At 50.2% G+C, this 140,430-nt stretch overlaps 4 protein-coding genes and 1 pseudogene across 7 annotated transcripts; 3 read left to right on the forward strand and 2 right to left on the reverse strand.

Moving 5' to 3' along the window:
- Positions 1–17,327: 17,327 nt before the first annotated feature.
- RASSF7 (Ras association domain family member 7) lies at positions 17,328–21,324 on the forward strand. The gene is made up of 5 exons (XM_084263465.1): positions 17,328–17,442; positions 17,628–18,532; positions 19,518–19,686; positions 20,339–20,449; positions 21,143–21,324. Exons 1-5 carry the CDS (start codon positions 17,340–17,342, stop codon positions 21,172–21,174), a joined length of 1,320 nt encoding a protein of 439 aa, XP_084119591.1. The 5' UTR covers positions 17,328–17,339; the 3' UTR covers positions 21,175–21,324.
- A 10,856-nt stretch (positions 21,325–32,180) lies between these two features.
- Positions 32,181–63,819, forward strand: PHRF1 (PHD and ring finger domains 1). Its single transcript, XM_084263782.1, has 18 exons — positions 32,181–32,242; positions 38,586–38,700; positions 39,041–39,163; positions 40,525–40,766; positions 41,693–41,776; positions 42,621–42,742; positions 46,587–46,684; positions 47,244–47,416; positions 51,397–51,526; positions 51,885–52,018; positions 52,840–53,027; positions 53,767–53,886; positions 55,331–55,485; positions 56,329–59,109; positions 59,801–59,952; positions 60,457–60,717; positions 61,811–61,939; positions 63,097–63,819. The coding sequence occupies exons 2-18, from the start codon at positions 38,610–38,612 to the stop codon at positions 63,229–63,231; spliced, it is 5,118 nt and encodes a 1,705-aa protein (XP_084119908.1). The 5' UTR covers positions 32,181–32,242; positions 38,586–38,609; the 3' UTR covers positions 63,232–63,819.
- A 2,084-nt stretch (positions 63,820–65,903) lies between these two features.
- Positions 65,904–73,467, forward strand: LOC311191713 (malignant fibrous histiocytoma-amplified sequence 1-like; annotated as a pseudogene). Its single transcript has 11 exons — positions 65,904–66,051; positions 67,052–67,931; positions 68,513–68,804; positions 69,212–69,398; positions 69,919–70,109; positions 70,207–70,694; positions 71,310–71,467; positions 71,976–72,135; positions 72,561–72,631; positions 72,742–72,848; positions 73,080–73,467. The product of its transcript is annotated as a malignant fibrous histiocytoma-amplified sequence 1-like (transcript).
- An 18-nt stretch (positions 73,468–73,485) lies between these two features.
- IRF7 (interferon regulatory factor 7) lies at positions 73,486–77,210 on the reverse strand. Its single transcript, XM_084263979.1, has 11 exons — positions 77,172–77,210; positions 76,901–77,063; positions 76,548–76,710; positions 76,380–76,462; positions 76,142–76,187; positions 75,905–76,030; positions 75,630–75,788; positions 75,329–75,487; positions 74,801–75,181; positions 74,504–74,622; positions 73,486–73,897 (listed from the first exon to the last, which is right to left on the reverse strand). Exons 1-11 carry the CDS (start codon positions 77,192–77,194, stop codon positions 73,751–73,753), a joined length of 1,569 nt encoding a protein of 522 aa, XP_084120105.1. The 5' UTR covers positions 77,195–77,210; the 3' UTR covers positions 73,486–73,750.
- Positions 77,211–79,614: 2,404 nt separating this feature from the next.
- Positions 79,615–109,898, reverse strand: SLC25A22 (solute carrier family 25 member 22; the record flags this gene model as incomplete). Of its 3 annotated transcripts, none has more annotated exons than XM_084263392.1 (9): positions 79,615–81,733; positions 83,174–83,249; positions 84,103–84,257; positions 84,760–84,925; positions 86,451–86,569; positions 96,128–96,218; positions 102,556–102,611; positions 106,017–106,142; positions 109,879–109,898. In XM_084263392.1, the coding sequence occupies 9 exons, from the start codon at positions 109,896–109,898 to the stop codon at positions 81,580–81,582; spliced, it is 963 nt and encodes a 320-aa protein (XP_084119518.1). In that variant the 3' UTR covers positions 79,615–81,579. The 3 variants fall into 3 exon arrangements, with proteins under 3 accessions (XP_084119518.1, XP_084119517.1, XP_084119516.1); XM_084263391.1 differs by having other exon boundaries at positions 84,760–84,952; XM_084263390.1 differs by having other exon boundaries at positions 84,760–84,990; positions 86,447–86,569.
- Positions 109,899–140,430: the final 30,532 nt, after the last annotated feature.

Below are 140,430 nucleotides of genomic sequence, written 5' to 3' on the forward strand. Positions count from 1 at the left end.
GCCAAAAAGTTTACTGTCTAGGGCTGCGATCCTGCAGGCTGCTGTTGGGCATCCCCGTTCCTGTTGCAGCCACAGGACACGAGTGCTCAGCAACTTTCGCAGGCTTGCTGCAGAAGCAGAATGAATACTTCATTGAATGAAACCAAAGGGCATGAAATATATCAAGTTTCCAAGGCCAGAAGGCCTGCCCTTGAAGGAGAACTGCTTAGTCTTCCCACCAGACCAAGGTCTCTCCTTCCTGGAAGCCCTAACCTAAGCACAGCCGTGGGTGGGAATGGTGGGGTGCAGTCTGTGATATGCTGGCAGTCAGCTGCAGTGGCTCTGCGGTGCTGAGCCCCGGTTCAGCTTTCCTGTGATGCTGCAGCAGCTTTTCTTTCTCATGTCTCCTGTTGTCCTAGAAACAGAGGAAAAACTTCTTCTAGATGAGCCCTTTTGTTACACTCAAGGCGGCATCTTCTGTCTCTCAGCAAAACAGCGTATGGTTGCGTAATAAAGCCCTTGCCAGAAAAACAACGGTGGGTGCAAAACCTGCCAAAGAAACTTTGGAAAACTTTGCAGCCTCCAAACTTTCCCAGAGCCTTAATGGTGCTGAAAGGGTCAATAGGCATTTCCCAACCTTGCTACAAGGGTACGTCGAGCAACAGGAGGCAGCACTCCTGTATACATACACTGTATATATTAAAAAGAAAAAAATCAATCCATATATTTAATTACATATTTTAATATATATATATGTCCCTACTTGGCTTTCAATTACAGTTCTTGAGGTAGGGGGGTCTGCTGTAAGAGAAAGTCAACGTGCCATATGTTATCAGCCACTTTTCCCACCCAGTGCCTGGGGACCCCTGGAAATGCCTGTATTTTTGGGGTCCATTGTCTTTATTTGAGAGAGAAGCTCACCTTCTGGGGGACACGTTTTCTGTGTGCTGAGTTGGGCAAGGGATGCACTGGGTAATTTCTCTGCAGCTCCTGAAATGCTGTGGCTGCTTCAGGAAAAGATGGTGAAGGAGTGACAGGACAAAGGGAAACAGTCTGACGTTGCATCAGGGGAAGTTTAAGTTGGATATCAGGAAAAATTCCTTTACTGAAAGGCTTTTCAGAAGTTGGAACAGGCTGCCCAGGGAGGTGGTTCAGTCACCATCCCTGAGGGTGTTTAAAACAAGAGTAGATGTACTTGGTGACATGGTCTAATGTTGGACCATGATGAAGATGAAGATGATCTTCAGGCCTGCAAGAAGGTTTGATAGACGTGATGCTGACAGCATCCAATGCAGACCAGTGCATGTAGGGTACCTCTGAAAATCCAACTTCTCACTCTTTCCTTTTGGAGGTGGGCCTGAAAAAGACACTTTTCTCTATTCTCCCCTCCCAACAACATCTTAGGTGGCTTTGGCTTTCAGCACTCAGACAAAACCCAACAGTTCTTCAGGTGCCAGTGCCTCAAATAGGCTATAGCTGGTCACCAAACGATGACCTGCCACTAGTGCACGGTACATTCATACTCATGAGGGTTTGTGTTTATTTTGTGCAAACATACTCTGTATCTTAATAAGCCTCAGAGCAAGTAGTCTTTTGTTGCACATCAGGAAGACAGCATCATATTCTCTGGGGAAACTCAGATAGGGTTACTATCTCATCTGCAATAGGGAGGCTGCTGGAGAGACCAAAGGCCCTGCTTAGTTATAATTCAACTGCTCAAGATGCTGAGATAGCTCCACTCCCCTCCCAAAAGCAGCTTGGCTGCTCAGCACACAACAATCATGCATCTTTAGAAAACCCAGTGACCACAAACTCAGAAACCAGCTTGGTCACTATACCTGGGTCCGTTCCCTGAAGATGTCCACAGCACCACAGGAGCTTCTGAGCTTTGGGAATAAACCTGGAGGTGGGCTGAGACACTGCAAGGGTAGGAGGAGATGGTCCATGAGTAGCCAGATGGGAAGAGCTCACCAGAGTGAAACTATCCTCTGGACACTTTCATCCATCTCAGCTGATGGAAGGCATGGAGAGCTCTTTGAGGGTGGGGAATCAAGGGATCACACAGATGTGCAGGTGCAAAGTTAGAAGTCTATTTTTCACAGTAATAACTTTATATTTACAAGTGAAAAGAGATTTCCAATCTTTTTACAAGCTGCTTAAAGTAGAAAGATTTAAAACTCAAAATCTTTTTTATTAAAAGAAAGACAACTGTCCTCACTAGTGGCAAACAAACCTCTGCTCAGTTTGTGTCTGATTGGGATCTCAGAAGAGTATCCAAGCTAATAAATAAGATATGTATCTCCTGAGAACAGCTTTTGTTGTTTTCTTATAGAGATCTTTGTTCCTCCTGTGCTGTAAGGTCTCCAGGGCATGGCCCATGTTACGGAGCGCCAGATGTATTATCTGATTTTAGGAGAACATAATTATGAGAATATGTCAGAACAACAGAAAACTTCATTTAAAACCCCAATTAAAGCCGCCGAATGACAGCTACATACTCGTGTGTTGCATCACCTCCTAATCCCAGCAGCTCAGATGCAGAGAAGTGAGTAGTTAAGGATGTCGTAAGCCTAACAAGGTCCACAGGAGCTGGGGATTTTTCTGACTATAAATAGAAATTAACAAATGTTTTGTGATGGAGTGGGAGCCTTGAGATCCGTTTTAGAGCAGCTGCCTCAGGCCCCATGGTCTTACAGTGGGTTATCCATTCAGTAGGACATTTCACAGGAGCTTCTGGATAAGGAAATGTGAAGGTGACTGTGTGTCCTCCCCGCTGCAGGAGGTACTTGGCACTGGGGTTACACCAGCGTGGGCAAGGCTGGAGCACCCTCACTAGTGGAGACCACCAGGATGGGATGTTGAGGCTGATGCCACCACAGTCATCCTCATTTCTTGGCAGGCTACAGAGGAAAGGCAACACTGTGCAATGCTTGGGGGGGGAGGGGGGAGCTTTTAGCTTTTGGCTGTGGGTTTTTTTGGAGCTAGAGTGGGAAAATCAGGCAGAGGGAGGAGGTGAGGAGTTTCCAAACCCTCCGGCATGGCAGCAGGCACCTGCTTCTTCCAAACCGGCTGAACCTGTCTCCCTCCCGTCACCTCTCCGTGGTTTTAGGGCGCAGGGCCGGGCTGAAGGGCACGGGACGCGGGGGCTGCACCCGCCTCCTGTGCCAAGCCAAGCTCTTTCTCTCCGAAAAGGGTTGTTTCCTCCGCCCCGCCTGGGGACCTGCCGCAGCAGGTGGAGGTCTGGGCCCCGCTGCGGGACAGGGACGGGCTTTTAGGTAGGGCGGAGCCCTTCCAGCCGGGATGGATGGAGCCCACCCGCATGGCCCCGCAGCACGGGGCGGGCAGGAGGGGTAATGGCTGCGGTGCGGTTTCGGTTGGGGTTTGTTTTTTTTTAAAAAAAGGAGAACGTAAGACTTATTTTTAAGAAGTGATAGTGATTTAAGTCTTGAAAGAAAAATTAAGACGTTTCTTGACAATTAAAAGACAATTTAATGCGTGTTTTGTTTAAGGTGTCCTCGGGAGGGTCCTTTCCCGGGGAGCTCGAGACTTTTTTAAGAAGGAGAATGTGCGGGGCTTCAAAAAAAAAGGAGACTTTAAGCCTTTTCCCGGCGAAGGCATTTCGAGGGCTTCATTTAACACCCCGCGGGCACCGGGCTGAGGGCGCTCGGCGGCGGGGGAGAGGCGGGGCTCACCTGGCGGGGGCGGGGCTGCCGGCCGGGCCGGGGCGGGGCGGGGCGGCGGGGCGGGGGAGGCCGGGGCGGGGCTGCAGGTCGCCGCGGCTCCGCGCTGCGGAGCGGAGCGGCGCGGTGGGGCTGCCGCCGGAAGAGGAGCTGGGGCCGCAGTCGTGCTGCCGTGGCCGGGCCTGTGGCAGGTGAGTGTGCACCGGTGGGGCCGGGCCGGGCTTCCCCTCCCGCTGAGGGGCCACCACCGCTTTGTAGCACCGCGGCGCGGCCCGGCCCGGTCTAGCCCGCAGCCCGGGAGGGTGGCTGCTGGGCGGCGTCGGGGCCGTCGGTCGGCCCTGGGTCTCTCCGGAGCGAACAGCCCCTGGGACAACGGGCGCCTCACCTGCTTGGCGGGGCCCGGGGGCAGCGGGGAGTAACCCGATTATTTTGGGGCTGTGGAGGTGCGATGGCCCGCCCAGGCGTGTGGAGTGGGGCAGGGATGGAGGGGGGGTAACCTGGGGGCAGAGTGCCTGCGGAAACGAGAGCCCAGGCAGGGGTGACGGGGGGCACCTTTCGGCAAGCCCCCAAGCCCCACTGCCCCCTGCCCGGTGTCCTGGCTTGTTGAGCTTTGCCTCCCACCTGCTGGGGGCACCGGGACCTGGAACCAGCATCCCCAGCAGCTCCGGCCACCGGCGTGGCCCCCCCAAGTCCCGCGGAAGGAGCAGTGTTGCTGTCCCATTTGGCACTGAAAACGCTGGCCGGAGCCCTCGGCAGAGGAGCAGCGGAGGTGCCGTGGGGTTTCAGCTACCCGTGCCAGGAGCCTCCCCTCGTGATCCACATCCCCAGGACAAAGCTGCCCGTCCTTCCCTTCAGAGACGTCTCCGGCTCCCAAGGGAGAGGGGTTAAATTCCTCGATAAGAGCCTGGCTCCTCGCTGCATACTTCTGATGCCTTTTTTGAACTCTGCCAGCAGGTTGTTTCGTAACTCTGCCTGTGGCCCGCTGCGGTGGGGGAGCAAACTCCTCTCCCTGCTTCTTCCCTGCCCTGTGACAGCACTTTGTAACCGTGCGTCAAACACCCAACTGCAGGTTAAGAACCCAAACGTGGGCTCGAGGGAGGCATTGCATGGAGGAAGGGGTCGGGACCACACGCACCTCTTGCTCAAACACAGCATCTGCCTCTGGCACAGCCTGTGGCGCTCCCCTCGGGACGGATAATTTTGAGGGAAATCAGGAAGAGACAGGTGGATGTGGCCAAGAGAGAAGATGGGACCTTTGGCTGCTGCTTGCAGTAAGCCAGGGTCGGCTCTCAGGGATGCCCGTGCTAACGGCGCACTTACGGGCCCTGGCTTGGTGCTCTGCCGAGACTTGCCAGGCGGGCACGGGGCCTCAGGGACGTGTGGCAGCATGAACATCAGAGCTCAGCTGTCAAATGCCAGGGCGCTGGATCCAGCCGGGACGAGGCAACAATGCTCCACGCACCTGTCTGCTCACCTCCTGGGGTAGCTGTGTGGGATCCTTGCTCCCTCGTGCAGCAAGAATTGCAGCTCCTCTCAAGAAGAAGAGAGTGAACACGTGTGTGCAGCCTGCAGTGGTCCTGGGCAGCAAGCATATCAGTATCTGATCGCTGCTTGCCTTCCTTACTGGGCTGTGTGTTTGGGAAGGGGCTGTGGGGAAAGGGGTATGCTCTTGCCTTCTGTTGGTGCCGCTGGAATGCCAGGAATCCTCCTGCATCCGAGTTATCTGCAGGGAGGGCCTGAGCATGGTTCCTGTCCTGGCTTCCCTCTCAGCATAGCTCCTCTGGCTTCCCCACACCCTCTTGAAAGAAATAGTGTGGCAATCGAGAAGTGTTGCCCCTGCAAATGCATACATCTTCCTAAAGCTTTTCTTCCACCTCTTCATAGAAAGCTGTGGAGCCAGGGAACCTGGCTCACAGTGGATGCCCAGTACCCCACAGCATTAAGCACTGTGTCTCTGGGCATCCTGCACTCTGAAGTTGACTATCAAGGGGATGCTGGTTGCTCTGAAAAATAAAACTCTTTGCAAATGAGTGCAAGAGAGATGTGGGAGTTAGCTCTACTCAGGGCTTGAAGGGGAGGACCTGCGCAACAGTCTGACCTTGTGATAATAAAACTACGTAAGTGTGATTTATTTTTATTTTTTCCCCTTGGTATGCTTAAGAAAAGTGACTTATGGCTGTGCTGAGGCTCTTGGTAGCCTTGGATACCTGCAGGCCCAGCAAGTGTGCTGGAGAGCTCACCAGGCTTGACCAAATCTTTTGGCAGCAGATGGCTGAAGTAGCCTGGTGTCAGCCAGTCTGAGTCGTCCCAGGGTGCTCCCTTCCCTGTTCTTTGAAATATGACTTGACCAAAAAAGGTAGCATGGTGTAGTTGCTGTAGATACAGGGATTTACTGTGCCTGGGCAAATACAGGAGCTTCTGTGCTGAGGTATTTTGGGGACTGCATGTAAAATGGGCTTGAGTGGAAGCTGGTCTGCTCCAGCAATGTGTGAGCACAGTGGAGATGCGTGTTGTGTTTGCCTTCACTGTTGCCACATGTTGCAGAGAAATATTGCCTATGTTGCAGAGAAATATTGCCTGAGTACATCTGCTAGGGTCCCCACCGGTTCGTTTCATCCATGTTTTTCAGTGTCTCTCTCTGTCCTGCTCCATTTGTGTCTTCTGCTACGGGGAAAAACCTCCAGTGGTGACTTGGAAGTGACCCAAGCCCACATATTATGCTGTGTCGTGTGTGTTTCCACACCCCAAGTGCTGGGGGTGATGCTTTGGGACCAAATCCAGACAAGAGGTTGGTCCTTGTCAGGGAGGCCATGATGTGCATGCCAAGGTGTCCAAGCAAGGTATTTCCCCAAGTTGTGTGATGTCAGGTGCTGTGGTGAGCTAGGAAGAAGTCCAGGTGCTGCTTGGCAATGGGTTCCTCTGTGCCAGAGTTTAAATAAAAGCGTGAAGGACGCTTAAAGTATTAGCTCTGTGTGTTTGCACGTTGTTTTTAAGAGCATCTTTTTAAGGGATGTTCCTCAATCTGTCCCAACTTGTCTATGCCCTTGTAAACTTGTGTAGTCAAATTAAGGCATAAGTGTGTCTCCACAGAAGGTTTTTAACAAAATCCTATTACTGTAAATGATTGCTAACAATTTTACGTCCTTCCATTTTTCAGTTGCCAAGTTCATGAGCTTCTAAAAGCAGCTGATTGTCTGGCATTTTGTGGACTGGAGTCAGCACTTTTTGAGGGCTGGGGTGCTTCTAGCTGCCCCAGGCTAGTCATCTAGATTAACTCCCTGTTTTTTAAAAAAAAGGGGGGGGGGAGAGAGGGTGGGGGTAGGCCCTGCAATACTTCTTACCTGAAGACATGGGTGGATCAGCCCTGAACTGGAATCTTGGGGGCAGTTGATCGGTGTCTGAATTTGGGAAGGCTTCATCTGCCGCTTTGTAACCCTTCTTGCACCACAGGACCCTCTGGAGCTCTTAGGTTTTGGTCAGCACATGTTCAGACCTCCTCGTGTTCCTCCAGGTGCCTCCTGTGCAGCTGGAAGGACTGATGGTGGGATGCCACAGTGCTCTCGAGCATTTTGAGGTCCCCTACCAAGGTCTCCTGTGATGTTAGACCTAGCACTGTGCAGCAGACCTAGCACTCCTCCCCGAGCAGGACGACATCAGAGGCACCTCTAGCATCCTCTAGGAGAGTAGCTGGATCAGCAGGGAAGCCCAGTGAGCGGCAGCTTCCCCTTTGCTCCTCCTGCCAGCCTGTGGATGCCGTCGGCAAAGGGTGGGAGCACCCAGCTGGTGTGAAGCTGCCCAGCTGAGGGATTGCAGGGAGATCATTTTGCAGGGTTTTTGCTGGTTTAATAATTCCTTCTGAGAACATTGCCATCCCCAGGAGCTGCCATGGGTGCAGCAGGGAACTGGTTTCTGCCCCTAGATGCTTGCCTGAGGTGACTGGTGGTGCACAGAGGGTTGGATGAACACCACAGACATCTCTAGTTAAGAATAAAGATGGGGTTGGGGTTGGTTTATTTGTTTTCCAAGTCCCGGCAATGTTTGGAGGTGGCAGTGTTCCTTTCTGCAGAGCCAGATATGTTCATGGTGGGAAGGCTGGGTGAACCAGGTGATGGGTTCTTTGCTTAATGGTTTGTGCCCACAGAAATTCAGATGTTTCCCAGGCTTGCTCTGAGGATGCCCCTGTCCTGAGTCCTCTGGGATGGGGCTTTCTTGGTGCAGCTCGTCAAGCCCCCAGGGTCCCATCCCAGAGGGCTGACTCTGCGAGGCTTTCCAAGGGCTAATCCAGCCTGGGCACCAGGTTGTACTACACTATACCTGGTCCAAAGTGTTCCCACCTGCCCCACCATCAGTGAGGAAAGAAGCTGTATCTGCACAGGAGTTTGTATCATGGAAAGGATTCCTCTAGGGTTAAAAAAAAAAAAAAAAAAAAATTCCTTTTCTGTTGTTCTTTCTAACCTTTTAAAAATCTTAACATCTTAGGTTGTGAAATAACGTTTGCTCTCCTACTCCAGCAAGGAAATATCCCTGGGACCCCAAAGTGGATGTGCTAGAAATGGCATTGCTTTGCATCTTTGAGAAGCTGCATGCTAAGGACTAGTTGTCCCTCGAATTTACTTCACCTCAAGTAACTTTTTGAGTGTTTTAACATGGTTTGAGGATTGCCTAGGCTGCAGTGTTGGGCTTGGTGCTGTCCTGCTCAGATTTGTTTGACTTATTAGTGACCTGCTGGGAATGTAAGAAGTTTGAGTCGGAGTTTCAGAAGGCTGAGCTTCCCCAAAGCAAAAGTAGTGTGAGGAATAAGCTTCTGAAAGCTTCTGCAAGAGCAGGATGTTGTTACTGCATCTCCCTCCCTGTGCAAGCGGGAGAGCTGGCACTGTCCCTGGCGCCGCTTGCTGTCCTTTGGGTATTGCTGAGTGCTGGCAGAGCCCTTGACTCTCCCAGCATTAGGAAGGAGGAGAGCTATGTGTGGAGCACGAGATGGAGCCCTTTGCTAGCATCAAAACCTCTTCAGCCAGAGGCTCAGCAGGGTGGTTTTGGGGATTAAAATTGGTCATGCAGCCATGATCTTCATCACTTGTTGAAGGACAGTGACTTATACCCCCCAGTGGGTGGCCCCTTGCATTTTAGTGCCAGATAAGGGATTGAGTTGCCTCTCCAGGGATGTGCCTCCCTTTTAGTGCTTTAAAGAGTTTATTATCTCTGGGTGGGTTCAGGCAAGGATTGATTGCACCTCTGCCCAATTAATCATGTGCCAGGTAGCATGAAAACAGACTTCTAAAATACCCAAGTGTCTTATTGAAGGCTTCAGCCTGGATTAATTCTGGGTCTCTTGTTTATCTGACTCTGCGTCTGTGTGTGCGTGAGAGAAAGAAAGGAGCGATTGCAGCTCTTGGCAAATGGTCATTAAAAGCCTTTTTAATCCTACAAAGTTATAAATAAATATCTGTGGCAGCGTGCACCTGCATATTCATCAGTGCATCCTCTCCTCCGGAGACCCAGCAGTGCATCTTGGGCATGTGGCTGCTTTTCAAAGCAGGGTAGGAAACTGCAAGTTACTCTGGAAGTGGAAAATAAAATCTGGAAGGTTTATCCCTGGTTTTGCATTTGCTAATTCGTTAATTACTCTCTTCCCTAAGATGACAGTTGGAGTGGAGAGGGGATTGCTGGTGGCTGATGGCAGCTCCTCTGAAGGAGGCTGGAAGGCAGGTTGGGGGAATAATATTTGTAGCTTGTCTGGCTTTTTCAAGGCCCTGGTTCCACTCAGAGAGGTGCAGAGCCTGAATTTTCCTGCAATCCTGTGGCAGGGAAATCCTCAAGCAGTTTGAGATGAGGTGGGGAGAGCGGCAGGTCAGTGCCAATCTCGGCTGTCCTTGTAGGTGGCCACAGTGCATCTTCTCCTCTGGACTGGGCTGGGTGAGCATCACAAGGAAGCTGAGCTCTGAAAGTCATTCCTGACTCTTCCAGGGGCACTGGGAGAAATAGCTCGTTGGTTGGGTTTTCCCCATTTTGATCCCTTGGGGAAATGGGGGGGGAGGGAAGGGGGGGGAGGGAATGGAAATTTGGAGGAAATGGAAACATCCTCTTTGGCTGGGGAGGAGAAAGCAGGTACTTTGGGTACTTTAGAGTATTTCCAAAGCTTGAACAGGCTCTTGCATCTCTTGATTTGCAACATTCCTCCCGCATCCTGCGTGATGAAAAATATAAGCTGTTTTCTGACTGGGGTAATGGGCTATGTGTAATAACAGGGGAATACTCACAAATTGCATCGTGCTTTCGCTGATGACTGCTGTGGAAGATGAAGGTGGTGGAGATGCTGGACCTGCTGGCAGATGCATGCCAGGGTTGTGTTTGTATGCAGATGGTCTGGCAAATACCCTGCAGAGCCTGGCTTGTAAAACCTGGGTTGTGAGTCATCCCCAGAAGACGATGGGCATTTGAGCATTCTGCAGCTGCTGTACTGGGGTTTGCAGCTGGACAGTGGCTATGAGCACAGCCATGCTTTGACAGCTGAAGAGGAAGCATCTTTGTCTTCTTTTCTTTTTTCTTTTTTTTTTTTTTAATGAAAAATAAGGAGAATTGTTTTAGGGAAAAATGCTGAAAGATTTTTCAAGTCCAACCCCTAATCCTCAAGGCTGATCTAGGTCAACCTAGAGCCTAAAGGCACCTAGACCCAACTTTGCCCCTGTGCTGGAAGCTGGACACCTAAATACTTCCCCAGCACCTCCTGATTTCGGTGTCTAGGCAGGTTCAATTGCACAGGAAAAAAGGAGCATGGCAATGCAGGAGCCTCTCCTCTTCCCCCTCTACTCTGCATGTTGTGGCTAGTTTTGCTTCACCCCTTTGAGAAGAAACTATGAATTTACTATCAGCTGCTTCCATGAAGTTGCTCTTTGCTTGTGTGCCTGGGGTTGATGGTAAGGGCCAGAGCAATACTGCTTTACTAGCCAGCCACGCCAGCTTTTCTTCCCCTGTGGATGGTAACCATTAGTGCTGTGAGGGAGAAAGAAATACGATGCGTTAAGGTGAGGAAGATGATCCCTGCCCTTCCAGGCTGAAACACTGTAATGTGAGTGGGTGCAGTAGTTGGAGGGGTTTTCTTTGCTGCTTTTAATTTATAATGAGCTTTCAGTTGGCCGCTCATCTGTGGGGTGGTCTGGCTAATAAACATCCCTGAAATGTCATTGCTGCCCACAGTTGTGGATGCTTCCAGCACAGCTCTTGATGCTGGCCTGCCATGGCCACAAATCTTGGCTCGTTTAAGATGGGGGGGAACATTCCCCAGCTCCTTCTCAGTGCTATTTCTGAAGCCTTTGTCTGTGTCTGATGCTGTAGCAGACCCAAAAGCTTGGGTGGAAGAAATGGTGAGAGAAATCCCTGCAGGTGGAGCTGAGATGGGGTGAGCTGCTTCTGCATGAGCCTCCATCCCCTAAATCCCTGCCAAAGGCTATAGCCCCAGGGCTTGCCCCCATCCTGCGCCATATCCCTGGGCAGGATTTGTCCCCAGCTCTTCCTTCCTTCCTTCCTTCCCTGCTCAACACTGGCCAGCCTCACTGGCCCCAGGCATGTTAGCACGGGTCTGTAATTTGGGGTAAAAGTAGATTAGAAAATCCCCAAGCCTATATTTTGCTATTAATGGGGAGTTGCTGGCATGGTGTTTATGGTTCTCCATAATGGGAGGTTCCTGCAAGATGCTAATGCCTGGGACATGTTCCCCTTCGTGTGCTGGGGATCTTTGGTAGTGGTCATCTGTGGCTTCAGGATCAAGTGATGCTTCAGCAAGTGCTATGGGACTTGTTTTTTTTTTCCTGGTCTTGGCCCTTCACTTTCCTTTGGGTCCAAAAAGCCCTTGAAACATGCATGTAACTTCTGTGGATGCTGAGTGTGCATTGCAGGTGGTAAGATGCCCTCAGCAGAAGCTCCTGGGATACAACAGCCTGGATGTGCATGTGGTCTGGGATCCATCCGCACATCTCTGATAAAGCTGCACCTTAAGGGTATGTTTGCAGTGGTTATCTCTGTCCACAGCTGAGGTTTCTCCAGAAGAAGAAGTAGGATCTACAAGGCCTGTGTGGTTTTGAGACTACTGATTTCAGTGATTTGCTGATTTTTAGGACTTGCTGTCAGGTGTACCATGGCAGAGTAGAGAGCTGGATGGGGCATGATGGGTGGACCCATACTCTCAATTAGCCATTTGGGTATGAATTAGAGCTCTGTGCCTCCTGCTTCCTTGCTCCTGGCTGCTTGCAGCTGTCTTGTGTAAGAGCTGGTGGCTTTGATGGGCCTGGGGGGTGAGTAACGCTTGCACATCCTCCTTGTGACAGCGGAAGGATGAAGAGCTGCCTCTCTGGGCTGTGGCCACTCTGGCAGGACTCGTTTGTCACCTCTTGAGCTGCTTTAATCCGTGTCAGCTCTTTGCGCTGGGATGAAGTAACTCTGAGCTGAAGCCCTGCACCAGTGTCCCGCCTGCATCCTGTTGTCCCACATGCTGGAGGAGAGGATAATGACCTCTTTGGGAAGGTGGCCCTCTCTGCTGCTTTGCACCAAACCAGGATATGATGTCCCTTCAGGACTGCAAGGCCACCATCCTTAGGATGAGCATGACTCTCTGGAAAGGTCCTGCACCATGTGGCTGTGGGCAGAGCTTTGCCTGGTACTCCCTGTTGTGGTGGCAGTAACCATCAGTGGTCACCAGAGTCTACTGCATAGACAGCTTGTTCAGAGCCATGGATGGTCATTCCCACCCAGCATGGGACCTGCCAGCCCACAAAAAGCCACAGCATCAGACCTTGCAAAGGCTGATCATCTCCACCCAGCATGGGAGCTGCCAGCCCAGGAAGTGCACGGCATAAAGCCTCCGCCTAGCAGTGTCAGCCCTTGGCCACAGCCTCAACCTTTGGCCATAGTGTCACCTTCTGGCCTGGTATGGACATGGCATGGAAAACCCAGCAGAGCCACTCTATTCCTGCAACACCCCAGCTGAGGGCAAGTGATGCCGCTCCTAAAGACAGAACCGAGGTAGGAGGATGACCTGTCCGTGGGCTGGAGAGGAGCCTGGATTGTGCCCCATCCCCTCCAACCTGCTGCAGGTTGAGTGCCATCAGGAGACTTTGGTTCCCTGTGGATCTTTTCCATGCTTGGTCACCCATCCACACCTGAGTAACAGGGAGGCTTCTGTCCCGCCAGAAGGTTTCAGCATGCGGGCAAGTCCTGTCTCTTCCCTGTGGTGCCCAGGAGCTGAGCCCAGTGCTTCAGGCAGGGAGGGACCTCAGGAAGCATTAAATACCTGATGGATGCGTCACCGGAGCAGCTGATCTGGGGCAGTGAGTCACAGCCGGCCTGCCAGCGCTCTGCGTGCACAATGGCGGCACAGGCCGCTCCGCCCTCGCTGCTTGCTGCCTACTCCTGTACCGGGGTTTTCTTCACTTGTGAGTCTGTGTGCAGCTGGGATGAGCATCATCGCTTAGGACTGACTGACCCGTGTTCAACTGCTGTTCACACGGAACCCTGCTCCACTTTGGCCTTCAAAGCTCTCGTTTGAATATTTGCTGCTACCACCAAGATCTGCACCTCGGCGTCAGGCGGGAAAGAAGCAAGAGGGCCAGGTTCTCAAGCAGGAATAAAATGACTGAGAGCACACCAGCATCCTGCCAGAGCACAGCCAAAGAGGCACAGAGCTACTGGTCTGTGTAGATGCTTTGGTCTTCCTTGGGTGGTGGGGTCATCCCAGCCTGCTCTCAAACATGAGTGCGTCTGTCTTTATTAATTGTGAGTCTCCCTAAGCTTACCCCCAGCCCAAACCCTGACCTGCAAGGCCAGTTATCTGGCTTTCTGCAGGTTTTGTTAGGCTTGCTGGGGAGCTCTTCCTGTGCCACTGCTCACCCGTACCTAGCTGTCTGACAGGGTGGACATAGCAAGGGAGGTGGATGACCCCCCCAAAAAATGAGTGAAGCATACTGGTGGGATGCTTGGCTCAACATCTTCCCAGACAGTCCTTGTTGGGAGCTCTGGTAGAGGCGTTCAGGGTGCTTTGGGTGGCAGCTGGCCTTCCCAGTGTGTGGAAAACTGGTGGAGTTTTCCCTAACTGGATTTTTTTTTCTTCTTCTTCTGTGGCAGAATGTGGGAGAAAGGCACTTAGAAAGTGTTGGCAGTCCTCAGCGGGAAGGTTGTGTCTCAGCTAATGCAAGCTGCTGTGGGGGACACTGGGAGGGGTGCATCTCTGCAAATCGGCTCCTGTAAGGAAGACGACCAGCCAGTCTTCTTGGCTAGCTGCTTATTATTTCAGATCCAGGGAGATCATCAAACCCTTGCAAGTCCATCAGGATGGTGGCTTGCAGGAGCTGTGCAAAGTTCACATCCTCCTGCAGAAATGCTCCTTCATCTCTGCTTCCTTTAGCCCAACAGCTCTGGGGAGGCTGGGAGGTGGCAGTGCCAGGAAACAAAATAAAACTGCAAGACAGGAGATTGCTAATTTTTTTAAAAAATATTTTTTTTAGTGTCAGCATTTGAAATTCCAACTCCCAGTTTGGAAATTTGTTGAAGTCGTGGTATGAATCATCCCTACCCTCAATTTTAGGACCCATTGCATGGGGAAGGGAGCTGAAAATTACTCACTTTGTTAATCTGTTTCCAATAAAAATTATTTATAAATGGGGGGAGTGTGTAATAAAACGAGAGCAGATTTTGGGAGCAGACATCATATGTCCTGGTGCCCATGGCCACCTGCTCACATCCCAGGGCTTTTTTTGGGCAGCCGGGGGTCCTGGCAGCTGCCTGCACTTCTTGTTCAGGGCTGAAGTGACCTCCTGGGGTGAATGCAAACAGAGGCAGCTGGAAGCTGGCCTCCTGCTGGGAAAGGCTTTTTTGCTTTTTTTTTCACTAGAAAAGTGATTCTCACCCAAAAAAAAAAAAGCACTTTTCCAGCCGTGGTGGTGTAATGAAGGTACCTGCTAATTAAAGCAGGGGTCATAGTGAAGCTGGGAGAGAGGGTGGTCAAGTTGGCAAGTGGAGCAATGGGACCAGCCCCCAGCTGCTGACTTTTGTTTTTCAGGAGGGATAGTAAAGAGCTGTGGGTGATGCTGTGGGTGAGGTGGAGGTTTGGGGGTTCATTTCCCGTTGCCTCTTAGAGTGGTTTGGTTTTGTGGGTTTGGGTGGCTTTTTTGTGTTGGATGTTTTTTGAACCAGAGTGATGCTGGTGCAATGGGATACTGGGGACAAGATGCTGCATGTGAGTTGTGATGTTCCCTCTAAGCAGGGACTGGGAATGTGTGAGGAGTATCGCTGGTCCCCCAAGATGAGGATGAGCTGCCTTCATCACATCAGCTCCTTCACTGAACCCAGGGCTTTGGGGAAAGAGGATAGCCAGGCTGGATTTCAGTGGGATGAGGAAGCTGATCCTGCCTTGGGAAGGAGCAAGGAAGGGAGCAGCCACTCCTATTTACCACCCCCTTGCAAGAAGGCAGGTAACATCCTATGTCTGACAGTGAGCTGGGGGCAGTGACCCCCAAACCTCCAGGGCTTGTGCCAGTTGGTAGCGTAACAGGGACCCCCGGCATTTGTAAGGATTTAAGGAAATAATTAAAACAACTGGCTTTTGGGGTGCTGGGGGATGCAGCAGGGAGAGATGCAATGGGGAGGGATGTGTTGGCTACTTGTGGGGGGGGGAGGGGGCTTCCCCCATATCGGGAGAAAAGATGGCTGCTGCCACTCCCAGCTTTTCGGCGGGGGTGTGCCGTGCGCTGGCCGCTGGTAAATGATTGCCAGGGCGGCTGGCCGAGGCGGAGCCGGAGGTTGGTGCCGGGTTTGAACCCAAACAGGTGTCTGGGACTGGTGTGCCAGCAGCTGTCCCGCTCCTGCACCCGGCAGCCATCCCACTCCCCACCCAGCAGCGTTCGGCAGCCACAGGACTTCTTGGGCAAGGTGAGGCTGTGCGACACAACGCGACCAGCGGGGCTTTTTGTGGGGTTTTTTGATGTTGTTGTCAGGCTCCTGGCCTCCCCACGGGGTCAGAGCGGGTAAAGCCAGGTTCCATGGTAGCTGGGTCCCTGGGTCCCTGGCCGGGGTGGGGGCAGTGCTCCCCAGGATGCATTACCACCCCAGATTCGGTGTTGGGGTGCCACAGTGTGGGGGGACAACAGTGACTTCGGGCTGAGCTGGGTGGTGCCGTGACAGTCCCTGGACTTTGCTCTGTGCCGGGGGCCAGTTGCAGCTTTGAATGCACAGGGTAGGGGGAGCAGTGCCAAAACCCAGCTTTGAAACGAAATTGGTCTAAACCTTGCAAATCTTAGTAGTTTTGGGCTCACAGGGAGGTCGGGAGAGCTCAAGGTGCCCTTCACCCCCACTGTTTTCCCCAGCTGCCCAGCCAAGGCAAACATGAGCTCAGTGCTGAGGTATTTGCGGCGGCTGCTCCATGCCCACGTTTCAGAGGTGAGCAGCGGGGTGGCACCGATGGGACCCGGCACCTGGGGGCAAACGGCCTCACCCTGGTTCCTCCTTGCCTTTCTCACTCCTTGGCTAAAGTCCCTTGTTGCTAGAGGTGGGACCCTCAGAGGTGGGACCCTTTGATTACTCAAGCAAGGTCAAGCTCTCTTGCAGCTCAGCTGTGAACTTTGGAGAGCTGGAGGCGAGGGATGGAGAGGCTGCGGCTGCTGGAGGAAGTGGTTTGGGACCCTCTGGACAGATGACCTGGAAACTTCTTATATATTTTGCCTGGAGCTTTCAGACAAGCCTGATGCTACAAAACAGAGTGTTATGAGCAGAATGAAAATAGATGTTTGAAGTGTTTGAAAATACTGTGAGCTCAAATATTTGAGTTTTTTACAGACTGTGCTTTATTTAGTTTTTAAGAGTATTTCAGTTGTAGAGCTGCTGGAAGAGGGAGGACTTGGGTGCGCCTGGCCTGACAGGAGTTATTTTAATGCACAAGAAGAAACTGCTGGGTAAGAGTCGGGCTGCTCCTCAGTGTTGGGCAGAGCATCACCCAGGACTCGTTTATGCCTGACTCCCCCTCCCAAACCCCACCTTGGGTCATGTTTCTGTGCAGAAAGAAGCTGTATTTTAATTTCTTAATCCCTCTCTGATAAATTGAGATCAAGGTAAATAGATTAAAATGTGCATTATCTGCACTTTCTCTCAACATCCCATCACAAGAGCGGGCAGCCAGAGGTTTCTCCACCTTTTCCAGTATTATTTGGAAAACTCCCCAGTGTCATACTGCCAAATTGTCAGAGGAACCACAGTGAAAGTCCAGCAAACCCATTAAAAGTCTGCGCTCACAGCAGAAATAACCCTGGTGTCGTCTTCTGGGCACCGTGCAGGCACCCAAACCCCGTCATTTCGTACCATGGGCAGGTCTGGACCCACTGCCCAGACACAAGCGAAAAAAGAAGAAAACTTGTGTGGGGGTTGTTTTTGTTTTCCACATGTACATCACTGTGTTGATAATACCAACAAAAACGAGATCTGTGCACAGGGAGATGCAGAGATGGAGGGTGGCAGTGAGCAACTTCTTGGTTTAGGATGCACTTTATGGGATGTTGGCATTGAAGATGACCTAACAATGCTGCTTTTAAAGCATCTCCTATTCCTCATTAGTGGCTCGGGATGGAAACCTGGTTTCTTTTCTCCCCGCAGGCAGCCCATTCTGCGATGACCCAACGTGCCTGAAGCTCAGCAGCTGCAGGGATGGAGCTGAAGGTCTGGGTGGATGGGATCCAGAGGGTTGTCTGTGGTGTCTCGGAGCAAACCACATGCCAAGAAGTGGTCATTGCCTTGGCGCGGGCCATCGGTGAGCCATCTCCATCTGCTGAGGGGATGCCCCATCTGCAGGCGCTTTCTGGGAAGAGGAGAGCTTGGGCGGGTGGGGGGCCCTCCTCTGTGGTGGTGGGGATGTCACCAGCCGCAGCTTGTGGGGCAGCACACAACTGCTGGCCGTGGCTTTCCCCATCTGATGTGCTCACCTCCTCCTGGCAGGTCAGACGGGCCGCTACGTGCTGGTGCAGAAGCTGCGGGAGAAGGAGCGGCAGCTGCTGCCACTCGAGTGTCCGTTGGAGTCGCTGGCCAAGTGCGGGCAGTATGCCAACGACGTGCAGTTCGTCCTGCGGCGGACAGGCCCCAGCGTGGCTGAGCGGCCGTCTTCGGAGGGCGCTCCCCAAGCCCCAGAGAGGACGTTCATTCGGGCCAGTTTGCCCATCAAGCCCAGGCCTGCCGGCATGGATATACCCCGTTCCCGGGAGCCGAAAAAATCCATGACCTTCAATTTGGGTCCTATGGGCTCCAGTGACCCGTTCGCCATGAGCCGCTGGAGGCACCAATTGCGAGAAGGGATGGACTTAGAGGGTGGTGGGGTTGTCCAGCCTTCCAAGGAGGAGCTGTTTAGGAGGGTGCTGCGGCAGCAGGAACAACTGCATTCCTTGGAGGCCCATGGGGACACCCTGGAGACGGACCTACGGCTCTGGGAGCGTGGCCGGCTTGCTGGCCAGGAGGACGAGATCCTCTACCTGGAGCACCTGGTGCGGAGGAACGAGACAGAGCTTGGTGAGGAGGAGTTTTGGCAGAGCGAGCTGCGGCTGGAGAAGGAATGTGAGCGGGAGCGGCAGGAGCGGGTTAGGAACCTGCGGGCCAGCCTGGAGGAGTACACCCAGAGGATCTATGAGCTGAGCATCCGAACCGAAGCCCTGCAGGAGGAGATCCAGTGGGAGATGGCAGAGAGGGCCAAGAGGGGGAAGGAGATCCCTGTGCCCAGCCCGACAGAGCTGGAGGACATGACTGCCAAGATGAAAAGGGACCTGGAGGCCAAGGTCAAGCAAGGTACCCAGCTGGAGAGCAACCTGGCCAGTGTGGAGAAGGCCCTGGAGGAAGCTGAAAGGAACCTTCAGGTAGATAGGGCTGGGTTGAGCAGTCCCATGGGGTGGTGGGACTTTTGGGAGGGGGTGGGACTAACTTTCCAGCAGCATGGGGCTGATGGGTCGAATGGGGTTGGTCCTGGCCCACCTGGCCAGTGAGTGTGAGACTGGGTGCATGGAGGTGGCTCAGCAGCAGTGATGGCTCTTGGGGGGACAGCACCACTCTTACCTGTCCAGTACGGGGTCCCACACCCATCGCTGTCTGTGCAGGCTGTGTCTGGGCTGGGGGTACTGCTGGCTGGTGCATGGGGAGCGCAGCATCACCCCATTTCAGCATGGACAGTGGTGTGTGCGGAGCAAACTGTCCATGTGCAGGATCTGTGGCATTGGCGCAAGGGTCAATGTCATCTTGGGTAAAGGAGTTGTGGAGGGGTGTAGTGTAGGTCCCCGTGGTGCCTGTGCACGAAGCCTTCTGAAGACGCGGGCTGTGCAGGGGCCTGGGCGAATCACAGCGGGCTGCGCAGTGTGAAGATGGTGGCTGCGGGGCTGTGCCATGATGCCCTCCCAACCCACCTGTCCCAGGTCCCCCAGCATCAGGGGGTCCAGGTGCTGGGTGATACCCACCTTCCACCCACCAGGTCCCCTTCGGTGAAGGAAAAGAGAGAAGTTTTTGCCCAGCCGGGTGGTGGTAGCTGCCCCTCCCCAGGGCGGCCATGCTTCCAGCATCTCATCTTGAACATCTCGTTTGGTGGCTGCTCGCACCCTCTTGTGGAGACGCGGCAAAGCAGGGCTGTTCCCAAAACACCTTCCTCTGATCCCTGCTGCCTGGGCACCCCCTTCCCTCAGGCCCTCCGAGAGGGGTGGCTGAGCCACAGTACCCCCGAGGTCCCTTCCGCCAGTATCATCAGGGTGAGCCCCAGCTGGAGGAGAGGCCCTGGGGGCAATGTGCCAACTGGTTTTGGGGCATGGGGAGGATGACAAGTGGCTCACCCTGTTCCCCCCTCGGTGTGTTTTGCAGGCCCAGACCCAAGAGCTGGAGGAGTTAAATAAGGAGCTGAGGCAGTGTAATTTGCAGCAGTTTATTCAGCAGACGGGGTCCACGGTGACTGTCCTGCAGACCAGGTCTGAGGAGGATGCCCAGCCGGAGCCGAGCCCGCACGAGCTGCCAGCCTGCCGGAGAAACGGAGGTCAGCATGCCGCTGCCGGCTCGGCCGCGGGGGCTGCTCCGCGGGACCCCTGCCCGCTCCCTGCCTCCCCCTCCAAGGGGATCGGCACCCCCTCCAAATGGGTCACCCCCAAAGCTGGTGGTTCTGCCCTGGATGCTGAGGTTAGGCAGCAGGGACGGGGTGTCGGTGCTGGCATGGCGGTTGCTCGCTACCCTGGGACATCTCTGAGGTTTGCCAGCCCTGGGGCTCCTTCTTCCCCATCGAAGCCTTGGGGCTGCTCATAGCCATGCTCAGGGGTCAGATCCTGCTTTGCTGCTTTTGGGGCTGGGGCAGACACGGGGAGCTTTCCTTTGCAGTGTTGCTGCATGCCAGCTCTGCAGCAGCAAAAAGGTGGCTGAGGACCAGCATCAGCCCCCATGGGCTGGTGGGGACCGGCTTTAGCCACTGATGACCTCTGTTACAAGGGAAGGGTGAGCATGGTGCCCATGGCCATGTCTGCATCCATGCAGGGATGAGAAGAGGCATCAGAGGGCCCTTGTAGAAGGGGATGGGGGGAAACAGGGACCTGGTTGTTTCTCCTCCAGAGCTGCCTTGTGGCTCCACAGCGGCCATGCCTGGCAAATGCCAGAGGCATGAGCCCTGCCTGAACCAGGTGTTTTTCCCCATCCTGTAGGTTTTTCTCCCACCACCGGTGCCGATTCACCTCCCCGCGCCAGCACCAAGCAGGTCCTCGGCCATCCCAGGACTCTGCCGGAGCCCCTGGTGTCCAGCCTGAACCCTGAGGGTGTGTATGTCCCATCTGGCCCCCAGAAGCATGAGCTGGGCTGGGGAGGGTGTGTGGGGAAGAGGGGAGAGGCTTTTGCTGCCCAAAATGGGATGCAGAGAATGAGCGCGTGCTGGGATCGGGAGGACAGAGCTATTCCTGTATGCCATTAGGAAGCGCAAAGCTACACCCAGGCAGCCTCTGCTCTGCTGCCAGGGGCTTGTGTGCTGGCACTCTGCCCTGCCAGGAGCTGCAGAAGCTGCTCTTCATCCCCTCTCCTACCAGCCCCCTCCCCTGGGGGAGGGTTAAGACAGGGAGGATTTGGCTCCTGTCCTATCTTTTACAGGAGTCACTTTTGCTCCATCTTGGGGATCAGTTCACCCCAAAATCCTTTCCACCTCCTGCAACCCTTTTTCCACCTAGCACTACATTTTTGGGTACAGCAAAAGCAAGCTGTGATGCCCCTGCCTGCTCTGGCGATGCTGCCTGCTTCCTGTACCCACCCATGCCGCTGTCCCCTCAGCAAAAACCCTACTGCCACCTTCCTCACCGCCCGCATCATCCAACCCCAGTCTCATCAGATGCTGTTTGCACGTCATCCCCAGTCTGGGCTTTGCGCTTGCATACATCCTGTTTTCCGTTCCCCTTTTCATCTCGGGAGCGCTTGCCTACCGCCGTGGGGTCAACTGAGGTTCTTTTTGTCTTGTCTTGCAGTGGTATCAACCAGACAGAGCATCTGGAGGTAGAAGGGCCTGGCCAGCGGAGGATCGATTGCCTTGCAAGTGTAACTGTATAAATAAACCATATTCTATATATATATATATTACACACACACATATATATTTTTTACTGCTTTATATTGTGTATGGATGTGGATGGCCAGAGTATTTTTACAGACTGTAAAACCAAACCAGAGACCGACGACACAAAGCAACCTTCTTCCCCTGCGGATGGAGGCGACCCCTGGCTACTTCATTTTATATTTTTCTGTACCAAGGGGAACAGCAGCAGCCCTGTTCCGTGGAGCCTCCTCGCAAGACCCACCACCGTGCATTCGGAGAAGTCCTTGCCCCTGTGCCTAGGGGAGCGAAGCTGCAGTGGAGACCTGCCTGGAGGCTGAGAGCGGCTTACAGCGTCTCGCCACCTCAAGCGGGGCCACAGCAAGCAGCCTCTGCCCTTGCTAACCCCTCTTTTTTGGGGGGGGAGGGGGTGTATTACTATAAGGAACCTGAAGTAGAAACCCCCCCTTCCCACAGTGCTGCGGATCAGGCTTCAAGGGAGCAGGGAACGCACAGCGGGGGCTTGGTTTTTTTTCTTAAATCCACTGAATTTTTCAATGTGTTTTTTTAAAGAAATCGCAGAATGAGCCCTTCCCTGGTGGTGGCACGGGTGGGGCGCGGGACCAAAACGCTCTTGGTGACATTTCACTGACTTTTTTTTTTTCCCATGTTTTATTTCATACTTGATGGCCAGTAGTTACTCCCAGTTCTTGTTCATCCCAGCGGGTCACCTTGTATTTTAATTATGAAACCAAAGCAGTTTGGGGAGGGGATGGGCTTGTCCAGGAGGTCCCCGAGCCTGTTTTCAATGTGTCATAGGCAGGAAATGTGACTCGGGCACAGCGCTCGCCGTGAAACCCCGCTTTCCCCATATGAATGTAATTGTGTGCCGCGGTTTCAATTTCCAATAAATCTTTGGGAAAGGATTTGATTGAAGCGAGTTGTGAGCGTGCTGGTGTGGCCCAGGGCGAGCCGGCCCCGCTGGCTCCTGGGCCGGTGCCTGACAGGCACATCTGAGCCGTGTGCGCATCCCGCGGCTGCCGCCTCCACTTCCAAGCCATCTCTTTCCATTTGCTGAATTAAAGCTGTAAGTATTTTATGACCAAATGCATCTTACACTCGCACACACGCTGCTCTCTTCATTTTTTTTTTTAATTCTACTTTTTTTTTTTTAAATCACAAAGTGCTTTACAACCAACGGATGAAGCTTGTCTCCGGTGAGAGGGCGGCCATCTCTAGGATGAAACATGGCAGCGTTTTAATAATGCACAGCAGCAGCTTGGAGCATTTTAGGACAGGAGGAGAATGGGATGGCATTCTGTTGCAGATAGAAGCAGGTAAGGGGAAACCTCCTGTTCACCTTCACACCCCTAGTCTGCACCAGGATGACCACAAGCAAGAACATCGGCTCTTGCTCTCTGTCACATCTCCCCCGAGGCTCTGGTCCCTGGGAATGTGGCACCCCCAAAGCCGATTCTCAAGGTGCCACGGCAGCTCAGCAGGTTAGTCAAGTGATGCTGAGGGATTGAAGTTGGCTTTGTTGGGAGAGCGCTGGTGCTGCTGTGTCTCTGGTCACAACTGGAGAACTGCCACAGGGGGGAGATGCGATGTCAGAGTTGTCTTTTCTGAAGCAGAGGTAGGGGTTGGGGTTTTTTTGTTTGGGGTTCTTCCCTCCACTTCAGGAAATCATGTGTCTCAGTGAAAATGAGTTAAAGTATGTTTGCTCCATACAGCCGCATCAAGGAGTTTCTCCTTTGCTTTTTGGGATGCTTGTGCTCAGTTTTTGGACTCCCTTGCTTTTAAAATGAGACTCCACCTCGCTAAGAAGAAAAAGTGGAGGGCGATGGAGGATGTAAAGAGCATTTCAGTGTTGCTTGGGGGAAGAAACACCTGGATAAAGGGTTCAGAAAACATGCTTGCCTTGGATGTGGCTAGATTTTTGGGATGCCATGAGAAGTCCTCTGCATGCCATGAAAAACTTTAAAACATTGGATGTTAAAAACCAGATCTTTTATTTTTGGGGGTACAGTTGTAGCTTTGTCTTCCGCAAAATAAATAGGAACGGGGAGAAAAGGTTCCTCACTTATGGCACATCCTGCAGGGAAAAATGGGGCAGAAAATCTGAATCTCTGGTTTTGCATAGGATTCTTGCCCTGCGCTTCTGCTTCATTATTATTTCTGCTCAGTTGTGAGCTGACAGGCCAAACCAGTGCCAGTTTTGCTTAAAGGTTTAAAAAAACGTGTATCATGGCAGATTTTGGCCCTGCAGCTGATGCCCCTTGGCTGGGACACAGGACTTGGAGCTGCTCTGTGGGATTGGGGCGGGGGAGCAGCATAACTTGGCAGCATCCCCCACTGAGGTCTGAGACCAGGCGTGGGGTCAGGGTGATCGCCCTGGCCAGGGGCTGGCTTAGGGTTTTTTTTCAGCCAAAGTCTGTGGCATTTTACAGAGTGTTTTTCACTGTGTGGTCTATAAACCATCACCCAGCACTGCGAGGGCAGCGGTGTTTCCTAAGGTAATAAATGAGTTGGATTAATGCCTCTTCCCCCTTCGCACCAGAGAGGCGTTAATCAAGCTCATTTATTACCTTAGGAAACACCCCACCCGTGGGTGACCTATATTCCTCCCGGCACGGGGGGCGTGCGAGCGTGCGGGTCCCCGCGCGTTATTTAACCCAGCGAGGCTCAGTACCGGCTCTGGCTCCCCCGCCTTCCTGCTTTTATCTGCTCTAAAGGCCGTGTCAATAATACATTTCTGCCATTGAATATTTTATTGATGGTTTGACTTTTTTGCTGCTCGCAATTCCCATTTCAAGGCTGCGTGATTGTTCCTAATTAAAATTTTATGCCCTGGGAGAAGCCTCCTTGCTACAGTGGAGATGATGCTGTCCTTTTCTAGGCCACTACAGGGCGGTAGGAAGGAATTACTCATTGTTATGAGATTAAAACAAAGCAAATAAATTATTGGTTTTTTCCCCTTAAAAAGCAAACCAAAGCCCCAGCGTACGGCGCGTACTGGCACGGGAACAACTGGCTGGCAGGGGAGGCGGGGATCCCAGCGTATCGGGTGGCTCAGGGATGCTGTGCCTGGGTGAGCCGGGAGTCGCGTCCCTCAGGCGCTGCGGGGCAGCTTCTTCCTTCCCTGCAGCAGGGGGGAACAGGCTTCAGGGCTTCCCACTGCCAGCGTCACCAAAAAACCCCCAAAGCGGAGGATATACCTGTTTTTCGATGGTGAACAATCCCAGCATCCCTTTTCTTATTATTTTTTTAAAATCTGGACGCTACCTCCAGGCTCTGTCAGCACAAGGCACCGTTCAGGAGTGTAATTCATCCACCCCTAGCCTCCCAGGGGCTCTGCACTACCCCGGTTTTTTATTTATTACTTTGCATTTTTCTTATGGAATATTAAAAAAACCCTAAATCTACCCTGGCTGGTTTCAGCCAGGCATCCTCTGCAGGTGGTAGTCAGGGCATCAGCATGGTTTCTCAAGGGCAGCACAGCTGCAGACACTTGAAACAACCCCAGTTCGCATCCGGGGGTTTGTAGGAGTCCCTCAGTGTTTGGGTTTGGTGCCTCCCCCCTGCCCCCGGCCCCTTACTAAGTTTCATCTAGAGTGCTGGAAGCATTTGTGTTGCCTCCCAGCCCCTGGGTTTGGCAGGCAGCTTCTGAAGCACACACTTCAGCACCGGTTACGTAAGGAAAGGTGTGAATGGCTGGAGGAGAAGATGCCTGTTGGTTTTGCTCCCCAAGCAGTGTACATGCTCTGCTGCCTGCTCCTAGGCACGCAGCTCCTACAAGGCTAGCTCGCTGCAGATGGAGAAGAAAAACTATTTGAACTGGCATGCATGCCTGTGCAGGGAGCACTGTCTGCCCTCCCTACGATGATTTTCCTCTCTGTCTCATGGTAAGGACTGAGCACACTCTACCTTGTCCTGGGAAAAAAAAATATAAATGAAGCACTAGAGGAGGCCGGGAAATTTCCTCGTTTATGGATGAGCAACTTTCTCTCCCAATGGAACCTCCTGCCAGCAGAATTTCTTTTCTTTTTTTTTTTTAGGATGTATTATGTAAGTCCCTGCTTGCCTTTAACTAACTGACTTGCTCTTAAACAATTTATGTACTCCTCCTATTCCTCACAGGCCAGCTTGCTCCTTCAGCAAGGCTCACCACGTAGGCCCTGCCACTGGCACACGTTACAGACAGAACACAATAGGCGCTTCCTAGCGCAGTGCGCCAAGCGTTGGGTCTGCTCACTTCCCTCTGCAAAGCACAGGAACCAGAGGGAAAAAGAATCTTTGAGGGGCATAAACCCTGACACTGAGCATCTTCCCCTCCCGTAAGGCACACCCCTGCCTCTTCCCCAAAAATCTGATTGCTCTTAGCCCCTGACTACTCATTACTGGGCTAAGCATCTCCTTACCGATCTGTTTATTAGCTACTGACAAACATTAAAGGGGATCTTAGCCCTGGTGTGTTTCCCCATCTCTCAGCGGCTCTCTGGGCTAGGGTAGGGGTGAAGGCACCAATCCTGGGGTTTCCGCTTGAGGGACAACCAGGCTGCACACTTCCGCTCTCCCTTCCAAGCCACCTTAACTGGCTACAGAGGCAAAAGAGGCACAGAGGCAGGGGACACACCAGACTTGTCACTGAGAAGGCACGGTCTTCCTCTTCAGCTGGTCTGGCGCCCTGGGTTACAGTAATAAGTACCCACACACTGGTTTTGCACTATTTATTGAAGACTTCAGGTGACAGCACAGCAAGTTAGTTTTGAATCATGCCACAAGAATGTTAAAAACAGGAATTGAGTTGCCTGACCCCCTCACCCCCAGTTACTGGACAGAGACACACACATAGAGGAGAAAAAAAAAAAGAAGCAAAACCAAACAAACTCACTTCGACCCCCTTGCCTGTGCTTACTGGAGCTGAACAGGATGGTTCCTTAAGTAGCAGGAAGTCGGAAGTACTCATACCATGGTGCTGCTCATGGGAGCTGGGACAAGTCTTGCCAGGCGACCCATGGAGCTGCTCCTGCCAGTGGCACCTCCAGGGGTTAGTCATCAGGCAGCACAGTCCCAGGTGCAGGGCTATTTCTTCAAAGAGAAACAAAGCACCTTCATTTTCAGACATGAGTTTGTTACGTGCACAGTCAGCTATGAAACAGGGTGGTAGGGGACTACGGGGCTTCAGTTCCAGCTGACAGACACACTCGTGTGTGTTTTGCAGCAGGTTTCCCCCTCTCCCTGCTCTCCACATGGCTACACCTTGCTCCTGCCTGCTCAGCACTGGGAAGATGCTGCAGGTGCAGCTAGGGACGAGGAAAGCTTTCTGGGACTGAGAAAGCTGCAAACTTGTGTGTGTGTGTGTGTCCCTGTCCCCAAAAAAGGCCCACTCAGCTTCTAAAAAAGCTTGAAAACAGCTCTGGTAAACTCAGGTGTTTTTTTCTCTCTTCCCAGTGTGTTTGAGCACCCCTGACTGACCTGGTCTGTGTGGGGCACAGATTTTTCTGTCAGAAGAGCAGATGCTCCTCTGGGACCCAGAGGGAGAAACAACAAATGAGCACAAGCAGGAGAGACAGGGAGAAGCAAAATTTCTCTGTGAGAGCAGAGGATGTGTCTCTGCCTTCCGTGCAATTAACTACTTACTGACTGGAGTGTACAGAGTCCTTCAGATCAAGCTTCTACAACAGTCCAGGGCTACATGTGAGCAGCCCAAGCAACAGGACGAATACCTGAGCTCTTTCAGGGAACCTTGGCAGGCTGCAGTGAATCCTACCTGGTTATTATGAGCTAAAGCTGCACTTCAAAAAAGACACTTTTCAACTACACAGCTTCTTCACCGGCCCAAAAACTGCAAGACAGAACTTTGTAGGAGAAACAATCTGCTTTGTCACTTCCTCCATTTCTAGTGACAGCCACCCTGGGTGGCTGGAAGAGTCCCTGCCCGGCTCGCCTTCCAGCTCCTTGGGGCCATGAAGTCAAAGTCCCCTGTGTGACATCACAGCATGAACATGCAAGGCGACTCTGCCAGCACTCAGCCAGAGCCAATAAAGCACAAGCAGCAGAAAGCAGCAAGCAGAAGGGGCGGGATGGGAAACAAAACAGCAACAAAAAAGGAAAGCAAGGCTTATTTCTGCTTTTCATTTAACAGACTAGAAAGTCTCCCTTTAAAGGTGACTCATCCAGGGCAATACCAGGCATGGTTTCTTCTATTAACACACCCTTGGCAATAGCAGTTCAGTTAGTCACTGACTGGGTATCAAGACGTCACCCGCTGCTGGGATGAAGCGTCTCTTTAACTTGGTACGGAGTCCACCAGCACTTATTTACTTTGGAGGAGAGCAGGGGAGGAGAGGGGAGCTCGCCATCCTTCCCGTGCAACTTCACCACCAACTCCGCACCCGCACGCCACCACGGCCCGCTCCCCTCCCCTCCGCTCCAGCCGACACGCCGTCCCTTGCTGCAGGGAGCACTACACCTTCCCGCGCTCCGCTGTGCAGCACCGCTGACTGCCGGGGGCCTGCCAGGCCGAGGGAGGGAAGTTGCTAGAGGCAGGACAGTGGCGCTGGGCGTGAGGAGCGGCTCTTTCCCACGCCGGTGCCCCTCACCTGGGTGGTGGGGAGGGGATGCAGCCGTCGAGGCGTGGGTCCGCGGCGGCGAGATGCGGTGGCCGCACAGCGATGTCCGAGGAGCAGGTTAGCCGCTGTCACACGCACAGTGGAGTCGCCGAGAGCACAATGTGCGTTAGTCAGTGGCTCACCTGCTCCTGGAGGGTGACGGGGGGGGCGGCGGGGCCCACCTGCAGCACCGGAGACACCGGGCAGCGCGAAGGATGCAGCGGGGTGGCGAGGGGGGGGGCTCCACGCCCGGGCTCCGCGGCGCGCCCCGGCACGGAGCTGCAGCTCCCGGCACCCGCGCCCGGGACAGGCTCCTTCATGCCGCCCCGAGGTCGACGGCGCCCCGCTGCTCCCGGGGCGGAGGGGTCTCTTCCCGCCGCGGATGCCGCTCACCTGCGCTCCCACCGCTCCGCGCTCCCCCCGCCGCCGCCGCCGCCAACTTCTCGCTCTGCCCCGACCCGGCCCACGCCGCGCGCCGCAGCCCCTCGCCCCTCCCACCTCGCCGCAACCGCCAATAGCGACGCCGCCCGCCCGCCCGCGGGCCCCGCCCCCGCACCGCAGCGCCCAATGGCGGCTCCGTCACCGCCCGCCGGCAGCGGCGCGGGGCGGGACGGGGCGGGCGGCGCGGCCTCCCCCCCCTCTCTGCCCCCCCCGACAGTGACAGCGGCGGGCGCGGCGCGTTCACTTCTGCACGTCGCTGCTGCGGGGAGGAACCATTTGTACCTGTTGAACCGCCGCCCGCCTCCTGCTCACCCCGCCCCGCCGACCCCCTCCTCTCCCCGCCCTCGCCGCTCTGCCTCACGCCGGCGGCCGCTGACTGCACCCCGCTACCCCACCGTCGCCCGCGGGGAGACACTTTCCCCGCCGGAACCCCGGAGCGCCCCCGTTCTCTCCCCCTTTCCCCTCCGTCTCCTTCCCGCCCCCGCCGCAGCCCGGCCCATGGTACGGTCCGCCGGGGCCGTGCCATCAGGGCAGTGTCGGGGCGCACGTAGGCGGTGCGCTGGTGGCGGCGGAGGGGGGGGGGGGTCGTTGGCGGCGCGCGCCGCCCAACCGCCACCGCTTGCGCCGCGGGCGGGAACGCTGGGGCGCTGCCGGCCCCGCCGTCCTCCCCCCTCAGCTGCGGCCCTTTCACGTTGCTGTATTGCATTTGACGCTGGTACGGGGCGGGGGGGGTGTGGTGTGCGTGTGTGTCCCGTTGGCTCCTGCCGGGTGCCAAAAGCCGTGTGCTCCTCGGGTGGAAAACCCCTGTGCCCCTCGGAAGTGCCGGGGCGGAGGCGGTTCCTCGCCCCAAAGCGTGCTACGAGGGGCCCCGTCAGCCTGGAGGGCCCCACTGCGCCCTGGGGCCGTGAGGTAAAGGCCCAGGTGCCGGGGAGTTGTCCTGTGGTAACCCCTTTTTACCCCAGAAAAGGATGCGCAGTTGAAGGCCGCCTGGACATCCTCAGTGTAGCAGCACACGGCCTCCTATCAGCAGAGGTTGCTCTCACCCATTCACCTGATAAGCCTGTGGCCAAGCGAATGGCTGACATGCTGAAATTTTAGGGCGTCTCAAGAAGGAGTTGCTGAGCTCCACAGACAGTGCTCTACGGATGGGCAGAGGCGAGGAGCTTGCGTGGAGACACAGAGTCAGGCATTGAACCATGAGCGTGGCACATGCCGTCCTCCAACGGACCAGAAAATAGAGTGTTTGGGGCAGTGGGCAAATTTGGTGGGACCCCCGCTTCACCCATACCGCTGATGTTGAGAAGAAAAACGCTCTGGGTGCAAACATGGCCACTGGCCAAAGAGCAGCCAGACACTGTGTCCCTGCTGAACTGATAATGCACGCTGTCTAGCAAAAGACACAAGCTCTGCATCCCTTGTGAAAACTCCCTTCGCATCAGCCGTGCAGCTCTGACGGGTGTTTTGCAATCTGGTGCTCTTCCTGCGAGCTGTGGTGCAAGGTTTCAAAGCAAAACCCAGCGCTGGCTCCCTGATAGCTGGCGGCGATTCCCCAGGGCAAGGATTTCCCTACGTGTTTCGCTTGCTCTGCTCTCCCGCTGCCGGTGGGCAGGGGGGTTAGAGCCCGCACAATGACAGCTCTGTTGTCGTTTTGCCTGTGCGCTATGTGGGCTTTTTTTGTTTTCACCCAGCAGCTGTAGGGAAGAAGTCACGTCTTCCCCCAGTGCAGGGCTCGCACCCGGACTGGAGTGAAATCGGCCGCGGAGCACGGTGGACCCTGCACCCTCTGCGCAGAGCCAACGCAAAAAGCGAGGCACAGCCGTGGAAAACACTCGCTTGGTTTGAAAATAGGTATCTTGTGCGGGGTAACGTGGCTGGGCGCTGCCCTGACACCTCCCTGCCGGCGCCGCGGCTTCTGCCGGGCTGCTCTGCGCGGCGTGGGGCAGGCGTGCCGCCGGCTGCTGTGCTCCGCCAATGCCCCCGCCTCTTCTTCCAGGTGTTATTTAAAGGGAAACATAAGAAATACAGTCCTTCTTGCCCTGGCGGTAAGCGCACGGGGCAGGAGTGTGTTTCGAAGCGGTGCTTGCACAGCTGGCTTGCCTACACAGACGAGCTCCGCACGTTGCTCGGACCTCCCCCGGTGCCGTACTAAGCCCTCCAGCACGGAGCGGAGCTGGGGGAGCGCCAGCTCAGCACGCACGGCGGCCAACGCGCTCGCCTGCAGCCCGAAGGAAGGGCGGAACGGGCGCTCGCTCTCGAGGTGCCGTCTTCTATGCCTTGGAACGGACGGCGAGACCCTGCCGTCCCCCAGCTCAGAGGCCGGTCTGCCATTGCCCTGGCGAGGCCCCGGCCTGGGTGCTTGGCGGCCACGCTGGCGAGCGCTGCTTGCCCTCAGCCCTTGCTCCGGCTCCGAACGAGCTCGTGGCTCAGCCCTTAATCTCCGGGATGAAATTTCCTGCTGACAGGGCCGGTGCTGGCCCGGGGAGAGCTCCCGGTACCCCAAGCCCTGCGGCCCTCCCCTTTGTTCCGAGCTGGCTGCCAGTCCCCGCGGCGCTGCCAGAGCCACGATGCGCGCGACCGACAGTGAACCGCGTCCGCTCACGCCGGGACAGCGCTACGGGCTGCCCGTCAGCCCCCGGCTCGCCTCGGCGCAGCGCCGGTGCCGCTGCGCAGCGGGAACTGCGTCTGCGGGCTCGGGAAAGAAGCCAAACGGGGGACATGCCGTACCCCCCAGCCCAGGGGCCTGGGAACGCCGCATCTATTAACGCGTAACTAAAACGTTGCCCCTGAACAGCGCGAAACGCGTCTTTTCGGACCAGAGGCGCTTCGCGTTTTACCGGCTTGGAGCTTCGGCGGGGTTCTCGCCCCGCTTCGCCCCTCTCCCAAAGCCCGAGCGGGCGGGCAGCAGCGAGGCTGGCGGAGGAAAAGGACCCTGTCTCCCCGCCCCGGCTGGTTTCTGACAATGACCCGAGTGTCTCGGCGTTAGCTCCCGGTCACGTCCGTCTGCGAGCGCAGGCGGGCTGCGCGCTCTTTGCCGAGGCCCGGGAAGGAAAACCACAGCTGAGGGAACAGTTCGAGCGGGGGGGGGGGGGGGGAAAGAGGGGGGAAACAACCCGTCCTCCCGTACGTGCGTGCGATCACTCAGAGGAACGAGAACATTTGGGTTGGGAATCAGCCGCGCGTAGTTGGGGGGGGCGAAATTAGTGCGGTGTGCTTGGCTTTGCAGAGCCTAGCCGCGGCCCGCGGAGCCCGCACGCCTTGCTTCTCAGAGAGCAGGCGGGCTCAGCCTTCCCCGCCGCCGCCGGGAGCTGGGAAAGCCCCGACGGCCGTCCTTCCCTGCGGCTTGAGGAGAGGGATGGGACGGGACTGCAGCCCGGCGTGCCGGGCCGCGGAGGTTGAGCTCCGTGAGGGTGCTCCCCATCTCAGCAGATAAGGCGGTCGGAGGGAACGGGACCAGGACCGGCCCCCCGGCCTCGCAGCCTCGACACCCACAGGCTCTGTGGCTTCCCCCACCAAGCTTAGAGACGCCGGCCGAAGGGACAGCGAGCTCCCTGCCGACGTCAAGGGAGACGCCCCTGCCAGCCCTGCTGCTGCGGGGCAACCAGCAGACTCCGGGGCGGAGCCCGACGCTGCTGGGTGGTACGGAGCTCCCTTCCCGCCGGGCGGTGCGGCCCCGCCCTCCCGCCGCTCCGTGGTGGTACAGCCTGGCGCACCCCTCCTCCGATGGTTCGGTCCCGCGGCAGTTCTACCCCCTTTCCCCAATGGTTCGCCCTGTCGCCCGGCGTCCCAACTCCCGCCCCCATCCCCCGCTTGCCCCCCCCCGCCGCATGAGCGCTCTATGGCTCAGCCCGGCGGTTGTTTCTGCTGGCGCCGGCACCGTTGTGACCCGGAAGTGCTTCCACAACAAATCCGGGACAAGGGGATCTCGGCCGTGCAGCCCGCTACGCCGGCCCGGTTATGTGAGCGCTGGGCCTTCTCCTCGCGTGAGTGCCCGGGACGGGGGCGTTACCGGGGCCCGCTTGAGGGGGTGAGGGGGTGCGGCGGTGGCCGGGCCGCGGGCCGGAGTTGTGCAGGAGCGGCCGCCCTTCGCTGCGGCGCGCTGCCAGCTGCGGAGGGGAGCTGCCCGCCGCGCGGGGCCGGTTACGCTTGGGTTTGCTTCCGCGGGCGTCGCTGCTTGCCGAGGCCGTTCCCGAGCAGCTGCTGGTGGCAGCTGCCCTGCGGCTGCCGCAGGATGCGGCTGAGCGGCGTCGCTACGGGCGGGAAGGAGAGGGGGCTGCCGCCGGCCCGGCCTCCTCCGGGAGATGTTTTGGGGGCTGTCCCGAGCGGGAGCGGTCCCGCGGGGGGTGCAGCGACCGGGCGGACGGCGGGCGGGCCTGCGCGGCGGCCCCGTGCTGGGGAGCGGCGGAGCAGCCACCTCGCTCTGCTGCTGCAGGGAGCCGTTACTGAATAAGCCAAACCTTTCAGGCGCCCGCCCGCGTCCCTCCCCTGTGTGTGTGTGTCCAGGGCCCCGTCACCGTGCCCCCGCCCCCCTTCCCCCCCCTCTTGTGGTGGCCGCGTGAGCGCGTTCTGAAGAAGTTCCGAACTTCTTCATCCTTGTGCAGCGGAGCCGGGTGCCTCTCGGCTAGCAGCGAGGCGTGCGGCTTGCACGCAGGCGTCTGTCTGACGCACTGCCGAGCCGTGGTTGGGTGGAAAAGCTCTGTCTTGAGGAACCTGTGCCTGCGGACGGGCCTTTGAGCAGCGCAGCTGGTGCCCCGCACTCAGTGAAAGCGGGGGGGGGGCGGGGGCGTGTGTGCTTTTTGTAGTCTCTCTTGCTGTTTTTCCTGCTGGGGGTTGCGTGGCTGATGTGTTGCAGAGGTGTTTGCTGTGTTATTCACGGAAAGTCAGGAGGTCTTGGTACCGTTTGTTCTGGCTATGCACAACCCCTTGTGTCTGTTTCTGCCTCCTCCCTCCCCTCTCCCCCCCTCCAAAAAAAAAACCCCAAAACAAAACACCAACACCTCCCAGGAGGTTTTAGCTTGTTTTTTTGATTGTTTGGGTTTGTTTTTTTATTTTTCTCCTAGCTATGCCCATAGTCAGATGGGAAAGCTGTAGTTTAAAGATGGGAATGGTGTGAGAGACTGATGCTGAATGGGAACTCCCCAGTAAGGGTGACCCTTCCTAAGAAGAGAAACCTGTTAAGAAAGGAAAATGCGCAGTGTGGGAGAGTGTTTGATTCATAGCTGGAAACAGAGCTCGTGGCTTCTTCAGGGAATTGCAGGCTGGGAATTGCACAGAATTTAGTTGCTGCTTTGAATGCAGAGGTAGGAAGTGTGCAGCTGCTTCTCTGGGTAAGGTGTTGCACTTCAAAAGTGCCTTTGTAAAGCCTGTGTGTTGCTTTGTTTGCATTTCAAACTCACCAAAGAGCACAGTGTCAGCTCCTGGGGAAGCTTTGTTAGACATCTTTGGTCCTGGACTTTAAGGGTAGCTAAATTTAGGGCAGGGCAAGGATAGGGAAAAGCTAAGTGCTTCCTTACCTACCCCAGGATTAATTATCTGTGCTTTATTTGTTAGGTTCTTAGGTGCTTCCATTATTTAAATCATTGCATGGGCAGTTTTGATAGCGGTATTCAGGAGTTAATCTTTTTGTAACCTAAACAGGGTAAAGTTGGATCTAAATTTAGATTTAGAAGGCTTTTTTAAAGCTCCCTGTGCATGCTAGATTGGCACTGCGCAGCTCTAGGTTGTCTCCCATTAATCTGAATACTTTCACTGCCTAATCCTATTACTTTTACCTTTGGAATATGGTGGTGACAGATGCTAGTCACACCATATCTGGGTATTCTCCAACAAGGTGCAACCTTGATTTTTACAACTCTTATTTGCTTTTCTTTGAGCATAGTATATGCAATTGGAAAGAAAGCCAAATGCTTTGTGATGTGTGATGTTGGTTTTCCAGAGGGAACTGAATTGTTTAGTCAATTTGGAAAAAAGAAACCAAAACAAACAACAAACCAACCCCGAAATAAAAAGAAACCACCACCAAACCCACAAATTGACAAATAAAGCAGATGTGCCAACAAGAACTCAAAGCTCCCGCACTTGAATATTTAGTAGATTCAAATACAGTTATCGGTGCTCTTTGGAACATGACTGCTCGATAATTGCCCATGAAATTAGATCAACATTCAAAACCACCTTATGAGAAAATCCAGCTGGCTTGTTTCCTTTCCTTGTGTATAATCCTGAATGTTACCCAAGTGGATTAAATAAATGCCTTGTCTAGTAGCTCTTCTGTTTCTAAAATCCAGAAACTATTTGTCTTGGTTCTGGCCGGTCCAGAGTCAACTTCCTCAAGCAGTCATCACAGATGAGCTGAGTTATCACTCCCCCTAAAAAGGGCTGGATGGGGAAGGGCACTACTGGTTGCCTCCAGGACAGTCTGAGTGCTGTGGGGGCATTGGGTTGGTTGTTCCTCATGTTGTGCAGCACTGTGTACTCCTCGGGTCAGTAAGGTACTGTTATCACTGGGTGTGAGTGTAATTGGCTGTTATTGTTCTACTTTCACGGTGCTTTTGTAAGTAAACTCCTTATTCCAACCTGAGGGGACTCTGTCTCTTTCTCTGGCTGAACCCACCACACTGCTGTAAGAGGTTGGTGATGGGGGAGTTTGGTTGGTGCTAGAAAGTGTTTGGGGTGTGGCTGAAAGAGTTGCTCACTGTTGCAGGCAGCTCCCTCAGCTTTGTGTCAGAGTGAGATGGAGCTTGAGTGTGTTTTGTAGTCCATGGCTCCTCTGACTGTTAGAAACCTCACTTGCCTTCTAGCTGGAAAATACTGATTTGTGGTGCTGCATAAGGACTGTGGTACAAAAACCTAGGTGTTTGCTGAAGTGCTTGTTCTGGAGGAAACTCTTAATCTTCTCTGTTCTTAAAGCCAACAGAAAACCCTGTTGCTAATACGGCTTGAAAGAAGTGTTTGTAATTGCTATTTGATTGTCCAATTAAAATGACTTAAGGCAGCTTGATGTAAAAACATAATCTGTCTTAATAGCAAATCCTGGGCTTGTGACTTAAACCACAGCAGAGCCTGTCCTGTGGTAGGCACCCCTCGCTCTGTGCCAACCCCACTTGTCCCCAGTTAGGTTGTGCCTTCGTGAAGGCAGCCTAGGGCTGGGGAAGAGCATAAAGTGATCGAATGCCTGCCACGCACTTGTCATTTTTGTGGTGTAGTGTTTTATTAAAATACTGTAAGGTCATTCTAAAGGAAAAATTGAAAGCAGGGGTTGTTAAGGAGGAGTACAGTGTCTGCTGTTCACAGGCACAGTGCACCACCTGTAATTCAAGTGCTGGGTCCACGGACTGCAGGTGGGCAAATGATGCTCCTACCCAGGGAATTGAAATGGACTTTGCTGTAAATGGTGACGTGGTAGAGATACGAAGTCCAAGGACAAAGGATCTCTGGCCATGTTACCCTCCATCTGTGTGGATGAGCTGCCTGCTGGGAGTGCTTCCTGAATTACTCTGAATGGAGTCTTCAAAACCAGCACGCAGAAGAGATAGATTGGCAGATCCAAGAGCCTCCACTGCTGAAGGACTGTATGCAGAGTACTGCATGCCATGGGATTTCCCCAAGAGAGCAGGCAGTGAGGGGTTGGGTGCAGTGGTGAGGGTAGGCCATTGGTATCCCCAAAACTGAAAGCAGCTGTAGCTGCCTTGGTCAAATGGCCTTCTGGGATAACCAGGGTTTTTTAGCAGTCTGGGCTTCTGTGTTACAGAAGTGCATAGGTAAGGTTTGCCTCGGTTATCGCTGCAGTCTCCTAACGAAACTTCTTTGTTTATATAACAATAACAACAATGTCGTGCTTCCTATCTGTTTTGTATCTCCTGGTTCCTGCTTGGGGGTTAGAAAAATTCTGATGTGGTAAGTGCTGGAACGAAAGCTGGGCTTCTGTACACGTGGGTGAGCTCTCAGAAGTGTATCCTGAATGTGTTTGTGTTTCGCAGTGGTAATTTATTTGAAACATCTCCCATAAGAAAAACGTCACTCTGAACTGCTGCTTGCTGCTCTTGAAAAATAGGAGAGCAAGCTGTCCTACTGGGTGTATAGTCAACTTGGGTTTCCTTCTTTTTTCCCGGTTTGGAAAAGGTTGTTCGTAAAGTAAGATTTGCAATGAGCTTTAAATCTCAAATTCACTTCACCTCGCTTGGTTTCTCCTTGTCTGTTCCCAGCTATCCACAAAGCATACTCTTTCTACTGACAAGACTTGAAGACTTGATTGTTTACTGCAGTAGCAGATTTCTCCTTAACTCCCAAGTTTTGCCTCCGAGCAAAGTACAAGCTTGCATTTGCAGCATAAATATGTCAGTTTAGATTGTCAAGTCACAAGTGCTGATTTGTTTGCCTCTGTGCTTAAAGGGTATCTTTCCGTAGGGTAGCAGGGTGAAAATAACATGAATAGCTGTGTTATTCCACAGCAGTGAAGTGCCTGCTGACTGGAGTTGTGGTTAAGCATACGTTGGTCAGAGCTGTGGCTTGTGGGAATCACTTTTAAAAATAAAAAGCTCTTTTCCTCACTGTGCTTATTGCTTTGCTTTAGGGAGGACGAGGGAGCAGGGCAATGAAGATCATGGTGGTAGCAAAGCGGAGGCTTAGCCACAGTTTGACCCCATGGTGGCTTTGGTTGGCCTCCACCGCCCTCAGTGGCTCTGCCAGTGCTGTAGCTGGCTGGACGTAGCAGTGATGGGCCAGCCTGCTGGTGGAGGGGGTGATACAGGCAGAGGTTCTGACTAAAAGCTGAATACACTGTGTGTGTTCCTGCTAGGAACGTAACAAATGGGGCTGCTGCTGCCCTGCTAAGGTCTGGTGCTGCCAGACTCTCCCCTTATCTATCCTGGCTGTAAGATCACCACCAGTTTTGCGTTGCTGTAGCTAACTTGGCTTTTGGGAGGATATTATGTAATTGAGTTTCGGTTTGAATAATTCATGCATGCTCACTGCTGAAACTTGAAAAATTCCTAGTGTTTTTTCCTATTTTTTTTTCCAATTACATCATGGAGCAACTGGCTTTTGATGAGTCTGCATGTTTTCAGCCAACATAAATTGTTTTTAAACACTCCTGTTAACAGCCATGAATTTAGTTAAAAGTTTAAGCTTCTGTTTAGGCAATATTCTTAACTGAAGTTAGGAGAAATCTTTACCAAGAACTTGGTTGTGTTGAAGCCTGATCTCTTTTTCTTTTGAGCCTTTTTTTTCACCTCCTCCCTGTCAGCATTGAGGACTCCATTTGCAGTTTATTTTGCTTTAGCGAAGCCTACATTTTAGGGCTCTTAAGCACAGAGCTGTGCTACGTGGCTCAAAAAGGGAGTGTGCAAGTAAAGGTACACATCAAGAGCACTTGAATAAAACATACTGCTTTGTTCCCAAATTTTTCTTGATATGCAAGATACTTAATGCAGAGCAGGAAGAGTGGGAGAAGAGCACCCAACTGAAACTTCTTTCCCATGCTTGTAGAAGAATCCAGGGGTGTGTTTTGTGTTGCAATATGACATCTAGCTTTATAATTATATTTTTCTATGACTTGCTTATAGAAGCTTACAGGGATCTGTCTTTTGTAATACTTCGTAGTGTTATACATTAAAAGCTCTGGTTTGATTATCATTATGAATTTGGATCATGAGTCTTCTCTCAGTATCTGTCAGTTTTATTTCCAGTCTGTGCTAATGCATGGCAATTAATGTGATTGCATTAATATGCACCAAATCAAGTCTCCTCCTTTCTGTGGGATAATGGTTGTGAAGTCTGAGACTCCTCTATTTTGTGACAGGTTTGTGAAAAGGCCTTTTTTGGGGGGCGGGGGGAAGACAGATCTAACATACATATTCTTTCTTCTTGTTTCTTTTCAGTTGAGCAAAATAGCATATTTTGATTTGAAACACGTTTTGTCATTCAGTTAGGCCTTGTTCAGAGAGCCTGTGGTTCCTTTCAGTTTTGCATTTCATTGCCAGTGCACAGGATGGTTTTGGTGCTTGTAAGCTTTTGATTCCTATTTTCAGTGGGGAGTTCTGGTTATACCTTTTCCTTTCATCCAGGAGCCCAAGATAGAGCTGAATCTGTCACCTAAACTGAGTTTCACAAGCAGCTGCTTTCACCTAGCTCAGTAGGGATGTGAAACTAGTAACTGCTTACCTGTAACCACCTCTTAATTAGAACTGGGACCAGCCTTTGCTGTAGAGCAGTGTCCCTTGTACCGATCACATCCCCACAGCTGTGTTGGATGCTCGTTGCCAGGCTGATGCCTGCTCTGCTTTGTGTAGGTGGTGCATTGCCTCATTGAAGTGTGCCTTCTTGCAGGGAGTGGATTCCCAATGTCCTGCCATGGATGATGACAGCCAGGATGAACTGATAAACAAGAATTTTGCCACAGGCAAGAGCAAAAGACAGAGTCTCATGCTTCTCAGCGAAACAGGTAAACGCAACCACTCTGCATGTACATACTTCTGGTTCTAGGCTGGAGAACCTATTGATTTAACCTCCAAAGATAAGTAAAGATACATTTGTGACTATTGTTTGTTTTTCACAGAAGCAAACAAGCATGCCTTGAGAATATCTTTGATTTGCTTCCTAAATTCTGTATCTCAAACGGCTGGGATGATTGTCTTGAGTTTCTCAGAATGGGGAGCTTTGACTCTGAGGAAGTCTAGGTTTTCACATCATACGTAGCGTCCCAAACAGGCATTCTTTTGTGTCCTTCATTGTTCTGTCGGTCTGCATCTAATAGGTATTTCTTCTCTTCTTCTCCTTTTAAGAAAGCAATGGTGGGAATAGCTGTGATTCAGAAGATGATACCAGAAGTGAGGAGGAAGATGATGACTCTGAGGAAGAGGGAGGTGAGGAGGACAAGGAAGAAAGTGAAGATGAAGAATTAGAGGGTAAGTCTTTTGAACTGTGTCAACAGGAATAATAGGAGAGAGTAGGATGAAAGCTTTTCTTCCAGAAGTTAACCATGTAAATTTGCAGATGCTGCTGTGCCAGGCTGATGCCCAAATCCTACAGTAATAAACAAGTGCTATTCCCCAATTTCTGCTGTTTTTTAAGCATTTTTGTGTTTTTGAAAACTATCCACCAGCCAAAGTGGTGTAGTTATAGTTGGCAGGAGTGAACTCTGCTCCAGCATGACTAGAAGAAAAAAAAGTCAAAACTGCTGCAATGGCTCATGCTGCAATTGGTGAAAAGCATGCTTGTTTGCTCCTGTGAAAAAGGAGCGTGGATGTTATGTGGATCTGTTAATTTTACTGAGCATACATACTTGGTAGCTTCATGTACTGCTGAAGCTGCTGCACTCAAGTTGTCATTTGGATAAAGAAATCCTATATTTTAAAGCTTGCTGGGAAGGCAAGAGCTCTGTTTTCCAAGTTACTAGTTAGGCTGATTTGAACACAGACTGAAAAGTTGACACCAGGTGCCAAAATCTGTATTAATCCATCTTTTAGAGTATAGTCTACGTCGAGACAGGAGAATTTGATAGAAAATACAAAAGGCATGGGCCCCATCTTTGTTATGGAAAAAAAAAAAGAACATAATAACTACACACTCCTCCTCACCAAAACAAAAAGAGAAGTGAGTCTGTTTTAGGTAACTTTTTGCTGCTACTCAAATGTCAACGTAATTCACAGGGTTTAGGGAAAGACTAGCACACGTCTGTGTTTTATACTACAAAAACTGCTCTCAGCAACACGTGCTGAGTGAGTGAAATTAATTTTACTCAAACCTAAGCTTTCTTAAGCAGCCTCTGGGTAGGCACCCAGGTCTCTTGACTCTCATGATTTACTGGTGAAATCTTCAGTCTGTTGTTCTGCAGGTGAGTGTGGTGCTGCTACTTGTCCTCTGGTGTGTCTATTTAAAAAAAACCAAACAGATACATGATTATTATAACTTTATGAACATCACTGTTCAGTGGTAACCTGACATACCCTATTCTCTTATTGTTTTGATAATCTGTTGTTTTCCTGCTGTCCGTCCTTTTAATCTCTTGCAAGACTAGTCACATTATCAGGCTTTATTTTTTGCCAGAGTAATCTATTGCTTTTTAGTGAAGGGATTTAGGAAAAAGGAAAACAGCAAAAAAATACTGTCTCAAGCTGGGGAGGCTGTGCTTTGCCTTTGCTGCCCTGTAAAATAAGCTTGCTTGGAATTTTCTGTGAACTGGTACCCCATTCTACCCACCCTCTCTGCACTCACTGCTGAAGCCTTGCAGCTCATCAGAGTTGTTTTTCGTCTCTCACTTCTTAAGATTGCGAAGACGGGGATGAAGAAGAGGAAGAAGATGAAGAGGAGGAAGAAACTGAGGCTGCTCTGGGGGCAATGACTGATTCTCTGAAATTAGAGCCACACATAAGCAAAGCAAGCATTTCCTCTGATGAGGATGGAGAAAACTGCCCCATTTGCCTCAACACATTTAGGGATCAGGCTGTTGGGACTCCTGAAAACTGTTCCCATTACTTCTGCTTGGATTGCATTGTGGAATGGTCTAAGGTGAGCTGTTTTGTCCCTAATGTCCTGTGGCCTTCTGGTATGCTCTGCTCTCTCCCCTCTGATCATGCTGTTCTGCTTTAATGGGAACAGCACACTGTAGTATTTACACTTGCTTAAGCTTTTTTTCACAGACTCAAGTTACTGCTCTGTTTGGCAGGATTCACATTGGTGAAGTGTGGATCTGCTCTTGTACCCATCCTGATCTGTTCTATTTTCTGAAATCTGTGATACCACAAACAAGTGTGTTTCTAGGCATTGAATTTTTTTTTCCAAGTCAAGACACTAGTAATACTGGTTTTCTCTGTATATCTAACTTTCTCTTGTTAAGTTCTGTGTTGTGGCTGTTATGTGGGGGTCTGTTGCAACCACAAGCATTTAAACATAGAAAAGATGGAAAAATAATACTGACTAAATCAGCAGGTTGCTCTGAATTCAGTTTTCAGTGAGAGTTCTTTGCCACTTGTGTAGCTCCCATAATCATAATCCAGGGTAGAATTACAATAAAACTTTGTGTGTGAAGCAGTACCATTGATAATTTAAAAAAAATTAAAAATCATTCTTAGTAAATATATTTGTAAGCCATTTCCAGTTGCTCATTTGTCCAAAAGAAAGAAAATGCCCTAGAACATGAGCACTATTTCCAGACAATGTTTGGAAGAACTTTGACGTTGCTTTGGCAATTGAGCAATAATTAAATAACTTTGGTATAGTAAATACTTTTCTAAAAATGCATGTTCTCTCTGATACAATAGGTTGTTTGAAAACCAGATAAGTCAGATTTAAGTACTTAAAATGTCAAGATCAATAGCTGTTAAAATGATTACTACATTAAATTAATGTTTATTACATAATTGAAGATTTCTTTTTTAAAAATTGAATCAAGGCGTGTGCTTATTAACTCTGTGGGAATGTTTTTGTATTTGTAGAATGCCAACTCCTGTCCAGTGGATCGAATTCTCTTTAATTACATTAGCATTCGGGCTCGTTTTGGTGGCAAAATCTTAAAAAAGGTGAGCTTCCTACCGTAGCAAACAACGAGGCCGGTTACCACAAAAATAGCTACTCACTTCTAGCATGTTTATCCGATATTTGGATGAATTATTTCTTTCCTGCTACAATTTTTCTTCCTCCTTAACCATGTTTCCTGTGGTATTGTGTGTGTGGATTGAAGTGGGGCATCATTGCTGGTGGCAGAAGGGGTGGTTTTCATAACTGCTGTTTCGTGTTCAGTCTGTATGCACGGGGAAGATGCTCTGCAGTGAATAGGAATAATCTCAGTTATATGTGATCTCTTTTTTTATGCCTCACTGTCAGCTATACTGTGTAGCAGTTGGGTTTGTAAGGGGAGGCAGATGGATGGCAATGAGCCCTTAAAGGCACAGGCTGAGTGTGCTGATGGTCTCAGAATTATTGAAGAGCTGTCATTGCTCTTTAATGTCAGAAACAGGTTGGTTTTCAGGGGACATTTAGAAGTTTGGTCTATTATTGTTTTCATTTTAACAAAAGTGTGAAAACATAAATCATGTTTAGGGGGAACAAAAGCTAAGCTTGCTCTCTCTTGGTTTTGGGATGGTTTTGTTTGACTGCACTTTATCTTATTTGAGAATTTTGGTTTCACCTGTTCTTAAAAGGCACTGTTCTGTAGCTGTTGCTGTCTGGCAGTGGGGAAGTTCAGTAGGTGTTCTCAAGCACTTGATCATGTCCTAGATCTGTTGAACTAAATGAAGGTTCTGGTGTGTAACAGCCATTTCAGTTCATTCACTTTTAGTTTTTGCTGCAGGTACTGTTAGTCTGACAATGCATTTTAAAGAAGTGCCACTTTTTACATAGAACATGAATCCCTCTTTCATTTAGATTCCTGTTGAGAACACAAAAACTCAGGGTAATGATGGAGAGGATGATCCAACCTTCTGTGAGGTGTGTGGCAGAAGTGACCGGGAGGATCGCCTGCTGCTGTGCGATGGCTGTGATGCAGGGTAAGGAGGCTGAAAGCAATGTAGCACCCACGTGGTTGCAGATAACGCTGCGGGGCTGGATGGTGTTTGGTCCACAGGCACCATCTGGTTTGTAGGCTGCCCCTTGCTACTTCCTTCCTGTGGCCAGAGCTGTATCCATGTGCCTGTAGCGCAGACATGCCTGTGATGTGATGGATCCTTTTCTGGTCACGTAGCAGTGTAAGTGTGCAGAGTCCTGCACATATCAGTGCTACAGACCGCCAAAACAGATGACTGTACCTTCAACTGATGACGATGTTTGTGGTCATCCATGCAGCATCTGGGTGCATGGAGGATAAAAAACTTACCCTTTCTACCTCCCTGAGAGAGGGCATGACTTGTCCCAACTGTTTCAGCATTAGTGCTTTGTGGGAGTAGTGCTTAAGATTCATAGTTTCATGAAATTTTGAGACCTTTTCTTTGTAGCCATAGATATTAAATTATTTCCTTACTCCTGCTTACTTCTCTCTAACATATTTTTTCCTTCTTGATTAATAAAATGCTCAAGTAGAGGCATCAAGATATTTGAGTGCAACTTTGGGCCTACAGTCTCCTGCTACAATTTAAAGCTCTTATACCATTTAATCAGTCTTGGAGCCTTGTCAGTTTGATGGTGTCAGTTGAACAAAGAGAGAAACTTGCTTGCAACTTTCAAAAATTAATTCTAGCAAGCTAACTATGCCTCTGGATAGTCTGGTTTTGGCTTTCTGTTCTGTAGTGTCCATGTACACCAATTCACCTTCTGGATAAGAGACAAAATCACAAATACTAAATATTGTTAAACATGTCATCAGAATGCTGAATTTAAAATACTTAAACAAAACCAATTTTTCATAAGTCTTAATTGAAGTGATGTATTTCAGGTCTTACTGAACTTCTGTGAGCCTTATCTGAAGTGTGGGTGTCACTTAAGGGTTTCCTTTGCAGTCTCTCAATAGTTCCTCTGATTATTTTTTAAATTTTTTTCCAAGTCTGATAGCTTTGATTTTTGTATCTTATATTCCTAAAATAAGTTCTAAATAAATGCTTGGCTTAGCGCTTCCAGAAGCACTTCCTGAAGAAAGAGCTTGCAGTCTTAATCACAGCCATGGAGAGCTAATAAACTCAAGAAAAATGTAAATAGCTGCTTCAAATCTGGGTTTTATTCTTCTCCGTCTTCTGACCCACTCAACACTGGAGTAAAAATTTCATCAGTTATTTCTGCCAACAATTCTAAAACCAATGGAATCATCTAGTCTTTCCATTTCTTTTAGCTAGACACGTCTTTCCACAATGCACAGCTGTGTTGTTGAATGCTATTTTCTGAATTTAAGTTGCAGTTTAAGTAACCAAATCTTTTCCTATTGAAACCATTTTCAGGTAAGACTTGTTGGAATGTGACCTCCTAACTTTCTAAACTGTGCAACAATAGCATTTAGATTGGTATGAATACAAAAGTGCATGTGTTTAGACACTTGAACAAACAGTAGAAAAAGGGTTAATTCATTATTGGTGTGGCACATTAATGTGTGACTTCATTTAGGCTACCAAGTAGTGAGAAGAGATAGTAATGCTGAAGTAGAGGTGGGTGGCAGGAAGATAAAGAACAGGGCTACATCCATGACCAAAATTCCTGAACTCCATAGATGTCACTTTTCTTACTTTTTGTGAAGACTGAGACAAAATAACGAAGCAAAGATCCCCAAAAGCATCCACTCATTCCTTAACTGGTACAAGAAAGAAGTCTGAGATCAGTTCTTAACTGCCAGTCCCAGAGCCCAGGAGATGTGTTAAAGACTTGGTGGCCAGTGTGTCTCACCCCATCTGTGTTGCACACAAATACTCCCGGCCAGAGCGCTTGGGCACACAGAGTCTTTGTGTTTGTGATTGGTGGGTACAGGAGTGCAAGGAAATGAACCTCAGAGAATGAGCGTGAGTAAAACCAACTGACTTCAAGGGGGGGGGTTGTAAAACAAGTATCACCTTATTCTCCTATAAAATCTGGTGTTGGGTTTTATGATGATTCTGTGTGACAAGGTTCTTTCCCTGTTCAGGGGACTCTAGTTGTTGCAATAGGTTCTCCAGTCTCCAGAGTTCTAGGGATGAAAGGCTTTGCTTGTCAAGTCAGTCACATTGTGACTTTAGAACTCTCAGAGATAACTTGAAAAGTATGTAAGAAAGGTGTGGGGTTTTTTTTCTACAAGCACTTTTGTTATGACTCTGGGTTGAATTTAACAATATTACTTGTTAGGATACTGCTTTGGGGAAATGATCTCATCCCTGGTAGCTGGCAGTTGGAGAACAGGCTCTCTTCCTAGAGAAGGAAAATACTTCACTGTTGTAATTTTAAAGTAACGATTGATTGCAAGCATCGTTGCAAACTCCATCTTCTGAAGTCTCTGAAAGAGTACAAAGTCTCATCTGCTAACATGTATCCTTTCACGTGTGAAGGACGTGATAGTCTGTTTTGTACTGGCAATATATTTTAGTATAAATAATACTGGTGGGTTTGACAGTTTATCTGGAAACTTCAGTTTATCGTAATGTGGTTTGGAGCAGGTTTGAAAGATGATCTGAAGTTTGGGTGAAGGGTGAAAGGTAATTTAACAGCTGTAGTCTAACAGCTGTGGGTTTTTTCCTGTTGCTGTAAAATGGGATTAGAGTGTCAGAGGGATGTTCCTTCCTTTGATTTACTCTGTGACCAGGCATTGAGAGAGGTTGTCAGGCAATTTTGTCATGGGAAGGTAAAACAGAGCTTCGCTCTTCTTCCTTTGTTTCCGACTCAAACACTGTACTACATCAGAAGTAATAGTAGGGGATCCCATTTTAGAAGAACAACAAAGTTGGTCATAGAAATATTGCTAACTTGAAACTGAAACTCTTAACTGAAATCCATGGCCTCCCTGTGTCCCTTTCCAAGGGAACATGGTCTAAGCACTTGGGTTTTGTGTGCTTGAACATGAGTTGCTTCAAAAATTCTGTGCTGACAATACATGTCACGTTGGCTGGCTTTTTAATTGCTGAAAAGGAAATTGAATAAATTGTATAAATAACAGAACCCACGTTGTGTAATGCTGAAAGGCTTTCCTGGGTGGCTTGTCTAGAAGTGGTTGGTGAGACTGTTCAGTCTAGCTGCTATACTTGTTGGGTAGAGAACATTTCACAAGGCTTACCTAAGGTAGCATCATACTCCGTTCTTTCCCTTTGAGATTTGATAAGGGCGAGTATGGTTCTCTGGTGGTGTTTGAAAGTCAGTGTGGTTAGTCTTCAGTCCTGCAAGCAGCTGTATCCAGCCAGTGACTGACCAATGCCCTGCAACCTAGCTCGTGCAGTTACACAGAAATCCTTATCACTGTTGTCTTAATCTCACCAGGTATGTGTGGGATGCCATGTCAGTTGCAATGTCTTGATATGTTCAGTAAACACCTCTGCCTAGTCGTGAAATAAAGTGTTCATAAGTACATTTTAGTTTAGTAGTATGTTGGTTTGCAGGAAACTGATGTTGCCTGATTGCTGCCTCTCCTGCACCTTACTATTTCTGTCCTTTTTCTGTGCCACCATCAGTTTTGGCTTTGCATGTTCCTTAGAGCGTGGATTTGTATGACAAGCAGTACACCACACGGCGAGGGGAAATAGCTCACTCTTCTGAGCCTAAAGTGATCAAAATACCATCTAGAACTGAAGTCCCTTGTATAGCTATTGGGTAGCATAATTTTTCTGAAGATGAGTAGAAGCAGATGCGTAGACTAGTTTCAAGCTTAAGAAAACGTCTGCCTTATGTAGGAAGGAGGTAAAAGTCTCCCTTCCCTTGGTAAGGAGTACATTGTTTGATTTTTCTTTTCTCAAGGTATCACATGGAATGCCTTAATCCACCTCTGAGTGAAGTCCCTGTAGATGAATGGTTCTGTCCAGCCTGTGCCCCCATGGGTGTCAGTGCTGCTGCAGGTAAGGGTTTTGTGGTATCCAGTCAAAAGTAAATATTTTTCACTTGACTTAGATCATGTGAAGCGTGTGCTCTTTGGAAGAGATGTTTAACCCCTGGTTTTATCAGTTTTTAATAATGGGTGTGATAGGCATTCTCTCTTGAACCTGAAGAGTTGACCTGAACTCTTGACTGATAAGAGGATCTTGTTTATTAAGATTTTCATCTGCAGTTATAACCTGTGGGGTTGCTTCTTAGAAGAATTCTTTGACCTTCCTGAGGCAAGCCCGGCACCTTAGTGCAACTGCACTGTATTACAACAGGAAGAATTTATTAGTGTCCTGACCTCAGATTGCCAAAGTAGCAGCAGCTTCTATTGCCAAGAAAATCATCTTTCTGTGTATCAGTCTGAAGCACTGGTGTCTGGACTCGTTTCCTTTTGAGAGGATAATGTTTGCCTCTGGAGGTGATGGGTTTACGAAAGGGAATCCTGATTTTTTTTGATTGGTTGGTTTTGGTTGTTTTGGCCAAAACTCTTGAAACGCTCTCACCTGTAGTGACCTGAGCATCTTTTCTTTTAAGACACAGATCACGTCAGTGAAGAAGAGGTTGCTGCCCTCATGGCTGATGTTACTCCTACCACCAGTAGGCTGCGCCCTCACGTCCGAACCCGAGCTATAGCCAGAACTCGGCAAAGCGAACGCGTTAGGGCAACAGTGAACAGAAACCGGATAACAACAGCACAACAAATCCAGGTATTGAGGACTATTTGCTGATGAGCCTCTGGGAAGACCTTGTGGAAGAGTTGAAATGAGTACCCCCTTAAGTTGCTCAGCTGTCGCTGTTGTCTGCCCATAGGACAATGATTAGTAATTGTGGAGTTCTTTTAAATTGAGATGTAGAACACGTGCAAACTGAGTCCAGCACATGATAAAGACTTTCTATTTTCAAATCTGTGGTAGCTTCATCTCTTAATCTGCATTTTTGTCACCTCAGCTGTGAGAAGAAAATTGTATTTTTATTCCCAGTGGCTGTTAATGCACAGTTTGTGCAGCACTTCTGTTTCTTTAGCATAATTTTTTGCAGAGATAGGACGTGTTTATTTGCCATTTATGTATTTGCTTGTTTGTCTTCCTACCCCCTTTGCTGCAGCAGTAGAACCTGTTGGCCTCCTTCAGCCAAAATGAAGAGAAAAATTAAGTATTTTTAATGTTTCTGTGTGAAAATCAGCTATTTACTGAAGAGAAAAAGGCGATGATGTCAATGATGTGGCAGTGTGAGTTAAACCATGTTAATAGGCACCAGAGAATCTATGCAAGAGAGTATCCCACATAGCCAAAGCCCCTCAAATTCCTTACTCTTGGAACTGTTTACTTAAGATGACTGTAGCTGGATGTTTCTGTTGGCTGGGATAACTACAATCCTTTAGGGAATAATAGATATGCTGCAAACTAAGAACTTTCAAACTTGGGGGCCTGCTTTGCCCTCTGGCATTAGCCCAAACACTCTACCTGTTGCTTGCGTAACTGTAAAAAGCCTAAATTACACAGGAGTATATGTTGACTTAGTATGGAATCAGAGCCTGTGAATAACCTCCATGGGACTAGTGATATGCTAACTGGCTCTTCGTTGATGCTGCTATTGAATTTGGTAGAATCTCATGTTTCTACAACTTTTGAAAGAAAGAGGACACTGCCCTGTGCAGCCTGATCTAGGCGATCCTGCTCTGGCAAGGGGGTTGGACTAGATGATCTCTAGAGGTCCCTTCCAACTCCTAATGTTCCGTGACATGGACACAATTGTTTTTTTTTCCCTAGGGATGGTCAGTGTTGGGAATAGGTTGCTTGGACAGCTTTTGAAATACTTGTCTTAGGTGGCTTTCAGCACCCACCTAAAGAAAGGCCTGACCAGCCTGGTTTAAATTCAGTGCTGACTAGTGAACAGAAAGGTCAGACCCTTCTAAGGGGCACCCTGAGATCCTGTCCAGCCTGAATTACTCAGTGATGCTGTGCAATTAAGCTTGGCTTCATCTGACAATAGCAGACTGGGTTGATTTTGACTGTATTCACTTCGGTTTGGTGGGTTGGTTTTTTCCCCCAAAGATAGGAAATGTAGAAAAGGGGGATAAGGGAGGGATGGGTAAAACTAAGTATTTCTTCAAGTCAGTTGTCTGTGGATTTCAGGCTGGGTCTGCTATAAAGGCTCTCTGAGCATGAAGCACAGAGTGGGGAAAAAACTGAAATGGAGATAGGAGGCCTGGCAGATTAAACTGTCCTTTGTATTTCAGCTGTAAAGGTCAGGTGGGAGAAAAAGGGAATTCACTTGAGGTTGTGTAATGCCTCAACTTCATGAGTTACACTTCTATATTTTGTAACTTCAGGCAGAAGAAATAAAGGTAAATAAAGGCAGGCTGAAGAGAAGCAAAGCAAAATGTCAGCGTCTGGGGTGAAAAAGTGGAGTTTGTCTATTATTTCACCTTCCTGTTGGTTGGCAAGAACAGTCTACTGCTAATTAATTCCCCAGAGTTTACCTGTTCAACTTCTCATCAAAATCATTGCACGTGGGAGGAGAGAAACTTGTAGCAAATCCCAAATGATCTGAATTAATGTAGTAAGAATGGTTTGAAACAGGTGCCATGAACAAAGATCTAACTCCCCCATTTAAGTTTTTATTACATCGTTTTTCTTGATTTAAGGACTTTACAGAGTGCTTTAGCAGTCCTTAAACTCATTGTGTCCTTCCTGGTGGAGGTCATCTTACTTGGCTGCCAGCCCTCTCCTGTCCCCAGATGCAGACCTTTTCATTTCAACTTGAGAAGAATTGATAAATTAGAAAAAAACTTGATGAATTATTTGATTCATCGTTGTTGAGCAATTACATCTGAGTTGCCAGGGCTGTGTGTTGGGAAAAGTAACAGTAGAAGAGTTGTTTGAGGTGAAAGGCTATACAAGGTAGCTGCTAGTGCCTTTCTTTCCCTGCCTGTTGTTTTAGAAATTGTAGCTGTCTCTTGCAGATGAGAGGTGTAGTGCCTGGGGACTTCACAGTCACGTAGTAGTGTAAACCTGGAAGCCTGGTACTTCCCATTCACAAAGCTCCACTGCTCAATCTGCAGAGATTATGATAAACTGCACCTAGGAAGGCACTATTACTTATTCCCTTTGTCTCTGAATAAAAGTGCATCTTACTGTAGCGTGTACCTTGAGCTGACTAAGGCTTAATCCCACTGGTTAAGGAGTATGTAAGCTCTTGTCCTCAAAGCATGGAGAAATACTGATTTCAGATCCTTGGAAAGCTTTAGTATTTGGGGAGGTAGTTTGTTTTGCAATTAATCTGTTCTTCTGCAGGTGCCTAAACTAGTGGTGGGTGGCTAGATGCACTATTTTAGATCCTTCTAGGAAAATAAAGTATGTCTAGGCTAATCATCAGGGTTTTTCTTACTCCATCCTGTTCTCCTCCAAATCAGAGAACCTTCTGTCATATTTAGTGGCACCTGTGATAATTAAAATAATGGTGTTCTAATAAAAATGGCTCAGCAATAGTTTGGAGCATGCATTAGTGAAACTAATAGAGAAGCCTGGTGAAATTGCTTCCATAGTAAGATGAATTGAAGTTTGTGTTTCTGTTGGAATATTATATTTTCAAACATTTTGCAGTTTGGTTCTTTGCTCCTACAAGATGCTCTAAAGCCATTCTGCTCCAGCATCTGGGCTACATATGTGTTTCATAAATGTACAGGGATGTGATGGGCGTGCTCTGGTAGAAAGCAGGCACAGTGCATGATCTGTAACAGCAGAGGCATCTTCCCATCTGCTGTGCTTGTATGAAACTATCGATTCTTAATGTGCTACAGTTCTTTGAAGAATGGGAAGTAGGTAAGGGAAACGTCCCTACCCGTGGCAGTGGGGTTGGGCTAGGTGATCTTTAAAGACCCCTTCCAGCCCAAACTGTTCTAAGATCTTATGACCCTACAACACTTCAGGAATGTGGTTGGTGTGAGCATGGCCAGTTTAACATAGCTGTTGAAAGATACCTTCTCTTAATATCCTTCCAACTAAAGGAAGGAACAAATCTGTGCAATGCAAGGAGGCTTTGAGCTCGCATTCTGTGGCTGATGGTTTGGAATCCATATGCTTCAAGTGTGTTTATCTAAACATGGTTGACCCTTGCAAGGAAGAGGAATTTGACTCCTGTCGGAGCAGCTCCTGCTTATTGCATGAAGAGATGCTGTGGAAGGGGAGTCACACCTGCCATTTCAGTGAGTTTCCACCAGGAGTGTTTTTGAAATGCTGTCTCTGGACCCGTTTCACAGCTTTAGGTGGATCTGACCTAAAGAATGAGGAGTTTAAGATAGTGGACCTGTACTGAGGTGACTTTTCAGTCTTTGCTCATCACACTTAGCTGCATGATGAGCTAGAGCTCAGTTAGTTAGATTTGGGAAAGTTCTTAAGTGAACTTTTTCATTGAGGGAATGTCAGTCTTAGGGATTCTTCTCATTTAAAGAGGCAGAGTTAGGCTAGCTGTGACTTGTAATACTGAGAGCCACTGAAGAGCGAGGTCATGTTCTCCTTAATACGATAGTAGGTGAGAAAGGTGATGTAATTGCATTACTGGCAGCTTGGTGACACTAGTGCTTCTCATTCAAATCTCGAATCCATTCTTCATCAAATGCTTATGTAACTAACTTGTTGCTGACCTTTAAATACCTCTATCATGTACCTTCTAATTCCCCACGCAGCATGTGCCGAGGTACCTCATGTCCTCTCTCTTGGATGAAACAATTGAGGCAGTTGTAGCAGGCCTAAACACAGCCGTCTACCAGCGTCCTCTGACACCACGGGCTCCTGTTAGGCAGAAAAGAAGAACAGGTAAGGGCATCAGACACCTCCTGCAGTCCTCACCTACAAGAGTAAAAGCTCTGGGAAGATAAGCCTGAGTCATACAAAATATGCTAATAAGCTGTATGCTGTCATACCTGTGCAGCTACAGAAGAATCCCACATGCAATTTCTTCTTTCCTTGTACTGCCTCTGCCCAGAAGTGGCTTGAAGGTTCCTTTTAAATAAATCCTAATGACTTCACTTTTTCTGATCTGTAGTTTTATACTGTTGCAGCACGCTGTGGGTCTCTGCTGCTCTGTGTGCCATGGGGGAGTGAAAAGGGGAGTACAGCATAAAACGCAGTGCCAGCACTTAGCCAGATACTTGGATGTCTTTTGTCCCATCAGGTAGGAGGAAGAAAGGAGGCAAAAAAAGAACCCAGACAAAATCTGCTGGGAAGAAAAGTTCAGGAACACAGCTGAAGAGGCGCCAGCGTCTGAGAAAGAAGAGAAGGGGGAAAATTATAAGAGTAAGGTCACGTGTGAGTTTCTGCCAGTGTCCCATGTTGGCTGTTTTTCAGCCATCTGTAAAATTACTGAAACTACTGAATGGAAAAAAATCATTGTCTTGGAATGATAGCAGATACTTTTTTTCTTTTATTCTGGTACCAGCATGTACAGGATGTGTCCAGTGTACTCCAGAAGATGCTGTACATGGAAACAAATCGCAGTTTCTAGGCAGGCCTGCTGAGTTTGCTGACAAATCCTGTTCCCTGAACTACAGGGATCACCCAGTGAAGCATATCCTGCAGGCTTTGCGACATGCCTTGCCACTCAGCTTTAGTGTTTACTTGGTACTGATGCAAGCTCAGGCAAAATTACCATCACCTTTTCTTCTTAATAGGTTACGGATGTTTGTATCTGTGTTGTTGCAAACTCAGTTAATTAGCCGTAAGGGCTCTCAAAATCCTGTGCAATTGTAGGTAGTGGTCTCGTGAACTATACTGAATACCATGCACCAGCTTAACTTCTGTCCTCAGCAACCTTAACTAGAGTTCACATCCTACAGCCAGAATTGTCCCAAAATTTACAATTTTGAATGACATTAATAAATATTTTTAGAAACTTTACTTACCTGATCACTTAAATCTGACAAGTGCAGTTTCTGTATGAAGTGACATATAGGCTATGATTAGAGATTTAACATGTACTTTAAACCAAATAGAGACAATGAATCCACGTTGCTTCTGCTACCAGGGGTTACCTGAAGTCTGTAATTAGCCTAAGGGAAGAGTTAAAAGGGGCTTTAAACACAGGGTATGTACTTACTGTGGCATAAAAATAACCCAGTTTCTTCATGCAGGTGAAAAATGAGGCTACTACGCGCTCCCGTATCGCAAGAACCCTTGGTCTTAGTAAACCTTTGCGTGGGGCCTCGCTTCCTTCCATGTACAAACCAACAGAGCCCTCGCTTGGTCTGATGAGAGCCGATATTGGTGCAGCTTCCTTGTCTGTGTTTGGAGATCCATATGAGTTGGATCCTTATGAAAGGTAAGATATCTCTGGATTGTCATCAGAGACCTGATAATTTCACAAGCGTCTGATATTTTGCAGAGTGTAGATCTCTCATCTGAAGGCAGCTTTGGATACACAGCTCATAACAAACACATTGGCCTGTTCGTTCTTTCCTTCTTGGCCAAGCTGCTGAGCTCTTAAAGAAATACCATGGGGTTCTTTAGTATCTGACTCAGTCAGAGGCTAGATTCCTATCAAATATTTTCTATTTATTTCTAAGTGAAGATCGCCAACATCTTTGGTATACAATAAACAGTGACTTCACATAGAACTGGGTGAACTTGTAGAATGTTTCTTGTTTGTCCTTTATCCATCTTCACTTTTCCAGACACTTTAAATTCAGGAGAAATCTTACTGTGACATAGTTTGTGTGACTCTTAATCTCTGGATTTTGGGGAGGGGTCATCTGATATTGTTGTTGGTGAAATTCAGTTTTTCACTGAGTAAGTCTTTTTGATCCTTTCATAAAAGGAAATTACCCATTTAGTATTTAAAAAAAAAAATTATATTTGAATCTCAGCAGGATGATTTATACTGTTCTATTTATGTAGCCACAGCAAATAATTGTATTGCACAAATCATTTTTTAAAAAGTATCATAAACCCCCAGTTCTCTCTAACCATATCTGTCCTGGCAGTAGTGTTACCTATTTCATCTAAATGACGTGAAAAACATTCAGATGGTTTCAGGGTTCACATGTGTGTTTTGCCCACAGCAATGAAGAGGTTCCGGCAAATCCAGATTCTCCAGTCAGTGCCAAAAGGAGAGTTCTCTCCCAGTCAGCACTGAGGTCACACCGTCCTGTAGCTAGACCTGTTTCTGTGGGACTTCCCAGGTAAAAATCCATCAAGTTTTGTTTGATTTTGTATTGTTTTCTCTAATTGTCTAATGACCCGAGCAAAAGAGCAAACTGAATCTAGCAAAAGGGCCACAGAATCTAATTGCACATCCAGAGGAGGTAAGGGATGTGCCCACCTCACACAATTCTTCTATCATTTGTTTGAGCTCAGAAAACTTAAAGAAAACTGTTTGATCCTGCAGTTTAACAGTTGCTTTGCTGTCAGACAGATGTGTCTGTGTGTACAAATTGTGTGTCCCTGCGCTCGACAGGGCGCGTTGCTGGGTGCCTCCCATTGGCAGCAGCCACAGTGTGTTTTCAGGACTGGGGTGTAGGATTCAGTGTGGAGGGGCAGGACATGAGGCAGGACCGTGACAAGAAGAAAAGGGATGGGGGAAATACCTGAGGCAGGTACAAGCTGACTCACAGAAAACTGCAAGGCTGAGGGAGCTGGGGACAAGGAGAAATTAAGGGACCTCATCTTAAATTAAAGATATGAGAAGCTTACGTGGGTGTCCTCTAATGCATCTAAGTTAGGGCAAAGGTTGGTTTCTTAAGATTAAGAGAGAAATATTACAAGATACCTTAGAAATATACTGCTTTGCCCATCTCAATCCTGAAGGAAGCCTTTCAGTAAGCTTTTTGTGTCCTCAGATTTGAGTAGCACGTTATTTAGAAAATGGTAGAACTGTACAACTAAAATTCTGCTTTTCTGAAGACTTGAATTGCCTGGACAGCACTGAGTTTCCTGCTCTGTTGTATGTTGTTAGGGGGTTTTGGTGTACGTTACGTTTGGAAAGCTGCTTTTGAAGCAGAGAAAGAAAACCAAAAACGCCATACCCACACACCAAAAACCACTCAAACTTTTTCAGTTCATATTTAAAGATTAGAGAACTTAGAGTTAAGCCATCTCCATAAGACTGTGTAATGCATAAAGGTATCTGTAAACACTGGTCAAAGCTGCATTGATGATTTTTTTTAATTAATTTTTTTCTTTTACATAGCAGTGTGGGCCTGAGAAATACACTTGGGATTGTGCTTTGGTGGGGAGAAGAGAGGCAGCTGGGATGGAAGTATCTCTGAAGTGCTGAACAATGCTTTATGCTTCTAAAATGCATCTAAAATGTGCTGGGAAGTTAATCTTGATACACAACATAGTGAGCACCACTCTTATTTAAGATTAAAAACGCTTGTTTACCAAAGGTCTCTGGTATGATGACATGTTTTACCTATCCTGTGGTGTTTCTGTGGGAAGTCAGCAAAAGTTCAGTTTGTCACAGAGAGTTGGGCTTGAGGACTCTAGTGAAGCCAAAACAAGAAGTGAACCTCCCTGGCTGACCTCTGTTTATGCCCTTGATTTTAGTTTCTTCTTAATGTAATGTGTGTGTATAGAACAAGTGCTGTAGGAGTAAAGGAAATGTAACCCCTCTGAAACATGCAGAAGCAGTGTACCTGCCTTGAGTCCTGATCAAGAAGCAGAAGCTGCCCCTGTGCCTGATCTGTTGGGAAGTATCCTCTCTGGACAGAGCTTTCTCATGATGAGCAGTTCCGACGTGGTCATCAACAGAGATGGTTCACTGACAGCGAAGAAGGCAGGTAAGGGTTTGGCACTTCATAGTGCAGTTAGCCTCTTTCTTTCATCCACACCTGCCCTGATCCTATGGGATGCATAGCTTCAATCACTAGGGATATTATTATTGAGTATTTGAATAAGTAGAATAGATTCAGCAGTTGCTAGCAGTAACCTGTCCAATAAGATTTTTAGTAACCTCTGAACTAGCATTAATTATCACTGTCTCAACTGAGGAGCTGAGCTGTTACAGGAGGATTTTGTTTTTAAAATGGAGTGTTATTCTTTCAAAAGTCCTGTGCTGTAGCTTCGTGCTTTGTTGTAAAAATGGAGGTCTGGACACAGCAGAGAGACTGTAGTGCCCAACTCTTCTGGCGTTTTACCTGCGTTGCTGCCATGCTAGTGAACTCCTCTTTGGTTTGAAGAGCAGCAGCAAGGAGCTTGGCAAGAAGTTCCTTTGCAAAAGTAGAGCTCCAGAATACATGCCAACATCTTAACCTGTCTCTTCCCTTGGCATGGTGTTACCTGGAGAGAAGCTCTTCAGTTTAAAATGTAGGTTCTTATTTTAAGAATAAAGCTTTATAGCATCCTCTGTTTTATAGTAATTTTTATCGATCAGCTAATACAGGGTAATAATCATAAACCTGGTGATACCTACTGAACAGAGTAACTTGCTTGCTAAACATTAGTACTTGCCTCAGAGTAGCAGTTGACTGGTGGTAGATCTTGAGCATCTGACTGCCTTAGTACTGTGTAGTATATCTGCAAGCCAAAGGAGAACTTTAATTAGCTCAGTGCTACTTTTAATGTTGGGGCAAAATGTCCAGACAGTGTACTGAAGAGCTTAATTGTTTGCTTGTGTGCCATAGTTCCCCTTCATAGAAAATCAGCGAACGATTCAAGAGTGGGTGATAGTTCAGGACATAACACCCACCCAAGTACAGTGCACTCAGGGACCACAACAAGCAGTTCCATTGCTGGACCTTCAGTTTCCTCTGGGCTGAGTACTCGCAGCAGACCCTCCTCCTCAAGCTTGTTTTCATCGCCTTCACCCTCACTGAGCAGGACTGAGCCCGCAGGAAACCCTATGCCAGCTGCATCAGAAAAAACAACTGTAAAATCAGAATATTCAATGACACCCAGGTCTGTTCAGGCTCAGAATACAGCTGCTCTGTACAGGCATGGATCCAGGTTAGATGAAATGCCCAGATTTAATGGAAACTCGAAGAACTTTGCACCGGCTGACTCATCTTCAAAGCCCCTGAGCTGTAACGTGAATTCTGGCTCAAAAGCTGTCGCTGTGAGGCAGCCATTAAAACCACCTCCCAAGAGAATTGACATCTTTGAGCTTCCCAGGATACCAAAGATTAAAAAGGAAACCAGCAGCAAGCAGGCAGAACCAGCACCCACGGGAAGCCAAAGCTGTGAGATCCCCAGCTCCTGTATAACCCAGCTGACTGGCAAAGAGAGCACTCATCAGCCAGGAAAGGGTAGCAAGGTGGAAAGTCAGAAGTCAAATGCCAAGGAATCCCAGCAGCAAACACGTACAAGCGGCATGTCCTTTTCTGCCAACACAGGTGTGTACAGCAGTTCCTCACTACTGGGCACTTCAAGGAGTAAAGGCCCAAGCTCTTTCGAGAGTTTTAAAATCAATATTCCTGGGAACGCAGGGCATCCCAGCAGACTGTCTAGCCCAGGATTTTGTAACACCTTCCGCCCCGTGGATGACAAAGTGCAGCAGAAAGAGAGTCCTTCACCTCTTTTCTCAGTTAAGAAAAAGCAGGTCAAAAGTGAAATATATGATCCCTTTGAGCCAACAGGATCAGACTCGAGTTCGCCAAGCAGCAGTCCCGAAAGGCTTGGCTCGGGGATCCCGCTAACTAACATCACCAGGACTATTTCCATTGAAAACCCCAAAGTTCAGACGTTTCAAACTGTCCGTCGCTTCACCCCGTACACAGTAGGAAATGTATTTGGATCCGGGGCTGACTCTGACGTACCACCTGGTAACACGGAGCCTCAGGACGACGCGCCGGCAGAGAGCAGGATCGTAGAACAGATCTCTGATACAGAGGAACGAGGCCATATGGACGAGGAAGACTTTCTAAGCAGTCCTTGCACTTCGTCTGCTGTTAAGCAAATCTCTAACACGGAGTGTTTAAAGGAGGAAAGCAGAGAAGGCCCTAATGTGTTCTTTAATGCTGAAGAATTGATTAGACCCAATATTAACGTGAAACTGGAACCAGATAGTCCCTCCAAGAATGATGGGCAGAAGAAGGTAGAACAAACAGAGCGGCGATCGTGTTCCAGATCCTGTTCGAACTCCCCCTCCCGAAGCAAGAAGAAGATGAAAAGGAAAAAGGCACTTGTCAAAGAGCGTAAGAGATCCCGATCAGGGTCTAGGGATAGAGCAGACTCAAGGGACCGGAGCTCCAGATCCACCTCTTGGTCAGGTGAAGAAGAACATAAAACACACACGTTGAAACCCAAGAGCAGGAGGTCTTCTACTGACCGTTCTAGCAGCCATGAACGAGCTAAAAAAAGGAAAACTAAGGATAAAACCAAGGATAAAAAGGCAAAAACTTCTTGGTCTAGGGAGAGAAGGAAATCTACTTCACGTTCAGGTAGTCCTGGAAGTACTTCTGAGTTTCATGAAAATAGGAAAAGGAAGAAAAGATCTCGATCGAGATCAAGACGGAGGGAGCGTTCCCGATCGAATAGCACTGAGAGGACTAAAAGGCGGAAACACAGGAGAGACAAAAGCTATGAGAGGTATGATAAAGACAGTAGCTTGAGGTCAAGGGACAGAAAGAGATCCAGATCCAGATCTCGGGAGAGGAGAAAGTGGAGGTCTCGGTCTCGGTCTGCATCTCGATCTCGGGAACACAAAAGCAGCAAATCGAAGGAGAAAAGGCCGCGATCGAGATCATGTTCCAAAGAGAGAAAGCACAGATCAAAAGAGACCTCGCTTCCCCCTGCGCCAGAGAAGGATCAAAAGCCCCCCGTTGAAAATGTGTCTAGGTGTCTGGAGCAACTCCATTCCTTCAAACAAGAGCCAAAGGAGGAGCTAGTACTAGAAGAGCTTTCCATAACCATCCAACCAAATGTCAAACTTGAGGAAATACAGGCTGAGACCCCAGCTCAACTGAGGGAGGCTCAAGACACTATAAAGGTGGAGCCCATCTGTCGGGAAGTGACCACTGAAACTGGATTCCCTGTGCCGGAGATCACAAACGTTAGTGTTCCAGTCAGCAACGTGGATTCTTTTGCTGAAACAGAACTAATGAGTGGTGGTGATCCGGCAGTGCTTGGCAGCTGTAGCAATACAAACCTTGAGATTACAGTAAAAATAGAAAATACTGCTTTGTGTCCATCTCTGATGGAGCCACCCCCAAAGAAGGAAGTTACCATGCACACTCCAACTGCGGCTGCACCGCTTCAAAGCTCGTCCAAAAGCAAAGTAACTGATTGTGTGAAGGAGGTTAAAGATGAGTGCCTTGTGTCACATGAGAACACTGGTAACTTCAGCAAGCCTGAATTGGAGGTGGTACCTCAGGGTCCTGGGTTGAAATCAAAAGCACCAGTGAAGAGGGTTACCTGGAATCTTCAAGAGGAAGGGAGTGGCACATTGTCTGCTGGAAAAGCTCCAAGTAAGTCTAGTCTCTTAGACTAGAGCCGTTAAAGCGGGCTGTATAAGGCTTAGGGGTTTAGTGCCTGGCTGTAGTGTAATGGGTTTGTCATCTGAGCTGGGGTGATCCTGTGGCTTCCAATCCTGAGAGCTGGCATTTTGCACTTGTTGAAGCCATGAGGTAAGTTGTGTTAATGAATTGGAGAGGATGTGCTGTCAGCACAGCTTGGCTCTCTAGTGGCAGCTCGTTCAGCCGTGAAGCACGTATTGCAACCCGATCCCTGAACTGGCAGCCTGCATTCTGCCCTTTCTGCAGTTAACTAGAATGGGTGGTTTACCTTCAGAATGTGTAAATATTACTCAGAACCAAGGAGCGTGACAGAGCTCTGTAGCTTGTTCCTGAGAGCTCTCCTAAGCCAAAGCTGCTAGAAAGGGTTCAGACTGGGACACTGCTGTGTGTGCCGACGAAGTCGCTTTGGTGGTTCTCACTGGTTACTCTCATGGAAGCCCTGTAAAAAGCAATTGCTTAGGGGGGTGATAAGACCTCTATCAGAAGCTTTAAAATGTTGATGACTGCTAAACAAAATCTTGTTATACCTAGCCTTGTTGTTAGATTCTTATTTTATTTTTTTAAAATATATTTGACATTGAATCTTTGACTCATTATGTTTGTTTTATTTTTAAATGTTTTCTTCTCCTCTTGGGGACCCTAGGGATGCCGTTCTACAAACTTCAGCGAGCGAAAGAAGGGGCCTGGAAAGCAGAGGACATGAACCAAACGTTAAATCAGGTGCAGTTAAATGAGCCTCCTCCAACCAATTATATGATTCCTGAGCCTATGTTTCCTGATCTAGATTCCTCTCAGGTTGGTTCCTATTCTGGCACCCAAGTGTCATGGAAGGCATCCCACCTCATCCGTGCCCTCGTTGTGCAACACCCTCCTCTCATAGCAGAGTTCTCCTGCGTGTGGTACATTTCATATAGCCCATACACCTCAGTAATCATTTAATCTCTCAGCTGATCCTTGCAGTGGGAGAAGCACATTTTCTTTTAATGCTGCTCTATGTGTGCAGCTTCTGTTTTCAGCTGTGACTTGTGGGAAGAGGGCTCTGCCTGAGCAGCTGTCAGCTGCTCTCTGGCTGTGACCAGGCTGTAAATATCAGCCTGGTGGCGTTGGTCGGTGCCATCAGTCTGAGTGGGGCTCCTGGTGCGCAGAGACCTAGTCGAGCGCTGGGACGTTAGCCTCCCTGGTGGCCTGAACTATAGTGACTGCTTGCCTGTTTGAGTAGACAAAAGGTGCTCTCAAAACCCTGAGCTGATGCTTTCTCTTACAAGCACAAGCATTTACAAAATCATATCTGTTTCGCAGGTGTACTGTCAAAATATACCTTTGACGCCACCTTTGCCCTCAAGCCTTCCCCCCTATGCCCCTGTCAGCCAGCCCACGGTTCAGTTTATCATGCAGGGCAGTCTTCCAGCGCTTGGCTGCGTGGCAGGGCAGAGCCTGACTCCGGAGCCGGGCAGCCTGGCTACTGCGTCTGAACCAGGAATCCAGGCAGCTTCTGTTGGAGACACCGAAGAGAAGATCAAAGCACCAAAACCTCCAGTGGATAAAACAAAAAACGAGGAAGTGAGTGAATCCTATCAAGTAGCAAATGCATAGCATTAATGAGCTGTGTAAATAAACTTCCTAGGATTGGCTTGTTTTATTTAACTTCCTCTGTATTTTCCCAGCCCTTGTTGTCGTTGTTGGCTTCAGTGCCAGCGTAACCCAGGAATGGCAGGCAGTCCTTTCTTTGAATTCTTTTGGGATTTCCTCCAGTTGATGGTTGCACTTTCTACTGCTTTATCACAGCAAGGCAGAGGGATTGAAGCATCTTATGTTCTTAAAGTTCTGAACATTTCTTGCATGAGTATTTGTAAGGGACTTTCCAGAAGCCAGAACGTCCAAGTTCCTTTAAACGCCTGGTTTTCTCCTTTCCCCTCCAGCTTGTTGACGTTAGTGTCCGTTCTCACTACAGTCCTACAGAGAGGTAGGACTGTAACTTGCTGCTTATCAGCACTGAAATGCAAGGGTGGTAGAACCATGGTGATGTTGCAGTGCTCGTCCCTGCTGCTCGGTTCTGAGTTTGCTGGACCTGCTAACACAAGAACAAAAACGTCTAAGCCAATTTTACTTTGTACCACAAAACACAGCAGTAAGATACTTTTCCCACTAAACCTCCATTTCTGAGCAGCAGTTCTTATGAACATGTTTTGATAGATGGTGTTCTGATTTCATCTATAATCCTTAATGTATAGGCAACTTCACAACTTCTGGAATGCATTTAGAGCTACCTGAAGCTTTGTAGTCACAGCTATGACTTGCAGCTTTTAGAATCTGGTATCTTTTGATGGATGTGTTTTTACATTGGAGCTGTTGGGAGGGAGGGGACAAAAAATGATTAATAAAGGTACCTTGTAGTCACTTGCTTAAAACACAGTATCTAAAGAGTAGAATAAATGTTACGTAAAACACGGATTCCTCACAGTGCGAACTGATACTGGTTTCACGACTGCAACTTACAGTAAAGGAAGTAGTTTTGAGGCTAGTGCTTCCTTAAAATTTTGGGGTTCTTGAAATTGAAGTGAGTATTTTAATTGTTAGAGCATGTCTAAGAAAACCAGATTCAGAAACCATTCCCAAGACAGCGCAAGGTAATAAACTTCCCTTTACTGTGCAGTACATGAAGAAGCTTCACATGCAGGAAAGAGCTGTGGAAGAAGTGAAACTTGCTATTAAACCTTTTTACCAGAAGAGGGAGATTACAAAGGAGGAGTACAAGAGCATTCTTCGGAAAGCGGTGCAGAAGGTAAGGAGGCAGTGAAGTGGAGGAGCTGCGCAGGTCGCTGAGGGAACAGCAGTACTTTGCGCTTGCCAGCTTCAGCATTAACATGCTGTAACTGAGTCACAGCTCTTTGGACTCTGGCTCGTACTCCACAGTCTTGTGGTGAAGCAGTATCTGCTTTGAGCAGGGCTGAGTGGTGCTGTTGACAAGAGCTGTCAGACTCTTCCTTTTAGAAGATCATGTTTCCAGCGGTCCAGAACGTTGCTAAGCTTAAGCTGCCTGAGTGCAACGTTGCATGGTACGTGCCTTGGGTGAAAACAATCACATCTCTCTCATTAAGAACTTTGGGCAGAATTGTCAAGCTGTTTCTCCTAAAGGGAGAAAATACTTTGTGTTTTAATTCCTCAAGCATCTGTGGTGTCCCTGAACTTTGGAAGAAGGCCTTGTAATTTGGCTGATGTTGACTTTTGTCTCAAATCTTAGTGCTGAAAAAGTCCTGATCAGCAGACAAATGTTGTCTTGAGAGCGAGTAATGCTCTTGTGGCCAGGGTGGTTAAGTGATACGCTGGAGAATTGTATTTTCTCCCTGCTCTACATTCCTGTTGTCACTGAAAAATTCCATCGTAAATCAGAATTCCTGAGATAATGGCTGCAATGTCATAGCTTCTACGTGACCCGTACAAACCTCAGGTGTGGTCTGTGGGAGAGCTGAGCAACACCAATTACTGCTGAGGTCACCGTGAACTCTTCTCTGAATACTGATAAACTACTTTGTAGGGTCAGTTCTTTTTCCTCCCTGTCTCAGGATGGGCCCTGAAAGCTGCCAGATTCTGCTAGTCTGAGCATCCTTTCCTCAACCCCCTCGGAAAATGGGCAGCTGACACTTCCCTGGCCACACATGTCGTGTGAGGCTGCTGGGTGGAAGTGCCTGTGGTAACACCGAGTGATTCAGCTTTCAGAGCTCCTGCATTCACTCAGCTGGTGCCCAGTAGATAAGTCCTGGGCCCTTCCTGGAATTACTGGTGAAATTACTCTTACCCTTGTTGAGTGTTCTGCTTTGTGCATCCTACCCTGTGACTCAAGGGCCATTCCCCTGGCGAGGCTGGGGGGCCTCTGTGTCACTCGTCTCTTGCCTACCCGGTGCTGTTGGTTGACCAGATGCCTTTTCCAATCCCTTGTAGATCTGCCACAGCAAGAGCGGCGAGATCAACCCGATGAAGGTGGCGAACCTGGTGAAGGCGTACGTGGAGAAGTACAAACACATGAGGAAACACAAGAAACCCGAGGGGGAAGACACACGGGAAGTGGACAACTGAGAGCAAGCCCCCAGCGTGACTTGGGCTGCGCTTGCTCTGGCTGTGAGCTCTGTGCCGGGGGGAATAACAGAGCCACCGCTGTATCTCATTAAAATAAAAGTGCGGAGAAGCACGGATGCAGGAGGAGTTTCCTGCGGGACCTTCTTTTGAACTGTTTCCATGTGGGAATGAACTTGGGGTGGGTTTGTTTTGGGGTTTTTTGGATTACCTACAGATGTAGAACTAAATAACAATCAGACACCTCAGACCAGCAGAGTAATTTGAGGGGGAACACGGAAGAGGTTAGTGTTTGGGACTCCCAGATTGCTACAGGTTTTCAGGGTTCCTTTGATCACATTTTTGGGCTGTGCACCTGTTGTGCTAAAAGTTTGGAACTGGACACCACTTTTCATATGCAGTATCTTGAGAGCTGTATGCTGTTCCCTTGTGTTTATTTATCGAAATACGGATTGTCTTTAGAAACTTCTGATTTAATACTTGAACTGTTGTATTTTTAGCCTGTTGGAGGGTGAGCGAAGCTTTACTCACTCTGTCACTGGGGGATTGCAGGAACGAGCTAACCTTTATAAACTGACTTCGGAAACACTGCTCAAGCCCTGGTGTTTATTTACATCCTGTTGGAAGTATCTCATTGGTGACAAGTTTAATTTTGGGGTAGGAGACTGTGTTGCACTTCTGTAAATAATGCACTGATGGCTGGTTTTGTGTCTGCCTTTCAGGAGAACAAGGGGGGTGGGAAGCAAGCATTGTGAATTTTCAGTGACAAGCCAGAGGGATAAGGTGGAACTGATGTACAAAGCAGAAATGTGACAGAATTTATAAAGTTATTTTGAACGGTTTTAGTCCTATAGCAGGTGTCATTTGTTTCTTACAGCTGACTTTTGCCCCACCTATTCTCCATAAGCCTTCCTGCTTGCCTCTTGCGTCAGGGATGCTGCATCTCTAGAAGAGGGCTGCAGTTGGATAAATAATTGTTGCTCCTCCTCTGCAGGAGGACTGGTTTTCCCACTGAAAAGCACACGTACTCAATTCATCTTGCTGTCTTTAAAAAACTCCTTGGTTGCTCTGCAGTACATGCAGCCCCTCTTTTAAGTGCTCCTCTGACCTACACTCACTTAAATATGTTCAGCGCCCATGAGCCTGACAAAAAGCTTCACTCCCCATCTAACCATGTTAGGGAGAAGTTATTTAATAGGGAAGCTAAAGAGCAGACCCATCAGTTACAACTTAGAACCTGACTTTTCCTTCACCCGCAACTGAGTGTACCAGATGACAGCACCATGGCTTGTGTGAGGGCTTTCCTAACCTTGCAGAGCACGCTTGGGAACTTGCCCTCTTAAAGGGTAGTCCTGCTGCTGGTCTCCAAAGAGAAAACTATCAGGCTGTCTGGGGGTGAGTTTATAAAGCAAACAACTGGAGCTCCCCACCATCCCACAGTGAGTGTAGGAAGACTTGCAGATCCCAGGACCTTGGATCCGTTGATCCCATTGCTAACTTCTAAGTGAACCCTGAGTTTTGCCTGCATGCTGCAATTTCAGCTGCTAGAGCCTTCTGAAGTTTATTTACACTGCAAGCCTTACACCAGTACTGCCTGGGCTGGCAAAACGCTTCTCGCATCACTCACTGCTCTACCACCTGTTTAAGGATGAGCCTGGAGCACTTTGGAGTGGTTCTTCCTTGGCTCTGTTTGCTTCCCCTGTGAAAGTGCAGCCTGGATGGGGTGTGAGGGATTGATAGCTTTGGGCTGCCCTCGAAGATTTTGGAACAAAGCCTCACACAGACTGCAGAATAGCTGAAAGAGAAGCATTAAGGCCAAGCTTGCAGCTAGAATATATACCTACCCGTTGGGGCTGGGGTTGTAAAGGCTGTTGGCACAAGAACAAGAGCCGATGATCTAGTTGTGACTGCACTTGAGCTGGAAATGGGGCTCCTTTGGCTGAAAATTTGAAACGATGATGGTGTAACCTCACTCCCCGAGTGAAAAAGGGTGGGGCAAGTGAAAAACCAAGCTTGTCCAAACAAGAGAAGCAGCTGCGCTGCCAGCCAGGAAGGTGATGCCAGTTTGGGCCTGTGCACTGCTTTAAATCCTTGGTTGGTGTGAGCAGGGAAAGCGACAGCCCCTTGGAAGGCGGTTTAGGTGTGTATGAGGAGCGGTGAGGCCAGAAGCTCTACCTGCTGTACCTGCTTTCCCTTGAAGTTACCTGGACAAGAACACTGGTTCTTTCTTTCTGTCTGCCCCTAGAAATAAATCCATTAAAATTGAAAGCTGTCTCTGGAGAGAGGCAGTGAGAAACATAACCAAAAGATGCCTCTTCTGGCACCTTCTAGAAACCAGTTCTCACCTACTGTGTATGCCACTTGGGGTTTAGGGTTTTTATGGTTGATCCTCTTGGTTGAGATGTCACCACATGGTTAATGGAAGAATATTAATCCAAGCTGTGCAGTAGTTTGGTAGTAACATCATCTCGTGTTAGTATCCTTTCCCTTCTCTGCAGCAGGGGTAGCACTGGGAGTTCCTGCTAAAGACTGGGATGCTGCTGCAAGAAGCTGGCTCAGGAGCTACTCTGCCACCGTCTTTGTCTCAGAGGTGACCTCCAGAGCTGCTTTTGGGACATACCCATAGCCCTGTCATCTGGACAGATGTGCTTGGGTTGCTCAGAACGGCTCTGAGGATGGATGGAGAAGAAGAGGGAGGGGCTCCTGGGTAGGGTTTGAGGAGGCGGGGAGCAACACCAGAGGAGGAAACGAAAGGAGGTGGCTGAGCGCCCAGGAGGATCCAGCTGGTGCTACACTGCAGGGCCATGACCCAGCCCCAAGCCTGTGAGTAGCTGTCCTGCTCTTTGCTGCCCTTGTTCTGAGCGGTGGTGGGAGACCCTTCCCCTGCTGATGGTGCTGGAGGGGTGACTGGGTGTTTGGGAGAGGGTGAAAGCTTGCCTTCTTGCTGGGCGTGTTGCACATCCCAGGTTTAGATGGTGATGCTGAGAACCGTGGAGTCAGTCCTGGGCCGGGTGTCTTACGCAAGGGGATGCTGCACCCAGCGGCCTCTGGTGAGGAAGTGAAACAGAGAGGAAAGCAAATCTGACCATGTTTTGTACAACTATCCTATGAGCCTCGTCACACCCCCCTCCCAGTGTTCTTTCTCTCCTGCAAACTTCTCTGCTCTAAATGCTCTCCTTTTCAGTGTGTTTGTGTTCACCACTGTGTCCCCTCTTGCGCACCCCATCCCGTGGGGCACCCCGCAGTCCCCACCTTATTCTCCTGCTCTCCGAGGGCTGGGAGCATCTCTGGGAATTGCAGTGTGCATCTGCAGCGGGGGGAGGATGTGAGAGAGGAAGTGTCTGAACTCACTAGCCCTGGTCCCAGTGCACCTCCCTGGCTGTGGTTGAGAGCAGAGGGTGGGTTGGGTGAGTTATTTGGAGAGCAGCTCTCCTCCTGATGTCTGCTCTGCCCCACCAGCCTGCTGCTGGGATTAGAAACCTGCTGGTTTTGGGGTAGAGGCATCTGTTAATGAGGACAAAGCTGCTAGCATGATGCCTGGGGTACAGGTCAACATCTGGTGGGCACCCTTTTATGCTGTGTCTTCAAGCCCAGCCAAGGTCTTAGTGCCTTGGCTTTGGATCCTCTCCTGAGAGGATGTGGGAGCAGCTCAAGCTGCAGTTGTCGTCATGCTGATGAACAAGCTCCCGTGTTTCACTGGTGGTTTCTCCTTGCTGGCTGAAACTATCCCACGGTTGTGCAGAGCTCAAGGGAGAAAAGAAATGGTTTGCAACCCACAGGGTGAAAGTCTCTCTTAACCACCTTCCCTGTCCCATGCATCAAGGTCAGGAGCAGGAGGACGGATTGCGTGAGGTGACTCTTGCTACCCAAAGGCTGCGCGTGCTGCCCCTGGCAGTCCTGAGCAACCCGGTGCTGGAGACCCTTGACCTCGACAGGAACAAGCTCAGGAGCATCACCGGCATTTCTAAACTTTGCAACCTGAAGAAGCTGATACTGTCTAAGAACGAGATCGTGGACTTTCCCGATGAAATCCGGAGCCTGGTCTGTCTAGAGAAACTCGAACTGAACCAGAACCAAATCCGGGTCATCCCAGAGGGGGTTTTCGCTCACCTCCCCAGGCTTAAACACTTGCGGCTGAACAACAACCGTCTCAGTGCCCTCCCCAGGGACCTGGCAGCTTGCCAAGGCAGCCTCCAGTACCTCAACATCTCCCACAACCTGTTTCGGACCTTCCCCCAGCCCGTCCTGCAGCTGGCACACTTACAGGAGCTCCACGTGCAGAACAACGCCCTTCGCCAGCTCCCCAGGGACCTCTTCCAGGGGCAGTCCCTGAAAACATTCAAGGCCACCGGGAACCCCCTCCGGGAGCCCCCCAGTGAAGTGTGTGCTGGGGGCATCCGGCAGATCCGGAACTACTTCAACCAGCTTCAACACAATTTAGGGCAGGAGGACAGGAGGGTAAAGACCATGTTCCTGGGGGCCTCACTGGCAGGGAAGTCCACCATCTGCAAAAGCCTGAAGCAAGGACAAGCCAATCTGGTGCCCAAGGAAGAGCGAACAGTTGGGATAGAGATCAGCGAGTTCCAGATTGAGGACTTCACCTTTCTCTTCTGGGACTTTGCCGGCCAGCTGGAATACTACATGACTCACCACGTGTTCATCACCCCACAGGCGCTTGTCGTCCTTGTCATCAATCTCCACATGTAAGTGCTGAGCTGGTTTTGGATTCAAAGTGGAGTGGGAGAAGAAAAAAGGTGCTGAGGAAGCTTCCCCCTGTGAGGGTTCCCTGTGAGGGAGTAGCTACGGCTCCCTCTCCTTGTAGACCACTCTTTTTAATTAAACCACTAGATCTGTCATCACCTGACCAAAGTCCTCTGTTTTGAGGGGTTAGATGACCATTAACTCCTTATGTGACAATTGATCCCTGTCTAAGCAGCTTTGCTTTCTGCCTTGGAAATTCCTCTGTGAGCCCTCCTGTACACTGTGGTGCTCCTTGAACAAGGAGGGAGCATCAGGCTTGGGCTTCATGGTACAAAGGGACACTCCCATCCATGGCAGGGACAGACTCTGCTACACCCTGTAGCTTTAACTGGCTTATCCTAAGGATGGGAAACTTAAGGATGAGCTTGGATACAGCCCATGACAGCTTAGGAGGTCTGAGCTCTTCTCCAGTAAGCCCCTGGGACAGCACAGGGTACATGGTCAGGCCTGTGCTGGTGGAACTTGGCTGGAAATCCAGAGGGTCAGATGTGAATTTGGGATTTTTCTTTCTCTCCCTCCTCAGGTACCAAACTAATGACAGGACTTTCAAGGAACTTGTTGGTTTCTGGATCAACAACCTGTCCATGAGAGTCCCGAACTCAGTGGTGCTGCCCGTGGGAACCCATGTGGACTGCTGTCGGGAGGAGGAGGTGGAGGAGAAGACTCACGACATCATGGCCAAGATCATGGCTATGCTGGCAGAGAGAAAAAGCAACGTCGCTCACTTCATTGACAACCTGGAGGGCAGTGAGGAGCCTGAGTTTTATGTGGACCAGTGGGAGAGGCTGAAGGAGATGGAGAGCTGCATGTTGACTGTAGGGCTGAGATTATCACGGTTCCTTGCTGTCTGTGGCCACTGGTGTCTCTCTCTGGCAACCCAGTGTCTTACTGATGATGGTGACCTGGTGCTAATGCACCAGGCTGCTGCTGCGGCCACTCCCCAGAGCAGGGGTGGATGTGGTGACCCCTGGCTGTGACCTGATGGGTCCTTGTCCCTGTTTGGTGATGGGCCACTCCTGTGGCTTGTAGCAAGTTCCTGGGGCAGGGGGAGGCACTGTGAGGGATTATTTACCATCCCCATGGGATTTTCCAGGAGCTGCTGAAGTGTGATGGTGCAGAGGAAGCCAGTGGTGTGTCCCATCCTTGGTGACCTCCTTTGCCTCACAGGCTAGAAGACTCCTCTGGATGTGCTTTTAGCAGGTGTGTGCTTTCTCTCTTCCAGATTTTAAACTTAGTTCCTGTCAACTGCACAGATGACCATGATATCAGAAAGCTGGAGGCCACTATTCTGGAGCACGTGAAGAACGAGGAGCTCTTCCCTGAGGTCACCAGAGTGCTGCCGCCCGTCTACAGGCAGGTGGAAGCCGCCATTGTAGATATTGCACAGAGTGAGGAGATGGCAGAACATGGTGAGTGGTTCATCACCCCCCTGCTGCACCTTCCTGAGAGGACCTGGGACGGGCTTTCTGATGCTTGCTGTGCATTCTGGCCTGTTCACGTGGTGGGGGGGGGTCGCTGCTGAAGACCCTGCAGTGTTATTGCTGGAGTTGAATTGGTACTACCCAGCTCTGCCATCATGAGCACATCTGCCCCAAGGCAGGTGCCTAGGGACAAGCACAGGGAAAGGCCAAGTGTGTCCTCACCAGCCGGCTCCACCAACCTGTGGCTGGAGGTACCACATCATCTGGTTTGTTCCTCTGTGGTAACGTCATTCTCTTTCCCCTTTGGCCTTTAGAAGATAGTAGGACAGCTGAGGATGGGCAAAGCATTTTGGGCCACAGCCACTGAGCATTGTGCTTCCCCAGCTGCTTCCCTAGGGACAGCATGGGTGACATTGGGCGCTGCTGGTGTTTGTTGGCTCTCTAAAGCATCTACCTTGGGATGCTGATGTCCAAGACATGCATGCTGAACTCCCACATCTCCCTTTAGGCATGATGGACCTCCAGTATCTGCTCAGCAAACTCTCCCAGTGTGAGCACCTGGCCACCCTGGACAGAGAGCTTCTCCAGGACATCTTGCGGTACCTCCACCGCATTGGGCTGGTTGTGTGGTATGAGGAAATCAAGCACCTGGAAAGCACTGTTTTTCTTCAGCCTACCTTCCTAATAACCATGTTCAAGGTGAGTGTGAGGATCAGGACTGTCTTCTCCATAAAGCCCAAGCTCTGAAGCTTTGCTGAACTCTGATTGCCATCTTTTCTCTCCTCTTCCCATCCAGCTCCTTGTGAGGTACCATCTAGTCCAGCAGCTTGAGAACATCTCTGTGGACACACTGATTGGGGAACATGCAACCATCAGAGACCGGTCCAACTGGGTGTGGACCTTCAAGTCTAAGGCGATGCTGTGCCACCGGGCCGTGCGTGCTTTGGTCAAGCACCAGCTCTGTTTGGAAGGGATGCAGGATATCTTTGAGGAAATCATGGGGCACGGGCCTCACAGAGGGAAAGGGAAGCTCTTCAGCCTCCTGAAGCACTTTGAGCTCTGCCTGGAGGTGAGGCATGCCGAAGCGCTCAACCCACAGGCCAGTGAGTTTGTGCCCGGGAAGCGGTGGGAGACAACACGGGGCCACGGGGAGAGCTGGTACTTGTTCCCAACCTACCTGAACCAGACCGAGGAGGTCTCTGAGGTGTGGGGAGGAGATCACCCTGAAGACCTCCACATCCGTGCCTACTTCTCACCTGAAATACCTGAGGGTTTCTTCCAGAGGTAAGCAGTGGTTTCCAGCCCTCGATGGGGTTGCACGTTTCAGGGTTTGTTTGTCATGGTGCCAGTGTGACTGTCAGCAAGGGCTTGGCTGGTGAGACCACATCAACTGAGGCATGAGGCCAGGACTCAGGAGACCAGGGTGGCTTCCCAGCTCTGCCACAGATGTGTGGAGCCCTGGATGGCCTGTTTGGATGTTTGCTGCCTGGATGTGAGCAAGGGTGGCACTCCTGCTTCACTTCCTCTGGCATGTTTTTTGGCTAGTTTTTGGGCTTGCCCATCCAAGCAGTCAGAAGTCTCCCAGTCTCACCTGAGGATGGCCCAGTTTTTATGGCTGTTGGGATTGTTACAGTTTCTGGAAGGTCTCCTGTCCTTCTGGGGTTTTTGACTTGAGTCCAGAGTTTTATCTGACAGCCAACTTTGGAAGCAGTTCTTGGCTTAAGAGACTGCTCCTGCTGCTTGAGCTTTCAGTAGCGCAGCGTCTTCGACTGGTGTCTGCCTCAGTTTCTGCTGACACTGAGTTCGTGTTTCTCAAGTCCAGCTGGTGCTGTGCTTTCTCCCAGTGTTAGAGATAAGCAGGAAGGAGGGTGGTGAAGGCCACAGGAAATGTCCTTGCAGGTTCCTGGTGAAAGCTTGCTCCTTCTACTCCACGCACTGGGTGGCCAAGGAGACCTGCCTGCTCGTATACAATGGTAAGCCTCTGCTGATCAAAGAGAATAACCAGAGGGCCTACAGCTACCTGGAGCTCCGGGGCAGAAAGCCAGCAGGAAGGACAGGTAAGGATCCCTGATTCTTATTTCATGACTCCCAACCCCCTGTCTCTACTTAGCCCCCTCCTGCCACCTCTACCCTTCTGGGCAGAGCATCCCAGAAGTCTCTGCCCCATGCCCTAGTCTGGCCAGGGTCCACCAAGAGTTCCATTTCCCCTCTCTCCATGCCAGCTGGTCAGGATCCCTCCCAAGGTATCATGTGAAAGCAGAATACAGAGTTTTCAGTTTTCTTGTGGAGCAATTGGGTCATTCTTGTGTCCCAGCAGAGTACAGTCTCAAGTTGTGTCTCCAAGGGACAAGCAAAAGGGCCATCCAAGCTGGGAACCTTTTCCAATTTATTTTTAAATGGCCTTTGAAGGCCAGTGGGCCTTGGTTAACTTGAGACTCTGAGCTGATCCAGCCATTCTGGCTGTGGCCCGGGGGGGGGGTTGGAAGTGATGTGTGCATCGTAACAGTATCTCCTGGGCTGCCACAGCTGGGTGGCTAAGCAAGGTACTCTCCTTTTGCCTGGAAGGTTTCCAGTTTGCCTGGGACTTCCTCATGGCAGCTGTGCTCATCATCCAGAAGCTCGCCAAGGCGTGGCCAGGGCTGCACGTGTGTGTGAAGAGCCCCTGCCGAACAGCCGGCTGTCCCGCGGAGCTCATCTGGCCCGACAGGGATGGCACGAACGCCATGTACGTACGTACGAGCTGTGCCCCTCCGAGCTGAGGGCTGGAGCTGGATGGGTGCTACTGCGGTGCTGGTGGGGTTGGTCAGCTGCTAAAAGCCACGTGACATTAGTGGCAAAACTCACCGGGCACTAGGTTGCCCTATGTTGTCCTGACCACTGCAGCCCACATCCCGTGCGGTGGTACCATCTACTCACGTGGGCACTTCGAGCATGGAAAGGCAGATGAAACAGTTGAGGCTCTGGGGCCACTCTGGCCAGGGGCCTGCATGTCCCCCATTTCATGAAGAGCTAAAGGTGCTCAGATGCCTGGGAAGGTGGCAGCTGTCCCACTGACAGCAGGACCTCAGGGCGGGGTGGAAGGAATTCCATCACTCTGGCTTTGTCTTCTATGGGCAGTGCAGAAGGCAGCTCCTTCTTTCTCCTCCGCAGGACAAAGGAAGATGTTAAAACCTGTTGGACATGTGGGCACCGTTTTGGCACAGAGCTGCTCCTGCCCAAAGGTGAGCTATACGGTCCTGGTTTTGTGCCACAACAGTGCTGAAGGGGGGGAAGAGGGCTGAGGTTCTTACAGACCTTAGGTCCTGATGGTGCTCCCCCACCACCCCCACAGTGCCCAGGCAGCTGGAGGAGCAACCCGTCCTGCCTTCTGCTCACTATTACGTGACCAGCTATGGGACCACCACCTTCGGGTCCAGCAGCATCCATGTCAGTCGACAGGTACGGCAGCTCCCACCTCCCCTTGCCCAAGGTTCAACACGGATGGCCAGGCTCATCCTCTCCCCTTGCTCCTGAAATGAGGGGGTGCAGCTGCTTCCAGCTTGGGGAGGGGACGCCCCACCTTCAGGCAACACTCTCGTTACCATGCTCCTCCCCAAGACGCCATCACCCCTGTGCCTCAGAGCTGAGCTCTGGGTGCTTCGTGGGGTAGTCACTGCCTTACTTTTCCAGAACATCTCCAGCGAGTGACCGTGGGCCAGCAGCGAGGCGCCTGGCCAAGGAGGAGGAGTGATTTTTGTTTAGCCAAAAGCCACGCTGACCTCCCCACGCTCTGCTCTGCTCGCCAGCCGTCCCGCTGCCTCGCTGCGCGGAAGTAAAGGCATCCAGCAGCTCCCCCCCCGCGGCCATTCGCCTCCTTTGAGCCCTGCGAGGGGGAGAAGGTGCCGCCGCCGCCGGGACCCCGCACGGCCCTGCTGCCAGCTGGGGCCTTCTGAGGCCAGGTTGGCCACAGGATCATCCTCCCCACCCCTCTTCCCCCCCATGGTTTTGGAGGATGAGGGGGTGCGTGTGAGGGTCTCAAACTGATAGTGGGGACAGCCAGTCCAGGCAACACCAGCAAGCAGGAAGCACCTTTCTATACAGAGATAGATATATATATATTTAAACTGTTAAAACTTAAGAAAATAAATCTGTAAATGCCGATTCTCCACAACAACACGTTAGCAGCTGATGGGAGGGGAACAGCAACACAGCGGCTCCAGGACCGGCCGGGGAAGCTGCCCTTGGCATCCCACCATGGCGCTCCTTGGGGGAGACACTGGTGTGGATGGCACCCAATGCCCACCGTTCCCCCTCCAGCTGGCACCTGTCCCAAGGTCCATGGGAAACAAGGCGGGCGAGGGTCAGTCCATCTGCATGTCACACTGCTCGAGGAGCTCAAAGAAGTTGAAGGAGTCGGAGAGCTGGAGGCTGACGGTGCCGCTGTCAAGGGAGGAGACTCCCTCCCGCAGCACCTGCTCGTACAAGTATTCGCAGACCTTGGGCACCAGCTGCAGCAGCAAACAATGGGAGTTAGGGGCAGGGTTAGTGGCAGCTGCACAATGTAGCTGCAATGCCCTGCATGGCCCTGTCCTCCTGGAGCAGAGGACGGAGCTGTGCGGGGCACCATCTGTCTCCCCCCCCTCCCTGAGAGTCCCCATCCCTGCAGAGCTGCCTCCCTCCACAACCTGCCCAGCCCCAGAGGGTCCCCTCCCTGGGCACCTGCACCTGCAACCTGTATTTCCCTTACTCCCCAGGGGTTCCCCTCCCTGAGTGCCCAGACCCCACTGTCCCAAAGCCCCCTGAGGATCCTGCTCCTTGGGCACCCAGTGCCCCCCCCCCACACACGCCCATCTCCCCAGTCTCCGAGGGTCTGCCTCCCCCTCACTCAGTTTCCCCATCTCTCCCAGTTCACGAGGTATCTCCTCCTTGGGTAGCCAGAACCCCCATCTCCCTGAACCTCAAGAGTCCCCTCTTTGGACACCCAGAGCCATCTCTCCTCTGGACCCGGGGGTCTTCCTCCTCCTCAGGCACCCAGACCCCCATTTTCTTTGGACCTCAAGAGTCTCCCCCTCCCTGGGCAGCAATGGGGCAATGGTGGGTGTTGGCCCTTGCACCTTGACCAGGATGAGCTTGGACTCCTTGGGTTTATTGCTGGAGAAGGACTGCCCGAAGCAGAGGTAGATGGTGAAGTCAGGAGACCGCTGCCTTCGGCCACTGTGAAAGTCCCTCAGCTCTGCAAGGGAACATGGCTCAGTTTTGGAGTGAGCCCGGGCAACAGAGGAGCTGGGAGGGTTTTGATGCCTGTGGCATCCTGGACCTGGCTGCCACGAGCCTCAAAGCCAGGACAGACAGGGACACCCCACCCCCACCCCCCCCCCCCCCCCCCCCCGCCCCCCCCCCCCCGTGCTCACCTGTGCAAAACTGACAGAAGTCGAAGATGAGGGTTTCCTGGTCCCGGTTAAGCAGGTTGGCTGGGGGAGCCCTGATGCCCTCGAGCTGCTTGGACAGGGCCCAGAAGACCTTGCACTTCTTCAGGCGGGTGGCAAACAGCTTGAAGGCGCGTGTCTCCAGCTGCAGCCCCGCGCTGTTCAGCAGCTCCTCAGTGAACCGGCGCTGCTTGCAGTCAGCCAGCTCGGCGGGGCTGGGGAAGCGCACCAGGTGCCCGGGGTGCAGGGCCACGGCCGGGTCTAAGCAGTGATATGCCAGCAGCCACGGGTTGCTCCTCACCTCCTCCTGATGGAAGAGCTTCCCCCGGTAGTAGATGCTGACATCCAGCACGTGGCTGGGGCAACCTGCAGCGGGCAGTCAGCAGCAGCTGCATCCCACAAAGCCAAATGCTCCCCCTCTCCAAAACACCCTCCCTCCTCCCCAAGCACTAGCAGCTATTAAGAATTCTATTTATTAATAATAATTATTTACAGCTATTTGTAATTGCTGACCTTCACCTGTAGCCTCCCCTGGCAGCAGCGGTGGTGGTGGTGGTGGTGGTGGTGGCGGCGGCATGGGGCTGGCAGCAGGGACAAACAGCATTGCCTCCTCTGGGGATGGCACAGGGGCCAGGACCTCCGATGGGTGGCACGACAGTGGCATAGCCCCTGCTGCAGGGGACAGGCAGCGTCGGCATCACGACTCGGGGCGCAGTGGGATGGGAGGTTGCTTTGGCACAGGGCAACCTGGCCTCTTCCCATCCCCTTACTGCACTCCTGTGCCCGGGGCTGGATCCTGCCCTACAGCACCCACCTTGGTGCCCCAGCAGCATGGTGTCCAGGGGCTGACAGGCACCCAAAGGGACCTGCTCCACTGCAGACACCCATTGCTGAAGAGCTGGCATGGGGCCACAGGTGTTTTGGCTGTCATCTGGGTGAGGCTGAAGCAGGGCATCCTGGTGGGGGGCGTTCCCTGCAGAGCAACCATGAGTGGGAAGGGGCTGGGGTCACACACACCACCTCCCCCTCCCACCCCCCCACCTCCCCCATGGTGTTACCCATGCACCCCACAGGCAGGGGAGGTCTCACCTGGAGGCACCCAGGATGAGGTGGGGATGTCAAGGTCATGGGGGGAGATGTCACACTGCTGCAGCACCCACTGCAGCTCCTCCATGTCCTCCTCCAGCACTGGGGGCTGTGTGGGGTTGGTCCTATCTGAGGAATGGGGAGAAAAGCAGGTGGGAGATGATATACACCCCCACACCCCCCCCAGCTGAGCCTACTGGGGTGCCATCCAAAAAAAAAAACCTGGGCACTAGTGCCTACCTTGGGGGGTGATTTCTGGGGCCACATCTTGGGGGCCAAGCTCCAGCTGCAAAGGGAAGCAGGATGTCGCCATGGATAGGGGACACCCTGCCTTTCCCTGCTCCACATTTCAGCCAGGTGCTGGGCTCCAGCTCAGGAGCTCCCAAAGGACATGGGAGTGTAACACCTGAGCAGCAGCAGGGGGGACACCCCTTCCCCCCCCCCCCCCCCCAAGAGCCTACCATGTCCACCCTGTTACCTGCAGCTGCTGGTGCACTGGCTGCTGGTCCAGTACAGGGTCAGGCCTGTCAAAATTTCTTTCCTCACCTTGCTGGAGGGCAGCTGGAAGAAGAGCAACAGGAATGGGGCACCCTGAGATCACCATCCCCACCCCCATCACAGCTCCCCCCCACGGGGCCAGGCTCACCTGAGACAACGGCAAAGACCTTGTGCGGGTCATCACCACGCTTCGAGTTGTCCTCCAGCTCCAAAAACATGTGGGTGCTCTTGAGGGCACAGCGGAAGTTGGTCTTCCACTTGGCTGGGTCCTCAGGGTGCCCCTCGTACCGCCCGCTCACTTCTGCCCAGGCCTGGGCGGGGGTGTAAGGGTGGGATGAGCAAGGGGACCCCGGCTCCAGGAGCACGGAGGTTTCAGGGATGCCTGGTCTCACGGCCACCCCCGAACTCCCACGTCCCACTCACCTCACTCCTGCTCAACCCGCTCCCACCCACCTAGAAGACCTGAAGGTTGCTGCTGGTGACCCCCCCCATCCCACCCACCTTGAAGACCTCCACGTCGCTGCTGGTGACATCTTTCCTAGCGTTGTGCTTCCAGGGTATGCGGAAGGCTTTGCGGGACGGGTCGGTCCAGCACAGCCCCCGGTAGTTCCCGCTGCTGACGGCGCTCAGCAGCCAGGGCACGAACCGCAGCCTCTGCTGCGTCCTGTGGGCGCGGGGCCGTCACCGGGCGCGGGGGGGGGGACCGGGGCCACCCGGGGACGGCGGCCCAGGGAGCGGCGGGGGGGTGCGGGGGGTGCGGGGAGACGCTTACCCCTCGCTCTGCGGCGCTGCCATGGTGCCGCGGCGCTCCCGGCGACCTCGTCTCAGAGCGCGGCCGCCTCCCGCCCGGCCCTTTATCCGCTGCCCCCGCCCGGCTTCCTGGAAATCATGTGACGCTTCCGAAACTGAAAGTGGCTCCGGTGCCACCCCCGCCCCGGGGAAGGGGGTGTGTGTGTCGCACGCACCGGGCCCCGCCGCGTCCCGCACGGAGGATGCTCGGGGCCCGGCCTGGCGCAGCCCGCCGGGGGATGCCGCGGCGCAGCCCCCTCCCCAAAGTAGCTGGAACTACAGCGAATAGCCCCGATTTCAACCCCTCCTTGCACCGGCGCCGGACGCACGCCTTGGGGGGCGAAACGGGACCCCGGCAGCGCCGGAGCAGGGCGGCCGTACCCTGCGATTTAACAGCGCCGGTCTGCAGGGAACGAGGGGCGCCGGGAACACCCCGAAACGCCCGGGCTTGGCCCAAAAGCAGCTGCACCCGCGGCCACAGGGGCTTTCCAGGGTGCACCAGCAGCACCGTCCAGGCACGAAAGTCTGGGAACTCCCAGGGCTGTTTGTTTTGTCTATTCTAATCGTTCTTTCAGGCTGCCCTGGCTCCAGCTACCCGCACGCCAAAGCCAGGAGGGCGCTGGGCACCGGCCCCACTCGACACGCAGGAGATGGATTTCAGGCACTCCCTTTTCCAGGAGCTCCCTTTTCCAGGAAAGCATTCCCAGGGCCCGGTGCTGCTCCAGTACCACAGGCTGGGCCCGCAGTGAGGCAGGTGTCAAAGCAGCTGGCTGGGGCAGGAGCGGGGCCAGGAGCTGCTGGGTTCCCCAGGGCGGCCTCAGTGGAACCTGGGGACTGCTCGGGATGCCACACGGTTGCTGCAAGCATCTAGTGCTGCTGTCCAGCATGGCAGCAAAAGAAGTGGGGCAAATCGGAGGAAAATCAACACCAGGGTCATGCAGCAGCCCTGTGTGTTTCAGGGTTGGCACCACCCTTGCAAAGGCGGGAAGGCCGAGGGGGCTCCCACCAGCCCTACTGGACACCAAAGACTGGGGCAGGCAGCTATGGGAGCAGGGACCCAGAAAGGGGAAGCAGCTCCCAGCTGGGGCTGCAGCTGGTTTCCAGTAACGTGCTTTCTGGGCACAGCCACCCATGATGAAAAGGGTCAGCCTAGGCACTGTACCCCTTCAGTGCACCCCTCCTTTGACCAGAGGGAAAGTAGGGAATAGCCACACCATCACGCACAGCCCTGCGCTTGGCCGCACTGCGCTCCCTTGAGCCCACCTGAGCTCTGGGGGGAGCAACAGAACAAACCAAACTCAGCCCAGACTTGCAGGAGTTTCACCCATTTATTAGCCCAGGACTAGAATGGTCGTGGGCCTGAGGCAGGGGCCAGGTCCTCTCTCCCTCTGCACTGTGTGGTGTAAAGGAAATTTCCCTTCCTTCCCAGGAACTTCTCCCTCCTGTCTACTATGAGCTCCTGCCTGGTTTTCCAGGACATAGCCCTTTGCTTTCCAGGAAATTTCCCCTTCCTACCTAGGAAATTCCCCTATCTCTTTCCCAGAAACATTGCTGTAGCATTGCAGGATACTTCCCTCCCCTTGTTTTCCAGGAAATGCCTGGGAAAGTGCCTTGTTTCTTTCTAAAGTCCTCCACTGCTTTACAGGAATGTTCTCTCTGGTTAGAGGGCTGCTGTGCTGCTTTTCTTGCTTTCCAAGCAGGAATAATTTGCAAAGAAATCTTATTCTTCCTCTTGGGGAGATCTCCCTTCCAAGGCTCAGCATTCCTCCGATGCTTTACAAAATACTTTCTTAAGAAAGCTCACTTCTGGGTTTCAGAATTTCCCTGCTATTTGAGGAAGTTTCCTCCTTGTTCTCCTCCTTCAATTTCCAGGGTATCCCTTGCTGTGGCCGCCTTGGACGTTTCTCCCACTGCTTTCTACATGTTTCCAGAATACATCCCGTTTTTCTTCTTACTGACCCAGGGTGGAAAGAGTTTAAAATAGAATTCCTATTTGTTTTGGCCAGTATCACCCTCCCTGCTTGGGGGCCATGTTGAAACAGCCGCCCCGGCTCCCCCATCCTCCTGACTCAAGGATGCATACAGCCAAGCAGCTGAAACTCAGGGACACTGGGGGCACCAGCTCTAAGGTGGAAGAAGAGTGGGAGCTTTCAGTGAGTTAGTTTTACAAAGAGGTTTTTAACAGCATGCAAAAGGACAAGGAGAGCTTTCCCTGAACCTCAGCCCTTCCCTGCACCAGGTTTTCCTCCAAACGGAACCCCACAATCCAAACCTCCACCTCACCCCCTCCCCACCCAGCTGCAAGTCATCCAGCTTCCTGGAGCAATCCTTGCAGGCAGAAGGGCAAGCGGGAACCCCACTGCTTTGAGCAGCAAGGTGTCTTTCAGGGACCCTCTTGGTAAGTCACAAAACAGCAAGAAACAGGGCGCCTTAAAAAAAAAAACCCCAAACAAAAATCGTTCCTTTTTAATCCACCCAAGGGCAATCCAGAGCAAGAGCAGCATCACGGCACTACACACGGCACAGACAGCTATTGCAAAGACAAGCTTTGCAGATTCCCTCCCAGGTACAAGGAGAAGTCATTAAGGAAAAAATTAAAGAAGAAAAATTATTCACATATGCAGAGTGACAAGTAACAAATCAGCCACAGAACAACTTCTTCAAGAAGAAAAAGGATGCACTGAGGAAAAATGCCCTCAACAGACAGATTCTGCAGAAACTTAACCCAGGAATCTTGAAACAGAGATTACTTTTTTTTAAACATTAAAAACAGGGATTTTTTTTTAAATTAATTTAAATATACATTTGAAACACAAACACCAAAGAAGCGCCTGGAAAACAAAGCAAAGAGGAGATGGAATGAAAAGTGAATTCAAAGAGTTTAAATTAAACACCGAAGCTGGGTGGATCGCACCGAATGGAATAAATAACGGAGAAGATCACGCTGGGGTGGTAGATCTCCCACTTCAGAGAATTTAAAGTAGAATTAACTACACAGCCCGAGAGTACTGAGCAAGGATGATGTTACTGACAAGCGCTGTTAGCTGGGGCAGCGTCCCTTTGACAGGTGTGGAATTGGCCCCTGCCACCCAGCAACGATCACCACACCAGAAGCGAGCGGGATGACGAGGTCGTGTGATCCAGAGGACATGTCCTTGTCCCTGTCCCTGTAATCACACACAAAGAGCTCAGGGTGCGGGAACCCTCCGCCCCTCTGACACTGGCTGTCTCCAAACGTGCCCAACTCCAGCGTCAAAGCACAAGCAGACCTTGTGTTTTCGCCCTGTGAGGCGAGCACAGCTCCCTGAAGTCGGGCACCCCGGAAGGGGAGGAAGCTCCTCTTCCAGGCACCTCGGGCCAGGCTGAGAAAAATAAAAATCAGCTGATCTACACCCGCTGCTTTATCTCCCTGGGCGTGGGCAGCCTGAAGGAATGTTGAGTAGTTTCTTCTTGTTTGGTTTTCCCTCCCACCACCTCTGCGTTAAAAAGAAAACAAAGCAAAACAAACAAACAAAACCAAACCCAGTAATAATTTGATCCCAAGTTTTTTTCCCTCCCCTGCCTGTAGCCAAGCAGCGAAGCACCTTTGGACACTCATGTGAACAGACATGTTCCCCACAAAGCAGCATCTAATCTCTGCACCTCACCCGGATGTGCCTGCGACAACTCGGTAGGAGGGACATCCCTTTGCTTTGAAAAAATACTTAGAAACGATCCCCTTTCCCTTCCCCTTTGATCTCCAAGAAGTTCATCTAAGTCCAACTTGTTTTTGAGAAAGGGAGAAGGGAAGAGGTGAACGTTTTTAGGCCCAAAAACTTGCCGGATCCAGCATCTTCCCTGCTGTGGCTCCAGGGACAATGAGAGGAGCCCCCTTTGTGCAGTGCCCGCTCTCAACCTGGGGCCAGCAGAGCCGAGGAGGGGCTAAGGGGACACAGCTGCCCTCCCAGCTCCTCCTCAGATAGCTGGCAGCTCCAGGAAGAAAGAGTTTCCAGTAGACCGGGGTGGACAAGGGTTCAGGTTCTTTCTTTCCCATTCCTCTTCCTCCCTGAGGCTGGGAGGACAATTCTGGGTCTGCAAGCCCAGCCTGTGCTTAACCAGTGTCCTTAAAAATGACAACTGAAAAATAAAAGGACAAAAAGGTGGGGGGGGGGGAAGAAGGAGATATGCATAATTAGATATTGTCCGTGGAAGGAGCGGGAGGGGCAGATTCCAGACAGACAGAGAAGGGACCCTTCTCCCTCCCCATGTTTGCTCGTCTGGAGACCACGTCCCCTCGTCGTCCCCGCGCGAACCCTTTGTGCTGTTGCTCTGACAGTGATCGACACGATGACGGACACGGGGATGAATTCAGCGCTGCCGAGGGCAGGAGGGCACAGGCCGGAGTGCCAGAGCTAGGCCCGGTGCTTGGGGAGCATGTCCAGCAGGAACTCCGCGATGCCGATGAAGTAGACAACTTGTGCGATGCCGAAGAGAGGAGCGATGACCAGGGCTCGGCAATACGCCCCTTTCAGGAAGGCCATGGGCCCTTCCTTCTGCCAGATCTTCCTAGGAAGAAATGGTAGAGAGAGGTAAGCGTCCATCCACCCCTCTGCCACGCCAGGAGAACCTCTGGCCAAGCCCTGGCTTTTTGCCTCCCTCCCTGCCTGCCTGCTAAGCCCAGCCAGGCACTGCCAGCTGGCACTGCCTGCACAGCACATCACCCACCACCCCGGTGTGCTCTGCAAGCCACCACGCCGGAGCATGCCCCATCCCTGTGTCTGGCCAGGAGCAGGAGCCTCTGCCTGGGTCTGGGTGCACAGCTAAGAAAGCCCTGAGCTTACATCAAGAGTTCTCCCTGTTGACAAGCTGGGCCAACCCTACCTGCAACATGGACACAGCCAGATGGCAGGAGACTCTGGCTACAACAGCAGCACAGAAGCACAGTGCTTGCGTTCTGAAGCTTCCTTCCACGTTCTGAAGCAGCCAGACCACAGTCTGCCTGGCAGGGGACAGCCTGCTCAGACTGCGGCCCTGCAGCTGCTGCTCAGAGCTATCCCAGGAGGGATGCAAGCCTTAACGCTGTAGGCTTTTCAGACAGCAGGGCCTTGGGAGACAGAACCAGAGCATTGCCTCTTTTTGCAATAAAACCCTAGTGTTAGGGCTGCTAGGGTTTGGAGACGCATTTAAATTCACAGATTCACCGAATCACAGGGGTTGGAAGGGACCTCCAGAGATCATTGAGTCCAACCCCCCTGCCAAAGCAGCTCCCTAGGACATATCGCACAGGTCGGCATCCAGACGGGTCTCAAAATATCTCCAGAGGAGACTCCACATCCCCCCTGGGCAGCCTGTCCCAGTGCTCTGTCACCCTCACTGTGAAAAGGTTGGTGCAGAACTTCCTATGCTCCAGCTTGCAGCCATTGCCCCTTGTTGTGTCCAGAGACAATGGAAGAGAGGCTGGACGTTTCCCCGTGTCCCACCCTTCAGTTACTTACAAACATCACAGAATCACAAGGTTGGAAAAGACCTTTAAGATCATCGAGTCCAACTGTTCCTGTCCTAAGCTAAACCATATCCCTAAGTATCTCATCCATCCTTTTTTTAAACATATCCAGGGATGGTGACTCAACCACCTCCCTGGGCAGCCTGTTCCAGGCCCCAGCAACAATTTCAGTGAAGAATTTTTTTCCTAACATCTAATCTGAACATTAATCAGATCCCCTCTCAGTCTTTTCTCAAGGCTGAGCAGCCCCAGTTCATTCAGCCTTTCCTTGTTGATGCTCCAGGCAAATATCAGTGCTATATTTACCCTGCTCAAAATAGGAAGAAGTTCTCTTTTGCATATGTATATACATGGACAGTAAATCCATAAAGATAGATAAATAAAAGCACAGGTTCATAGGGGAAGCTGCTAGTTGGGTCGACAAGCTGCACCACCTGCCTGGTGGGCAGCAGAAGCAGATGCCATACATCTGATGTGGTGGCCTGCTTCACAAGGAGTCTTACTTGGTGCAGTCCAGGATTCCTGAGTAGGTGTCCTCGTTCACTCCTCTCTGCAAGGACTGCAGCCGTGTTTTGATCACTGGGGAGATAGGGAGAGAGATGGCAGTGAGCACTGGGATTGCAGGATGCTCTTCGGCAGGTAAGAGCCCCCCTGAGAGTAACGTCTTTGAAACACAGTCAAAATGAGATCACCAAGAACACAGACCATTTTCACAGTCTTAACAGCAAAACAGGGGAACCAAACCCATCCCTTTGCAACTGGATAAAAGAAAAAACACAGCCACCCAAAACCCAACCCCTTCCCCTCACTGTGACCAAGGTTTCCAAAGCTGATTTAAGCTCTAAACAGTTCCAAATTCAGGTGTGTTTCTGCAAATTGGGAAATGATTTTCAAATACTTCCTCCAGAAAGAGGGGAGCATTTCAAATATACGATTCTGCTCTGACATTTCTTCATACCTTGGAGCAAGTGCCATGCTGTGGGGAGAGGAATTGCTTTACGGTGCCTTTCACAGCAGAGAAACCAAGGTGGTATTTAAAGGCAGATGCTGTAGAGCAGGCTGGCTGGCTGCACAAAAGGCCACAGATCTGAGGTTCCCCTGGCTGTCCGTGACCATGTGCATGTAAATGGTTTACCTTCTAACACTCCACAGGGAAACGTGCTTTTTCAGGGACATGTTCTCAGCCATTGCTATGAACAACACCCTCTTCCTGATTTACCTATAGAGTACTGAAAATCTCTGTGTAAGCTCTGGCTTAGCTGAAAGAAACATCATCTGAGCTGGAGGGAGCTCCGAGAGCAGAGCTCCCCTCCTCTGCACTCATGCTACAAAGAGGCTGGTACACTCACTCTCCTCCTCACCCAGCCCACTTGTGGGCTTCTGACTCCTGTCACTTGGCAGCAAGCCACCAGCAAAGACTCTTAGGACTCACCATCACAAGGATTGACAGCCACTGCGGCTGTACTGCCAGCCACACATCCAGAGAGGAAGGACACGTAGAATGGAGCCTTGACATTGGGGTCTTTCTGGCCCAGCTTGTTCAGGTTTGCAAACAGTGGGAAGTAAACAATGGAGAACGGGACGTCCCTGTGGTGGAGGAGAAAGGAGAATAGGATGAACAAAGTCAGAACAGGACACAACAAACTGAGCATCAAAGAAGGTGCTGTAAGCATCACACGCGGGCAGCACAGCCACGAGTACAACACGGATGTTCAGCTCCTGTCTGCATTGCAGTTGCAGAGCTGGAACATCTGCAGGGGCAAAACTGGCTGCACAAAGGACAACAGTCCCACAGGAGACATGCAGCCTTGCAGAGTCAACAGCCACCCCCTGATTTTTCAGCACTCCAGCCAAAGACCCCAGGACATTCAGAGGTCAACCATCTTGTCCACTTGTGTTAATTACAAGAGGTTTGCATCCTGCTCCCCATCCCGCTGGACACTTCCCTGACCTTCCCTTCTTTAACGCTCAAAACGGGTGCATTGAAAGCAAACCCTATCACCCCCACACCCCCTGAAGCCAACAGCCCCTCCGCAGGCTCATCCCCGGGTGGCTGGTGCTTTAGATGGGAATGCTGGTGCCAGCCTACCTTAGCAGCGTGGCTCCCAGGCCCTTGTAGAGTCCCGCGATGCCTTTGCTCCGCAGCAGCTCCCTGGTTATCTGTGTGGCCGTGGGTCGCGCTTCCACCGCTGGCTCCGCCGCCCCCGCAGAAGAGGGGAGCTGGGCCTGCGCTGCCATCAGCTTCTTCTGCGCCGCTGGGGAGAGGCAGAGAGCGCACGGGTCTGCGGGGCGCTCGGCAGCCGCCTCCTGCTGCCCAGCGCTATGGCACAGGGAGCATGAGGCACGTCCCTGGGTACACAGACTGGGGCCAGCCAGGTGCCCTGCAAGCTTCTGCTTACAGGCTGACAGAGAGGGGCAGACTGAGCCTTGTCTCAGTCTAGGAGCTGGCTGCTGCCACACAACGCTGTCAGCTGCATTCTCCTACTGACTAGTTGTACTGGAGCAGGAGCAGCCTGCCACGCACAAGCTCCAGGGTGCAAAGAAGGAGCTGCAGGAGCAGGCAGATGACAGTACCTGCTTCCAGCTACAGCCCCAGTCCCTAGTAGGGAAAACTAAAGCTATGCATAAATGAAAGAGGTTCAGCAGTTCTGTTCTTTGCTTCCTTCCCCAGCCACACTTATACATGGGAACTGGTTTCTTCTAGCCTTTTCAAACTGATGCATTTCTACTCTTGGCCAGAAGATGGAGAGCACATCAACCTGTAGGCTGCCACTGGACACCACAGGTCTTTTACACAGAGGGAACAGGCTGTTGGCATAGGGAAAACCTCCGTTGAACCCTCAAACCGTGGCTTAATTCCTTCAAATGTTTTAAAATAATACACACAAAGAGGATAAGGTCTGCATTAAAAACAGCACAGAGAGGAAAGAAGCAGGAAATCTGCGGTTGTTCATTGAGGAATCCCACATCAAAGGAGAGATTAAAAGGACAATTGGCCCATTTTTCAGAAAGGGCCACAAACATGGCATCAACAGTGTGATGCAGGGCTCCTAGGGGACAGGGCCGTACTCCAAGCTGACCTCTGGAACAGATTAAGGTGATAGCAAACAGCTCTTTCACCCAGATCACCAAGAACACAGAACACTCCTTGCCAGACTCTGGTCTCCATTCTCACCAGAAACGCCCCACAGCGTTTCAGCTCAAAGGCTCATACACCCTCCTGCCTGCATCTGCCAGCTCCTGCCCACAGCACCAAGAGCCTGTCCCCAAACCTCTCCCAAATCCAGTGTGGTGGGAGAATTTATTTACTGTTTCAGCCAAGATAACTACTGCTTTTGCCAGAAAGAAAAAAAAAAGTAAAAAAGGAGACAGGTCGCTTGGAAAGGGCACATACCCTTGGGAAGCTGTTAGGGAGCTGCTACAGGGGGGGCAGAAGTGAGAACAGACATCAGAGAACACGGAGATTGGGGAAGCACCACAGGAAAAGCATCAGAGGATACTAATCCCTTCCTGCATGCACAGTAACCACCAAGCTTTAATCACTCACAAGCTGACCACATGCCATCTCTCCTGTCCCTCTGTCCACCAGCAGCATTTGCTATTTCACTTGCCAAGCCTATTGCTTCGAGCAACACGTATCATCACCTTTTGTGACCGCAAGGGCCCCTGCAAAGCCAGGCGGGGGAGGGGGCGGGTTTTCTCCGCTCACTCCACAGCCTCTGCCGTGACAGCCCAGCCCCGCCCCCCGGCCTGCTCAGCGCACAAGAGAAGCCCACGTACCAATTCGCCCTGCATCCTGAAGCTGGATTTTGAGCATCTCCATGGGAGTGGTGACAATCACCTGGCAGGTACCCGCGCCGCAGCCCGCCAGCATCTCCCTCAGCAGCGTCAGCTTTTTCCTGCCAAAGAAAAGAGAGTCAATCAGAGAAGTGGCCTGGGATAACGCTGGGGCAGGTGGGTACCCGCAGGGTCCTGGGGCACACCTGACCCCTGGAGGTTACAGAAGAGGCAGCCCAGGGAACATGCTAGGCTTCAGCACAGGTTCAGTACTTCTGCCAGCATCACCTGATCGAAAGGAAAACTTTGGTCCCAGAAACAGAACATTCAGGAAAAGCCACAAGCCCGACCAGCCCAGCCCCAGACAGGAACACACGGCCCTCGCCATCTCCAGACAGGAGACTGCAGCTCTCTCCCAGCCCAGCATTGCCCTCAGTCAGGGCACAGCCTTCAGAAAGGGTATCTCTTCAGAGGGCAGCGGAGGACCTGAGCATTTAAGGAGGATAAGCAGCTTTCCTTCTGCCAGCCTACTTCTTTAAACAGTCTAACATCCCCACAGACACACACACCACAGGGCAAGGAACGAGGGGGAAAATATTGTGGTTGTTGCTTTGGGGTGCTCCAATAAAAGCAAAATAGATAAATAGTGAACACCAGTGTTGGAGAGGCAGCTCCCCTGTGGCTAGGAGCTTCTTTACCTCACCAGCCTTTCCAAACCTGAAAAAGTAGCCTTTGCATTCAACCAGTCCTGCCTGAGCAGGTGTGTTCTCTACACCAGAGGCAGGGATCATCACTGACGTGTTCTTGCATAACACATTTCATAGCTCTCTCCATCCCAAAGCCACAAAATACCCCAGCTAAGGCTAAAAAGAGGAACTTAGAATGCAAATGCTCTGAAAGCCTCAATTTTCAGAAACTGATGAGTTTTCATCCTATTAAAGAAAAAAATCTCACACTTTGGCACCAGAAAACCCTGACTAAAGGGAAAAAAAAGCCTCTAGTCTGCTGTGTGCTAAAATGGGGGAGGAAGAGGGAAACAAACACATCTATAAGTCACACATCCAGAGGGAAACAGTCTCCTCTTTTTTATCTTGTAAATGCAAGTACTATTTTTACTCCTCTTCAACCCTTTCCTGCAACAATACCTAATCTCTCAAGGCGAGTCTCCACACTATCACAAAAGCAGTCCCACAGTGATATGCCCTATTCCCGTGCAAAAATCAAGCCCCACTCCCTTACCAGGGGATTCATGCACACATAGCACAGCTGCAGCACTGTGGGCCAGCAAAGCTTCAATGCCAACCCCATAGGAACAGGAGGGAAGATGTGCTGTAATCCTGCTGGCCCACTACGTCAGCCAGGCTGATTTCTCCACCTCTCATCCCCTCCGGGGAGAATATCAGAGCAGGGGATTAGAGGCACAGGGCCACAACGGAGATTACCAGTGACTAAATATAGAGCTCTCCCATGAGGCTGCAGGGAAAAACATTTCACAGTCTCCCCTTTCCAAATTCCCTCATAGATGAGAAGCTGCAAAGAACAATCCCTCCTACAGAGCTACCCACATGGGTGCCCAAGTGGGCTTTCCTGGAGCTTTCCATCAAGCTTTCCCCGAGACACACAGGTACTAGGGTGTGCAAACCCACAGGTCCCCCCCCAGCACTGATCCCTGGAAGTGGCAAGCAGCACAGCTCCAAGTGCAGCTGGATACAGTCAGCAGCCAGGCTGCACGACTCCTAGCCCAGCTGTGGGAGGAGGCAGACCACCCAAAGGACCTGGCTGCCAGTCCCCCTCTACAGCACAGCAGAGCATCTCCCACTCTAGCAACAGCCCTGGAGCATCCCTGGAGTACATGTCTCCTGGCTTTCATCTGTGGCAACCACTTTGATACCCAGTTCAAAAGACCAGGATCATTTGCCTTGCATGTTCATCTGTGGACCATTATCCCAGCCAACGAAGTCAGCCTGGTTTGGCTGAACTCCATGGAGCCATGCCAGTGTAAGTCAGCAGAGGATTTATATGTGCAGGCATATTTGAGAGATGTCAAACAGGTCCATCAAAGGCATGTAGAGCTTTTGGTTTGCATATCCTGGGAACTGGGAGGTGAGTCCAAGAGAAAAATACCCCAAGACAAGCAAATCTTTTGCCAGGAGATGTAAAATTTGCCATGCAGGGGTCAAACTCCTTTACAAAACTTCAGCAGCCTGCACATAAAAGGAGCTTGAAAACGGTTCATCTCTAGATGATGAAGAGGTTTAAATATTTAAGGCACCAGAGACCTTATCCTCAGAGGTTTAAAAACTGGCGTCATCTCAACTAACATCAAGAGCTGCAAGACCAGCAAGGATCTGGTCCTGGAAATGCAGAAACCATCTATTCTCACAGCAAGAGGGTGTTAAATATAACACACATACAATAGCCCCACGTTCTGCACTGTCAGAGATCAGACATTCCACTCTAACTGACGTGCAATTAATTAGCGATAAATCAACAGTGTCAGATGTGAAGGGGAGAACACTCACACTCCACCTAAACTGGGGTTTCAAACTAGAGCTGAGAAACAAGAAGATAAAAAAGCCAGAAACTAGAGGTTTATGGAGGACTTTGCAAAAGCAATACATCAGCCCAAAGTCAGGATCTCTGAAGGCATCGGTATATTGATGTCACATGAAAGCAGAGCAGAGGGTTTTTTCAAGTTTCTAACAAAAATCTTGACCAAGAGGCTGCCTGGGCCCACAGGGCACAAAAGCACAGTGTGTGCAAAGCAGCACAGCAGCTCAGCAACAGGACCAGCAGCAGCATCCCTCCTTCCTAGATCAAGAGCCTCACTTCACAGCCTGTCTAAGGGCATTTTGCAGTTCAAGGATCAGCCAGTCCATGCAATGGCAACTCCAATGTGCCACAGAGATTGTCAGAGTATTTTAGGAGAGCTTGAAAGTGGAACAGATGAAGGAAGGAGCCCTGGGTAGACATATCAGCTGGAAAGGCCGTGAAGAACAAGCTCCAGTCTCCCCATCTGCATGGGAGAGAAGGAAAAGTGCCTTACTTGTCTCAGGACTACAGCTAGCTATTTCTCTTCTCTGAGCAAATCTACAGGGCAGGAGGAAGCAGAAAGGAAGAAAACTTGCTGGCATCAGCAGTTAATGCAATCAGACTGATCTTCCTAGGAACCTGGGCTGCTAAGTCAGCAGCTTGCCTGCCTTTGCTCCAGAACATCAAACAAAATGAAGGTCAAGATTAAATAGGACAGGAGATGTTAGGCAGTAATACAGCTTAGGGAAGAGTAGCAGGAAACTCATTCAGGGACACTGGACAGTTTCTAAGAACAAGAAATCACTTTTATAAGAAGCCATGAGACACTTTTTACTGCAGCCAAGGCAGAGCATTTAACCAAGAACCTGAAAAACTAACAACAAAACCTGGCAAACACATACCAAACACAACAGCTGCCTGGTACCCAACACTTTGGAGATAAAACACAAAACATTGTACGATACTGTTAAAGAGACTGTCTTTTATGAAGCATTTAAGACCCAAATTCAAAGAGGACATCAAGAGCAGACAATGCTTAGATCTATCAAAGAGGCCCCACACACCAAGCACCCAAAAATCAACAATGTACTTTAAATGCCTGCTGGTGTGCCACTGATTTACATCACTTTATGAGCTTCATACCCAAGTGCTTCACACTCAAATGCCTCAGCCCTAATGACTCCTCACATCCTCTGCTCTGGACAATGAAGCTGCCACTATTCTAACAGCAGCTGTGAGATTGTGGGTGTCTCAACACATCCAGCTTTAGAAATACAGAGGAGGGGGGAAAAAACCCCGTCTGTTTCCAGCAGTCTGAAGGCTGGAACTCTCCCCTCTCTCTTGTGCCCTGCCTTCCCCATCCATGTAGTTCAGCCAGAACAGTGGCACAGGAGCAAGGTCTTTGCTATGGGTCACCTTTACTACTTCTCCTGGGAGCTGCAAAGGACCTCAGGCTAAAATCATCACAGGACAGTGTTTGGCCCTTACTGCCTTTCTCAAATCAGGGTCACGGGCTACCCTTCAGACTTTTCAGTACCTTGGCTTTCCTCTGTGGCATAGCAAAGGGGTTTTTCAGCACTCACACAACTCACCCACAATTCCCTTGTTTCCCAGTATCTGTTGGAGGGACCAGACAGCAGGGCATTAGTAATCCAGGAGTCTCCTGGAATGTGCTGATGGAAACTTCTGTCTTCAAGTGATAGAGGAGCCAGCGAGAAGAGGTGCTGTGCTGGACCTCATTCTCACCAACAAGGAGGGACTGGGAATGGATGTGAAGCACAAGAGCAGCTTTGGCTGCAGTGACCATGAAACGGTGGAATTCAAGATACTTAGGGCAGCAAGGAGAGTGCACAGTAAGCTTGCTGCTCTGGACTTCAGGAGCCAGCTTTGGCTTCTTCAAGGAGTACAGTACCATGGGATGAAAGCCCTGGAGGGAAGAATGTCCCAGGAAAGCTGGCCAGTATTCAAAGATCACCTCCTCCAAGCTCAGTAGTGAATCATCCCAACAAAGAAGAAGTCAGGCAAAAACCAGGAGGCCTGCATGGATGAAAACAAGGAGCTCCTGGGCAAAGCCAAACAAACCAGAAGCTTACAGAGGGTAGAAGCAATAGCAGGCAGCATGTCAGGAATACAAAGAAACTGCCTGGGCTGGCAGGGGTCAGGTTAGGAAAGGTGGAGCCCTGATAGAAATAAAACTGGCTAGGGACATCAAGGGCAACAAGAAAAGCTTCTATAAGCACATGAGCAATAAAAGGAAGATTAGGGAAAAATGTAGACCCCTTCTAGAATAGAATGGGAGACTTGGTTACCCAGGCTGTGGAGAAGACTGAGGTACTCAATAAATTTTTTGCCTCAGTCTTCAGCAAGTGCTCTAAGCACTGGGAGAATGAAGAACTGCCCACTGTAGGAAAAGACGAGGTTCAAGACCATCTAAGGAGCCTGAGGGTGCGCAAGTCCATGGGACCTCATGAGATACATCTGCAGATCCTGAGAAAACTGGCAGATGCTGTTTCTAAGACACACTCTGTCATATCTGAGAAGTTTTGGCAGTGCAGTGAAGTTCCTGCTGACTGGAAAAGGGGAAACATAAGCCCCCTTTTTAGAAAGGGAAAAAAGGAAGACCTGGGGAACTACAGGTCAGCCAGTCTCACCCCTCTGCCCAACAAGATCATGGAGCAGATACTCCTGGAAAGTATGCTCAGGCACTTGGAAAACAATGTGGTGACCAGTGACAGCCAACATGGCTTCACTAAGGGTAAACTGTGTCTAACACATTTGGTTGGCCTTCTGTGATGGGGTTACAATGCTGGTGGATAAAGGAAATGCAATTGGTGTCATCTACCCAGACTTGTGCAAAGCATTCGACACGGTCCTGGACACCATCCTTGTCTCTAAATTGGGAGGCCATGGATTTGATGGATGGAACACTTGGTGGTTAAGGAATTGGCTAGATGGTTGCACTCAGAGAGCTATCACCAAGGGCTCAATATCCAAGTGGAGACCAGTGACTACTGACATTCCTCAGGGCTGTTATTTGGACCAGCACTGTTTAACATCTTTATCAGTGACATGGACAGTGGGATGAAGTGCACCCAACCACAGCAAGCTATGCTGTGCAGTCAGACACTGCAGGGAAGGGATGCCATGTAGAATAACCTTGACAGGGGAGGTGAAGGCATGAAAACTTCATGAGGTACAACGTGGTTGGAGCAGTCTGAAGCACAAACACAAGATGGGCAGAGAATGTAATGAGAGCAGCCCTGAGGAAAAGGACTTGGGAGTGTTGACTGACGTGATGCTCAACGTGACCTGGCTATATGGCTTTGCAGCCCAGAAAGCCAACCACATCCCAGGCTGCATCAAAAGAAGCGCGACTGGCAGGCAAGGGGAGGTGATTCTCATGAGACCCCACCTGGAGTATTGTGCCCAGCTCTGGATGCTGCAATGTAAGGAAGACATGGACTTATCAAGTGGGTCCAAAGGAAGGCCACTGAGATTATCAGAGGGCTGAAGCCCCTCTTCTGTGAGGGCAGGCAGAGAGAATTGTGCTTGTGCAACCTGGAGAAGAGAAGGTTCTGGGGAGACCTTATTGAAGCCTTTTAGTACCTAAGGGGGCTACAGGATAGCTGGAGAAGGACTTCTATAAGGGCATGTAGTGATAGGACAAGGGCTAATGGTTTTAAATTAAAAGAGGGTTGATTTATATATTAGATACTAAAAATAAATTCTTTACTGTGAGGGTGGTGAGGCATTGGCACAGGCTGCCCCAAGAAGCTGTGTCTGTCCCCTCCCTGGCAGTGTTCAAGGCCAGGTTGGATGGGGCTGTGGGCACCCTGGGCTAGTGGAGAGTGTGCCTGTCCACTGCAAGAGGGTAAAATTAGATGAGCTTTAAGGTCCTTTCTAACTTCTATAAGTGCCCAGGACAGCTTGGGAGGACCATCACAGTTTTGTTTCCTCATTGAAAAGAGAAGCAGCAGCAGTAGGCTATCATAATGGTCAAAACAGAAAGAGGCATAGAAGTGGAAATCAAGACCCCTAGCACACATCCTTACTGCACCACAATGAGGGGAAAAGCACTGTATGGGCAGGAGTGCCCTGGTAAGTTAGTCCCAGGGTGGAGAAGGCTGCAGGAACAGGCACCTCCAGACTCAGGGAGATGGGTACACAAAAAAGTGCACGAGGTCCTATGTCTGGTCCTGCTGTCCAACACTCTACCTCCAGAACACGACCAGGGAAAAGGGAGTCTAGCACAGACCTGCAGTGAGACGCTCCCAAAATACTCTTCCAACAATTGGCAGCCAGGAGCTTCCTACACCAACAGGTGTTGTTTTCAGTCTGGCCTTTCAAAAACAGGCTTTATGCCACTTCTTTTCCCTAGCAGTTCAAATGCAAGTTTGTTTCAACATTCAGATTTCTTTAAAGGATTAAAAAACCACATAATAATGCACCCTAAAAGTTCTTATGTAACTTGAGGCTATTTTGGGTCATGTTGGGTTTGCCATGCTCCCTTTAGTCCACACATGCTTCTTCCACTTGGTCATGGAGGACACACTCAGCTTATTTTCATCAACAAAGACTGATAGAACATTCACACTTTGTCACACAAGGAGCTCCAATTCATGTGACACATTTCAAGCAAGACAAGTGCTAGAAGCTCAGCAGCAAAGGCATTCAATGTCAAACAGGTCTAGAAGACTTTGTAGCTCTGAGTCAGAAAAGCACAAGACCATCCTTTGGGATGCTGGCCTAAGGCCACATCATACTGTGAGTGTATAGCAGATAGCCTGGCGTGTGCAAAAAGGACTTTGGTGGAGCTAAACTAAGATCTTGGTGGCTCACCATGAAAAACAGCTGCCAGCCCTTCACTGAACCTAACTGCCACAAGTGCACTTGACACCACGTAACACCTTGACGGTTACAATTACACATCCAGAAATGAAGCCACACTGGCATGCCAGGGAGCTTGAATCTCCACCTTTCTAAACATGGGCTGCTTTGTTGTTCATACCTAAGCTTTGACTAGAGCTGTGAAATAGGTGGCCCCAACCCCAGCTCCATATGCACTAAACAGGGTCACACAATGCACCAGAACTTCCAGTTAGATCTCAGGTTCATAGCCCATACCAGCCACAACCAATCTGTGAGGCACTGTCTTTCCCATCACACCTTGGAGTGATGCTTCTAGTTAGAAGGACCTTAAACCATCTATCACAGCAGTATCAAGGCTCTGGCTCTCTGTCCAACTCACACTGGATATCCTCATTGAGCAGAGCTGACCCGATTTCACTCATTCAAGCCCCCCATGGTGGCTGGATGAGTCCCCCTGACTTCATGTGCTGCCTAGCAGTTGTCACCTAACTGTGGCTCATCCTTTCTTTTCTACAAAAGAGTTAAAAACACTTTGTGTCAAGGCACAAAGGCTCCCCACTACCTGAGTGGTAACAGGGTCCTGCTCCAGGTCACTGTAGTCCCAGCCCCATCAGTGCATGTGTTTTAGAGCAGGGTACCTTACTTCTGGCATAACTATCTAGCACCTTTATTCTGAATGGAGCACAGCACAACATTTATGTCATGTGTGTATCAGACAGGAACCCAGAAGTCAATCTGGAAGAGGTATGGGTGAAGATCTCAGCTGCATCCTACTTACCCAGACACTTGCCCAAAGCCTGCCTCAGTGCCAAGAGGTACACACACACACACACACACCTGCCTCACAAGAAAGTCATGGTGCAGGACATCTACTGACAGACACATCACAGTTTAATGGCTGAAACATCACAGCAGTGATTGCTCTCACAAAGTACCAAGTATGTTGCAACACTGGTCTGATTTCTGCCACTGGCCACTCTTTCAGTGTGGTACAAGGCACCTGTTTGTCTTCCCTGTACAACCTACTAAGCCATGGCTTCGTAGGTGGTGGCAAAGAGCTAGCTGTGCTCCAGTCCACTGCAGTATGCCAGGGTCTGCTGCGCTGTCTGCTGCAGCAATCAGACCCAGCACCTGGCAGAAAGGAGTAATGAGGACATCACTACCTCCCACAGTCTGAGCAGAGCACAGAAGAGACACTATTTGGAGAGACAGAAAAACCACAAACAGCTGCCAGTCAGTGAGTCATGCAGACATACGTTAGCTGCTACTTTAAAAGCCTCCAGAAGAAAGAAAGAAAAAAAATATTTAGGTACATGAAAAAGCCAGATCCTGAACCTGTGCCAGTCCACAGCCTCCAGTGAAGTTGAGAGCTTCTGATCTGCAGCAGCTGAGATTAACCTGGTACACCACAGGAAGTTATTGAACCAAGTAACTGTGAGAGCTCTGCACTTTCTGTAAGGCACCACCCCATCACTGCTCATGGGAAGAGCTGGGATCATACATGTCCCAAGTAGGCTATTTAACTGCTGTCACTGAGAACTGGAGACAGTGCCCTTCACTGGCTGACTCTGGAGAAAGGTCTCAGTCTGAAGGGAGACACAAAATGTTCTCCAAATTGCAAGGGAATTATCTTGATGAAAACAGCATCAAATATTCAGTGCCCCTCTCAGCTACTCAGCTAGCATCTTTTACTCTCATTTAACTCAGAGGAGCCAACCCCCACGTACAACCTAAACAGATGGTTTTATTCCTTCAGCATTTATTTGCCAGTCAGCTGCTGAGCAATGCTGCAAGTGCCCTTCATCAATTCAGATTCACCACCCCTCCAAAACTATTTTCACGTTACAAAAGGACAAGAGTGATGCTAAGTTTGGGGTCTACAGAACTTGACATCTGTTCAAGCCAAAGAGCATAACAGCATCCAATAGGATGCTGAGGACAGGGGTCCTCCCAGCACCTGTTTGGAGCAGCTATCAGTGCCATTGGGTTCCTCTCCAATGTCTTGCCTACAAATTCTGGATCTCTTAACCTTGGCTTGGATCTGGAACTATTTTTAGAAGCTGGAATAAAAAGCAGTCATCCAGTGGAGTGCTTTTCACTTCCCATTTTAGACATTACATCCTTACCCAAATGTAATCACCAGCTGAGCTGCTCAAGGTCAACTTGTATTTCAGTCAGCACATCACCCCGTCCCACCTTTGCCCCGACTTCTCACCAGACCTGTCTCAAGAGCCAGTGTCTTTGAAGCTGAATGGGAAAGGCCTGCACCCCCTACTCACCCATCTTTGGAGAGGTGATGCCGGAAGAAGTCATTGGCTGCCAGTTTAATAGCCTTTTCTGGTGTCACTAGAGTCAGGTTCACCGCAGCCCCTGGGCATAAGAAGAGGAAAAAGACATTGGAGAATGAGAATAAAGGAACCGTTTACTGGGGCTTTCGGGAATCTGCTGTAACTCCTGCTCAAAACCAAGGACTGATGAGAGAGATCTCACAATGCACCAAACACGCTGAGAAACGTGAAACACCATTGGAAATTAATAGGATTTCTGCCTCCCAACACCTTTGGATTTTGAAGACACCCCCTGATGTGTTGCTGTTCCATTTGCAATATGGTTTTTGTAATTCCTTTATCTTCACCACTACCTCCCACCATGCATACATGCAGCCTCTCTCATCCAAGGATGCACTCCTACAAATCCAGAGGATTCAGATCAGACCTTCAAGAAAGAAGTACAAGCTGGATAAATAACCAGTCCCGACTCCTCTGCAAATCATAGAACCACAGAATGGTCTGGGTTGGAAGGGACCCCAAGGATCATAGAGTTCCAAACTCCCTGCCACAGGCAGGGCCAACAACCTCTAGGCCTGGATCTAGACAAGGTTGCCCAGGGCCTCATCCAACCTGGCCCTGAACACCTCCAGGGATGGAGCATCCACCACCTCTCTGGGCAGCCTGTTCCAGCACCTCACCACTCTCTCTGTAATAACTTCCCCCTAATATTTAATCTAAACCTTCTCTCCTTTAGATTTAGTCTATTCCCCCTTCTCCTGCTATTGACTGCCCTTTGAAAAAGTTGATTCCCCTCCTGTTTGTATGCTCCCTTCAAGTCCTGGAAGTCTACAGTGAGGTCCCCCTGCAGCCTTCTCTTCTCTAGGCTGAAGAAGACGACCATCTCCCTCAGCCTGTCTTCATAGGAGAGGTGCTCCAGCCCTCTAATAATCTTTATGGCCCTCCTCTGAACCCTCTCCAACAGTTCTACATCTTTCTTGTACTGGGGCCCCCAGATCTGGACACAGTACTCCAGATGGAGCCTCACAAGGGCAAAGCAACCCCCCTACCGCCCCAACTTCTTGCTAGTGTCCCTGCCCCACTGCCACCAAAAGCAGAGCAGCTTGCTTACCAGTCAACCCAGAAAAGGCAGAACTATTGAAAGACCTGGAAGCTGGCTGAAGCCAACTGGCTCATCCGCACGTAAGTCCACCAGCTCTAGACCAGCCTTTGGAGTTAAGTGGCTTCCCTTGTATATCACCACTGGGTGTCACCCTCAGAACAGCCACTGGTAAGTGGCTTTTTGTCCACCACAAGCTGCATGGTGCAGAAACTATCCTCCAAGCACCATGGCAAGGCTTGCTGGGGGATGTGGGGTGTAAACAAGCCTTGTCTCTCCCCACCCACTGGAGTGCCCTTTTGTCCGGAGCAACAAACAGCAAATCCCTGTATTGTGCCAACCACAATGAAAGGTCTGCATGGCCTGGCCAGCTGCTGTAGGCCATGGATAGGGGTGTATTAGTGCAACACAGCGGCTGGGAGGCAACTTTCAAGCTGCCCTGGGGAAAATCGGGGGAGGGGAGGGCCAATCCCCTTCTGAGCACACTTGGTTTCGCACCATTAATATTCTCCCTTTAAATCTTACGGTTCAAAAAGTCCTACAGTGAATGACCACAGGCTCTTCCTGCCAGCCTTGAGGCACACTGAGGTCCAAGCCCTCCAGAGGGGCTTTGCTTATGACATGCTAGTGGCCTATGAACACATTTGGAAGGACAAATACTATGCTATACCTTTTTTTATTTATGCTTGCATAGAGATTTAAACACCTTGTCCCAAAGCTCTGTCTCTCAAAGAGAACCAGAGAGAGAAGCCTGCACTCTCACAAGGCTCGGAAGGCCTGTCAGGGTTCACGTTCAGGAGGTTTGAACACAAGCGACAGTAGCTGTAAGACCTCAACACACCTAAAGAAAGGCAGCTCAGTCCTCTGTTCCTCAGGATCCCCTCCCTCCAAAACTCATTAAAGAACTCTTAACTTAAACATGGAAAGACACAGGTGTAGGGGAGCTTCCCTCAGATTAGGAAGCAAAGTTGAAGCTTCAAGTTCTGGCACCGGGACATGGGGAGTCCTTGGCTCCACATCCTCTGCTCAGAGGACATATGACCACCATGCAGGAAAATCACAGCAAGAAGCCAGCCTTTGCTAGGCTCAACACATTCTTCCTCTTTCCAATGGCCACGCTTCCACTTTGCAGAAAATAGAGAGTAACACTGCCCCATAGCAAGCTAAGCCAGTGCATTCATCCTACAGTGGCCATGACATCCAGCAAATGCCACTGTTTCCTACAGGAGCCAAATTAACTAGGCAGGGAGCAGGGGAGCCCTCTCACACTCCCGGGTTTTTGCAAGCTTGTAAGCATGCCAGTGACTGTGCTGTTTCAGTTTGATGTGCTTCCTATGCATCATGCCCTCCTGCCATGGTTCTTGCATATGATGAGAAGCCACACAGACATGACCCTTGTGCTCTACCTCCACCTTTTTTGTTTCAGTAATATCAGGATCCTCAAAACAAATACACACAGCCTGACCTTTAAGTGGAAGTAGCTACCAAGAAGCGTTTCGTAGGATGCCAAAGTTGAGAACAACTTCAACCCCACTCCTAATGACCAGAAAATAAAACATCTTTACACTACTGACATGCAGCATGAATAACCATTTTCTTGGAAAAACAAGGAGAGAAAGGAAAAGAGAACCCACTGCTCTAACACCAGTGCAAGCGATTCACTGAAAGAAAGAAAACCAAACCATCAAGCAAGAAAGGTAAGTGAGAAGTATGCCTCCATGTGCTGACCTCCTCCAGGACCAGCAGTCTTTCACAGCAATTCCTCCATCAACTGCAAATAAAGTAGGGGGGGAAAAAAACCATATAACATACAGTGAAAAGTTAATGAACCTGGGTTTTCTCCTACATCTTTGATATTTTCGGTAAAGCTGCTTAGCAGAGAATGGATAATCCCTGTCCTCAATAATCCATAACAGCTTCAACTCACTGGAGAAGGAGAAATTAAATACTTCAGCTGCTGGCTGTATGCTTTCCATGGCATCTTCTACCTTTTCAAAGTCTCACAGTGTCTCAATTCTAACTGTGCCACTGACTCCATTTCCCCAATTAAAGCTAACCTTGTCCTACAGGCAAGGCTACATGTCCCAGAAGCAATGACAAACAAAAGGCAAAAATAAACTGTCAACATTAGAAAACAGACAGTATTTTGGAAAGAAGTACAGTGCTACAAAGAACAAAATCAAGTAGAGACAAACTCAGCTGTTTGCCAACCAAACCTCTGAGTCCTCTCTTCTCACTAAGCCTTGGGTTTTGTTTTTAAAACACGTTTCTCACAGGAGCCTTTATATACCACCAGCAACCTACGTAACAGGGGAACTGAATCATCCCAGTGCAGCACTGATGCATATGGGAGATATTGCTAGCAGAGGCCAGGGAAGGCTGCCACACTACTGCAGCTAAGCCACTGCTACCCTCCAAATGTCACCAACAGCTGCGGATAAACAAACCCCCCCCTTGGCTCCTGCCAGCTAGGCTAAACGGCTGGTCTGCAAACAGCAGCGGGACTTTCCGGGACACGTGCTGGGATCTAGAGCTGGTTTCTGCATGGACTGTAGCAGGGAACAGGGACCTCTCCAAGGTCCCTGCCCACTAGTGTCCACATGATCCAGAAGCCCATGGATTCGTTTGGCATCATGCCTGAATGCAGCACACCATCGTCCCTTGAGCAGACACTGGGCTAGACAGCACCACCCAGATTTTAGGCACTGTTGCAACTGAGATACTACAAGGAAAAAACAGACAAAACAAAACAAAAAAACCAACCACCCCAACATGAGAAAAAGAACTCTTTCCTCCCCCAAATAAACCCAAGAATCCCCATAATTTTGGGGGAAGAATATGAGAGAAATGTTGGGATTGCCTTACGTATCACACAATTCACTCTGGGCTACTTACACAGAGCAAGGACTGTCTGCCCACACACACCCCTTAAGAGATGATTTGCAGAAGCATCCTACAAGCTGAAGCCTCTCTCTCTGCACTGAGGAGCTTTGCTTCACATGCAATGGAGACCTGAAGTCACACAGTGGGAATGGCTGCACCAGACTTTCTTGTCCCCCAAGAAAGACCAAGTGCCTGACAGGGATGACTGCTGCACTTGTGACTTCCATGGGGCAGCTGCCACTATCACATTAACAGATAATTCTCACAATTGCAGCCTAAAGGTTGAAAATAAGAGCTTATGACTCATACAGCAACTTCTGCTGGAGAACTGGGACAGATGGAGGGAGCAGAAACCAATCCCAGCATCTAGTTTCCATCTTCCCCTGACTGCAAGGCTGAGCTGCCTCTTTACCTTCTTTTCAGAGAAGCACAAATCTGATCTACCTGCTCATCCTCTCCCCAAGAGGGAGGGACGGGCTGCTAATGTTAGCTCACAGAACTGAGGCACACAGACCAGGACTGCTGTACTTGGAGAACAGACCTTTGCACCCTGGCCATGCAGAAATTCCTACAAACTCCTTGAAGAAGCTTGAGCTACTCACCAAAGCCCTTTCCAAACCCAGCTCCTCATTTAAGAGTCAGAGGTGACAAGTCAATTGAAGCCACTACCAGCTCCCTGAACAGAAGGGACATAAAGTTAGCAGGATGTAGACCAAGCTACCAGGCTCATAGCTGGGAAAATTAAGAGCTATGCAAAACCCTCTGACCCCTTTGAGATTTCTGTTTGTGAGTGAAAAGTAGCCCGGAGATCCAGTTCCCCTCCACCACCCTACACCTTACAGGACTAAAGGCCACGCCCTTCAACATCTTAGGATATTGCTAGGTTATTGCTTTATGAGCCAGAGAATATGGTCTTTTCCTCCCACTTGTGCACCAGCGTTCCAACTCAACTGTCTCGCCCAAAAGCCCTGAAGGACCCTGCAGTCTCCCCTCTGTAAGTTTTCAAGAACAGCTGCTTCTTTTTGCTCCCAAGCAAGCAGCCTGTCACTGCATATTTACAGCCAAAGTTAACACAGGCTCCATTCCTGGCTAGGAACACAGAAGCAACAAGCTTCTGGGAAAAATCAAGGGGGAACACGTCACTGCTAGCACTGAAGATGGAGCTTGCCAGGCTTCCTCAGGGTTATTTGTCTTGTTGCCTGCTCCCAGGAAAGCTGGCGTGAAGCAGCCAATCCATCCCCAGCATCCACCTCACTCCCCTGAAACGCCCACCAGAAAGTTGGGCAAGAGACACTGCCTCAGCAGCCAGTGCCTGCTCCCAGGCCAACCGGCTGCAGCGCCTGTGCTTCCTTGGGAGCTATGGAAGAAGCGGCAAGAAAACCTACCGCTGCTAACAGCGAGGCGCCAGTGTCTCCAGACTCCTGCTTGAAAAAGCACGAGGGCTCACTTAATCAAAGCAGTACTTTAATCAGGCTTTATCAGTAAATGACTGCCACAGAGAATGCTATCTGACCACCTCAGATAAAAACTGTATATTCAGGCAATTAAATACCAGTACATAAAATGAACCTTAGTTCAGCGTCAGTTAACTAAGCCAGCTGGGCTGTGCTCAGAGCCAAGAAGGTATTCCACATTTTCCACTGCTATGAGAAAAATCAGAATTAAGCCTACTGTTCTTCTCTCCTCAAAATCTATAAAAGATTACAAGGATTTTGTCTTTAGACCAGAAAAGGTATAATGTCAACTGAGGAACTCACAGCTGCAACAGCCAGCCTAAGCCAAGGAGCTAGATTACTACCTTAGCACACAACCAAACAGTTGAAGCACAAGCCTACCTCTGACTTGCTTACCACCGCAAAGGAGTTTTTTCTGGGGACAGGTTGTTTTTTGTTTGTTTGGGTTGGGTTTGTTTGTTTGCTTTTTAACTGCAGCTTGTCTTCAAACAAAGCACTTGGGCATGCTTGAGAAACAGCTGATTTTGGTGACAAGCTACCAACTAGATGGGACAGCAGGCCTGACCATGTTAGTGGTGAGCTTTGACATAAATTCGATCATCAACGACAAGTAAGGCATTTCAAAGAGGTTTGCTATTGCCCCTCTGACAAAAGCTACTGTGCCCAAGCTAAGAAACACATGGAATCCTGAAACAAAGTCCAGCAGATCCACTTCGACTGCTAGTAAAGATGAATTTCAGTAAACGGTAAGGTTTACCACCAAAACAGCCACAGGGAGGACTCAAGACCTCAATGGTGAAAAGCTGAGCAAGCACCTATTTAAATAAACACCAGTTTATTTTCAGAAACAGCCGCACCCTTCAACATCTTAGGATATTGCTAGGTTATTGCTTTATGAGCCAGAGAATATGGTCTTTTCCTCCCACTTGTGCACCAGCGTTCCAACTCAAGGGTTGCGCCGTGCCTGACTCAGCTTTACTTACCTCTATACATGCCAAAGTAGCCTTCCGACCGAATTGTTTTAATGAGGCAGTCAGACCTGCAAACAAAACAGGGAGAGATAAACCACAGGAGCACAGAGGTGGATGAGAGCAGAGAAAACCAAAATTAATCTCTTGGAGAGGTTTTCATTTACAATCTGTCAGCAAAACCCTGAGTGGAGAAGGGAACCGCATCAGCCACTGAATGCGCCATTGTTCACACCAGAGTCCAATTTCAGCCCCTTATTCACAGGGGCTTTGAAACCCCTGGCTCAGCCCACATGCACTGTCTGCTTTCTAGAAACGTGACAGGGAAAAGTGTCACTGCAAGGGCTGTTTATCCAGGGTCCCCTGTGGCAAATACACATGAGACACTAACAAGCGAATCCTCATGCACATGTTTTTACATCCAGCTCTGGAAGGGAAGTAAGGGGGGATCAAAACTCCCAGTGCTGACTTGCTTGACTTCCTCTATAAAATCCAGCACAAGGCACACAAACACAGATGACCTGAACATTCAGCCATCTGTGACCACCCATGCAGAGTAAAGCACTTGCTTTTAACACATGGCGTCCCGCAGCAGGCAGTGAGCACTGATGCTCTCACCCTGGGGAGAGCGTGGCAGGGTGCCCCAGACGTCTGCTCCAAGACGAAAACTGTCATCACCTTTCTTCCAACTACTTTTACTGCAAATGGGGAAATCGTGCAGAGCACCAGAACAGCTCAAAGCCTTTTCAGACCCAAACACACACCTAACAAACCCAGAGGTGCTGTTCAGGAAGGCAGCATATATCCCCTGGCAGTTTCCCCTCTCTGTACCAGGGCTGCATGAAGCCTGGGCGCTGGCTGAAGGCTACTTTAGAGACTTTGGGAAGTATACTTCCTATGGCTACAGGGGAAAGGAGAGATGCACACATATGCATGTCTACACATTTAAGGACCAAAATCCTCCTTGAAGTACTCATAAGGAAGTGTAGCTGATGAAAACAAGAATACAGTTCCAAGAGATTTGGCAATGCAAGGAGTAAACTTCATCTCCACTCTTTAGTAGCGCTGAGTGGGAGAGAAAGAAACGAGTTGCCTCAAGAGCTTTATAGCTCCACTTGGGTCAAGACTGTTCTAGGGTATTGCATGTTACTTGTGAAGAGCCCATCCTGCATTGCTTCCAGCTGCAGCCATCAGTTTCCCTGCTCTGATGGGACTCCCAACATCCTTTGGGATCCTGGCTTTCACACAGCCCGTCCCAGCTCCTGCAACTCATATGCACCTATCTAGGGGAGGAGGACAGGGACACGGACTACACAACATGACTGCTCCCAAGAACAACGCACCGGCAAGTCCCAGAAATCTCAGGACACCTTTCTTCTATTCCCCCATCAAGCCCTTGCACTGCAATGCTGGAGACCAGGCATTTCCCTGCTGCTTTGAACGAGCTCTGGCAGAGAGAGGGTGGGAAGAACTGCCCCCACCACACTCACACAACCTTTCTGCACGTCACTCCCAGCCCCTTGTGCTGCAGCAGAACGAGATGGAGCCAGGGCCATGCCCAGCTCCCTTCTCTCTCCAGAAAAAGGGAAACAACAGCCAACTACAACTGTACATGACACACCCTGGGCAGCACAGCCCAAAAGCCCAGCTCTCTCCAGCCCTCAGGGCTGCTCCAAAGCGTCTCCAGTTCTTTCAAAGAAAAGACTCCCCTGATACCAAAGGTCTCCTGAGCTCAGCTAAAGCAAGGCATGCTGTCTTACAGCGAGCCAGCCAACATTTCAAACTAGCTTGCTACCTTCCTGAGTGTTCAGCAGACATCTTTGAGATCTGGTATCAATGGGCATACAGTATTTCCCATAAAAAAAAAAGCCTCAGTAACTGGGGACCTCAGACAAGCCCACTCAAATCCCTAGTTAATGCGAGAGTCCCTCTGAAGACATGCTTCATGCATGGTAACAGGATCCTTTGTCTTTCCCGTGCTTGCATAGGTAGGACACAGGATGGCCTGATCTTATCAGAGGACATGTTATCTCCATGTCATCCTTGACTCTGCTGGCCCCTTTGCCCCCAGGAGACTCTTTCACTCATGCCCACCAGCCCAAGCTCACTTCCTTCACAGTTGCTGCCAATGCCAGAGGAACATCTCAAGCATTACTCACACATATAGGCTGTGTCACAGACGCTCAGGAGAAGCCAGCTCAAATATACAGGGTAAATGTTGTATATTCCATAACAGCACCTCATCCTACGGCAACTCCTGGCTACAGAACAGATCTGCACTCAAATGCTGGAGGTTAAAAGTCTCTCTCTTACTGAGCTCCCTTCCACAGACAAGGCACCCCAGCATGCCCTTACAAAGGGAGACTACAAATCCTTCATCCTGCCCTAACTCCTGCTGCTGTTGCCTATCAGGTCAGAGGAGAAGAGATCCATAGCAGCAGTAGGAGCAGGACACAACAAAAATGAGAGGCAATACAAGACAGGAGGCCACATCCTGCCAGCACACCTGAGCACAGACAGTGCAGGGAGCAGAGCACACTGTAACTGTCAAGGGAAGCACCAGCCTGCCGTGGCAAGCTAAAGCCCATAGCCTAAGCTCGTGTGCAATTGCATGTTGTCAGCCAGAGCAAGGAGACCTGGAGATTAAAGCCACAAATGTACAGAGCATTTCCTTCCTATTCCCACTCTGCCTCAAATTCTCCTGGGCATGAAAGGGAAAATATCAGTGTGGAGGAACAGGTAACACTACAACTGAACAACGTGGCAGGAGGGTGGGACATACATCATCAGTCCTAATTCCTCCCCTTACCCCAGCAATGACACCAGTACTTTTGGAAAACTAAGGCCTGACTCTGGTTCCTAGGATGAGTGCTGAGTGTAGTGCATATTCCCTCAACAGATATACAGCTCTCACACAAATCCCAGATGAATTTAGTGGGGTGGATATATCCACGTCCCCTTTTCCTACAGCCTGCAGCTCTTGTTTTTGGGTTTGGTTTTTTTTGGACACAGGACTGCTGGGGTAACTACAACTTGTGATCCTCCAAAAGGTCTGCATGCATTGTTCTAGACTGGGAATGGGTGACCGCTTCCTCCTTTCTCGTTTTAAAACTGACACAGCAATGGAGGGGAGAGTAACCTCCAATATAAGAGTCATGGACACAGAAGAGAGGCAGAAATTCCCTCATGCACAGCAAAGAAACAAACAGGGCTCCTTCTAGTTTGGTTGCTGCTGCCAAGCAAGGGATGCAGACAGACATACCCTCTGCAGAGATGGCGCCTGCTGGGCTCAGCAGCCTGAACAGCTGCTTTATTTGCTTTATGTGCTCTGCACAGCTTGGTTCAAGACTGTTCCCTGGCTTGCCTGTGGACAGTCCAGTTCCTAGAAATGCTGAACTCACCTGAAAGAGGTAAGAAAGTGGAAAGACTCCCTGCTGAAAGCCCCAGGGGATGCTGCCCATGCAGGTGGTACTCACATGCTGGTGTACATCCGCTGGCCATTCTGCTGGTTCTGCAGGCGAGTCTTTGCCAGGTCAATGGGAAACACACAGGTAACCCCAATCAGTCCAGCTATCCCTCCATTGATCAGCTTGGCAGGTAAACTGTAAGGGGATGAGAAACAGATGTTTTAGCACTGGAATAAAATCAGGGGAGATAAAGGGGAAAGGATGGAGCTCTTTGGCATGATCAGAGCTAACACATCACTGTGTGACAAGGCTGTCCTTCCCCTCAGTACAAAGAATCACAGAACTGTAGGGGATGGAAAGGACCGCAAGAGATGGAGTCCAACCCCCAACAAAGGGAGCTCTGCCTCAAGGCAAAGCTGTTACATACATGGGAGGAGGGCAAAGCAGCACATAGCAGCAGGACAAACGACTCCAGCAGAGTGGCACCAAACAGCTAAGCTACACATCGCTAAGAACAAGGAAAACCCCTGTTCCCTGGAACCCAAGGGTTTCTGTTGTCCCTAGAGGAGAAAAAACAGAGTGCTGGACCATGTACCACGTGGACAGGCTTCAGTTAGGGCCTGACAGAATCCAAGCCAACAAGCTCAATGGCAAATGCTTTTCAGCACTGCAATCAGATACGAATCTAACGAGAGGTTATGACACATCAGCTGCTACCATCATGTGGGAAGGAGCCCAGCAGAAGCACTCAGCTGGCAGCCAAGGAGCAGACGGCTGCAGCTCCAGGAAACTGTTTCCAGACCCAGTGCCTGGGGCAAGGGGAACACACACAAACCAACAGCCCAGTGAAACCACCATACTGGCAGTGTCCACGACCACAAATGCAGAGACATGAGCTCATCCCTCTTGGGGAAATCAAAACCTGGCTGGCTACATGTGCTTCCAAAATGTGGGGCTTTATCTGCTTGCCTTTGTGGTCTCACAGGGAATTCTTGTAAGTGGCACTGAGCGAAAGCCAGATCAGCTAGACATGGGTTCCAAGCAAATTAAATTACAAAAAATGTCCAGCACTTATATGCTCCATAAACCACTGCACACAAAGGAAGCCTGTTTGAGTCAGCTCCCTCTAATAAAGCACAGGATATGGCTTCCTGAACACAGGATGTGTCGGATATCAAACTGATGGCTGACAGCAGTCTTAGATTGCAGCTGGGTGAACCAGCAAGGCTGAGTCCTCCCACAGGGGGAAGGGACATGCTGCCTTTCACGATGGTGACACAGTGCTCTAGATGGGGATACAGACTGCACTACCCACTAGACACAGCAGTGGTGAGGCTGGCCATGGCATGGTAGGGTGAAGCTCTGCAAAATGCTCTCCCTGAGCAGCATTGCAAAGTGCTCTGCACAGAGGTGCAATTGCAAAGAGGATCAGTAAGTGGCCATGCTGAAAGAGCTGCCTCAACTCCAGGTTCAAGGGAAAGGCAGGATATGGAAACTCGGGATTTCAATTTTGAGGTCTCCTTGGGGAAAGCAGACAATAGGGCTGGGGAGAGAAAGAGTTTTACCTACAAGTGCCAGGCATGAAACTCATTTTAGCCTCCACTCTCCTGCAGCCAAAACTCCTTCCTCCTCAGCACCCACATGGATACAACACACACAGAGCCCTAGGTCTGGCACAGCTGGAGGAAGAGACGCCAAGGACAGGCAGAAAGACCTGAGCTCTGCCCACATTGCCAAACAAGATGGTGCTGACCGAGATTAAATCATGCACAGCATTGTAGGAAGGCAGGCCCAAATCTGCATGAGCTCACCACAGGGCCAGACTGCAATATCTCACCAGCTCGAGACTCTGTTGCCTCAGGGATCTTTGCACCACAGTCTGAGAAGGGAGCAGATATGCCTGCACACTCCTACGCTCAACTTGTTCTCAGAACATGGGAAAATTTCAAACAGTATGCTTGACATCATAAGGTTCTCTCCTTATTTAATCCATAGTGACACCAAAAGAGGTTGAAGACCAGATAAAAGTATGCCAAGGTGGAGGCAGCCCCATGGCACCCAAATCCAACCATCCAGATTCCAACGCAGGCACTGAGGAAGACTAGTATAGATGGACTAGGTAATGGTATCCATGGGCACTGCTACAGAAATGCAATGCCTTTGATGTCACCTTGCAGCAAACACTGCTGTCAATTTTAGTCTTTTGGTATCAATCTCGTTTTACTAAGGGATCACAGATGCATGCTGCAACAGAAGAGGGGCTCAGTAGAACCTCCAGGCTTAAACAGATCTCCTTGGCTTAGCTGTCCATGACTGCTGCAGACTTAGGTTGCATAGATGGGAGAGATGACCTAAGCAGTACATGTGAGGGATTTGGAGCACAAAGAAGAACCTAAGACAGAGGGCACTGCACCTGAATCAAAAGCTTTTTTCCTTGTGACTAAGCCATCCCACTTTTCACCTCAGTGCTCTCTCTTCTCTCGTGGGAAGAGAATCCACTACACCTGGTCCTCTGTCCTACTCAGCTTTGGCACAGCCACTGCCTCTCACCGCCGAGGTGCGCAGGGCTGAGTGAAACGGGGACAAGGCAGACTAGCACACGATGCAGCCATTCGCTCAGCTTGACGCGTCCCGCTCTGCTGGTGCCCCCCCTCAGCCTTTCTGACCAGTCCCTGTAGCAAGCAAGCTCTGGTTCACACTGCCAAAAGCGCATCAGAGGGGATGGGGGAGATCTCCAAAACACCAAGCTTCAAATGACCATGGACATCTGGTCCTATTAGTCTGCTGAGGTTATCAGGACATACACCTGTCAGGCTCCGTGAAGGTGAATCTCAGCATGCCCTTCAGGAGGGTAAGGGAAGAGTGGTAACTGGTCTCCAAACTGGGTAACTAACAGACAAATCTAGGCACACAAATGATCCACAGACCCTGTCTTGTTATCAGCACAGCTCAGAACTGTTTTCATTTGCAGAAGGCAGGCATGTGGGAAGATATCCTAATCATGGCAGACCCTAAGAAGGCACAGCCCTCTTGCCTGTAGCATCCAGGCATTGCCAAGACGTGGTCCTCTCTCACAAGGTTTAATTCACACATTGACCCTTCCTGTCCTGAGGTGGTAACCTGAAAAAGTAGATGTTAAGAAAGGACCACAGAAGACCCCAAAGAATGGCGGTGTCATTTATCTGGAGCAACTTCATAAGCAGAAAGCTAAATCCACATACAGGGCTGCACAGATCCATCTAACACAGCTCTTAGCTGCAGCAGTACTTTTAGCTTCCTTTCTCAAAAATGCATCCCAATTCATTTCCAGGAAGGACTCAAATCCAGCCTTTGCATATGCCAGGACCAACACTCTTAAGTTCCTGCTGTGCACTTAAGTGTGTCATTAATTATTGTTGGCACTTCACGTTTCTGCAATCACTCAAGCATTGGGCTTTAGAAGGGCACAAGGCTTCATCTACATGGACTTTGCAACTACAAGCACTGCATCCTTGGCTGGTGAAGGACCTGCCTTTGTTCCCTTGGTGTCAGAAAGTTGAAGTCAGCAGGTCAAGCTGACCTTTGGAAGAGGAATCAAAAAGCAACAGACTCACGCAGGGTAAAAGCAAAGGGCAGAATGAAAAAAAAAAAAACAAAACCAAACCAACCCACCAAGAACCCCACAACCAAAAAAAACCCAACAGTGAGAAGAAAAGAACTGAAGAAAGCAGAGATATGACACTCTGGCAAAGACTGAAAATAAGAGAAGATTGAAAAAAGCAGGTAAGAAAGGAGCAGAGAAGGATCAGAACTGTTTAAGGCCAGAAGATACAATCAGGTGATTTTCCCCAACCTACTGTATCACTAAATGGATTAAGCTTGAAAGACTTGAAAAAACAGTAAATCTGAAGCACAACTAACAACAACTTTTTTTTTTTTAAAAAAAAGTTACCTGATCTGTTTATCAGCCATTTAATTCAAACTTGATCTTGTTAAGAAATGAATCTGTTCCTTCAAATGGTTCCTTAATTTCTTTTTCAGTCACTTCTTTTTCACTCCAGTTGCTTCCTAGGAAAGGAGAGAAAGATACCAAGTAGACAAAGTTGAGACACTCTTCCTGAAGTTCAGGTCCTACTGGGCAGGCTGCAGGGTGAGGCCAGCTGAGGAATAAGCAACATAAGGGAGCACCTGGTCTCCTCAGAAAGGAGACTGAGCTCCAGAAGGAGCTTTATAAATGTGCATGTTATATATATAAAAAATCTATCACACACACACACAAGCACATATGGAGGAAAGAGCTACCAGAGTCATCAGGCTCCAGAAGCATGTGAGGAAGGGCAGCAGCCAGGCAGTGCACGATCTCTGCCCAGCATCCAGGGCAGCAGCACCTGTCACAGCTCTTTCAAACTCCAGGGAGTGTTTCACAGCATACGGACCTCTAACCCTCTTCAGGTCCAGCCAGCCACCTGAAGACAATCACGTGCCACCACAAGACCCATTCAGCACCTCCCTCCAACACATACTTGCTGTTTCTAAAGGACAGTCTTCAAAAACCTGCTCCTCCAGTGATTATAATCCTTCCTCTATTTGCCAGCCCAAATAGACAGCCTGTGCTCATTCTTGTGCCAACACTGTCTTTTAATTCCTGCTTCTCCCTCCCCAGGCTACTGATGTGACTTTGCCCTTCTGACCACTCCTTTCAGTTCAGTGCCTACAACACACTCCAAGTCTGCAGGAAACGGTTCTAGGACTCATAACTGCCTCTGTTTAACTGGTAGGAGTCACCACACAAAGAAATCCAGGCATTTGAGAAAAGTTCAGGAGCACCCATAAGCTTCGGTTTCCTGGAGATATCCTTGTCTCCTCCTTACCTCCAACCTGGGAATCAGGTGCTCCATGCTTTCGTCAGGCATCTCAACAACACCCAGACACTGTTCTCCCTCTCCTCCCCTTCCAGCTGCCACCTCCGTGGCAAGCCAGAAGTGGAAGAGATATCTTTTCCCTTGGCTTCTGGAATAAAATTTGCCTCTTAATTGCAGAAAAGATTTGCACAGTCCAACATCTGGACAGGATCAAAACTGCCTTTTCTGGAGTCCCACATTCAGCCAAAACCATGAGAGACCAGCACACAGAGCTCACTAAGGCAAGCAGCTCCTACCCAAAAAGACCGCATGCAAACCTCACCCATTGCAAGACGCTATTACACCTTCCAGCCCCCTGTGACCTCTTCAGACAGTCTACCCAATCCTGACTGATCCTTGGAAGCAGACTGTAAATATCTCTAGGTCAGCTCAGCCCGCACTTCCCAAGTGAAGAGTTGCTTACACCTCTCGCTGCTGGTGCTGCTTTCATATACACGTCTGCAAGAATAGCTTGTTTCAACTTAACCTAATTCGCTATCAATTTAACCAGAATCAGATCAAAATACACAAATACAGGGAGACCAGTTGCTGAAAGCCTGTAGTCCTGGGTAAAAAAAGCTCTGAACCATGAAAAGGCACTTGAAGGTGTCTATACCCCCCATAGTGTATTTGTGTTAATTGAGGCAGCAGCTCTGAGAAACACACACACCGAGTGGTCCTGAAACTCTCTGGCAAGCTCCCCTCCCCTTGCTGCCCCTGAGGAACCCTTCCCTGCAGAGGGGCTCCCAGGAGGCCAGGCACCCATCACAAAGGGTAATACAAGAGAAGACAGCACGAGTACCAATAATCACCACTAACGGCTGAAGGAGCGAGAGACACAGATGGACACACAAATGTATCACAGGGCTGCTTCTTACCTGCTGACAGAAGTAAGGTGATGGGGATGGGAGAAGACGCTACAGCACCAACAGGGGCTTGGGACAGCTGGGTTTAGCTCTCCCCTCCCTTCTTTTCTTTTGACTTTTGGCTTTAGCTCTCCACCTGCCTAGTAATTGCAGAGTCCTCCCCAGATGTCTGCCCCAGCTGGAAAACTGCTGCTGCTTCCTACCAGGGAACAGATGCTCCTGCTGCAGCCGCACAGCAAGGAAGAGTAAAAACAGGGAAGAATAAAAACAATCTTCCTGGGTTTAAAACTGGGCAAAGTTACAGGTTTCCTTGGTGCTGGCTGTACGGCCAGCAAATGCCAGGGCTAACATCATCACCCCTAACAAAGCTACAACTCGTGGCCGGGCAGGGGGAAGTGAACGATGTGATCATTTTACAGCAGACACCAGCACTTGATAACTGTTTATACAGCACCTGGCACAGCAGAGGCCCGAACGGCCACGGCCAGGGGATTTTAATGCATTAGGGGATTTTAATGCACTGAAGTGGAAAGCTTATTTGAGCTCTGTTTGTTTAAATGGAGCTCCAGCAAATGACCACTTGCAAAACAAACCCAAAGTCACTGCAAACTCTATCTGAGCACTTTGCTGTAACCTACAGAACTCCCTGAGTCCCTTAAAATATGATGAATGATGAAACCTCCAGCACCCTGGCCAGGGAGTTCCTGTGGACAGCTGGACCTTGGTCCCTCACAGGGCAGGAAAATACCTGCTGCAGTCTGAGAGGAGGAAGAAAACACAGGCTGGGAAGCAAACGCTGGCAATTTTACAGGGTATTAAAAAAAAAAAATCCGAAACAACATTATACATTTAACCTAGAAAGGAAAGAGATTAAGCAAAGACTTAAGTATATCTCTCCAGGATCACAGTGCTCTCAGGAGCCAAAAGAAAAAAGAAATCAAATAAAAAGCAGGCAAAAGCCATGCTTCTGCAGCCAAGCAGGGGTGTAGCTCCAAGGCTTCCTTGTAGGATCAGGGCTTGCATCTTCCCAGGAAACCTCCTAGCAGCACCTGCACTGGGGCATCAGACAAGGCAGCAGCACCAAAAAGGTGCCAATGCCTCAGAAAAACTTTGTTTAGTTAAGCTTCACAGGCAGATGAAAAACAGTACTGCTGGAACTGGGAATCTGCATGGCATAAGAAGCAGAGGAACTGGGAGGAAACTGGTGGCAGGTGGGCAGGAGAAACAAGAGCTGCCAGAGACCCACCTCAAAGCAGAAGAGGCTGAGCAGCGCTCATCAAAGGGGATATGTGTGTGTCCTAAATTGAACATCCTGTAATTAAGAGAGCATGAGCTGCACAGGCAATGAATTACGTGGTGTTAATTCCTTCCTAGAGTGCTGTTAACGCAGCTAGGCATGGATTAATGCCCCATTACTCACACACCAGGATGTCCCTTGTACACTTATTAAAATGATCAAGCAAATTAGCTTCAGAGCAACATGCACACCGCAGCATGGGGAATCACCTCTATGCTAGGCAGAGAAGTGGTGCAAACAACCCAAAGCTGACACTGCTGCACATACACAGATTGCCCAGGAGCTTCCTCAGCCCAGCACCTTCCCTTTCCCAGTTCCAGAGCGTGACAGTGCTGTCAGACTGGGGCTGCTCCAATGGAAACCGGGCAGCTTTGGATGTATCTGGTCCTTACAGCTTCAGTCAGAGGCAAAATGGTGCTATCTTGCTCCTCTGATCTGCCACATACCACACACACACTCATCCACCTCCACTACCTAGAGGGTAAGGTGTTCTCCAGGATAGCCAGCCTTTGCTTGCTACAGACCTGCTGCACTCCTGATCGGCACGGGGCACAGGACTGGACTCTAAACCTTTGGTTCTTGCCTTATCACCTGAAGGAAAAGTGCTTACCAGAGAATAGCAGCCCAGCCTGGGGCATGGAGGGGGGCACACAGTGTCATCACATGCCATGTGTGCCACCAGCAAGCTTGGATGGAGATACAGGCAGCCAACATCATGGGAGAAGGAGCAGGTTAAGCTTGCCCACACTCATCACATTTATAGTCACTACTCTGGCTGTAGGTTGCCACCTCTACATCCAGATGCCACTGCTGTACCAATGGTCTGACCCCAGGAGTCCCCAGAGCTCAGCACCCTCCATCTCATCCTGCTCTCCCTCTGCCAAGCTGCTAGAGTCAATGCAGGCATCCTCCAAGCCAGCTGTGGGCTCCCACTCCACCAGTCTCCCCAGACCTGCCTCACAGAGGCTGGCTCTTTGCTTCTGCCAGCCCTCCCATTTCCAGGCTCTGTCCTCCACAGCAGCCCCACTCTACAGCTGAGCGCTGCCTCTAGGCACAAAGCATCAGGAATGCCGATTTATCCCAGCACAGGCAGGCTGCCCTTCTGACAGAAGGCCTTTAGCCAACATCAGCTGGCGCTGTGGTCGAAGGAAGCAATCATGTCCTCTCCCTATGCCCAAACTCACGCTCCCATCCTTGCTTTTGTGCCAGCACAAACATTTGTGCAGAGCAGTCAGGCTGGAATGAGACAGAACTGGAGGGCAGCACATGCTGGAGCTGTCACTGAAGGCAAGCATTCAAACTACAACCTTGACTCGAAAACAAACAGCAGAAGGGAAAGACAGGACTCCCTTCCACATATTTCCATTTGCCATGAGAGAAGAGAAACTCAGTGTCCCAGACAGAGAAGCCAACATCAAGAAGCAGGGGCCAGGAGGTGAGTGGAGGGTGCAAAGCTGTGACAACACCCACTGCATCAAGAGGATGCAGCCATGTGACAGTTTGCAGTCAGAGAGGAGGGTGGAGAAGCAATTAGCAACTAGCACCTGCTGGAGAGAAGAACCCCTGTGGTATCAGCACACCATTTTCCTCCACAGCACAAATGCACCTGAAGGTCTTGTGAACAACTGAGCACAGCCGCCGATGCAACCATTAAGTTTAAGGAGCACAAACTAAACTGCAAATACTTCCTGAGAGAAGCTGCTTTCTAGATGCCTGGGCACAAAGCACACAAGGAAATCTTACCTGTCAAGAAGCTGTTGACTTGGCTCTCACCTGCTCGGGACATTTTGGGGTAGAGAGGATGGAGCGAATTTGTGGCAATTTCATCTCTGCTGCTCACTTGCCCCAAGCCTCTCAAGAGCAGTGACTGACATAAATTTTCTTGCAGCACCAGGTATTAGTCCTCGATAAAATGAAGCAGCTATCAAACCTGCTGGTGGACACTCCCCCACTGCCACAGACTATCACCTCTCTGGCTGTGCAGTGGGACAGTGCAGCCCCTTCATACCCTTTTCCACCAGGCAGAAGCCCCAGGGCTGCAGACACAAACTCACCTGCCTGCGGTCAGCGTCCGACTGTGCCTGTACAACACTGGGGTTTGAAAGCACCAAGCCCAGGGCAGGTCCCCCCCGCTTTCCTGAGATGAAAAAAAGGCCAAAGTCCCAGTGGGGAGGTGCCACGCTACCTGCCCACACCATTGGTTGCTCATACCCCTGTGGACACGAGCACAGTGGCACAGCGCCCACTCAGCTTGCAAGATAGTGGGGATGCTGAGCTCCAGCATGCAGGGTGCTTGTTCCTTCCCAACAGCCCGCTGTGACAAGTCCTCAGCTCCTGCAACCCCCTTCTGTCCTTCCATCACTTACATCTGCCTTGTGTGGCTTCCCTCCTGCTAGCTGCTCAGGATGGGATGGGTGTCCTCAGCACACTTCTATCCATAGCCATGAACGCCACAGCACGTTCACAGTGAAAGGTGTCAGGCTGGCACCCTGGCAAAAGAGCAGGCAAACTTGCCCCCCTCAGAGGGAAGCCTCCAAGCTCCTTGCAAACTGGGCTCAGTATGGGGACTTCTCCATGCTGAGAGACCTTGTGATGATAGACAGACAAATACCTCACCATCTCCCTCATGCTACAGAGAAATAGGCAAGTTCCCTGGCTGTTCAGGACAGTCCCCAGGCTGAGGACATGTTACTGAGGTATTTGGCTTTGCAAACAAAGATGGTGGCAATGTAGATTTACCTGGATCTCCAGACAGGGGCAAAAAAGGACCAAAACTCCTTATCAGCAGCAAAGGCTCCTGATCTCTCCTTCCAGCTCTGTCATTGACTTGCCCTTTACCTTCAGACAGGATGTCCAACCACAACTGGCAATCTGAGGAACACCTACAATACTCCAGCTTTGGTGAAAACAAGTTATGAACAGTAACAGTTCAACATTTAGCAGAGGCACTTGTCCACCACATTCTTTACCCTCTACACTGGGGCAGTTATCCCTAATGTTGTGACAGGATAGAAGCCACAACAGGGCCATGGTGGAAGGGTCACAGGGGACAATCCTGAAAGCCCCTTGGACTACAACAATGTCCTATATTCTGATGCTGCACACACAGTGTTGCAACTATCCTCTCCACCAGGATTTATCTGGCCTTAGGAAATTCAGAGACTTCATTTATCTTTACACAACAGCAGTCAGTAAGACAACAGAGATAGCAGAGACTGGCTTTGGAAATGCAGCCACCACCCTCATTCTCCAAGGAGTAAGAGAGCTTGGCACTCCAGAGCTTCTTGTGAGCTGGTCCAACCAGCCCTTCCATCTTAAGGACAAAATTCCCACTATTTGCTAGAGGCACTTCTCTCTCTCTCTCTCGATTTGCCTGCTGGCCTCAGTCACTGGGGCCACCTGAACACAAAGCAAAAGAGTTACCAGAGACATCAGAGAGACACTTTACTGCACCAAGGAACAGGCCCTCTGTCTGCTTGGCCTTGGCCACGTTGGGAAAAACCAACCTAGCTGCTGATCTCAAAGCAAGGATCAGAATGAGTGATGCAGAAGGTATTACCAGAAAGGAAGGGGACAAAAGAACAGGGGAGGAGGTAGGGCAGTAAGAGCAGGAGGAACCCAGTTTTCCCACACTCTCCATTCTAGGAGCAACATGCACGCTCCCAGCACAGCATCGTGCAACTTGTCCTGACTTACTGCTTGAAGTTTCTCAGCAAAACAGGCAATCAAGCATCTTCCTTGATCTCTGAGATAGCTAACAGGCCCAGTCCATAGGTCCTAACATCAAACCGCTCTCCAGTTACCAGAGCAGAAAGGTTTGCAAAGGGCAGCTGCTCAGCGCCACGCCACCTGCGTTCAGGTCAGAGGGAAAGACTTGAGGAGCAGGCCTGGGCCAGGCTGGAACAAGTGCCAGGTGCCCCCTTCAACCTGGCATTTCTTGCGAAATTGCTCCTGATCGAGTCATAAATTTGAGCCTGGTCTTGAAGCTGGTTTTGGATATCAGCACTGCAGCACACCAAGAGACCCCAATGCAGATCTGGGACTGCACAGACCTTCAGTCAAGGACAGTTCCTTGAGCAGAGATGAGTGAGGACAGATGTTAGAAGGAGAAGTGACTCATCCAGGGCTCACACGACAAGGCTCTTGCTGTCCAAGACATCAGGGCTGCCAAACTGAAGGAACCAGAGGCAAGATTTCAGCAGGACAAATAAGGTTGCAGTCACATCACTAAGAACACAGAGCAGAGGCCTCTGCCATAGGAGGGCACCACAATAACACACTCTTGTAAGGCAGTAACTGCAGTGCCTTCCCTCACAGAGAAGGACAACAGTTCTGGAAGTGCTCAAAGCACCCTGACTGAAGGCAGCTGATGGCACTCTTCCCATCTCAACCTGCCTCCTCTTAAGAGTTTTCAAAAAGGCAACTGGGTGGATAAGTCTCAAAAGACTTTGCTCTGCACAGAAGCCACATCAAGCATGCCTCAAGTCCTGCTTCCCTCTCGTTCCTCTGAACACTTAAAACACAAGTAATAAGCCTCTAAGTTATGGACAATGGCTCATACTCAAAGGCAAATTCAGTCTTGGCTCTACATGGTTTCTACAGAAACATAGACTAAGATATGTAGGAGACAGAGTGCCATAAACTCTTTCTATGCATCTCATCATAAAATCTTGCATAATGTGGTGACAGGAGGTCAGAGCACAGCCACAGCAGAAATTCAGGCCCAGCATTTTACTTGAAAACAGTGGTGGGCTGCAGCCTTTGGTCTGTAGAGACCTGCTGCACCAATTTAAAGGGATGCATAAAAAGCAGCTACAGAAAAATTAATTCATATGCAAAGACAATGAAATAGATGGGGGGGCAACTTCTAGAAGAAAATTAAGTTTGTAATGGCCTATGTAATTCTTCCAGCCAAAGAACCAACAGTGGCAGCACAAACTAACTGACAGAGTAGAACTGCCCACATGTGACCATGTAGACCAGCAAGTTTGCGGCCTGGACATCTTTGGAAGACATAAGTGGGTGCTTATTGCCAGTGATGTCCCCTTCCAAGTGCCACTTGAGAAATAATGGAGTCACACATTTGAACTGAGATGATTCTAACTATGATTAAACCCACTTTCCTCTGACTCAGTTCTCCATGCCAGTTTAAGAGATTACAGCTTCAGAGACATGCAACATTAAGTTGGAGGAAGAAGGCAGCTTTGCTGAGAAGTTGGAGTCTGGCAGGTGGGAGACAGAGCTGTGAAAACCCCCCAAAACTTGTATACAACATTTCCTCTTTAATAATTTGTGGTGGTTGAGAAAAGGCAGAACCATCCAACAGTGACATACAGATCAACACTTTGATCTGGAAGGACTTACCACTGAGAAACTCAAATCCCTAACTCGGGTGCTCTGCCAAGAGACTGATGTAACATAAAAAAGGTTTCCCCCTCCCAATTTAAAATAATTGCCATGTACAAAGCAGTAATTAAAAACAATCAGCCAAGACAGCCATGAGAAAGTGAGGGTTGGATTCTATTGCTTGGTAGGAACAAGGTAGAGTGCTTGCAATGAGGTCCTGGGACATAAGAGGGATCATTCATTCTCTATTAAAAACAAAAACAATGCTCCTGGTTCTCAATAGGCCAATCTTTTCTGAAAGGGGCACCAGTGGCCCTGCTGGGAGGAATATTCATCTTTTCAGGACAAATTGCAGCAGTACCTCATCAGAGCAACGCTCAAACACCCACAGAACTGTTCCTGTTGGATACCTCGAAGTGTATTCTACTGGGATGGTGCTGGTTTGCTGTGGCTGAACCCTAGGCTGCAGAGGGGAAGGACTGAGTGCAGGGCAGTGCTGTGCCTGCTGCAGACCCCCTGCGGCGAGCTGGTGGTCTTGCCTCAAGGCTAGCATAGGGCACACGCAGGACAGACATGATCCTGGTGGTGGTCCTCAAAACAGAGAGCCTGGTGGCAGCTGTGTCAAGGGTTGACTGTTAGGGATGACCACCAACTTCATATCACATGAGTATGTTTTTTCTCAGAACACTGCATTCAGCCCTAAAAAAGGCTTTTTCTCCTTAAAAGAGGAGGGTGGGGTGAATGCAAACACTTCTGAGAAGAGAAACAACCCACAAATCCAAGTTTGTTTCCCCTACATTGTATTCCTTCATGCAAATGTTGAACAAGATGTGTGCCAGAAATAGCCCCAAATCTGGCCAGTCCAGGGCTATAAATTCAGCTCCATCCCTTCCGGACCAGCAACCAGCAGGGCCCTGTGGAGCCGGCTTTGGCACACAGCTGCTTCCCACAGCGCAATGTGAAGGAAGACAAATGAAGTTGTTGGGTTAAATTCCACCATGTCAAGGTTGCTCCTTCCTTCTCCAAACTCATCCAAACCAGTGAACAGAGAGAGGGAAAAAAAGTGATGGCAGGGGGCGGAATCCTCACTGGCTGAAACACCAGCCTAGACAACATCCACTGTCTTGGTGCATGTCAAGTGTCCCACAGCTCTGAGCCAGTGAGCTGCTCTGATCCTGCACAGAAAGCCTCCTACCCGCCAAGTCCCAGCCAGCATCTGAGGTACCACAGCAATCATTCCTCCTCCCAGAGACTTCACCTTTTCCCCTGTAACGTACCTACTAGGAATTGCATGTGGATACCCCCATACCACCAGTACAACTTACACCATCACAGCCCCTCACTTAATAGCCAACCCCCTGCAGTACCTTCATTCAAGCATTAGACTGTACCTGGAACAGGCTCTAAGGAAGGAGAAATAAATTTATGTGCTCCAGTCTGCTGCAGACAGACTCATGTGCACTCCCTGTCACTCCACAGAAGCTTCTATTTTCCTATCACGTCTCCCAGGAGGGCCAGGTCCTCAGCACATGCAAGCTAGAGGAGATCATGGTCCGTTGGAGTCTGGGGACTTGGTCCCCCATCAGCTGCAGAGGGCACATAATTACAGGCACATACACACTTCTGTCAAATTTTATGGTGCTTCCAGCCTCACCTTCCAAATGATGCTCCTGCACAAGCTCCTGATGACCAGGAATAGTTCAGACCAGAACAGTGCAAGCCTTCTTGGCAAGAAAACTGCGCAAGCACATCAGCTGCTCTCTAGCACCACTCTTCCTGCTCCTCCTTCCAGCTCATGCTTACTGCAGAGAGCATGAGCTCTGATTATTGCAGGAAGGGGAAGAAGAGAAGAAATGCAGGAAGCCTCCCATGCAGGCATAGTGACCATGGCTGATAAGAGCCCAAAAAGTGCTTAACTCACTAGTTTTAGGAGCAGTGCAGGACCTTACTATACCACATGCAAGACTATAGGAACACAGGCACACACGACTGTCTTGGACTCACAGGCTGCATCATTCCAGGGTGATGATGGCCAAACTGGCATTCACCCTCACGAGCTACATCTTCTGAAAAATAAAAAAGAAAAGAAAACAAAAGAACCCCATCACACACCACAAAAAACAAACCTGGTGACAAGCACCCTGGCAGCATCCCACAAGACACCTAGCTAAACTCCACATGGCAAGACCCAGACCAGCAAAAAGGACCACAGCACTACAGAGAATGAAACAGCTTGCAACCATTTTTTTTCTTTTCACAAGAACTGTGCCCTTTTGCAGTCTGTGGTATAAGCAGCACCAGAATACACCAAAAAAAAAAAAAGCAAGATTACTGTTGGTACCTAGAGCATAACCCAATTGTGGCAGAGTTCAAGCATGGGTAGACAAAGCTTATTTCTGTATATACCTCCCAGCCTGTGTCATATCATGCTGATTCATCCTACAGATCCTTTCCTATAGACAGCATAGAGCATAAGAAATATCCAGAGCAGGTAAACCTGCACTGAAAGCTTCCTTCCGCCTGCTGCTAATTCCCTTCACAGCTCTGCTCATTAATAAAAATACAACACAATAAAAGAGAACCACACACAGATACACCTTGCCCAGATTCCCTCCATACTGTCTGATCCTGAGTCTCCAGCAGCTATTAACTGTTGCGGTGCACTGAGGAGGACACAGTTATTAAATTAATAGGGGCTGTTTAACCTGGCTACAAATATACACGAGTTCTTTGTGCCTTAGTGAGCTAATAAGGCATGTGCTAATTACATTAATTCAAACAAGCCCAGCGTGCCCTGAGGGCAAAGGGAGAGAAGCGAGCAGCAAACCCAGGCTCTTTCATAATAGCTGTGTGAGAGCAGAAAGTACTTGCCTTGACATGGCTTTTGGACGAGAAGCAGGAACGCTGGGGCTGGCACCCTTCAGCTCACTCAGCTCAACGAGAGACATGCAAAAAGCTCATCTCATTCACCGAGCCTTCGGTCTTGTGACAGACACAGGATCCCTGCCGGCCCGTCCCTTCCTACCTCTGCAGCCCAGAGTGCATCCCAAGGCTCGGGGTGATTCCCTGCTGCTCTGGGACCCTGCAGGCAGTCCCTTTCCCAACAGAAGGGCAGGGCACAGGCAGCCTCCTGCCACAAAGCAGCACCGTGGTCTGCGAGTCACCCAGCATCCTGCCACTTGCTGCTCATCACACGGAGCCATCCCTGAAGCCAGCCAGGAACAGCTCGGCCAGACAGGCAGCACATGGAAGCTGCAGTGAAAGCTCGACCAAGTTTGGCAATCCCAACTGAAACCTCTCTGGCAATGGAGGCAGGTGGGCAGGACTGCATGCACCTCCCATGTCAAAACAGGAAGACAGCCCTCAGAAATGGAAAGGGACAGACTGTGGCAAGAAGGGAAAAAGGACAGCAGGGAAGAGAGACATGCTCTCTCCAGCCTAAGGGTTACCATATCCTTCACCTCTGGCCCCAGTGAGGAGCCTTCCTCAGCATCAGCAGTACTCACGCTAAGGGCAACTGCTGGTCGGTAGCAGTGTGTAGCAGATGAGGGAAGGAGAGGAAGAGGAAGAGGAGGTGGTATGTGCATCTCCAAGGACACGTGTTCACAGAGCACTTTCTGAAGCACGTTGTTTGTCCCTGTGAACAGTAGGGGACTGTGCCAGAGCAAAGCAAATGTGTGGGGGCTGCCCACAAATGTTGTCTCCCCATTCCCACTTTTTCCTATGCTGCATGTATGCACCTCACAGTACACACAGGGCCATCCCCAGGAAGCCTGAGAAGCAGCCACCTTCCTCTGGCAGCAGGACTACACCACGTGAATTGCTGTGTGTTTTAAAGACAAAATGCTGACTCTCCCCTTCAAAGACAGAATTTACAGGCAGGCAGCAGGCAAGACCCAGAGCTGTGGAAGAGTAGTACAACACAGTCTGTCCTGCACAAAGAAGCACTGGTACAGGCTCAGTGCAGTCTCGACAGTGGGCTGGCTGAGATTTTCATGAAGGAAACCATACTAAGGATTTTTGGCCCCTGGAAAGCCCATGTGTCAAGCCATATGATTCTCTTTCCCATCAGAGGCTGTGGTTACTCAACCACTAGTCCAGCATAACTTCAGGCTACTGCCAAAAAGGAGGGAGATATTCCTTCCCCCAGAAGCTAGAGGAACTCATTTCAGGCTAGGCCTATTTCCATGTCAGCTTGTAGCTATGAAGACACCAATGTTTGTGCTAGCACGAGAGGCAGGGATGAGGAGAAGGGCTGCCCCTCTCAGCAGCAGCCTGAGTGCTGTGGGCACCGAAAAAATCCCAAACAATGAACTAGAATAAGAATCCCTCCAGGGAAGCCTGGGAGATAAAGGCTTCTGGGCCTTGAAAAAAATTACTTAGAAGACCTAGAAATCCAGAACCCTGTGGGGCTATATGTCAACTGATAGCTGTCACTTGGAGACAGGTTAATGAAGCAGGACCCCAGGGTCTGAAAGGACATAAACCCTCCTGTGTCACCCCCTAATCTAAGGCAAGGTGACAGAGAAGCACTGAGCAGGAGCCACCATGTAAGCACACAAACACTGGTGTACAGGCTGCAAGTTCAGCTGCTTGCTGGAGCCCAGACTCTATTTCAAGTGACTTTTGTACAAGAGACCAGACACCAAGAGTAGACAGGATAACAGAAGGACATCTCCCAGCCTCCCAAATATTTTGCGATAGCAGGTAGAGAGATCTTTCCATTGAAGGAAGCTTATCTCATTATGTCCCTGAAGTAATGAAACTCAACAAACACAGAATTTGACTAATGCTCCCAGTACACCAGAAGAAATGCCAGTTATATGTCATGTTAATCAGTATTCCTTGCCTCTGAGTCACAGAAACGCCAATACAGGACATCCTGCTGCCAGTCCCTTTGCTGTGCAGGGTACATGAACATACCTCTCTGTTCCTGCATTACAAACAGCCTTTCTCTCCTCCCACCTCAGCCGTTTGCTTACACCAAAGCTGTTGAGATCACAGCAAAATGGTTCCTCACTAACCACGTGTCAGCAGCCCCACGCAGGTCATGTTCCTCCTAAAGAGGTTAGCAGTGTCCCCAGGGAAACTCACACAGGCGCTGTGACAAGTGGAGGAATCGTCAAGGGGACTGCAGCCACCACCTGACAGCTGGTGAGTCTGTGGCCTGGTCCATCCACCAGCCCTCGGCTCACCCAGAGTGCTGTGAATCAGCAGGCTGCAAGGCAGGCAAGGCAAGCTAGGCAGGCATACTCGCAGGAAGACAATGCATTTAGGAGGCTACAGGCAAATGAAAACACACAGAGCTCTGCTCACCTAAACAGAGCAGCAGGAGATCGGTGACACAAGAAAGGAAAGTGTGAGGGGAAAAAAAAAAAAAGTGGAATCAGTTGAACTTGCAAAGTCATTCACAATGCTGCTACCTGCCAGATGTATCCATGAGAATTTACCTGACACACAGAGCATCCTCAGTAAAGCAACTCTTGCATTTCTTAAGAATTAGAACTGTAGTTAAAAGGTTTCCAAAAAAACCCAAACAAACTGTTTCCTGAAGCACACCTCACAGCACTGCTCTATCTACCAACCACATGGCGGGAACAGCAAACAGCATTAGACACGACCAGCCATCATGCCAGTGAGCAGCGCCATGGGCGCGTTGCACTGGGAGACCAGCAACGGTTTGGCAATGCAGGAACTAGACGTGCTGCTCTGATCTAGACATCCTCAACAAGGTCTTCCGACCTCCAATCCATGATCTCCATCAAGTCAGCTGTGGCAAATGACATGGGAACCAGCCTGCCCTGCAGCACAGCCCACACAAGAGATGGCACAGCACTCTGCTGCTGCCATGGTTGGTGTCAGGACTTCAGATCTGGTACTAGCTGGGGAAAATACGTTCTTCCCTTTCCCACAAGAGCAAGGAGAGGGAGAGAGGATGTGGCCACAGCAGCAAGCTCTTCCAGAGTTCATCAAGGTACCTGGATGGTGACACATAAAGCCTCTCCTACCCCATGTCTTTTCAGGCTACCAGCAAGTTTGCCAGCTCACATATATGCACAAGTGTGTCCAAACAACACGTCCTTTGCCATCACCGATCTCTTTGCTTCCAGTTCCAGACCACCTCAATTCACACTGCCACAAATCCAGGTAACTCCACCAGTGAGAGAAACAGCCTGGTGTCAGATCATGCTGTGGCATCCCTACAATCCCACCCACATGCCAACCAAAGTCTCACAAGCTGTGTGGCAGGTCCGCAGCCTTTCTTCCTATGAGCCTCTGCAAACTGGCCATTGCTCACCTCCATCAGAATAGCCTGGCAAGCAGGCACAGCTGAACCTTACTGCAGGGGAAGCAGGAGCTCACTCCACACCAGGGACCTAACAGAGCTGCAGAGACTGAGTCAGAGGTGCACAGATGCCTCCCAAGCACATAGAGGCTGCAGGAGCAGCCTGCTGAGCCTTCCCAGGAGTGTGCTGGCAGGCAGCACACCGCACAGTGCACTCGGGCACACGCCCACACACAGCTCAGCAGTGGCCTGGCATTTCTTCCCCCTGTTCCAAAGACAAATTCAGACCATCTGTTGAGGTATTTCTGCAAATCATCCCTCCTTCAGGAAGGGCCGGGGGCTGAGTCTAGTTGTTTATATATCGTCTGGCATTTCTGTAGCACTTATCGCTGCAGAATCCAAGCTATGTCCTTCAAGCTCTCCATTAGTTTTGGAGACCCAGAGTGGGGCACCAATGAATCTTCATTGTAAGTTTCTGGAGAGGACATCAAGAAAAAAAAAAAGAAAAAAGAAATAAAGAAAGAAAAGATCATAAAAGACAACAGCTGCTCAGGTCATGCACATATTTATCTGCTAACAAAGTGAGCAGGACAGTTCAGGGAGAGGGGTGTCAGGCCAACACAATGTGTTTTATGTCCTTTAAAAGCACTACTACCCTCAGAAAATAACCTTCATAAACAACAGCTGCTCCCACAGGGTGAGATGAACCAACAAATGCTCCTGTTGCCTTACAAAAAAGAGCCCAGTTTGCCCAGGGAAGGAAGCTACCTCCATCCTTGAGAAAGCCAATGCAAAATGAAAAAGGAAAGTGAAGCACCCAGGAGGAGACACCATTTACTGCATCAGATCATACCTTCTGCAACAGCTGCCATCGCTGTTGCATACAAGTAGCAAAGCCCTGGACGTGCTGCTGTCCCTGCTAGATTGTAGGGGCAAGGCCAGAGACAGACATTTTACAGCTTATGCAAGGTCGTGCTCTGAATCTGTGGCAAAGGATATGGCAAATTCACAGTTAGCTCCTGATATATCCTGTCCCCAAAACATACTTTATTCTTTTTGCAATAACTCCCTGCCACAGAGCAAAGAGGAAAACGCATGGAACAGGGCACTGAGCTCCCAGTCTGCACATGACCTTGGAAGACGTGTCTCCATCCCTCCCTACCTGGCAGGCAAGGGGGAATTGCCCTTGTCTCCTCTGCCAAGGCAGGCAGGCAGCACACCTACGAAAGGCAGCAAGGGGTCAGGCAGCGCAGCGACAAGGACACACAGTACTCGGCGGGGAGAGAAGCGACAGATGCCCTGGTCCAGACTAAGCACACCACGTGCTCCTGCCTCCCTCCACACGTTTATCCGCGCAGAGCCAGCGCTCGCCCTGGCCAGGAGCTTTCCCACCTCACAGCGCCAGTAAAGAGGTCTCACGGGAAGCTGCAGTTGAATACAGAAATGAAGGATCACAGCCACTGGACTGGCTTCTGGCTTGATCCAAACTAAGAGGTCAGCCATGCAGCATAAAATGACTTTCCAGAAGTCCCATCTTTTTGTGCTCAAATTAAAAAAAAAAAAAAAAGATAAGCACACACTGCTCTTCTCAAAGTCCTCCTCCCAGACAATGAGTCACTCAGTGCAGCAGCACCACTATCCTGTGTAAGAGGTGAAGCTTTCCTTTTCATTCTCTCTACTCACTTTGTCCAAGAAGCTCTTCATAGCTGGGACAGCTTTTAAAACAAGAGAACAAGCCCCAGTCACGGAGCCAAACTCCAGATGGGACAGGCAGAGTCTTTGTTGGGACTACAGTCACCTCCAGCTGCCCAAATTCATGCCACTCTGGGAAACAGCTGGATGAAAATCAGAACCTCTCTCTTCCTGACCACTGGATGCTGCAGACCCAGGAAAGAAAAAGAAAAATTGATTCAGCCAGCTTTGCTGATAAGCCACACACCAGCACCAGTGCCAAAGGAAGAAGGGGGGCCCTGGGAGGTTTGACAAGGCATAGCCACCTACCCACAACAGCACCACCAAAATGAGAACAAGATCTGGTTATGGAAAGATTTAACAGCTTACTACTGGCTGTAATCGGCATCAAGAGAGACCCCACAAAATAAATAAATGGTATCCTATCACATTTCTCCTGACACAGAACAAGCATTGCTGCCCAGGTGCCCTTCCCTTCCCCAACTAACCAATCTCCCTGTGGGCAGCCCTCCTAAGAGAGCAAGTATTCAAATCTTTCAATCTTGCACATGCGCAAGAGAAAACTGCCAGAGAGAAATCCAAACCATCCACAGTGACAATGCCTTTTCATTGTATTTTTCTGTGGGTTTGCCTTGTTTTCCTGAAGTTTTTGTACCTTGTTACTTTATCTTCACAGCAACTGGAACTACCCGGCAATCGATACTGCAAGGTTAAAGCAACACTCTGTTTTGCATTGGACAGCTCATTCCACCTCCTCCTCCTGCTATCTTTGTGCTGGAAGGCAAACAGAAGAGGACAGGAAAAAATTATTTATCTGCTGTTAGGGTTAGCTGGAGCAACACAGCATTAGCTCTAGCAACCCACTGTGCTGTTAGCTGGGCACGGCCAAACGACAGTCCCCATTCCAACCAGGTACAGAGGACTCCACCTTGCAGAAGAAGAAAGGCTTCACCAAATCACACAGACAGGGAAGCCCAACTGCTGTTCTGTTAGACCTCAGGCATCTCTTCAGCAGAGAAGAGGTGCCTGCAGTCACATCCTGCTGTCAGTGCAGACAGGCAAGGCAACTGGCTCCTTCAAGGCTAGAGTCCATGCAGCAATTTATGAGAAATGCCCAGAGAGACATTTGCAGTGTGCATGGTGTGTTCAAAAGTGAAAAAATAAAAGCAATGCACTGGTTCTATAGCTCTTCTGTCATGATAAGTAACTGGTAATTCCAACTCTCTTAACTTTCTGGTAGTGCAGATGCTTGGGTACTTCTAAGAAAGCCCAAATGTGTAAACATGGGAATCAAAGAAGGTTTTTTGCATTTCCTGAAAACACAGTAAAGGATTTTGGTGAGCAGATTCACAGATGTGAAAGGAATAATAAGCAGTCCTTATGTACCTGTAGTACCAGAAGGCAGGATGCTGTGAGCAGGCAGATCTTTCCCCATCCCACCGGGCTGCTCTTGAAGGAGCAGTGCAGGCACTTGTCCTTATACAGAATTACAGACTGGAACAGAGGGGCAGAGGCAGCTGGGAGGTAAGTGTGTCCAACTGGAAGCCTAACAGGATGTTAACTTGTAAGTGACATGCTGAAGAGGCTGAGTGCCCAGGCTCTTCCTGTAGCTCCAGGGCTTCCACGTGGAGCCCAACCTCAGCTGGTGCAAGCCGGACTTGCTCTGCTGTCTCTGCCAGAACTACATCAACTTAGTCCGGTCAGGGACCAAGGTGCACAGCTCTGGGACGCTGGTGACGTGCCAGTGGCTGTACAGAAACTTCATTCTCAGGAAAAAAAAAGTCCAGAAAACAGGGAACAACAGGAAAAAAAGTTCTGAAAGAGGACAGCCAGGAACAAAGCAGGCTTAGGAGAAATGCCTCTCTGTTCTGAAATAGCCTCTAAAAGGGAAAACTGCAGAAGCTCCCTTCACAGGGCACTGACATCCTACTGTAACACACACAATCTGCAGCACCCAGGATCACACAGAAACTCATTTGCCCCAGCCACTCCAAACACGGCTCAGTTACACATTGTCTCCCCAACACAGGATCTCCTAATGATCAAACAAAAATATTTTGCATTTTTCCACCCCTTCTCCTTCCGCCTTAGGGCCTAGTTCTTTTATGTCATTCTGGCAGCACAGTGCGATTCAGGCAGATAGAAACAGCACATTAAGAGAAACGCCTCATGCCAGGCATCTTGCTGACTCCAGAAAGTTGGTAATACAGAATATTTGCAGTTCTCTACCCCCAAGTGAGCCCAGGGATCAAGTGAAAAAAGAAAGCATCGTGCTGGAACAAGGGAGACATGTTACACAACAGCACCAAGGGGACACAAGTCTCTGCAGCTACATTCAATGCCAGTGAACTTTCTTCTCCCCACACAAGCCTTTCCCCTCATGAAGTTCACAAAGACATACCACCTTCCAGCAGCTACTGTGAATTTAGCAACTGCCTTCCAAGAGCATTTTATTTCCACAACGGGGTGAAAAAGAATCCAGAGGTTTGCCAACATCTGCAAAACAAGCAACCCCCAGCCAGCAAACCCAAACTCCAACCCTTTGACAGGTCAGAGATACAGACCTTGTTGCCCTAAACCACCCATAGATGCTCCTTGCCGAGGGAGAAGGAGCAACTCATCAACCGCTCCTCTCACAGCCCTCCTGGCTGCAGATTATTCAGATAAAGCCCGGAGCGCAGGGCTATTGTCACAGCATTGCATGATCATCACATACACTGCAATGAGGCCACCCCCTAGATCAGGCTTTACTCCTCATGGAAATCTCCTTCAGGGAATCTGCAAAACTGGGCTGCTCGTCAGGGATGCTGTATCTGCAGGTGCTTTATTCTAGCTAAAACACAGCACAACATTTTCCCCACCTAAAAATTCTGCTGCCCTACTCTAGAAAAATCTCTCCCTCATACTACTTCATGGTTCTTAAAATGAAAACAGGTAAGCAAGAACAACTGTACAGACATAGGAAATGCTAATGACTTTCCCCATTACAACACACTCCCCAGACCACAGCTTCTAGGCTGAGGCACACCAAACCCCAGCCACTGCACCTCCGTCCCTTCTCTCCATCACTTCTTTGCTCCACTACAGATCTACAACACAAAACAAGACACACACACGAGCAGGGGAGCCTGTTTCCTGGGTACATACTGCCCTGCCACCTTGGCCAGCCGGGTAGGTATTTCCCCCTGTCTTGCCCACTAATTAAAATCTTGGCAGGAAATGGGGAGCAAATGTCCCTGACAGGCTGTCAGTGACTTTTACCTCCTAGTAACCTAATACAGCATACTACTCCTTCTTAAAACGGCAGCAGGAGGATCTTCTAGGGCCCTGGCATCTTAGTAAGACATTAACAAGATTGCTGGGCATCAAACAAGACTGCAGACTTTCCTTCAGAGCAGTGCCTGGTACCAACTTGCAATACAGATTCACTCCCCGTTCCAACTCGGCCACTGATCTCTGCCACTGAGCAACATAACTCTCCTCACTAGACTGGTAGTCAGTGCACACATGAGCCCAAGGGCACAGCACCAGGAGAAAAAGTGCATCAGTGTTAAAGACAAGAAGAAACAGTAACACATAGTTAAAAAACCTACAGGCAAGACATTCAAAGGGCTAAATATTCATTAAATACTGTTATTGGTTAAGAGGTTAGAGTAACTCTCCCTATTAGATATCATCAATACCTTTATTTATAACAGCCTGGAAAGCAAAAGAGCCAAACACATGCTGAGGACAAGAAGGCAACTGCCATCTGAGTCCCACACAAGACATCGTTATCAGCCAAGTACCACTCTAGTTCGATTGCCTTGTGCTTGCCATTGCCAAGAAGCCAGCTCTTCAAAAGCCACCATGACTTGCAGTGATCAAAATCACTGCAAAAATAATCCCAACAGCAACAGCCATGCCACAAGAAGTCAGATCCTCACAGCAACGAGACTCCTGGAGATAAACGTGCTACGGTAAAAACACGCAGTCTTTAACTGCAAACACCTAATATCTAAAATATATTAGGCCAGATAAATATAGCTGGGATCCTGCTCTGACGTTTGTTAATCTGACAGCCTGGTAAGGTGTAGAAACTAAAAGCTGAGAAGGCCTGCAGGAGAGAGGCCCGGGGCACTGGAAAATCCAATTTCCACAGCTGTGCCCTGGCCCAGCAGGAGCCCTGCAGCTCCGGAGCGTGCCACGGGAGAAGAGAGGATGCTTGGGGTCAAATGCTTGGGGTCCAACTCCCAGAGTGACCTTGAGGAAATCCCACAGTGCACCCACATTCCCTCGTTCCCCATCTCCCCATCCATAACCTTGACCAACGTCAAAGAGGTGCAGACCTGGCTTAGGAGAGCCGAGAAGGTGCTCGGAGGGAGCTTAGATGCAAAACCCTGCTCAGAGCAGCCAGAGGCTATAGGCTACAACCACCCCAGACATCAGAATTCCCACAGAAACGAACAAATCGCTTTCGATATATATTAAAAAAAAAAAAAAAAAGAAAAAAGGCATCGGCTCGGCGGCACCGAAGGGCACGGCTGAGCCCGCACACGTGTCACCGCACGCTTCCCGGCGCGGCGGGGAGGGGACAGGCGGCACCGCTACAGCCCCCGACCCCCCCGCAAGGGCAACACCAGCACCACGGGGAGCACGGGGCGACCTCCCCCAAGCGTGGCTTCCTCACACGGGCACCTGCGCCTCCGGCCCCAAATTCGGGCAGAGGGATATTTCCCCCCCCCCCCCCCCACACACACATACACACACACCCCGCCCCGGGATGAGGGGAGTGGGTGGGGGACTGGCACTTCCCAGGGTGAGGGGAGCAGGCGGGGGGCCGGGCGGGCTTACAAGCCCTGCCGTGAGGTGGGGGAAGTGGGGGAACCAGGAGAGCCCACACCCTCCGGGGCGAGGGGGGTACATGGGAGGCCAGAGGGGTCCGCAGCCCCCGGGGTGAGGGGCCGACCCCCGGGGCCCAGGGGTTAGTGCAGGAAGGGGGCCCGGCACACCCCTGAGGTGAGGGGCCGGTGCAGCCGGCGCCAGGCCAGAGGAGGCGAGCCGCAGCCCGGCGGCAGGAGGGGTGCCGCGACCTACGGCGCCGCTTCCCCAGGGCCGGGAAGGGGCCGCGCCCGCACTTACCGGTCCGGGGCGGCGGCGGGTTCCCGCCGGGGCCGGAGGCCGGTGAGGCGCGGGGTGCGGAGCTCCTCGGCGCGGCGCAGCCCGGCCCGAATCGACTCGTCTCTGCCCCTTCTGGCCGCGCTCGGCGCAGGAAAAGCCGCCGCCGCCGCCGGGCCCTCCCCGCCGGGGCGGCCGCCGCGTCACCATGGCAACGTGGGCCGGGGCGGCCGGGCCTCGCCGCGGCCTCCCCTGGCCCGGGCCGTCCCCGGGACGTATCGATCCCAAGCGACTCGGGCCACGAGGGGAAGCGCGGTGTCCCGCCGTGCCCTCAGCCCAGCCCTCCCCTCCGACAGTAAAAACTCCCCTCGCCCCGCCGCATGGCGAGGTGTGCTCTCCCTCACCCCACCCGTCAGCCATCTTGCAGCCACCTGGTGAGGCGGCACATGGGTGGCACAACGGGACTAGTGGAAATGGGATAAAAAGAATTAATCTGTCATTCCAGTTAAAGTAAAGACCCTTCTGAATAGACCAAACTGGTTGTGGGCCCTGTGGAAAGCCTCCAGGTCACAGTGCATCCACAGCACTGACACGCATCACTTTGGGGTTTTATAGGCTCCGTCATGGTTTCAGGACCATAACGGGGCCTGAGTCCTTGCACAAAGACATTGATAGAGACTGTTTCAGTGGGATTTGGAAACTAAACAAGAAAGTGAGGAGGACAGCAGTAGCAAGCCAGATAATCCGTGCCTTTTGGGATTACGCCCAAGGGAAAAGGGAAGCATCTCCAGGGGTGCTATGCTGTGACAGATGCAGCAAGCCTGGGGTTACCAGCTGTACACCAAAGGTTCACAGGAGCCAGCAGAGCACAAATACACAGCCACTGCACTGAGTTGGAGGTGACCAGAGAAGAGCAGCTGCAAGGATAGTGGAGCATGTCCGACTAATGAGGAGATTCTGTACATGGGAGAAGCAACAATTATATGGAGTCATGATGAACAGCCCAGAAATGTTAGTTGTGCGTGTACCTGCAAATGAGAGGATCTTATTATCACAGGCCTGTAAAACAAAGTGAGAAGAAGATCTAAACCAGAGATTGGCGAAGCATCAGAAGCCAATGTTGATGAGTTGGTTGTAGGTGAAAGAGGAAGCAGCTTGTCTGCTTTTCAACCTGTGCTGGTAAAAGCATGAAAAGACACAGCACGGGGTTGGGGCGGGGGTGTGTGTGACAAAGCTCACTCCAGAAAGGTGTTGCCTGACCAAGGAAGGAAACTTGTGCACCATGACTGTTTATTTGGTATGTGTTGGATTGGCATCCATCACAGGAGCAAAATGCAAGTGTTATGGGCAGGGAGTTGCTGGCATAGTCTGTTCAGCTTTGCAGCCTTGTCTCCATCATGTCCTTGGAAAAGCACTGTCAGGAATACAGAGTCCCCCAGTTTGGGGAACAGGGAAACAGCATAGGGGAGCTGCAGTCACCTCTTTCCACTCCCCAGCTGCAAAACTCTTTCCTACTCCCTTCTTCTGCCCTGTTTTGCTTTAGTGGGTTTCACTGTGCTGTACCAACTCATATAAAAGCTGAACTGAATTGAGGAGGAGAGATTTTACCTTTTATTGTAACATGCCATCCTGTAGTTGTGCTGGTAGGACAGCACCATCCCCTGGCAAAGAAGAAGTTAATGCTGTCAAGCTTTGTGCTGAGTTTTAAGAGAACTGCAAGCACCCATTTTTATTTTTGGTTCTGCTGCATCAAACCAACTATTCTTTGTAACCTGCACAGTGTGAAGGACCCACTTCTTCCGGCAGCTTTTAAGAGAGGGGATTAAAAAAAAAGCAGAGGAAGAAGGTTTGCATTCAGCAAGTGCCAGGTTGTCAAGGTTTCCTCTGCTCTCAGACATGAATTTTTTCTTCTGACAGACACAAGAGAGATTTAAAATGGTTTGGTACAAAGCAGAGCTTCAAACGCAGTAATGCCTACATCTGATCCAAGGTGAAGAGTAGAGCTCAGGACCTCCTGTAGAAGGCAAGATAATCATAATCATGGCACATATGGGAGCATTATATCAGGTTTGTGCTTGGCTTGCCGCAAAGTTTACCCTGCATGAGTCTCAAAATCCTGTGCAGCTTTCAGTCTGGCTGCAGGAGAGGCCATGGGCTGGCTTAGCCCTGCCAAGGACATTGGTCAAGTTCAGTCTGCTGGCAAAGAAAGAGGCTTTTACAAGGTCACATTTTTCAGCTTCCTTCCCCATTTGAGTTGCTTTCTGTTTTAATAAATTGTGGAGTGTTGCTGAAATCCCCAGGCACCCGATGAGTGAAGATATTAAACTAATGCTTAAAAAACCCAAACTGGTCTTGGTCTTTGCGCCCTTGGCCTGGAGGCCATCCTGGATGTGAGTATCAGAGTGCTGGTAGACAATTTGACTGATAAAGACTGAAGAGGCAGTAACACAGAATTAGTACCAGTCAGCATCCTTTTCTGGAAAAATTAATTCCCACCAAGCCTGATCTCATTCTCCATCAGGACCACATGATGGGTTCCCAAAATTAACAGCACAGAGATGATGGGGAGGCAACCAGCCTGTGACTGCTGAGAGGACAGCAGTATGAATGAAATGAGCAGATTTCACAGGAGGTTGTCGGCTAGGATGCTGGGAGTCACCCAGAAAACACTGAGCCAGCAGGTCTGGTTTAATTTTCTTGACATTAGAAAAGCGAGAGGGGGTGTGAATGCAGCTGGAGAGTGAAGGGGGTGTGTAAAGGGGACACCCATACCCCAAGTCTGGCTCTGTTGTCCCCAGGAGCTCAAGGCTGCAAGACCACACAGGTGAACCAGTGCATATCTATCCCCTCTGGCCATCACTCCTGGGAAGGAGGTTGCAGACATCTTCTTAGTAGCTATTTGATTCAAAGGCCTAAGAAATAGCAGGAGGGAAGTTCCCAGCACTCAAGGCACACAAATGTTCCTCAATTCTCACCAGCAAACTCTCCAGCCACTTTTTTCCAGAAAAAGCAGGGAAATCAAGGCTTGGCAGTGCTAGTCTCTGAAAAAAAAAAACCAAGCAAAAACTTTCCAGATTTCCATCACTGATCACCAAGAAGCCAAAAAAAGCATAAAAGTAGAATTTTATTCCCTCTGTAAGTGACTTCTAGAGCTGCAGGGTTGACCCTGGAGTGCTAATATGCAATTGCAAAATGTCCCAGGTCTTTCAACACGCCCCACGGGGCTGGCAGTCTCCAGTAAGCACCAGCATCTCGCCATGCTTAGCACCCACGGGGCTCCGGCCTCAGGGCTGCCCGGCACCCAGCAGCCCCTGTCCCTGCACGCCTGCTCACAGCAGCAGTGCCCAGGCTGCGCTGGCAGCTGATGCAGGCTTCCACGCTCAGCACACAGCGAGGGAAAGCAATCTCATGCTCCATGCGCTTATCTTCTGGATAAAACGGCAAGGCACTTTTGTTTATTGAGTGCCGATGAATGGCGCTGTCTTGGCTGCGAGATTGGCCTCCAGATCCCACTCCAGGCACAGCTGCTGGCAGGGAGCCCGCAGCTGCAGCCGCCGATTGCCACAAGAGGCTTTCGGCAGGGCTCAGCCCCTCATCCCAGGGAGAAATTCCCCCGCAGGGTCCCACCATCCGCATCTGCTCCTGTGCAGAGGTGGCACTGGATTTATGGGGCATTGCAGGATAGGGAGCATCACTCTTTCCCTGGGGTGTGTGGCTGAGCAATGCCAAAGGGTACTGTTTGCTCTGGGATTTTATGGTGGTCACACATTGTTCATTCTTCTGCCCTTCCTGCCTTGGCAAACAACTAAGGTAATTCTGTGGCCACATGAACTCGCTGTGCTGTTTCTCAGGGGAAGAAAGGTGAGATGTATCCATTCCAGCAGGCTGGAGGATAAAGTGGACAGCAAGGATGCTGCCATCCTGCCCTGGGTAAAAATGAAATGGCCTGACCCACGAGGAAAGTCATGGCTTCCTGGGCTTGCTGCTCTGCCAAGAGCTGCCACCAGCTCCTTCAGGACCATGTTATTTTGGGATGCCAAAAAGCAGATAGATCCCTTTGTGATTGCCTCTGCACTCCAGCCATTGCTGACGCACAGAAATTGCCACCAATTAGCCTGTTTAAGCAGCAGGATCTTCTTTTCCCCTTCCTGTGCTGTGACCGAATTGTCTGTTGTGAGGGATTTTTGAGGGAGAGCCACCGTGTTCTCTTGCTCCTTTCAATGCACCAGGATGAAAAACCTGCCAGGATTGTCACTCAGCCTGATGCTCCTGCAGCGCAAGAAGGAGCCATTAACCTGCAGTCTTGGGAGGGAGCAGCTACAACCAGCGTTCTTAGCTCTGGCCTTGAGGAGAAGCTAAGGATCACAAGGATTTCTTTTTCTCCAACCTGTAGGAAAGAAAACTGAAAAAAATTGTCCCAAGCCACTGCTGCTTCCAGAGGGAGTGAAATCCTCCAAGGACTGGCTGAAGAAGCAGCAAGGAGAAGATGCATACCTGAGCTCACGTGCTCCCCCAGCTATCCTGCTATCACCTCCCTTGGATAGCTCTCCTGCCCTACTGCTCCTTGTAATCTAAAGCTCCTCTTTATCAGCCCAACAAAGCATAATTAGAAACCTAACTATCCAGGTTCATCAGCCAAGTCCCTTCTTCACACAGTGGGGAGAGATGGGTGTCTCCATAAGGGCTGCAGCCACCCCTTGATGAGCCCACTCTCTCCTGGGCACACAGATTTGCTGTTTCTAAACCCAGTGATGCTAAAACACCTCCAGACAACCAGATCTGGCCCGTGGCAGAGACCTGGCAGAGCTGGTGTGACTGGGACATGTCTGGGGTTACTCAGATCATTGCATATTGCCACCTCCTGTTCCAAACCAAAGCTTTGAGCTCTTGGCACTGCCTTGTAGCTGTCCCACAGATGGACTTTCAGCACCCTGGTACTTTTTTTTTTCCAACAGGAAAAAGGTTGTGCTGTGTTGGGAAAGGAGAGAACTCAAAAATTTCTCAAGGTATTTGTGTTCTTCTTACAAATATAAAGGTTTACCCTTGCTGGTTCTAGTCTTGACAGGATGGTGAAAGCCTGGAAATCTATGGCAGCTTGAGCAACTAAAAAATGAGGAATATTAGCTTGCTGTTTTTCCAAGTCGCTCACTAAATGACTGCAGACAGCATCCCTTAAGCTCTCACATCCCGTTAGCTAAATCAGACCTGCTCAACCTCTCTGTGATGTGTGAAGCTCTCCCATGTCCCCTGTCACTTACATCTATTCCCTCATGGCTTCTGACCCAGCACATGATGGACACACAGGGCCTGCCCCAGACTGTGGCTCCACCTGGCCACCCAGAATATGGGAGCAGTGACCAAGAGCATGGGACTTTGTGTGCCTAACTAGGAGATGCCCAGAGATACCTCCAGCTCAGCTCTCCACTGTGACAACACGGCAGAGCAGATGTTTTCAAGCTTAACACATCAAGGATGGAAATCCCTTTGGGCAGTGCTGCCTGGTTTGTTATGAGTCACCACTGGAGTTCTCAATCCAGGACTGAAGCTCAGTGACATGGCTCCAAGAAGGGGTCCAGGCAACAGCCACCTCTGACACACGGTCTTTCCCTTATCCACAAAGCAGTTTCAGCAGAAGCACTACTTGCAAACATCTTGTCTTTCTAGAGAAAGCAAGTAGAGATGTCTGCTCTGCCTCCTCTGCTTCTCCGCATACTCTGTTGCTGCTGTCTGATTCACCTCTGGCCTGAGACCAGCAGCCCCAATCTCCCACTCTGTCCCTGCGGGAAAGCATTCAGCTTTCCATATTTGTTTGCTTTTTAGAGGCTCTTTTCCTCACCAATGTAACCAATTACTTCTCTGAACAAAACCTTTCTATTTTGGCCTCACACATCTCACAGCAATGAGTCAGCCTTAGAACTACGCACAGTGGGACAAAATGTATCTCCTTTTGCGTATTTGGAGGTCACGTTGGAGTATTTCGTTTGGTGCCACCTAGCAGAGAAACAGTGGATGGCATCCATCTATTCACAGTCTTCATCCTTTCCCAGATGTACCCTGCTGTGAAATGAATTAAAAATACTCTGTAGCACTCATCTCTGAGCATCCTTCCTGTCTCACACACATTTTCCAGTTCCACTATCTCCTGTCTGGAAAACAATAGAAGTGCACTAGTGTTTAATGAGCAAACCAAGCAGGAAGATCTTAGTCCCAGCCGCCCAAAGCAACCTTCTGCATGGGTTCAAGCTACAGACCTACTGGAGGCAGGAAGGGTAGAGGCAGGTTCAGATTAGATGTTAGAAAAAAAATTTTTCACTGAGAGAGTTGTTGGGGCCTGGAACAGGCTGCCCAGGGAGGTGGTTGAGTCACCATCCCTGGATGTGTTTAAAAAAGGGGTAGATGAGGTACTTAGATATGCTTTAACTTAGGATGGGATTGGTTGGACTTGATGATCTTAAAAGGTCCTTTCCAACCTTGTGATTCTGTAAATTTTCCATTGCCATGGTGTCTACTAGATTTCTATATTTCCCATTCACCAAGTTCCTTCAGGGTGGCTGAGAACTGGAACAAGCACCAACCTCTCCTGATGGATTTCCCAGCCACATCAATTTACAGAAAAATAATGCTTTAAGAACAGACAGTTTATTTCTGAGGAGATCAGGAATCAGACACTTTTAATTGTAGTGATGGCTGTTTTCTTAATTTTACCAAAGTACAACCGATAAACGTGGTGGGCTCACTTTGAGACAGCCCTTGGTTGGGGCTCTGATGCACCAGCACTTGAAAACCAGCCCCACACCTTTCCCAGTGAAAGCTACTCTTGGTTTAAAAGGCTGAGAACATGCTGTGATCCTCCTTTGGGGTGGGAGGGGGAGCGTAGGGGGGAAGGGAGAGAAATCTAATGTAATTAAGTGAATGTAAGCACTGCCAGATTTCCTTTCCCTCTTAAAAGCTACAGCAGCGTGACACTGTTGAGTATGGACACGACAGGATACCAAACAGCCAGAAAGAAGTATTAGCAATGGGCAGGGTATCTTCTAATGCTCCCTCAGTTGAGTACCAGGCTTGTAAGGTTCATGGCTGAACCATCCAGTCCTCAGTGCACCACTTGCCCTTGTCAGAGGAATCCTACGGGTGTGCTGAGTTTTACAGTGTTCTGGTCTGGCCACAGTAAACAGACAAGCTGAACACAGCCCCTGCGGGCTCCCTCCCACCTTCTTAATTCCTCCAGGTCTTTTTCTGGGAATTATACAGCATTTTACTGCTGGGGCTGTGTAAACAGTTTAACCCCCCTCAGGATATAATCAGGCTTTGCATTGTGTTTGTTACAGAATTGATAAACTGATTTGAACTTTGCCTGGGCTTTCGTATCTCAGGAATGTCTTTAGCAAGGGCTGGAACACTGTACCTGAACCTGTCTGCTCGCAGCTGGAGGACTGTTGTGGTTAGCACAACCTGGAAGTGGAGGGTGATGCGTGCGAAACACGCTGTTCACCTACCAAGGGCCACTCGGTCATTCTGCTGGAGAATTGAAAGTTTATCAAGTAAAAGAGGGTTTAAAACTAGGAGAGTTAAAGAGGTGTAGATGTTACACTCAAAACAAAAGGAGAAGAAAGTTCTCTCTCCCAAACAACGCCTCCCTGAAAAGCTTTTTAGGAAGGAGGCTTTTCCTGGTTGAAATTTCTTTGGGGGAATCATGCACAGTAAAACCCACAAAATCTGCCAGACCATCGGTAGGAGACTGTAAGGTACCAAATAGGCACCAGGAAAAGCCAGATAGTTGGAAAGGGAAAGAGTCTCCTCCAGCACATGATGAATTCATGAAAAAGGCTAGAAAGGACAGCCATCTTTTGATTCAACAGATAAATGTCACATTGGGTTTGTTGGGGTTTTTTTTGTAATCAGGGTTTCCTGGCCTTAGCAACTACAGGCTTACAAGGGAGTTATACTGTGCCTGAGATTGTGGATAAAGATAACACACCTGAAAATAACATGCTTTCCCTTGACTCTCATCCAGCTCGGATACTTGCTGCCAAGTCAGCTGAAGGAAAGAACAGTCAGATGGTTGCTCCCATTTTCTGATGGCACCTCTATATCCTCAGCTGGGTGCTTCCTTTGGTGCTGCTGCAAGGAGAATCCCAGCTGTCAGCAAACTGGCCCAGTCCAGCAGCTGGCACTCAGCAATGAAGGACGGGAGAGAAAACTTGTCTGGGGTGGTTATTTAACTTCCCTTTAGTTATCATCCCAAATCCTGAGAGCTGTTCTACTGATGACACTGTCTGGGGTTTTGATTCACCTGTCACCTGGACTGGTTGTAGCCCATACCTAGAGTAATCTCAACACCCCGGAAGAGCTGTAGGCTCTACCCCTGCCTGGATGAGACCTCCATCTAGTCCAGCCCACCCCACCCTTATTTCAGCGTTGCCTAGCTCAGCTGTTACCTGCCCATCACAAACACAAAGGACAGCCAAGTGCAGCCTATCTTCATCCGATTGTAGGTGTGGATGCTACCTTATGCTGCCTGTAGAATCCTTTAGCCTAGCTTTGCCTAGCCAAAAGCCTCCTGCACCTTTGCCAAAGGCTGGGCTAAGCCTACACACTGTCCCCTCTAGACTAGCCCTGTTGCTCCCTAGGCCTGCTCCACCTGAGCACGAGCCATGTGCTCAGCTAGTCAAACTCATGCCCTAAATGTAGTGTTTCCAGCTTAGCCCCATTGCAGCAAAGCCAGGCTACAGGGGTAGCCTCATCTCGGCTGCAGTCTGTCCTGCACTTTGCAGCCAGCAGCACCCAAACAAGGGCTCTCCTCCCATGTCTGTGCAGCACAGCCAGACTCACCCATGTCCTTCTGCCAGCAGGCTTAAAGGGACCTGGCTCTGTCTAACACCTGGAGGCATTTATGGACTAGCAGACTACGCTGTAAAACAGTTAAGTGCTTATTTTATTCCCAGAGAGAGCAATATGCCCAAATGCATCTCTCCAAAACTGGAGGAAGGAACAAATACCTTGTTGGTATACACCAAAA

The sequence above is a fragment of the Gallinula chloropus genome, assembly GCF_964237585.1.
Source record: "Gallinula chloropus genome assembly, chromosome: 4".
Classification (NCBI taxonomy): domain Eukaryota; kingdom Metazoa; phylum Chordata; class Aves; order Gruiformes; family Rallidae; genus Gallinula; species Gallinula chloropus.

Coding starts and splice junctions, on each gene's coding strand:
- RASSF7 (XM_084263465.1), top strand. CDS start 17,340: ATGGAGCTGAAGGTCTGGGTGGATGGGATCCAGAGGGTTGTCTGTGGT. Junction 19,687..20,338: donor AGCCTGCCGGAGAAACGGAG/GTCAGCATGCCG, acceptor CCCATCCTGTAG/GTTTTTCTCCCACCACCGGT. Junction 20,450..21,142: donor GTCCAGCCTGAACCCTGAGG/GTGTGTATGTCC, acceptor CTTGTCTTGCAG/TGGTATCAACCAGACAGAGC.
- PHRF1 (XM_084263782.1), top strand. CDS start 38,610: ATGGATGATGACAGCCAGGATGAACTGATAAACAAGAATTTTGCCACA. Junction 46,685..47,243: donor GGGTGTCAGTGCTGCTGCAG/GTAAGGGTTTTG, acceptor TTTTCTTTTAAG/ACACAGATCACGTCAGTGAA. Junction 61,940..63,096: donor TTCGGAAAGCGGTGCAGAAG/GTAAGGAGGCAG, acceptor AATCCCTTGTAG/ATCTGCCACAGCAAGAGCGG.
- IRF7 (XM_084263979.1), bottom strand. CDS start 77,194: ATGGCAGCGCCGCAGAGCGAGGG. Junction 76,463..76,547: donor GGTCTTTGCCGTTGTCTCAG/GTGAGCCTGGCC, acceptor CTCTTCTTCCAG/CTGCCCTCCAGCAAGGTGAG. Junction 74,623..74,800: donor CTTCTGTCAGTTTTGCACAG/GTGAGCACGGGG, acceptor GTTCCCTTGCAG/AGCTGAGGGACTTTCACAGT.